At 43.2% G+C, this 111141-nt stretch overlaps 36 protein-coding genes across 36 annotated transcripts; 18 read left to right on the top strand and 18 right to left on the bottom strand.

Moving 5' to 3' along the window:
- The first annotated feature begins 12291 nt into the window (after positions 1-12291).
- Positions 12292-13404, top strand: P175DRAFT_0448610 (tyrosine-protein phosphatase). Its single transcript, XM_040894421.1, has 2 exons — positions 12292-12922; positions 12995-13404. Exons 1-2 carry the CDS (start codon positions 12403-12405, stop codon positions 13336-13338), a joined length of 864 nt encoding a protein of 287 aa, XP_040757050.1. The 5' UTR covers positions 12292-12402; the 3' UTR covers positions 13339-13404.
- Positions 13405-14453: 1049 nt separating this feature from the next.
- Positions 14454-16412, top strand: P175DRAFT_0554889 (uncharacterized protein; the record flags this gene model as incomplete). Its single annotated transcript, XM_040900594.1, has 3 exons — positions 14454-14735; positions 14861-16152; positions 16210-16412. Exons 1-3 carry the CDS (start codon positions 14545-14547, stop codon positions 16410-16412), a joined length of 1686 nt encoding a protein of 561 aa, XP_040757049.1. The 5' UTR covers positions 14454-14544.
- A 9529-nt stretch (positions 16413-25941) lies between these two features.
- P175DRAFT_0490682 (uncharacterized protein) lies at positions 25942-27201 on the bottom strand (the record flags this gene model as incomplete). Its single annotated transcript, XM_040895802.1, has 1 exon — positions 25942-27201. The coding sequence occupies one exon, from the start codon at positions 27199-27201 to the stop codon at positions 25942-25944; it is 1260 nt and encodes a 419-aa protein (XP_040757048.1).
- A 587-nt stretch (positions 27202-27788) lies between these two features.
- On the top strand, positions 27789-30463 carry P175DRAFT_0507084 (uncharacterized protein; the record flags this gene model as incomplete). Its single annotated transcript, XM_040898240.1, has 6 exons — positions 27789-27824; positions 27889-28118; positions 28175-28340; positions 28407-28479; positions 29385-29969; positions 30033-30463. 6 exons carry the CDS (start codon positions 27789-27791, stop codon positions 30461-30463), a joined length of 1521 nt encoding a protein of 506 aa, XP_040757047.1.
- A 567-nt stretch (positions 30464-31030) lies between these two features.
- Positions 31031-33007, bottom strand: P175DRAFT_0426692 (sugar porter family MFS transporter; the record flags this gene model as incomplete). The annotated part of the gene is made up of 7 exons (XM_040893191.1): positions 31031-31258; positions 31373-32248; positions 32310-32499; positions 32553-32680; positions 32737-32798; positions 32862-32900; positions 32959-33007. 7 exons carry the CDS (start codon positions 33005-33007, stop codon positions 31031-31033), a joined length of 1572 nt encoding a protein of 523 aa, XP_040757046.1.
- Positions 33008-34622: 1615 nt separating this feature from the next.
- On the top strand, positions 34623-35610 carry P175DRAFT_0554884 (uncharacterized protein; the record flags this gene model as incomplete). Its single annotated transcript, XM_040900593.1, has 2 exons — positions 34623-34694; positions 35260-35610. 2 exons carry the CDS (start codon positions 34623-34625, stop codon positions 35608-35610), a joined length of 423 nt encoding a protein of 140 aa, XP_040757045.1.
- A 69-nt stretch (positions 35611-35679) lies between these two features.
- On the bottom strand, positions 35680-36986 carry P175DRAFT_0430125 (translation machinery-associated protein TMA46; the record flags this gene model as incomplete). The annotated part of the gene is made up of 4 exons (XM_040893411.1): positions 35680-36139; positions 36201-36751; positions 36836-36853; positions 36930-36986. 4 exons carry the CDS (start codon positions 36984-36986, stop codon positions 35680-35682), a joined length of 1086 nt encoding a protein of 361 aa, XP_040757044.1.
- Positions 36987-40689: 3703 nt separating this feature from the next.
- Positions 40690-41803, bottom strand: wos2 (Hsp90 cochaperone SBA1). Its single transcript, XM_040900592.1, has 4 exons — positions 41715-41803; positions 41209-41534; positions 40975-41142; positions 40690-40912 (listed from the first exon to the last, which is right to left on the bottom strand). The coding sequence occupies exons 1-4, from the start codon at positions 41743-41745 to the stop codon at positions 40844-40846; spliced, it is 594 nt and encodes a 197-aa protein (XP_040757043.1). The 5' UTR covers positions 41746-41803; the 3' UTR covers positions 40690-40843.
- A 362-nt stretch (positions 41804-42165) lies between these two features.
- Positions 42166-43537, top strand: P175DRAFT_0498745 (ESCRT-III subunit protein VPS24). The gene is made up of 2 exons (XM_040896576.1): positions 42166-42473; positions 42540-43537. Exons 1-2 carry the CDS (start codon positions 42426-42428, stop codon positions 43173-43175), a joined length of 684 nt encoding a protein of 227 aa, XP_040757042.1. The 5' UTR covers positions 42166-42425; the 3' UTR covers positions 43176-43537.
- A 246-nt stretch (positions 43538-43783) lies between these two features.
- On the top strand, positions 43784-46287 carry P175DRAFT_0469118 (uncharacterized protein). The gene is made up of 6 exons (XM_040894990.1): positions 43784-44304; positions 44367-44396; positions 45456-45620; positions 45679-45749; positions 45805-46075; positions 46136-46287. Exons 1-6 carry the CDS (start codon positions 44089-44091, stop codon positions 46136-46138), a joined length of 756 nt encoding a protein of 251 aa, XP_040757041.1. The 5' UTR covers positions 43784-44088; the 3' UTR covers positions 46139-46287.
- Positions 46288-46473: 186 nt separating this feature from the next.
- P175DRAFT_0529213 (uncharacterized protein) lies at positions 46474-47650 on the bottom strand (the record flags this gene model as incomplete). The annotated part of the gene is made up of 3 exons (XM_040899671.1): positions 46474-46812; positions 46878-47136; positions 47199-47650. 3 exons carry the CDS (start codon positions 47648-47650, stop codon positions 46474-46476), a joined length of 1050 nt encoding a protein of 349 aa, XP_040757040.1.
- Positions 47651-51839: 4189 nt separating this feature from the next.
- On the top strand, positions 51840-53033 carry P175DRAFT_0554877 (uncharacterized protein; the record flags this gene model as incomplete). Its single annotated transcript, XM_040900591.1, has 5 exons — positions 51840-51866; positions 52015-52329; positions 52393-52488; positions 52638-52801; positions 52916-53033. 5 exons carry the CDS (start codon positions 51840-51842, stop codon positions 53031-53033), a joined length of 720 nt encoding a protein of 239 aa, XP_040757039.1.
- A 1413-nt stretch (positions 53034-54446) lies between these two features.
- On the top strand, positions 54447-55076 carry P175DRAFT_0529211 (uncharacterized protein; the record flags this gene model as incomplete). Its single annotated transcript, XM_040899670.1, has 1 exon — positions 54447-55076. The coding sequence occupies one exon, from the start codon at positions 54447-54449 to the stop codon at positions 55074-55076; it is 630 nt and encodes a 209-aa protein (XP_040757038.1).
- Positions 55077-56140: 1064 nt separating this feature from the next.
- On the bottom strand, positions 56141-58611 carry P175DRAFT_0498738 (bifunctional C97 family peptidase/thioredoxin family protein). The gene is made up of 3 exons (XM_040896575.1): positions 58488-58611; positions 58150-58436; positions 56141-58078 (listed from the first exon to the last, which is right to left on the bottom strand). The coding sequence occupies exons 2-3, from the start codon at positions 58237-58239 to the stop codon at positions 56549-56551; spliced, it is 1620 nt and encodes a 539-aa protein (XP_040757037.1). The 5' UTR covers positions 58240-58436; positions 58488-58611; the 3' UTR covers positions 56141-56548.
- Positions 58612-58977: 366 nt separating this feature from the next.
- Positions 58978-59665, top strand: P175DRAFT_0507076 (EF-hand superfamily Ca2+-modulated protein; the record flags this gene model as incomplete). The annotated part of the gene is made up of 3 exons (XM_040898239.1): positions 58978-58980; positions 59043-59245; positions 59299-59665. The coding sequence occupies 3 exons, from the start codon at positions 58978-58980 to the stop codon at positions 59663-59665; spliced, it is 573 nt and encodes a 190-aa protein (XP_040757036.1).
- A 368-nt stretch (positions 59666-60033) lies between these two features.
- P175DRAFT_0554873 (ubiquitin-specific protease UBP1) lies at positions 60034-62118 on the bottom strand (the record flags this gene model as incomplete). Its single annotated transcript, XM_040900590.1, has 1 exon — positions 60034-62118. The coding sequence occupies exon 1, from the start codon at positions 61990-61992 to the stop codon at positions 60034-60036; it is 1959 nt and encodes a 652-aa protein (XP_040757035.1). The 5' UTR covers positions 61993-62118.
- A 193-nt stretch (positions 62119-62311) lies between these two features.
- On the top strand, positions 62312-63257 carry P175DRAFT_0554872 (Alb1 domain-containing protein; the record flags this gene model as incomplete). Its single annotated transcript, XM_040900589.1, has 3 exons — positions 62312-62327; positions 62408-62700; positions 62762-63257. The coding sequence occupies 3 exons, from the start codon at positions 62312-62314 to the stop codon at positions 62963-62965; spliced, it is 513 nt and encodes a 170-aa protein (XP_040757034.1). The 3' UTR covers positions 62966-63257.
- On the bottom strand, positions 63016-65750 carry vp16 (tethering complex subunit VPS16; the record flags this gene model as incomplete). Its single annotated transcript, XM_040899669.1, has 6 exons — positions 63016-63264; positions 63324-64594; positions 64641-65229; positions 65275-65403; positions 65450-65556; positions 65606-65750. 6 exons carry the CDS (start codon positions 65748-65750, stop codon positions 63016-63018), a joined length of 2490 nt encoding a protein of 829 aa, XP_040757033.1.
- A 207-nt stretch (positions 65751-65957) lies between these two features.
- Positions 65958-67540, top strand: P175DRAFT_0498735 (uncharacterized protein). The gene is made up of 6 exons (XM_040896574.1): positions 65958-66158; positions 66221-66394; positions 66464-66586; positions 66638-66796; positions 66856-67010; positions 67120-67540. The coding sequence occupies exons 1-6, from the start codon at positions 66012-66014 to the stop codon at positions 67334-67336; spliced, it is 975 nt and encodes a 324-aa protein (XP_040757032.1). The 5' UTR covers positions 65958-66011; the 3' UTR covers positions 67337-67540.
- A 2-nt stretch (positions 67541-67542) lies between these two features.
- On the bottom strand, positions 67543-69560 carry P175DRAFT_0469094 (bestrophin family protein). The gene is made up of 4 exons (XM_040894989.1): positions 69157-69560; positions 68882-69023; positions 68233-68783; positions 67543-68130 (listed from the first exon to the last, which is right to left on the bottom strand). Exons 1-4 carry the CDS (start codon positions 69282-69284, stop codon positions 67740-67742), a joined length of 1212 nt encoding a protein of 403 aa, XP_040757031.1. The 5' UTR covers positions 69285-69560; the 3' UTR covers positions 67543-67739.
- A 505-nt stretch (positions 69561-70065) lies between these two features.
- On the bottom strand, positions 70066-72515 carry P175DRAFT_0469091 (FHA domain protein). Its single transcript, XM_040894988.1, has 3 exons — positions 71118-72515; positions 70965-71061; positions 70066-70909 (listed from the first exon to the last, which is right to left on the bottom strand). Exons 1-3 carry the CDS (start codon positions 72149-72151, stop codon positions 70322-70324), a joined length of 1719 nt encoding a protein of 572 aa, XP_040757030.1. The 5' UTR covers positions 72152-72515; the 3' UTR covers positions 70066-70321.
- Positions 72516-77372: 4857 nt separating this feature from the next.
- Positions 77373-80262, top strand: vac8 (protein anchor VAC8). The gene is made up of 6 exons (XM_040896573.1): positions 77373-77987; positions 78074-78194; positions 78255-78368; positions 78416-78661; positions 78715-79464; positions 79522-80262. The coding sequence occupies exons 1-6, from the start codon at positions 77814-77816 to the stop codon at positions 79851-79853; spliced, it is 1737 nt and encodes a 578-aa protein (XP_040757029.1). The 5' UTR covers positions 77373-77813; the 3' UTR covers positions 79854-80262.
- Positions 80263-80469: 207 nt separating this feature from the next.
- On the top strand, positions 80470-81207 carry P175DRAFT_0529201 (exosome non-catalytic core subunit CSL4; the record flags this gene model as incomplete). Its single annotated transcript, XM_040899668.1, has 1 exon — positions 80470-81207. The coding sequence occupies one exon, from the start codon at positions 80470-80472 to the stop codon at positions 81205-81207; it is 738 nt and encodes a 245-aa protein (XP_040757028.1).
- Positions 81208-82031: 824 nt separating this feature from the next.
- On the bottom strand, positions 82032-85910 carry P175DRAFT_0498731 (GTPase RIA1). Its single transcript, XM_040896572.1, has 6 exons — positions 85765-85910; positions 85649-85669; positions 84647-85581; positions 83064-84599; positions 82649-82974; positions 82032-82487 (listed from the first exon to the last, which is right to left on the bottom strand). The coding sequence occupies exons 1-6, from the start codon at positions 85825-85827 to the stop codon at positions 82108-82110; spliced, it is 3261 nt and encodes a 1086-aa protein (XP_040757027.1). The 5' UTR covers positions 85828-85910; the 3' UTR covers positions 82032-82107.
- Positions 85911-86160: 250 nt separating this feature from the next.
- On the bottom strand, positions 86161-87096 carry P175DRAFT_0448543 (DUF4604 domain-containing protein). Its single transcript, XM_040894420.1, has 2 exons — positions 86767-87096; positions 86161-86708 (listed from the first exon to the last, which is right to left on the bottom strand). Exons 1-2 carry the CDS (start codon positions 86795-86797, stop codon positions 86236-86238), a joined length of 504 nt encoding a protein of 167 aa, XP_040757026.1. The 5' UTR covers positions 86798-87096; the 3' UTR covers positions 86161-86235.
- A 149-nt stretch (positions 87097-87245) lies between these two features.
- On the top strand, positions 87246-88912 carry P175DRAFT_0507063 (pre-mRNA-processing factor 19 family protein; the record flags this gene model as incomplete). Its single annotated transcript, XM_040898238.1, has 5 exons — positions 87246-87258; positions 87319-87363; positions 87416-87857; positions 87918-88381; positions 88449-88912. The coding sequence occupies 5 exons, from the start codon at positions 87246-87248 to the stop codon at positions 88910-88912; spliced, it is 1428 nt and encodes a 475-aa protein (XP_040757025.1).
- A 448-nt stretch (positions 88913-89360) lies between these two features.
- P175DRAFT_086451 (putative RING finger domain protein) lies at positions 89361-90940 on the top strand. Its single transcript, XM_040901120.1, has 3 exons — positions 89361-89612; positions 89712-90494; positions 90549-90940. Exons 1-3 carry the CDS (start codon positions 89565-89567, stop codon positions 90693-90695), a joined length of 978 nt encoding a protein of 325 aa, XP_040757024.1. The 5' UTR covers positions 89361-89564; the 3' UTR covers positions 90696-90940.
- On the bottom strand, positions 90924-91709 carry P175DRAFT_0498729 (mitochondrial 54S ribosomal protein mL43). The gene is made up of 3 exons (XM_040896571.1): positions 91620-91709; positions 91465-91547; positions 90924-91404 (listed from the first exon to the last, which is right to left on the bottom strand). Exons 1-3 carry the CDS (start codon positions 91656-91658, stop codon positions 91113-91115), a joined length of 414 nt encoding a protein of 137 aa, XP_040757023.1. The 5' UTR covers positions 91659-91709; the 3' UTR covers positions 90924-91112.
- Positions 91710-92001: 292 nt separating this feature from the next.
- P175DRAFT_0529195 (U1 small nuclear ribonucleoprotein 70 kDa) lies at positions 92002-93330 on the top strand (the record flags this gene model as incomplete). The annotated part of the gene is made up of 4 exons (XM_040899667.1): positions 92002-92263; positions 92326-92453; positions 92505-92601; positions 92672-93330. The coding sequence occupies 4 exons, from the start codon at positions 92002-92004 to the stop codon at positions 93328-93330; spliced, it is 1146 nt and encodes a 381-aa protein (XP_040757022.1).
- Positions 93331-93965: 635 nt separating this feature from the next.
- P175DRAFT_0498727 (ribosome assembly factor MRT4) lies at positions 93966-95546 on the bottom strand. The gene is made up of 2 exons (XM_040896570.1): positions 94934-95546; positions 93966-94752 (listed from the first exon to the last, which is right to left on the bottom strand). Exons 1-2 carry the CDS (start codon positions 95125-95127, stop codon positions 94203-94205), a joined length of 744 nt encoding a protein of 247 aa, XP_040757021.1. The 5' UTR covers positions 95128-95546; the 3' UTR covers positions 93966-94202.
- P175DRAFT_0498726 (uncharacterized protein) lies at positions 95543-97380 on the top strand. The gene has a single exon (XM_040896569.1). The coding sequence runs from the start codon at positions 96032-96034 to the stop codon at positions 96929-96931; it is 900 nt and encodes a 299-aa protein (XP_040757020.1). The 5' UTR covers positions 95543-96031; the 3' UTR covers positions 96932-97380.
- On the bottom strand, positions 97196-98652 carry P175DRAFT_0498725 (triose-phosphate isomerase TPI1). Its single transcript, XM_040896568.1, has 6 exons — positions 98535-98652; positions 98146-98425; positions 97974-98048; positions 97740-97852; positions 97458-97672; positions 97196-97380 (listed from the first exon to the last, which is right to left on the bottom strand). Exons 1-6 carry the CDS (start codon positions 98570-98572, stop codon positions 97352-97354), a joined length of 750 nt encoding a protein of 249 aa, XP_040757019.1. The 5' UTR covers positions 98573-98652; the 3' UTR covers positions 97196-97351.
- A 149-nt stretch (positions 98653-98801) lies between these two features.
- P175DRAFT_0521365 (uncharacterized protein) lies at positions 98802-100940 on the bottom strand. Its single transcript, XM_040899197.1, has one exon. The coding sequence runs from the start codon at positions 100675-100677 to the stop codon at positions 99016-99018; it is 1662 nt and encodes a 553-aa protein (XP_040757018.1). The 5' UTR covers positions 100678-100940; the 3' UTR covers positions 98802-99015.
- Positions 100941-102362: 1422 nt separating this feature from the next.
- On the bottom strand, positions 102363-103659 carry P175DRAFT_0554855 (ESCRT-III subunit protein DID4). Its single transcript, XM_040900588.1, has 5 exons — positions 103550-103659; positions 103278-103492; positions 103155-103215; positions 102829-103089; positions 102363-102764 (listed from the first exon to the last, which is right to left on the bottom strand). Exons 1-5 carry the CDS (start codon positions 103553-103555, stop codon positions 102630-102632), a joined length of 678 nt encoding a protein of 225 aa, XP_040757017.1. The 5' UTR covers positions 103556-103659; the 3' UTR covers positions 102363-102629.
- Positions 103660-103846: 187 nt separating this feature from the next.
- P175DRAFT_0448517 (mitofusin) lies at positions 103847-107330 on the top strand. Its single transcript, XM_040894419.1, has 4 exons — positions 103847-104242; positions 104313-104361; positions 104433-106531; positions 106584-107330. Exons 1-4 carry the CDS (start codon positions 103936-103938, stop codon positions 106943-106945), a joined length of 2817 nt encoding a protein of 938 aa, XP_040757016.1. The 5' UTR covers positions 103847-103935; the 3' UTR covers positions 106946-107330.
- Positions 107331-107532: 202 nt separating this feature from the next.
- On the bottom strand, positions 107533-110715 carry P175DRAFT_0498721 (BRCT domain protein). The gene is made up of 7 exons (XM_040896567.1): positions 110448-110715; positions 110326-110387; positions 109961-110237; positions 109285-109904; positions 108956-109232; positions 108818-108898; positions 107533-108766 (listed from the first exon to the last, which is right to left on the bottom strand). The coding sequence occupies exons 1-7, from the start codon at positions 110467-110469 to the stop codon at positions 107631-107633; spliced, it is 2475 nt and encodes an 824-aa protein (XP_040757015.1). The 5' UTR covers positions 110470-110715; the 3' UTR covers positions 107533-107630.
- Positions 110716-111141: the final 426 nt, after the last annotated feature.

The raw sequence follows: 111141 nt of genomic DNA, 5'->3' as shown, positions 1-111141 counted from the left end.
TACTCTAGTATAATAAGCTTAGTAGTTTTAGAGATAGCCCTAGAGGCAGCCCTAGAAGTAGGTAGCTACTCAAGTATAATAAATTTAATACCTGCCTCTAGATTAGATAGGGTAGTTTTAGAGATAGCCCTAGAGATAGGTAGGTATAAATATATTAAGTTAGTACCTATCTCTAGATTAGATAGGCTTAATTTAGGTAAGACTAGATTAGGTATTAATATTTAAATTCTCCCTATAATAACTTTATTATTAATTACTAATAGTAAGATTTAGAAAATAGTATTACTTTAAGATACTTTATTATAGGTTATTCTTTCTTTTTTAGTATTAATAGATATAGTTACTTTAAATAGACTATTATTATTTAGTTTTAATTTATTAAGAAATTATAATTATATTCTATCTATTTTATTAATATTATTTTTATTAAATATTATATTTTTTAACTAAATTATCTTCCCTATATCTAAATATTATATCTTATAGATATAATCTCTATTATATTTAACTAGTTAACTAATTTTTACTCTAGGTAATATTTTTATACTTTTAATCTTATTTTTATATAGAATATTTATAAATATCTTATATTCTTATATATAAATATATTATAAATTAATATCTCTAATTAAAATATTTAATCTTTTATAAAAAAATTATATAAGTAGCTTTCCTTTATTATTATCTTTCTTAACTAACCTATTTAAAATATAGACTACTATATCTATACTATATAGCTATATAATTAGTTTTATTTTTACTTATATATATATTATACAGGCAGTCTAGATTATATAGCTATTAAATTATTTAATAGTACTATTTTTTTTAAGAATTTATAGTAGTATTAGTTTATATATAGTACTAAAATTCTTACTCTATCTAGTATATTTATTAAATTTAAGAATAGAGTTAAATCTAACTCTTTTAATATAAATATTAGTTATATTTAACTAATTATTATATATTTCCTTTAATATCTTTAAAGATTTACTTTTTACCTTTAAATATTATATAAAAAGGTATCTAGAATAATTATCTAGAACTAGTAAGATATACCTAATATTATTTCTTCTAATTAGTTTAATTTCTTAGAGATCTATATATATAAATTATAATAGTTTTATTATATATAATTATAATTTTTAGGATATCTTTTTCTTTAATTTTAATAATTAATATACTTTATAATATAGCTTAGTATTCTAATTAGTAATAGGCAAGTTATTAATAGTTAAATTATTATTATAAAGTATTATCTTATTATATTTTAATTATTTAATAGATAAATAACCTAATTATTAATATAATAAGTTTATTAGTATAGTAGGTATAATTACTACCTTATTTAGAACCAAAAATAAGATATTATTATTTAAAATAATATATTTAATTACCTTATTTATTACTATCTTATAAATATATTAATTTTTTAAGTTAAAATAGATTCTTAATTCTATCTTTATTCTTTCTACTAGTATTAGATTATATAATATATTTAGATTCTAAAAATATTTTATTTAATATAATATTAAAGTACTATTATTTAATTTAAATTAAATTATTACTTTTTTATAACTTTAAAAATATACTACCTTATTATTAGAAATAATAAAATTATAATTCTTAAAGCTATTTAGGTCTTTAATTAGATTATTAAAGAAATTATAATTATTATATACTATATAACTTACTCTAGAGTTATATAGTTACCTATTTTTAAAGATAGTTAATATTAAAGCTATTAGTATATTAACTCTAGATAATATAAAATTATTAATATCTAGAATAATATTAATCTATATAGCTAGACTAATTTAACTTTAGGTTAAATTATTCTTATTCTTTAACTTAAATAACTTAAAGTATTAAAGTATTAAAGTTAGTTTCTATTCTTTCTTTTACTTATTAATTACTAAATATAGGTAATTCTTAATATTATATTTTTCCTCCTTATAAAATAGATATAATATTCTAGGTTTTCTAGATTATTTTAACTAATAATTAATATAATTAATAATTATTATATTCTATAGTAATATATATTTCTACTATTACTATTACCTTCTTTTATTATTTATTATTAGTTAAGAATTTAGTATATTTATAGTAGGTATTATAATATTAAATATAATATTAAATAATAAATTCTTCTAAACTTTATCCTTTATTATATTATATATAGTATAAAAATACTTTTATATAATTATTTTAATAGGATTATTATCTAGATTATTTAAGATTAAATTTATAAAATTTATATTATTTCTTTTAAATTCCTAAAATATTATAATAACTACTTAATAGAATATAATAATTATTTTTAATTTATTAGAAGTATTTATCTTCTAGATAAAATTTAATATAAATTTATTAATAGTTATATAATTTTTATATTTAATTTTAATAATTTCTTTCTAAATTTAATATATATATTTTTAATTATTACTAATAATTATTTTTTATAACTTTTATATAAAATTATTTATAAAAATATATAAAATAATATTTATTAGTAATTTTTTTACTAATTTCTTACTTATTAAATATAATATCTAACTAACTATTATTTATAAAAGAAGTTTCTATAATTTATATTTAAGATTATTAAGTTATAGTCTAGAAATATTACTTTTAAGAAGCTTATTTATTTTATAAAGTCTTAATTTTATTTATATAAATAAAGCCTAAATTTTAAATTTTAAATTATTTTCTAATATTATTATCAGGCTTAAATTAAATATACTATTCTTTAGTTTTATTACTTAATTTCAGCTATTAGTAAATAGGGTAGTAGCTATTAAAAGTAGGTATAATAAATTAGGAATATCAGGATATCTGCTAGGGGTAGGTTTAATTATTATTTTAGTTAAATTATGGAAATTTCTACACACTATTACCTAAGTAGAGTAATATAATAGTAGTAGGTAATATTTCTACTAGAATCTCTATCTAATTAGGGAGCAGATCTCTAGTATAGGGATATAATAAGAGTTTTAGAGATCTATAAAACATAAAATAGAACCTTAAGGAGGGCTCTGTCACGGCGACCACGTGACATGCAACCACATGCCGAACCACATGCCGAACCACATACCCAGTAACCAAGGGTAATTAGGAGAATAGTAATATTTAAGTTACCTGTACCATGCTAGTAACTTGACTAGATAATATAAATAGTAATGTAATAATTCCTGAAGTACTAAGAGGCAAGTACTTTATTTTATTACTTCTAATATCTTTTTACTACTCTTATACTTTATATAGCTTTACTTCCTTTACTAATACTATTTATATTTAAGTATCTTATTAGTAAGATGCTTATAATTTAAAGTACTTTCTTAACTAAGTAAAGTAATATAATAAGTATAAGAAGGATTACCTACTTCTTCTCTTAAAGAGTAGTAGATTTAAATTCTATGGAATTTATAATTATAGTACTAGAAACTATTATTAAGGAAGGTTTAATAGTACCAGTAACTCTCTAGTACTAATCTATTAAATTAATAAAAAATAATAAGCTATAGTATATAACCTAATATATAGTATAAGTTATATAGACAGGTAGGGAGAAGATACTTAAATCTAAGTTCTTTAAGATATAAAATCTAAAAAAATTTAATATCTTTCTAGAAAATCTTTAAGACTACTTTAGGTTATAGAGGAAACTTTATAAGAGTAATATAATTAAGGTCTATTATATTATAGGTTACCTAAAAAATAATATAAAATAAATATAATACTTTAAGTATAAAGTAAATTTTAAAAAACTTACTTATATAAAGTTTATTAAATTCTTATAAAACTTTCTAGAACTAGAAAGAGATTATAAATAAATAGTAGCTTACTAGCTCCTATATATAAGATAAGGACTATAATAGAGTATATAAATCTTAATAACCTAGATAGAGGAGTTTATTCTAATAATTAAAGCTAATTTTAAAGGATTCTTCTACTAGCTAGCTATTTAAATAGCCTGGCCTAAATTATGCAAGGAAATCTAGTAGGATATAATAATATTATAAAATCTAGCTAAAGTTATTAAACTAGGGGCAAGGTATAAGAAACTTTAGAAATAAGAGAAATAGGAAAGATTAAATAAGATATAACTAAATTAACCCTTAGAGTCTTATATATTAAAGGATGACTTAAAAAAAAGAAAAAAAGATAATAGTAAAGTAATAAATTCCTAATTAACTAAATTCTAGTAGAAAGAATTAAAGAAAGAGTAGTAGAATTACTAGAATTAATAAAAGGAAGGCTAATACTACTAGTATAATTAAACTAGTTATATTATAAGAAAATACCCCTAGTATAGAGAAGGTATTAAGGAGGTAGAAAAATTAAAAAACTAGAATTAATAATAATTAAATATTCTAGAATCTCTAGTACTTTAATAGAATAAAGAGATACTAGTAGAACCCCTTCTAGTTACTATAGCTATCCTAGTAAGTAAGAAATAAGTTATAATAAGGGCGCTTATAAATACTAGAGTAAATAAGAACTTTATTTCCTATTATTTCTTAATTAAAGAAGGAATAAACTTTAATAAAATAAAGATAAAGTAACTTATATATTTTACTAATAACTTAATAATACTATACTATATAAGATTCTAGGTAAAGAGCTAAATTATAAATAGCCTTAATAAAATTAGAGAATTTAATATAGAATATTATATAATAAATTTAGAAAAAAAAGAATATTAACTAATTCTAGAATATAATTAGTTAAGCTTAGTTAATTTTAATATCTTCTTAGTAGTAAATATCTAGTATTATTAAGAAAAAAAATTAAAGATTAAAATTAAATTATTTAAGTAATTTAAGAGTATAATAAGGTAAGAACTTATTATACTAGTCTTAAGCTAATTATATAATAATAGTAGTATAATAAAAGCTCTCCCTAAATATTATAAAGAATAGAAATTAGTATTCTTAGAAAAAAAGATAGAAGTACTTTTCTTTAAAAAAGCTAGTTATAATATACTATTAGTTACTAATATAGTATTACTAATAGGCTAGCTATATAGTATATTAAGAATAGAATTAGTAATCTTAAGGAAGTATATTAATTAAATATTAGAAAAAGAATAGATCCAGCCCTTAATAAATATAATAGGCATGCTAGTACTTTTTATATAAAAGGCTAATAAATTACTATAGCTCTATATAGATTATAGAGGCCTAAATATAATTACTATTAAGAATTAATATCCCCTCTTATAAATTAATAAATTAATAGACTAACTAGTTAGAGCTAAATAATTTATTAAACTAGATTTATAAGATACTTATTACTAGATTTATATTTATTAGGGTAATAAGTAAAAGATAATATTTTATATAAGATATAGATATTATAAATATCTAGTTATATTTTTTAAGTTATATAATACCCTAATTACTTTTTAAATATATATTAATAAAATAATAAAAGGGATCCTAAATAAATTTTATATAATATATTTAGATAATATCTTAATCTACTTATAAATAAAGAAAGAATATAAGTACTATATTAATAAAGTATTATTATATTTTTAGAAGTATAATCTCTATATAAAATTATTAAAGTATAGCTTTTACTAGGAAAAAATATATTTTCTTAACTTTATTATAGGAATTAAAGGAATCTAAATAAATCTTAAATAAGTATATATTATAGGTAACTAGCTAGAACTATATTTATTCTATAATATTTAAGTATTTTTAAGATTTATAAGATATTTTTAAAGATTTATTTACTAGTACTTTAAGATTACTACCCTATTAAGTAATATACTAAAGAGAATAGTAAAGGGGAAAAAGAGTAGCCCCTTTAAAATAATAAAGAATAGTTAAAGTACCTTTAAGGTACTAAAGCAGGTATTCTCTAGATCTCTAGTACTATAGTATTTTAACCTGGAATAAGAAATATTCCTAGTAATTAATATATTAGATTTTATAATTATAAGAATCCTAATATAATATAATAATATCTAGTCTATAAAGATATAGTATATTACTTAGTAATCTATAGCCTTCTATTTAAGAAAATTAATTAAAGTAAAGAGAAAATATAAAACCTATAATTAAGAATTACTAGCTATAATAGAATACTTTAAAGTATAATATTATTATTTTAAAGGTAACCTATATATAATATATATATAAATAGATTATATAAATCTAAAATATTTCTATATTACTAAGATTCTAAATTAATATTAGGCTAGATAAGCTAAGCTTCTAGTAATATATGATTTCTAGATTAAATATTAGCCTAGTAGCCTTAATCTAGTTAATATATTTTTAAGATAAAAGGATTATAAATCTACTTAATAAGATATAGCTAAGGAACTCTTGCCTATACTTTAGGTAAAGTTAGGAGGTTTATAAAATAATTAAGATAAAAATAAAATAATAGCTCCTTAAGAGACCCTAATTATATAATTAAAAGATCTAGAATTTTTAACTTAAAGAATACTAGTATAAAGAGTAGCTAGTAATAAATAAGTCTGCAAGATATTATTAACTACTCTATAAGACTTACTTTAAGAGATATAATATAAGAATGCCTATATAAGTTATATTTAGAGTAATACTAGTAAGGAATATCTAGTATATTAGAGATATATTTAAATAATAGAGAAACTACCTAAATAAGAAGTAATAAAATAGCTTAAAAATAATATTAAATAAAGATAAATTTATAAGAATAAATAGTATATTAATAATAAGGGGCTAGTATAATATAGTAAGGCTATTTATATCTTTTTTAATTAAGTAATATACTAAGAATTATTAAGAGTATATTATAATAACTTATATATAGACTATTTTAGTTAAGAAAAGATATTAAATCTTATTAAATAAAAGTTTTACTAGAATATCTTATAATATAATATTAAAGAATATATAAAGAGTTATCTAATTTACTAGAAGATAAAGATATCTAAATAACTTTTATTAGGCTAGCTTATGAAGTTTCTAGTACTAGAATACCCTTAATAGAACCTAACTCTAGACTTTATTATAAGCTTACTACTATTAATATAAAAGGGGCATGTATATAATACTATCTTAGTAATTATAAACTAATATATTAAAGGAGCTAAATACTTCCTAATAATAAGGAATATTAATATTAAGGAGCTAGCTAATATATTTATAGAAAAGATTATATTTAAAATAGGAGTACTAAGGAGCCTAGTAAGTAATTATAGCTTATTCTTTACTAGTAAATATTAGACCTAGTTATATTAAGAGCTTTAAATTAAAGGATAATTAAGTACTATATTCTATCTATAAATAAATAGCTAAATAGAATATTAGAATTAGATATTAGAGACTTATTTAAGGACCTATATTAATTACTAATAAATTAATTAAATAGACTAACTAGATATAGTAGAATTTATATATAATAATATAAAAAATATATTATTAGGAATATTCTCTTATAAGATATAATATAGTTACTAGCTAGTATTACTTAAGCTTACTAATATTAGGGACTCTAGCATGGTTATAGTAATAGGAGAATAATTTAACTAACTATAAGTAAAATATTATTAGCTAGAAGAAAGCCTGTACCATGCTATTAAATAGTAAGTAAGGAGCTATAATAGAAAATATTACCTAACTAAATACTATATAGGTTAATAAATACTACTATTAATAAAGAATATCTATATATAAAGGCCTAGTAAGAAGCTAGATATTAAATATAAAGGGCTATTTAAAATAGTTAAGGTAATAAATTAATAAGTATACTATCTATAATTATCTAGATTATATAAAAAAATCTACCTAGTTTTTTATATATTACTCCTTAAGGAATAAAATATAAGAGATAGTAATTTATTAGTACTATCTTAGCTAGTTATTATTAATAATAAGGAAGAATAGAAGGTAGAATAGATTATTATATAATAAAAGTTATATAGTAAAGATTAATACCTGGTTAAATAGAAAGAATAGCTAATATATAAGAATACTTAATAATTAATAAAAGACTTAAAAAATATATAAGATATTCTAAATAAGTTTTATTATATAAATAAGATATAGGCAAGGTACTAGTAAAATATTATAAAATAATAAAATATAATAATAATAAATTAATAAAATTAAGGAATTAAAAAAATTATAAAAATATATTAATAATATTATTTTTTTTCTTTTTTTTATTAAATTTTAAGATTTAATAGAGGTATACTATAGATATTAAAGAATTTTAAGAAAATAACTTAATTTTATTATATAAAAATAAAAATAATAAAATATCTATACTATAATATTAATAAATTCTTAATTATTATAATTATTCTAAACCTTTTTATTATTATTCTCTAACTCTATTATATTATCCTTAATATATTATATATTAAGCAGGTAAAATATATTATAATTAATAAATTAAAGTAATCTTTTTATCTAGTTCTTAGTCTTAAGATAATAGATAAAAATCTTAGTAGTATAAGCTTATTAAGTATAGGCTACTATACCTACTATTTTACTAGATATTACTTAAATTTTCTCAAGACTAACCTATATAGGCAGGATAATAAGGAAGTACTTTTTATATAAGTAAGTATATTAAATATACTATTATTCTAAGTTTGAGTATATATAGGAATAGACTTCTATAAGATTATTATCTATATACTACTAAGATTTAGTATAATGTAGGTAATATAGTATCCATGTAATAGTGGCTGGGCTAGTAGAGGTAACTGGAATGGTTAGAGTAGCTAGGGCTATAGTAATAGTAGGAATGATAGGAGCCGGCATGATAACAGGAGCTAGCGTGATAATAGTAGTAGGAGTAGCTAGAGTCACTGTAGTAGAAGAAGTAGAGGGAGAGGTAGTAGGAATTATTATAATATTAGGAGTAGCTATAGAGAATAAGGGAGATATAGTCTTACTAGATAATAAAGTAGTAATAGCAGGAATTATAAGAGATATACTAGTAATAATAGGGGTTATAAGTACTATAATTAATATAGATATAAAGAGGTTTACTATAAGAGTCTATAAATAGTTAGTATAATAGATTTATACTACTAGAATAAAGATACTTATAGAGAAAAAAATAGTAGTAGCTAAATAGGTTCTCTTCTATAGAGATATGGCTAGTATAATACTTAATAGAGGATATTTTAAGAGAGCTATAAGATTTATAATATAATTAATTATTACTATAATATTTAAGTAATAATAACCTACTTAGTATAATATATTAATTTATTAGAAGGGACTTTTTAAAATATAGATTAGGCTAGAAAAAGTATATATAAAGGAGTATTCCTCTATAATATTTATACTATAATAATATCTTTATTTATTACTAGTATATCTAGTAAATTACTTACTTTTATTTATTATTTTATTTAAAGTAAAATATAATATTATTTATATTTTATTTAATAAAGTATAATTAATAAAGATAATATTATATATATTATTATTATTTCTAGTATTAAATAAAAAAGTAGATTATATTATATTAACTAGGACTAGCTCTTCCTTAATAGAGTATTAAGCTAGATTAGGTATAGTACATGCAATATATAGACATGCTGCTAAGGAGAGGGGAGGTAATTATTATAGTAACTATATAATATATAATTATATACTAAACTATATACTAAATTATATATCTAGTAACTAAGGATAATTAAGAGAATAGTAATATTTAAGTTACCTATACTATACTAGTAACTTAACTAGATAATATAAATAGTAATATAATAACCCCTAAAATACTAAGAGGCAAGTACTTTATTTTATTACTTCTAATACCTTCCTACTACCCTCATACTCCGTGTAGCTTTGCTTCCTTTACCAACACTACCCATACCCAAGCGCCTCGCCAGCGAGACGCTTACAGGCTCATAACCTAATAAAGGTTATTAAACTATAACAGTAGAAAGTTAACTAAAATAGATTTAGGGTTTTGTTAACGCCACACCCTGTATCAATCCAACCACACCCCTTCCCGATCCTGCCACACCCCCTAACCTGATAATGCCACACCCATTTATCACATGATGAAAATATTACATGTAGAGTTAGATATCTATTTTCTATTATAGTATACAATTCAGGCAACATGTCTAAACTATTAGACTAAAAGGTTACTATAATTAGACCTAATAGTCTGATCTGCCCGAATCCCACCTTATATACCTAGCAATCATTTGCCTTGGCACCAGTATACCTAGTGCATGCCATGATAACTATCTCCTTCCTTAAGATAAGGCTTGACCGCAAGCTAACTAGCATATATTTAGTAGGGACCCCCAGTCCTAAGCTAGCTAGGCTAAGCTAAGGGCTGTGAGCAGGTAGGCATGGTTCAAATCTGGTAGTGCAACTAGGTCTAGCGGGATTCAACCCAGCCCTAGCACCTATTTAGGTCTAGCGGGATTCAACCCAGCCCTAGTACCTATTTAGGTCTAGCGGGATTCAACCCAGCCCTAGCACCTATTTAGGTCTAGCAGGATTCAACCCAGCCCTAGTACCTATTTAGGTCTAGCGGGATTCAACCCAGCCCTAGCACCTATTCAGGTCTAGCGGGACTTAACCCAGCCCTAGTACCTATTCAGCCTAGTGGGACTTAACCCAGCCCTAGTACCTATTCAGCCTAGTGGGACTCTCTACCCAACCCTAGCACCTATCTAGGTCTAGTGGGACTATCCAACCCTAGGACTTAATTATCATTATTACATATATAATGACACCAGCCAGATTTGAACCACAGCCATCTACCTATCAGGTCTGATCATAGTAACCTTTTAGTCTAATAATATAATATATTACCTAAATTATATACTCTTATAACTAAACCATATATAGTAAGAAAAAAGATCACGTGATAAATAGGTGTGGCATTATCAGGTCAGGGGGTGTGGCAGGATCAGGAAGGGGTGTGGTTGGATCGATACAGGGTGTGGCGTTAACAGTCCCCTAGATTTAATTAGATCTAACTAGGAGATAGAGAGATGCTTGGAGGAAGCATGGAGATCTGGAAGGAAATAATAGCCTAAATACACAGAATAGTCATGTATCACTATCTTCTTCTTTATGGTGATGCTGCTTTATGGTGGTGCTGGTTGCATTCACTGAGTGCAGCACTCCAACATATACTACACATTACCTTTGATAGTTAAACCCTACGCTCTCTTGGCCAGAATATTGTGGGCTACCACGATACCATCTGTTTGTCTCAGATCTAGATTCAAAGCTGTATATTCCCCCAGGATCTCTTAAAGGCTACTGGGTATTGACAATATCAAGTCATCTTTCAAGATGACAACAGTACACTCATTCTCTTCTAGTTTAAAGCTCTGTGACCTGTACACCCGCTACTATATTTCTGGCCAGAAACGCGACGCAACCAATTTGGGGTTGAAGTCATCCCCAGACTTATCGGACTCCTAAGGAGAAGGATATCCAAAGTGCGCGTGATCTCTGGGTTGAGCATGCAATGCAAGCGTACATTCGTCAGAAGGTCATCATGAACCCTACCATAGCCACAGTCATCTAGTAAGTATACACAGGCTATGCCTGTTTTATCTTCCTGCACTGCAAGTACATCCACTGACAAAAACGAAATCGGGTTGGACTTCTATTCAGCTTACCAACCTTGCAACATGACTCAAGATCACCAGTAAGGAGTACGTTAGCGGCGTGGGAATACACATCATCGCCAGCACCTTCGACACTACAATAGCCTTGCGGTATTGATAGCTCCTGGGAATATGAATGGAGGGCTCGAAGCTAATATCAATGGCCAAAGGGTTTTTGGCATGGGTCAGTTTCTCAACACTCCATGGGATGTCACTAAATATTTTATCAATGACGAAAACAATAGACCACTATGCCTATGAAACAAGCTCAGCTCAAGGAATTATGGCCCGCACCTTTCGACTCGCTTGCAGTTCAGAAGACGAGCGTGAGTGTAGTGGTAGTATATTCTACTATGACGATACTTCCATTACCCGATATAACTACAGAGTACCACAAGGGGGTGTAAATTCCCTGTTTCTTTGCTCTCGAAATTCCTCACATGTAAGGGGAAACAGGAGAAGTGCCTTAAAACTAAAAAAAACGTTAGGGTTCATTATCTTGTTCTTGTTGAAGCGCGGTCTTAACAAGCACCGAATCCTTCCAGTTAGCGGCCACGGATACGTTCTACTTCGTATGTGCCTGGGCAAATTCGGAACCCCCACACTTGAGGGGATGGTATAAAAGTAGGGTTATCCATTTGGTACGTCTGCTGATGTCCAACCCCCCACTCAAATCCCTTCAACTCGTAGAGCTTTTGGATCAGAGAGTTCGCATCAAAGTATCCTTACGGTACAGAAATAATCTTCTTTAACCACCTCATACAAATCCGAAAGCAATTTTCTACGCCATGGGGTCTGCATACAATATTCAAGAGCTCATTGAAACATATATCCAAATACCCCTTCCCGAGCTTGCGGTCCAGGAGGTGATCTCAAAAGCTCCATTTGTAACAGTGCCGGGGCTGTTTAACTTGCGCGATATCAGCAATGTTACTTCTGGTTCATCACAATTTCCTCCGATTATCCGCCCCGGCCTTATTTATCGCGCAGCAGCACCTCCTCCCACGGTCTCCGAGGATGGCAAGACCGCGTTGACTAACCTCGGCATCACGAAGCTTTATGACTTGCGCCGGCCCGATGAACGAGTCCACAGACCCAGTCCTATTGTTGATGGGATTGAGGTCGTTTGGGTTCCATACGCCGGAGAGGCACCCCGACCTGGGGATGCACACCCTAATATGGAAAAGGGCATAGAATCCATGATCCACATGTATATGGGGTACTTGGAGTTGCTTCTACCGCACTTTAAGTTGGTGTTCGAACATATTCGGGATGCGCCGCAGAAGCCCCTTCTCTTTCATTGTTCAGGTCAGTTATGGAATCCCCTGATTTTCTTTGCAGTGAAGGCATGGATAAGCTGATTCTGCGTGGGAACTTTAGCTGGCAAGGACCGCACTGGTGTTCTTGCTGCTCTGATCCAGCGTCTAGCAGGGAGCCCAGACGACGCCATCATCCAGGACTATACTCTCACGCGCATTGGGATTGAACCCGGCCGTGAGTCACTAACGAATACGATTAAAGCCCTCTATGGCACGTCCGCGATTGAGAATCCCATGCAGCTAGTTTCTTGGGGTGTAAACGCCGCCACTATGACTGGGTTCCTGAAGGCCGTCGACGACACGCATGGTGGAGTAGAAGGATATCTCAAGGAGAACATGGGCTTTTCTGACAAGGATGTGCAAATCATGATCCACAACCTGCGCCAGGACGCGACGATTCAATGACTGATATATTCTTCTAAATTTTTTTCTTTAGATTCCTGTGAATGCTAACGAAGCTACTTCTTGTTCATCTGACTTTCTCACCAGTTTCTATATAAACAAAGACCTTTTGCCTGATTAACCCTGTTTGAAAATAGTAGCTACTAAGTCAGCAGGCTACTTCATTTTAGTCGGGATATCTGACATTAAGCAAGCCAAATCTATATATGCAAAAGTCTACAGGCTCTTCACGGCCTTGGAAATATTACGATTTTATTAAATCATTCTCAGTTGCCGCGAATCGGGTCTCTGAATTTAAATAACAATGGCGAAATCAGTCACCTACCAGATAGTAGAGTAGCTATCCATGACCTGAATGATGGCAAGGAGCAATTTGCTACTTTCCTTATAATGCACCCATGCCACACTACTAGTTTACCACATAGACGTCAAGGCTACACTGATAAGTCACGCGAGAGTGTGGTTTATGTAGCGGGATAGTGGGAGTCGTGATTTGCAATTACTGTTATAGCACATTTGGGACATGATCGAGAATATAGCTCATAGTATTCGATGCGACATATTACTCTAGCAGGCCATTATCTGCCCTTACTCCCACTTTCTGGTGATTCTGCCAATCTCATCATGGGACTATGTTGGTGAGCAAACGCTCCGGAAGTTTTAGACTTTATACAAAGTAATAAGTTGGATGGTATAGTCAGGGTGGTCCTATCCTTTCTATTACACCTGATATTAAAGCTTTCCCTTAAAGTTTATGAAACTAAAACTTCCTCCACTTCTTATCAGTGTTGCATGTTTCCCTTATAGTAGCATGGTTGCAACTGGTCAGTATGAGCAAAGATGTAAATGAAGGGGAGAAAAGATGGGTAGATAGAGAATGGGATAGGATGAGGTTGAAGGAGTGGGAGACAGAGATTATGATGGGACCAAAAGTAATTCCCTCTATAAGGGGAGGTTCCTTCACATTCCCGCTGTACATAATAATTACATCATAATTCATGTCATAACTCCTTCCCCCTTAACAGTAATGTGGTCTGAATCGTTATTTCCTCCCTCCCCTCGTCAACTTATATGTTGAGCAACAAACAACAATACTGCATCAGGACGAAATGGTTGTCTAGGCACCTTTTTAGCTGAACGGTAAAGTTGACATTATATCAAGCTAGTCAGACTGTTCTGTGCTTGTATAACTCTTCCGAACCTGTCACGATGAGTTCTAATACTCAGACTACCTCTGGGCCCGGATTCCACGCCATTAGCCACGCTACAGGAGCCGATATGGCGTATAGCGATCTTGCTTTTGTCACGACTCACCCACCTGATGTCTCTCCCAGAAGCCGGATTGTTGCCGTTTGCGGCATTTCTGATGATGGGGATCTCGCCTCTCCAGGAGAAGACGGGTGGTTTTTTAGTGACTTTTATCTTTTCCATTACTTGTTCCATCCAATGTGTAGGTATCAAGTGTCTACTTGGCTATATCTCTATTCTAATGATGTGCGTTCTATCTAGATACTAACACATCAAGCCAAATTTGGCTGACCTGCGAGGAGCCGCAACACTTGATCGAGAAGTACGGGGAGTACGCTCACGGTGATCCTCGCAACGAGCGCCGAATCGTGCTAGATAAACATCTTCTTTCTGGAATCGACCTTGCAGGCAACCTTCATGTGGTGCCAAAAGCCATTCTCCTCGAGCGATTTGTTAAAACAGTGGAGGAACAAGCTGCATACGCCAAGCGGGACGGGCAGCACCTGATTATTTTGATATTCGCCCACGGGCAGCAGAATCCGAACGGTACATTTCTTGGATCCGAAGACGAAACTATGCTCCTAAACACAGAGCACCTCCAACGAGCTATCCCCCGGGGAACGAAGGTCACACTGATGCTAACATCATGTTACTCGGGTGGTTGGCTCGTTCAGCCGGAGTTGGGCCACAGACGACTGCTCAACGCTACGGGGATCGCCGCCTCTGGGCCTGAAGACGAAACAAAATCCTGGTCACTGAGTCGCAGCGCGGGCAGAGCGTGTGGGAGCACGATTGCTACCGCCATTTTGAACGAACTTATCCAGATTGAAGAGGCAGCAGGAAGCGATAATTCTCCACAATCTCACCCAACATATATCGACCTGGCAACCTCAATTTATGACAGGGCCATTAGTCTCGATACATTCTTCGCCGATCAAAACGTCCATTTTTCTGCGCAAGATGATGATTGGGAAGCTCACTGGCGAGCCCGCGTCGGCACTCCTCTCGTCCAGTACAAAGCCCGCTGGGAAATGTTACGGCAGGTGGCACCAAGTGGCACTGGGTTTCCAAATGCAAATTCAACTCCTTCTAATAGACGCCTTGGATCCCTGAAAAAGGATTTGGGAAAGCTTTCACGCGAATACTTCGCCGCAAATCCTGGCCGTGACAGCTTGGCCTCGAATGTTTCTCTGCATAGTGGCATAGCCCAAGTTTTGATCTTTGAAACCCCTATGTTTTCGACTGTCGAAAAAATCCAATCCCTGCTGAACAAGATCCTCTATCGTCTGAATGCCATGAAAGAGACTGATGAGTACGTTCAGGCCATGGGCCTGGAGTTCCCGAGCTGTTTGGGGTATAATATTGAAACCCAATTCCGACCAAGTGCAGCCGTTCAAGCGAGAAGAGACTTTGCATATAAACATCTTCTAAGAGTGAGGATCTTCCCGTCGCCCGTTGCAGCTGTTCGGCCTGCCCTTACAAAACCGAGTAAGTTTCTTGCCATTGCCTTGGCAGAGAGGTGTAGTTCCCAGGATGAAATAGAGGAGAAAGTAGAGAAAGCTCTCGAGTGTATGTCAATTCTTCCCTTGCTTTTTCTTCGGTATTGTGTTAAAATTGTATCGACAGGGCGAAAGCTGAGAGCAAATAACCTGTTACCTTACCTCCAAGCCCACAAAATAATGAACGAAAGCCATATCAGAAGCAAGCTGAAGGCTTGCTTCGCTGGACTAAGGGACGCAGGACATAGGCTCTATGTGAAAGCACAGGTTATGACTCCCAGCCACCAGGGATACACGGCAGTGTCAACAGATGAAATCCCGACATTTTAATTTAATGACAGTAGGCATTCGGATGGCGATCTAGATGCACGGCGGGCCTAGAAATTGCTGCACTGTTTCGTGAAGCTTTATTGTGTCGATGCTGGTCTTTGGGAGTAGCGAGTTGCTATCTAATTTAATAAGGGGACTGTTAACGCCACACCCTGTATCGATCCAATCACACCCCTTCCCGATCATGCCACACCCCCTAACCTGATAATGCCACACCTATTTATCATATAATGAAAATATTATATGTAGAGTTAGATATCTATATTTAAATTTATTAAAATAAGTACCTATAAAAGTAATAAAATATATATTATTTAAGTAATTCTAATTATATAAATTATTAGCTAATTAGAAGTTAGTATTTAGAATTTATTTCTATATAGTAGTATATCCTCTATACCTCTAATTACCTCCCTATTTTTTATATTTTCTACCACATCTTCCACGCTGCGAGGTTGCTGGCTTGGTTACTAGATTGGTAGCCTGTAAGGTTGCTAGCTTGGTTGCTAGCTTGGTTGCTAGATTAGTGGCCTACAAGGTTGCTAGCTTGATTACTAGATTAATTACTAGATTAGTGGCCTGCAAGGTTGCTAGTTATAAGTCTGTTAAATATTATTACCCTAATTAAAAAGAAGAATACTAACTATTCTATTCTTTATAAGTTAATAATCTCTCCTACCTTCTCTATCTCTCTTATATTCCCTATAAGGTATTAAATTCTCCTATACTAGGATACAAGCCGTAAACCCTCGCTACGCTTGGCGTCTTGTAGGTTGGGCTATAAGGTAAATTACTAAGCCGCGCTAGACCTAGTATAGACCATAAAGAATAAAGAAATATAAAGAATAAATATTATATCTATAAACTAGCTTATTTAAATTATATAATATAAAATAATTTTACTATTTAGATTATTTCTAAAAGGGTAGAATAATAAATTAGTAGGAATATATAAGTTTTTATCCTTAATTATAGATTATAAAACTATATAATTATCTAAAATATCTAAATTAGTATTATAAATATATCCTCTACTAATAATAGTACTAGAGTACTAGCTATCTAGTTCCTTAATCTTACAATTATAAGCAGAAACCTATTAGCTAATATAGTTAAATTATCTGCCCTCCCTACCCTCTACAAGCCAGTCTTACAGGCCACTAGCACCAATCTTAGCAGCTTGAACACTACTCATGTGGTCAATTACAAGACTATAATAATCTAGGTTACTAGCTTTAAGAGACCAGGAAATAATACTTACTTATATTACTAGAGAGGCTTTAGCCTATTTTTATATTATATAATATCTCTAGGCTAGTTCAGTAGTATATATACTAACTACTACTAGAATAGTAGTAGCTTATATTACTCTTACTATAGTATATTATTCTTCCTATAGACTATATATATTAGCTAATATATCTAATAATAGATGTTTAAGTGGGCGAGGAAAAGGAAGAGGACAAAGAGGAGGATAAAGAGAAGGATAAAGAGGAGGATAAAGAGGAGGATAAAGAGAAGGATAAAAAGAAGGATAAAGAGAAGGTAGATAAGGAGGTAGTTTACTACCTAATATACTATTATACAGCCCTATTAGCCTGCTATATATACTAGCTATTTATAATAATAGTAACTAATTTTAATATAGTAGTAGCTAGCCTTATATCTATAACTCATGCAGCAGCTATAATAGCTAATAAATTTATAGATAATATAGGGTTTGTAATAGCTAGTAATAAGAATAATAATCTTAACTCTATGGACTATATAATACTAGGGAAGGATAAGAAAGAGGATAATAGGAATAATAGGGAAGAAAAATAGGAGAGATTTAGTAAATAAAATTTACTAGTTTTAGTATTTTAATCTAGATATAGGCTATAATTAAGGGTAGGATCCCTAATAAATATATAAAAAAAAGAAAATTAACTATAAAATCCTATAAAAATTATAGAATCTTTAAATAGATTATATTATATATAATCTTTATATCTAGTTCTATTAAGATTATTAGCCATATAATATCTATAATATAAGAAAGTACTATATATAACTAACTATAAGAAAAGACTAGTAATTATAGATTAAGACTTATAGTCTATAATAATTAATCCTAGGACTTATTAATAGTTATTATAAAATAGGGATAGACTAGAAATTAATACTAAAATAGCTTAAAGAGGAATTTTAAAGTCTTTAAATAAAGAATAATATAGGAAATTATATAAATAGTCCCTATATAATTATCTATAAGAATATAGCTAATAATTAAGTACTTATCTAGACTTATAATAAGTAATTAAGTACTATTATAAAGGCCTTCTACTAGTTATAAATTATATAATACTATAATTAGTATATCCTTCTTTAACTATAAAGTAGATAGTAGCATGCCTAGAAAATTAATTAAGATAATATAATTATAGGTAAACTCTTTATAGCTAGCTACTATATTATCTATTAATATCTTATCTATTATATAATAAGGAGTTTCTAGCCCTAGTAAATAGGTAGTAATTTTATTATTAAACTTATTTAATCCTATATTTTAGATTACTAGAATAGCTTAATTTATAAAAAAAGTATTATATAAAGAACTCTCTAGAACTATAAATAGGAAGATATACTTATAAAGATTATTAGTAGTTCTTATATAGCTCTATATAATATAGCCTGGAAGGGTAATTAGGCTATTTAGACTAGGGTTATAAGATATATAGCCTAGCTAGTCTATATATTTATAGTTTATACTAGTTAGGAGTAGATATATATTATAAGTAAAGTAAAGAATTATTAATTATTATTAGAAAGGAGACCACTATAGACAAGCTACTATTATTATAGATTATAATACCTTAATAATTACTAGTAGGGTCTAAATAAAGTCCCTACCTATAAGAATTAGGACTCTATTAAATAGGTAATTATTCTTATAAATATCTTAAAAAATCTAATTTATTACTTTAAAGTTATAATAGTACTATATTAGTACTTTATTCTAGATAATTAAGTTAATCTTATATAATTAATAAGCTAGATTAGACTATAAAAGAATAGAGCACGTGGATATCTTATTTAATTTAAAAAAAATATAAAATATTAAATAAGCTATATAACTATATAGGAGGAGCAAAGTAGTAATACCTAAAGAAATTATATAGACTACCTACTTCCCTATAGTCTAGAGATAATAATAAATAGCCTAATAAAGAAATATCTTACCTATACTACTAGGCCCCCAGAGGAAGAAACTAGCTACAGTCCTATTAAGAATAGCTATAACAACCTAGTTAAAGTAATTATATTAATTATTATTTAGATTACCTACTAATTATAGGGCAATTTTAGCTAGATCCTCTAGTAAGGACTATTTTAATATAATATTAGTATCTACCCCTCTTAACTAGAGTATTATATCTAGCTCGCAACCTTATACTCTCTAAGAAGCGGGCAAATTATACTACCCTAAGGTAGAATTATAAGTCTAAAGAATATGGTCTAAAAGAAAGAGACCTAAATTAAGATATAATTTATTAAAACCTGCAGGAACTACTATATACTCCAGGTAATATAATAAATTATTATAGATATTATTTTTATATATATTCTAAAGGGCTAATAAATTACTAAACTTATTAAATTATAAAGTAATTATAAAAAGATTATATAGAGCTAACCTAACCTTATAAATCTTTACCTTATTAAAAGCTATATACTATTTATAGTTATTTTCTAATAAATTTATAACTCTGCAGGTATCCTTAAAAATTAGATATAAAATATTATTAATTATATATAGGTCCTTAAAAGAGATGGGGCTTATTTTAATAATTAGGAGTAAGTATATATAGAATCTCTTACTATAATTAGGGCTGCAATAATATAAGTAATTAATTATAAACCCAGCCTAATAAGGCCTCTATATATATCTAGACTAATCCTAGGTAAAAATCTATAATATCTAACTATAAAGATAATACAGGAGACCCTGGAGAACTATAGTAATATTATAATAGAAAAATATTATTAAAGGAGTATAGAAATAGGCTAATTAAGTCTTTAAATAGGCTATAGTATTACCTATATTATAAGAAATAATATACTTCCCAGGCTTATAAACCTAAAAAGCTATAACTAGAAGCTATTCCTAGTATAATAGAAATTATAGAATATAGTAAATACTCTCTAGTAAACTAAAATAAGTAGATTTTATATAAATTTTAACCTTATTAATTTTTATAATCTATAGAGTTATATAGTCCGGATCCTTATAAATATATTTTATAATATATTTAACTATATTAACTCTATAATAGACCTTAATATTTACATGAGACTAGTATTACTTTAAAAAATATAGATTATATAGGACTACTTACTTATCTATAATTAAAAATTTTCTTCCTAATAAATCTTTATTAAAGGCTATATAAGAATAATAATAATATTAATATTAAGAATACCTATACTTATTTAGCCAGGTCTCTAATATGCAGGCCTTTAAGAAACCTTTAGTATAGTAAACCTTATTAATAATATTATTCTTAAAGAATCTTATTCCATAATATAGAGTATATAAATTAAATACTAGACTATAGGGCTAGTAAACTATATAAGTATAGACTAGATTATATAATTCTAGATTATTTATAGGATTAGGCAGCTCTACTAAGATTACTTAATTAATATAATAAAACTCTAAAAAATAGTCCCAGCCCTCTAAAAAGAGTAATAAATATATATATAATAGATTATACTTCTAATATTTAATAGTATAAAATTAGTTAATAACTTTTTTAAAGATATTCTTTATATATAGGTCCTTAACTAGTATAGCCTACTTTAACTTAAAGATATATATAACCAACTCTAGATAGTTATCTAGAGTTTAGCTAGGTAGTAGTTCCTATATAATTTTATTCTAATAAGAATTTACTATAAAAATAATAAAGAGAGATAGTAATCTATAAAACTAGTAGATTACTATAGTATCCTAGAATAGCTATTATATATATTAAGGACTACTAACTATAAAGGAAGGGAAGATAACTTTCTAACCTATATTAGTAAGTATATAAATATTACTATCTATATAGACTAAGGCATCCTAAATATCTATATATAGATTAAATTATATAATATTCTAGTTCTACTTAACCTAGTTAAGCCTAGACTGGTAAATAGTAGCCCAGGTATTAACTAAATACTGCTACTATAGCTAACTAGCCTATAGCTAGGGACTAAAATGCCCATGATACTAGAATAAGTAATAGGTGTGAAATACTCAGGCTATAGTATAAGAGTTTTACCTCTCTTTATTAGGGTTATCTAGCTGCAAACCCTAATACTAGCTAGTATTATCATGCAGGAATAGTACAGGATATTATAATAGAAGGTAGGAGGCATGGCTTGAGTTAATATAGGTCAAACCTAGACTATTATTAGGCTAATATAGCTATAAGATAATATTCTAAAAGGTATACTAATTAAAGTTATCTATAATATTAGGCATGATAGCTGTGACCTTATTATAGGTAAGGATATTATAGTAGTAATAGTCTATATCTTCCTTTATAATTAATTATATATTAGAGGTAAATATAATATTAATAAGAGTATTATAGATCTTTACTATATTTAATTATTCTAGAGTAGTCTTATATAATAAGATAAAGGAATTATACTTTAAAAGAACCTGTATAATATAGCCTAGGATAAATATATTAAGGTAAGGATCTTAAGTATGGTAGATCTTATTATTATATACTAGATTATAAAGCTAAACTTATATAAATATTAGCTACTTACTATCCTTAATAAGTAAGGGGCTGTGTATATAGTATAACTAGCTATAGATTTAAAAAGAACCATGACCTAAAATTTAATTATTCTTATAATAGATTAGACCTGTAAAATAGACTATATTATTATACTACTAGATATAGTAATAAAACTTAATAGCTTTAATATTTATACTAGACTATAGATTATATATATCTAATAAAGTATTAACTAGGAGTAGATAGACTATACTACGCGAATAGTATTTAGTAAATATAGAATTATATAATATAAAATTATTATTATACTTATCCTTCTAGTAAAGAACCCTATAATAAGGATACTCTAGATCTATATAGTTAAGAATTAGAAAATATAAAGTATGTAATTTAGACTGATAGTTCTTAGGATTTAGAGGAGTATTAGTAATAAGAGGTATAGGGGATATAAGGGGAGCTATTAGAAGGGGATACTTAACTATAGGATAGCTATTTTTATAATTATATAACTATAAAATATTAAAAACAGGCATATAGTAAGAAAGAAATATATATAGTAGTTAAAATACCTAGCCCAGGAATACTTAATAGCTATATAATAGGATATAGCTAGAGAAAAATTATCCAGGGGCTTTAAAGTCTTATAGTTAGAGTAATATTTTTAGCCTAGAATAGTCTTATACCTTTACTAGTATCATAGAAAGTACTTAATTAGATTATCTATAGTATTTATAGAGCGCCTTAAATATAACTATGGCATGATAGTAGACTATAAAGCTAGATAATATAGGGAGCCTTGCATCTAACCAGGTTAATCAATATATCTAGATCCATAGCACGACAAAAATAAAAAAATAGCCCTGCGGGCCATAGTTCTTCTGAACCACCAGCGCGCGTAGAACTCAGCACGGTGTACAGGTCATACCACGGGTGTTTGAGGGGGACTTTCATATATTATTTAATATTCATGATAAGATAGCTCTCTTTAAGTAGATCTATCTATATTACCCTAGCTTGCTAGCTAGCTTATTATTAAGATATTTATTAAGCCTCTTAGATAATTACAGGTCCTATAGATTATAAGATTAAAGACTAATAGCTATAGATTAATAAAAGATAATAAGTTAATATCTATATAAAATTACTAGTATTAATAAAAATAATAAATTTATAAAAGCTTATTATAATTAATATATTTTTTAATAATATAAATATAAGGAATCCTTATTATTTTCTTTATATTTTTATTATAATTTAGATTATATAAAATTTTATTAAATTTTAGAAAATATTCTTTAATCTTTATAATATAGCTAAATATAAATAAAGAAATCTAATTTAATATAACTTAAAATAAGAGATCTCTTATAAATTATAGTAAGTACTTTATTTTATTATTATTATAAATTTACTATATTTTAATATATTATCTTATTATAATATATTTAAAGAATTATTATATTTCTAAAAGATTATTTATAGAGATTTAAAGCTCTTATTTAAGTATTTAATAATTTAACTTATTATAAGAAGTTATTATTTATATAAGATATATATAATTTATAAAATAATAAAATAAAAAATAATATTAAATTTTATTATTTAATTATTTATTAATAATATATTTTATAGATTCTTGCTAGATCTTATTATTATATATAATTTTAAAATTATTAATTATTAAATTTCTCTTCTTTTTAATTTTTATATATATAATTATATTAAATAATATCTAGAAAACTTTCTACTATTAATTAATATAATCTTTATATTCCTTATTATTCTTTCTTACTTCTATTATATTATTACTATAGATTTCTTATATAATTTAGCTAGTAAAAATAGATTATATTTTTATAAAAATATTCTAATAAATATATTATATATAGATTAAATTATATATAAATAAAAAAATCTTATAAATTATATTTATTAAGATACCTTTTTTATTAGTAATAATAATTATAGGAGGGGTAATATCTATTTATTAAAGAATTTTAGATAAATAATTTAAAAAATATTTATAATTTTTTTATTTTTTATTAAAGATAAATCTAAACCTAGTATAAAAAGTCTTATTATAGATAATTAATTTAATAATATCTAATAATAGTATCTTATATTAATTTATATAATATATATAATTTATAAATAAAATTATTAAATAATATTATAAAAGTTATAAGAAAGTCTTATAAATATAGAATATTATTATTATAATATTTAATTTATTTATTTTATATATTATTATCTAGTTACTAGTTTCTAGAATAATAAAAAAAAATATCTAGATAAAGATTTTATTATTAAAAAGTTTATTTTATAATTTTTACTTTTAATTATAGATATTATAATCTTTTATAATATAATTAGAGTTATTTTTATATAATATAAAAAGAATTTTACTTATTAATAAACTAATATTAAAATAAGATTTAATATTAGCTTTTTTCTTTATTATTTTATAATAATAAAATTTTATATATATTAAATAAGAAGTAAGATTATAATTATATAAAGTATTTTTAATTTTAAAATATTATATTTTATTATTAAATTTAAGCTTTAAATATACTTTATATAAATACTTTATAAGTTAAGTTTTTTTTTTTTAAGAATATTTTTTTTTATTAATTTAATTCTAGTATTCCCCCCTATAACTATAATATAAATAAATTAAGTATATTTCCTTCTTCTTATTAATTTTATATTATTTTAATTACTTAATAGTCAAGATATATTCTTGCTATATAGTAAATAAATTAAGAAATTTTATAGCTACTAGTTAGGATAGGAAGGTCTGGTTAGTTAGTAGAGGAAGTAGTTAAGGCCTGACCTTGCTAGCATCCTTACTATTATCTAAGCTCTTATATCTAATAAGATTAGGTAGTATTTTAGTGGTCTATATAGTCTATATATATTTAGTGTAGTTATTAATATTATAACATGTATAATAATAATAATACCTTATAAAATTACTCTAATACTAAATTATATATAGTAAGAAAAAAAATTATGTGATAAATAGATATAGTATTATTAAGTTAGGGGGTGTAGCATGATTGGGAAGGGGTATGGTTGGATCAATACAGGGTATGGCATTAACAGTCCCCTTTAATAATACCTTTTGCTCACCTCCCCCCTTTCTGCGTCACCACATACAAAGCAGCTTGGTAGCTCTCCCGTTTCATATCTCTATGATACCCTGCAAATTGATTCTAAAAGTAAGATGGGAATAGCATCATGCCAGGTCTAAATAGGAAGGGAAATTCAACCCTTTGAATTAAGCTATCCGTAAAAGAGGAGATAGATGCCAGGTAGTGTAAAATAAGTAATTGACGGATCTTGTCTATTTAAGCCTTGCAGTCAGAATCTAGCGAGCACACACTCCCAAGGTAGAGAAATTGATTACTACGTTCTACAACTGAGCTACCTACCCCTTTAGGACTATCTAATATCCGGCCCTTAACCCTCCGGGAGTAACATAAGTAATACCACACAAAGGTAGAAGCGATGGTAGCGAAATAAGAGGATAGAAAGGAAATAACACAACAAACCACCAGCCATGTAAAAAGTGCGAAAAGCCTCAACTCCGCCGCAGTCAATAGTCACCACAATCCATTCTCTGAAGCAAAATAGGTCCAGTGGACTGGCAATCTCCGCCCACACGTGTATTCCGAATCTGACTAAGATCTATTAGCATAACCAACTAACTAAAGATTCAGCAAAGCGAAAAGCCAGCGACCCAACTATCTTGCAATCTTAAACCCGCGTTTGATGACATTATCAGATGCGCCAGTAAGACACCAGTCCAGGAAATGCCCTGACCTTGGTGCATAACGGAAGAATCCAATGACATTTCCATCGTCATTCCAGATCACCGATCCGCAAACGCCGTCTTCGAGGTGGTCGATGAATCCTTGACCCAAATAGACCCAGCGAGTCTTGACCCATTGCAGTTCAGGTTCGTTGGGGTCATCACTCGGAACGCGCATCCGGCCATGCGGACCACACGTACCTTCGGAGTAACCAAGGAGTGGACTGTTCATGTAGACCCTGCAGCCGATCTGTACCTGGTTAACTGGGACGAATTCCTTCAATTGGGTAGGTGTTCCTCCGTCAAGTGGACTCTTGAAAGTTGCATTGACAAAGTGGACATTGTCGTGCAGTTTGACGAGGGTGACATCAGTATGCGGAATTTCCTTGATGATCTGTCCGACTTCTTTTCCCACGCCGCACGGATGGAAAACTCTATCGCCATTTGGGAAACCACCGGAGAAGGCAGTCATATACCTCTCGCCTAGACAATCTTCAACCAGGACGCCAGAAGTGGTATGATACTCAATGTGAGTGGTATGATGCATTCCAGAGCTCAACATGACACCAGGACGCAATATATCATGCTCGCTGTGGTTGATGACATCGCCCGTCGGATCACGGATCCGGCGGGCCTGAAATTCGTTTGGTTTTGGACGTCCCATCTCCTTCTCGAATAGGTAGAAACAGTTACAGCGTCCTATGGCACAAGGAACTTCGGCTAGATCAGTGTCCTCATTCTCTAGAACAATAACAAAGAAATTGTTCCAGTACTGAACTTCCGTAATCGAAGTTTTAGAGTTAGCGAAAAAGTCAAAGACCAGCTCAAATGCATCGTCAATCCTAGCGGGGGGAAGGTTGGTAGCGTCGATTTCAGCGGACACGCGAAGGCGCGATTTGCTCGAGCGCTTTATTGGCGGAGATGGACCGTCATCATTGGGATCAGTCGTGAAGTAAGGCTGGACACCGGCAATAGTAATGGGCCAGGGCTTCGGCGGCAAGGTACCGAGCCAAAACACCAAGAAATAGCCATCAAACCACACCCCTTTGGTGTCGGGAAAGAGGCGGAATAATAGCTCAGAATTCTCGGCAAAGACTCGATTGTGCCGGAGATTGAATGGAAGAATGAGGTGACGAGATGGGGGAATTTGGATCGCGGGTAACGACGATTCTATTTCTGGCGAATACGCCATGGCCGTTAGATTAGGTAGTGGAGCTGAACGGCCGCTAAATTGGCAGTGGGGAAAAAGACGCAATGGAGTACGGAGTATAAGGAGAAAGGGAGTATATATATATATCAAGAAATAGAAATACATACCTAGTTAGTACTCCCTCTGGCTCACCTGTCTCTTCCTTCCCTCCTAACCTTGCCACCTACAACCTCATTATTCCATCAGATTTCCATAAGAAATACATCATAGCCGATTCAGCTCCTCAAGTGCCGGCCTAGATACTGTGGCGGGCCCTAGCGTACTGTCTTGAGAACATGCCCTAAACATAGGAGAATTCTGATCTCTATCCGTGGGGCAATATAATACGGTATCAAGTAGAAATGGACGTCTTGACACCTTTTTAGCGGAACGGACGTACGGAGTAGGGACTAAGTTAATCCGGGCGGAGTCGGAGAACTTACGTCAGCATCTTGATGCGACCGGCAAAACATCGGGCCGATAATAAATTTTGTTTCTTTACAGCTTCAATTTACTGATCTTGCCTACAACGTTCTGATTGAATATCTTGTCCAAAGACTCCAACTGCTGCACATTCTCCATCTTTCCCAATGGGTGTCGCAAAGAAAACAAAGAAGTTTGCGCAGGTTGGTGCACCACCCAAGATGACCTACATATCCAAAACAGCGCACTGATAAATCTCCCCAACAGGTGAAGCGCACCATCAAGGCTCGGGATGAGCGGATGAAGAAAGCGACCGAAAAGACCAAGCCAAAGAAACCCGCTGAGGAGTTGACTCGCCATGTCCAAGCAGCCCCCACCAACATGTTCTTCGCTGCAAACACTGCTCTCGGCCCTCCTTACCGAGTCCTGGTCGATACCAACTTCGTTTCCCACGCTATTCGCGCAAAGACTGACTTGCTCACATCGATGATGGATTTGTAAGGCAATCCCTTTCAACCCCCTACCATTCACATGCTCATACTGGAGACATTAGGCTCTACGCGAAATGTATCCCAACCTTCACCGATTGCACGATTGCGGAATTGGAAAAGCTCGGTGAAAAGTATCGACTGGCACTGCGGGTAGCAAAGGATCCGAGATGGGAGCGGGTCAAGTGTTCTCACAAAGGCACATATGCAGATGACTGCCTGGTTGACAGAGTATGTGGATCGCTGAGTACCCAGAGAAAATATGCAACCCGTTCGCTGACCGATGATGGCATCTAGGTGTCGAAACATAGAATTTATATTGTCGGGACCAATGATAAAGAACTTTGCCGCAGACTGCGCAAGATTCCCGGTGTGCCAATCATGAAAGTTGCTCGCGGCAAATTTACGATCGAGAAGCTACCCGATGCTTTGGATTAAGCCAAAGAGGACTATAAACACCACTTTTTCTCGATGAATATTATATTTCTGGGAAATCTGCCACGGACGTGGCAGCTCCAGTTCATCTCACGGCTACAAAACCCCCCACGCCGAATCGCTTCTCCGCGGGACCAGACCACCGCCTCACTGCCATCCGACCTATTCACGACTTTGCCCGAGGGCGATGATGTTTTGCCCGGAAGTTACGATGTTTTGGACTGTTCAATCTCTGGCGACGATTTGATATAAGGCTTAAGCGCAATCAGCGCTAATGGTGATGCGGTGGTGGCTGAGCCAACCAGACAAGGCGTACACGACTAGTAAAGGTCTAGAAGACTCTGGAGTCCTAGCCTGAATAATGAAAACCACCTATGTTGATATCCTTTTCTCACCAGATGAGCACTAGTGTATAAAACTGGACGTATCTAGAAGAGATCGTAGCCCAAGCTAATATCCGAAAACCGCCTTTCCGCTCATTTTGCATGATTCGGCATCGCATGATCTTGCGATTTAGGAATACGCCTAAGTAGCATCTTCCCTCGACTTGCAACAGTGATCCACGTTTATAATCGGCGGTTTTCTCTTCGTATTCATGCTTCTCCAATAAGACACCCGAGGAGCGGCGCTTCCCCGGCTTTCTCTCCGCCGCGAGGACTATTCATTTATCTCTTCTCATCTCCAGAATTTTGTCCCATCAGACTATTTTTAACTCTTCAACCCTTTTTTTTCAGCTTGTGATAAAATGACGGAAACGGAGACAATTGTAGTTATCGGGTAAGGACATGTTTCCTCAAGGCGAAGTCTACAGGGAAACACCGACTGATGCATTCCTTAGAGCTGGTGTGATCGGGATCTCGACAGCGCTCTGCCTGCAGCCACAGCTTGATCGCTCTCAATCAATCTTAATCGTTGCGCGAGACTTTCCTAACACAACTTCCCTCAACTATGCCTCTCCCTGGGCAGGCGCACACTACCGACCTGTCCCTGGATTATCACCTCAGGCTGTGCGAGAGGAAAAGCAAGCCCAACGGACATATGAGCACTTCAAGGTTGTCGCGGCGCAGGAGCCAGGAGCCGGTGTGAAAGCCATCGATGGAATCGAACATCTCGAATCGCCTCCGGCAGAATACCTCGATGAGGCTGTCATCCAACAATCATACGCTCATCTGGATGACTTCCGTCCACTCCCACCCAGTGAATTGCCCGTGGGGGTCAAGTGGGGAGTTTCCTATCGCACCTTTGTGGTCAACCCCCCAGTTTATTGTGCTCATATGCTACGCCAATTCGTCCTGAAAGGCGGCCAGACAAAGGAGCACACCGTCGTCAATCCCATGGAGGCCTTCTATCTCGCAGGCAACGTCAAGACCGTCATCAACTGCACGGGAATGGGATTTGCCGATCCCAAATCGTTCATTATCCGAGGTGAGTTCCTTATTTCGTTTCGTTCAAGGAGGGGCTACCCAGGGCTAAACCGAGACACACCAGGCCAAACCTGCTTGGTCCGCAATCCTTGCTCTGCAACCATCACCCGGCAGAATTCCGATGGTACGTGGTCCTTCTGCATCCCTCGTCCACTTGAAGGCGGCACCATCATTGGGGGCACGAAACAGCCACACAATTGGGATCCCAATCCGTCGTCAGACACTCGACAACAGCTGCTCGCGAACGCGGCCAAGTGGTTCCCGTTTCCGCCTGCAAGCGAAGCGAAATTCGACGTTCTTCGGGACATCGTTGGCCGTCGACCAGCGAGAGAAGGTGGCGTCAGACTCGAGGCAGAAACGGTAGGTGATGGCCGCACAATTGTGCATGGTTATGGGTTAGGCGGACGAGGCTTTGAGCTCTCATGGGGCGTAGCGTCCGATGTTGTGTCGTTGATGCAGGAACACGGCCTGGTACAGGGAAAGTCTCTGCTGTAATTTTTTGAACATGAAGTAATCGCATCTATCATGTTATGAGCCCCCCCCCCCCATACTCAACCTTCTTCGGGAGTCAGCATGGTGGTTCTGGATATACTCATCCCCGTGGTACCTGCTCGCCTCACGCCAACCCGTATATTTTTGGCTTTTACACATTCGGGACATCAGTAAACTCATACCCGGAATCAGATATAATTCGCACCCTCTATGCACTTTCTGCGGGACATAATTCCACCGAGCTTTTCTTCCATGTCTACATATGACATATATTCCAGTACGTGCATGCTTTCAATACTGCTGGAGTAAAGTCAAGTTACCTGAGCGCACGCGGTTAGGTTTTTACTACGCATAGTCAATGCGAAATATATTGAAACGACTGGGTGGGTAATTTATTAGGGAGGTTGCAGCAATAGTGAGTTAATACCTATCCATACACTTGCTAAGCACCCACAGCACTAGTTAATCAATAAAGCGCCGCTTCATATCTGCAAGTCCACGGCTCCGAAAAGCCCGAACAGAAATTAAATACATGCATCCATTCATTCATTCATGTCTCATCTCATGTCCTCAGCCTGTCTTCTCGATATCCTCCTCGTGGGCAGCCTTGTCAGTGACCTTGAGGTTGCCCTCCGCGATATCCTTCTCCATCTGGTCCAGACGACTGGTCTTGTCGAGTCTACGCCAAGCGGGGAGACCACTGTCGAAAACCTCGTCCATCTCCTCTAGGGTGAAGCCCTTGGTCTCGGGGGCGGTTAGGAACATGTGGACGAAGGCGGCAGTGTTGAAAGCAGCGAACTAGAGCCCCCCAGAAAAGAAGGAAATCGATTAGTATTCTTTTGTTGGATAAAATTGAAATCAGGACAGCAGAGCTGCCCAAATGAAAGGGGGGGGGGGGGGGGGGGATCATACAATCATGTACATCTTCCAGTTGATTGACCACAGCAGAGGCGGCACAAACAGCGCCAGCAGACAGTTCCACACCCAGTTGGATGCCGTCGCCAGCGACACTGCCTTGGCCCGGACCTTGGCTGGGTAGATCTCGGCGGGGTACGTCCATGAGGTGGGACCGATGGTGGTCGCAAAGGAGCAGACGAACAGATAGGAGAGGGCAATAATGGCCTTTCCAACTGCCGGGTGGTCCTTGACGGTCCACGAGATGGCGTCTAGACTTGGGTCGCTGAAGTCGTTACGGCTACCGAATCCTGCCTGCAGTCCTCCCTCGATATACAAGAAGATAGCCTGCATGAAGAATCCAATCAGAATCGCAGGGCGACGACCGAATTTATCCAGGAACAGGATAGCAGGCAAGGTCAGGGCCGTGTTGAGAATATACTGGATGGAGGCTGTTAGAAGCGGAGAGCCTGTTCCGGTACTCTGCATGATATACACAATGTAGTACATCATGACGTTCATCCCACAGAGCTGGGACCACATCTGCAGACTCATTCCAAGGATAACACGCTTCACGATGCGCGGCTTGATGAGCTCCTGGTAGCTAGTCGAGGTCTGCGCGCGTTCCAGAGCCAAGGCATCCTGGATTTCCTTGTATTCGGCGAGAACCTTGGGGTGGTTGATGTCTCCATTTCCGTGAAGTCGGGCGAGTACCTGGATGCACTCGTCCCAACGGTCTTTGCTGGCGAGCCAGCGAGGCGACTTGGGGAAGAAGAACAGTCCACAGAACAGGATCACGCCCGGGACGATCTGGATGCCCCACGGGATGCGGAAGGCCGCCGTACTCTGCGTTGGGTTGGAAGGGCCACCGTCGATGTTGCTCGCACCGTATTGCTGAGATTCCGTTAGCAATTCTTGCAGGGACGACGGGAGGGCTACTACTTCGGGGACTCACGATGAAATACTGGATTAAAATACCCCAGGTGATGGCCCATTGCTGTAACGAAATTACCCGACCTCGGATTTCCTTGGGGGCAACCTCTGCTTGGTAGACGGGGACCATGGCAGAAGCAATGCCAACACAGAGCCCAGCAATCACACGGCCAACTACAAGCAAGGCAATTCCATTTGAGGCACACATCAAACTGCGATGATAAGTAACGCATCGGATACACAAAGCAAGAGTATAGTTGCTTACATCGAACCAATAATCCACAAAATCGAGGAGCATTGGATTGCCGTTACACGAGAGTACTTATCCGCAAGGAAACTAGAGAACAGAGCGCCGACGAGGGATCCAAAGGGCATGGCACAGGTGATGCCTCCCTGATAATCATCAGAACGGAGCTGCAATATCGTCGACTTTGGCGATCAAGACTCACCTGTTTGTATTGACCGGAGCCGACTTGAAAGTAATTGGTGTAGGCCGCAGTACCGAGGACACCTTAGACGTGGGTGAGACGTTTGCTCGATTGACTGCTGCAGTGAGACTGTAAGGGCCGCTTACCACTCATAGATGAAATATCGAAACCAAACAGGCCACCACCTAAGCTGAAATCAGTCTTCATATTCGTTGATTCTCAACCAGAGCCGGAGCTCCTTACCCAAGGTGATGAACCCGCAAAGAAAGTAGACATTGTAAAACTTCTTCATCTTGTTGGCAAGCTTCCAGGTGACGGAGAGGCAGAGCCAGCAGCTATCATGCCAATGCCAGTGAGCGAGGAGAGAGAGAGAGAGAGAGAGAGAGAGAGAAGAGCAGAAGAACCGGGGAAGGAGAGGCTTGGTGATGGGATCCGCGATATTAATAGAAGAGCAGCATTGGAGCTGGAAGTGGTGGCCCACAACAACATCCCAGCAAAGCATAAGCCAGTGCATAAAGCAATGCAGCAGCACCACCGGATTCACCCCCTTTTTGTCACAGGTGATGAGCTTCTTGAGAATGCAAAAGCAAAAGTCCAAACTACTGAGCCAACATGTTGACCAGGTGCAACGTTGCCATCGGATGATTGCCTTGTAATTGGACCAAGTTCAAGCCCTCAGACTGCATACCCTGCTCACAAGACAGTTATGTCGACGCCACCAAACAATAAGTGTTTCTGACTGAAAGCCCTGATTTGATGGAAATGGGCTGTTTGGCTTTGGTCTCCCACGATCATACGGGGATCTCCCCGCAAGTTGCCTCTTTCCCACAGTCTGGGGGAAGCAGCTAAAAAAAAACCTTCCCGTCACGGTCTCAGCTCAGGAGCTGGAGAGGAGGGTTTTCGATCCATCCTAGCGGGTTCTGTCCTTGGAAAGCATCAGATCAGGGAGGAAGCTCCTGATAGTAGGGAATCAGAAGAGAAGAACAGACGGGGGGATGTTTGGATACGTCTGGATGTTAATGAAGAGAGGACGAGGTGGAAGATGAGGTTGACAGCAGGTACCATGGCAGTAAATTACAGTGCTGCTGGTAAAGAATCCTTCATTTGGATGCTGACTTTATTTGGATCTACTCCGTACTTGATCCTTTGATGCTGAAGTGGAGGAAATAAGGCTCTACGCCAGGTCAGCCACTGAGCCATAATCTCCCTCCCCACCCGAAATGCCTATTCTTCTTTCCACCTCCAGGTTCTGGGATCGTACATAAGATAGGTATAGCAGAACTGGGGACCTGTACAAAGGCCTGGTATCAAAAAACCCCTTGGAATATCTCCTAACCACGTGGTGAACGCAAGGCAAGGTATCTATCATGACCAAGATTCCTGTCTCCCGTCAGCAAAAAGAGGGGGGATTGTAAACAGCCTTCTCAACCCTGGCACCGTACGAGTTCTGTACTAACTACTCTATATGGGAAAATTTCTCATCTTGGACTTTACCAATGTGGTTGGAACCAAGCGCCCTCTTGCCCTCCATCAGAATCCTCGCGAGGTAACAGTTACACCATCTCGTTCAAGTCTTTGTCCGGACTTGAATGGTCGTACCAATATCCTCCGGAACTACCATAGCTAGTTCAGTAAGCCCTTACACTGGTCTCGTGGCATTTCAAGTACAAGGGATTATCCATGTTACTCTTATTCGTCTCTTTTCCCAAGGCTGAAAATCTTCAGTGAGGAGAAGACCCTGGGGTGTCATCGACTTCAAACCCGTGCAAGGGCCTTTCTTTGTTTCGCCCCTCAAGTCTTTCCATGAATTCACGCTTCATCCAAGCAGAAGTCATGACATGACGTACTAGATAGTATATGGGGATTCATTAAACCAATGCACAAGACTCCAATTATACCAGCCCACCATGGCGCGGATTAAAACAACGCTTCAAGCCGGCTTGGCCCTAATTCACGGCAGACTGGCGCCTCCCGCCGAGGTGAGTGCTTACTTCTCTAGGCATTAGACGCTGGCACTGAAAGAAATCATCAACCCCACTAATATGGGGAATGGCTGAAATCTTGACTCTGGAATCTGGAGAAGGAGAAGGAGAAAAAAAGAGGGGGAGTTCAACTTCGGGCTCCGTTCCTAACCAATGAAGGAAGTATTCACGCACCACCTCGTATTCGGTCTTCGGCAAGCAATAATCGCAGTAATTCTCTCTTTCAAGTCCATCCGGCTAGGAGACACGAATGGGAGGGGAAGTTCATGACGTGGAGCGAGTGCATGGCTTGGCTGTCCAGGTGGGTGAGAGTCTCTGGAGCAGTCGTCTTCCCGTTTGTGACGACTGATGAAGTCCTGCTTTACAGCCCCTGAAGGTATTCTGATCGACCGCGGTAAAATCACAAACCTCGGCAAGAGATAGTTCCGTACCCCAGCCATTGTCACAGATGAAGTGGAAAGTAACTGGAAAGTTAACCTGCTACCTCTCAAGAGAAAAAAAAAAAAAAGAATCGCTTGGTTGACGTAGATGAAAGGACCGTCGTTACATACACAACATCTAGCATAGCATTTCACATCATGTCAGGCAGTCTATCTTCCTCTACCTCACCTCCACTTCCCTTCCCTGCCACACAAGGATATATCTCAATCTTGTGTCCTCGCTGCTGCGCTCGAGTCCTCATCCATGTCTCTGGAATGTCCACTCCAACAGCCGAGGGCTGCCCCGTGGGGCCATGGATAAAGACGCTAACCACCAGCGTTCAAGTCAACCACAAGGCCCTCAACCTGAATCGCGACAACAAATACCAGGCAATTCATTTGGTATGCGGAAGCACAACCCAAAGAATGCAAAAGCCTTGTACTCAGCACGATCAAACACCATCATGCGCCTGGAAATCCGCCTGGCGAGCTGATTCCAGGATGGAAGGGGAACCGCAGAGCGCGAATGCCCCAAGTTTCCGTACCTTGGAGGTGGAGAGGGTTCAGTCTTCGCCAGCACCCTCACTCTCCGTCTTCCCCTCTTCCGCCTCGACATTATCGCCATTAACAACCGGCACAGGCTCACCATGCAGCCTCGCCAGACGCTCCTCCTCCTTCCGCTCCCGGATTCTCTCAGTCTCCCTCCGTAGGGCAGCAAGGTTCCAGGTTTCATCATCCTCATCCTCGTCCTCAGCCTCACTGTCCTCAGCCCGCCAGTTCCCGCTCTCAAACAGCGATCTTCCAGTAGCCTCCTTGGCCTTCTGAGCTTGTTCTTCGGCGGCCTTCTTGTCGAGACGCTCCTTCTTCCACTTGGCGAACGTCTCGGGCGTGACAGGGGTAAGTTCACCGGTGAGCTTGTGTCGTTCGGATTCGAGCCAGTCCTCCAAAGTCAGGCTGTTGAGCGGGGACTTGTCCATGAGGGCCTTCTCCGCTGCCTTCTGTTCCTTCGTCTTGAGAACGAAACTAACAAACCTAATTAGCTCTGACCTGTAAATGATAGACCCAGTCATAATCGTAAACTCACCCTGGCGGCAAACTATGCTTGTACATGCACTTGTCACCTCCATTAGGACAGACCCAGAACCAACCGTACTTCTGATTCTCGACTGCATCGATAAAGAACTTGCAGACCTTATCCGTGGTCGTCCGGGGGTTGCCGTGCTTGCTGAGGATAACATTGCGCAGTTTTTCTTCATCCCACTGGTCTATCGTATCGCCCTTCTTGGCCTCCTCCTCTGCGGCCTTCGAATCTCGAGAATCCGTGTAAAGATCTTTCTTGGCTGACTTCCGCTCGACATTCAGATCGTGACTGAACTTGCACTTTTTGCCCTTTTCACAGTTCCCTTGCTTGAAGAACACGCACAGGACAGTCTTGGGATCCACCCCGAAGGGAACCTTCTGAACCTGCACGGGCTTAAAGAGTTCGGCGGCCTCCTTCCTCGCTTGCTCAGAGGCCTTCTTCTCAGCCTCCCGACGAAGCTTTTCGGCTTCCTTTCGTTTTTCATCGGCGTTTTTGCTGGAGGCGGCTTGAGCCTGCAATTGTGCGATCTGTTTCTTGGCGCTTCCACCTTTTTTCTGTTCAAAGCGAGAGTCTGGTTAGTTCGCAGGTCTTGGATGAAGTGAGAGAGGATCGAGTCGGGGAAACATCGCGCTACGTACATTTTTCATACCAAAGGTCTGTAAAGAAGAATTAGGAATTAGCAATCGCTTCAGATTACGTCTTGGTTGAGTTGCACGCGCGATGGAAACAAACCTTGTCTTCGACAGTGGCCTTCTTCTTCTTGGCCTGGTCGGGCTTCTTAGGAGGCATGCTGGGCAAACTTTTATATAATCTGCGCTTTAAAAAAAAAAACTATAAAGAAACCAGATGAAAGTGAAAAAAAAGAAAAAAAAAAAAAAAAAAAAAAGGCAGCAACCGCTAGGAAGGTAGTTGTTAAACCAGTCGTGCAGGCAGTTGAGATCGAGAAGAGAGGGAGGGGCCACAGTGCGGCTCGGGCAGAGAGGAAAGGCGGAATGAAAAAAAAAAAAAAATTAACCGGTAAAGAGAGAGGGAGACGAGGCAGGGAAAAAAGTACTCTCTGTAAGGAGATGTGAGATAGCAGATCAGAGGACGAACCGTCGAACGTGACGATAGGGAGTAGAATAGAATTCAAGGATTGTGGGAGTGAGAGGTTGAAACTCGCAAAGTGTCTCTGTCTTCCTCCTCCACATTTTTTGGTGTGGGATTCCCAGTGTGGAACTTGAAGAATAATGCAGTAACCGCCCCTTCCGACCTAGTCTCCAGGGTCGCGCCTTGCGCGCCCCTGATAGCTCAATACTTAGGACAGCTCAACGCTCAGTTTTATATAGCTTCAATTTCAAAACAATCTAGTATACCCAAATTAAAAGATATTCTAATATAAAATAGATATAAATAAACCTTTATACCTCCTGTATCTTCCTAGACTTCCAATATCTCTTTAAAATAATTCCCTAATTTAAGGTATAGGTAACAAGTTCCTGCATGACCTTTAACTATTACCTTTATAATTTAGATAATTCCTTCTCTATATCATAATTCTTTTCCAACCACTTTATTTTAGCCAAATTTTGACTAGATATAGTATCTCCTTGCTGTAGACAGGATCTTGAAGCCTTTGCACGCTCATGGCGGGCCTGTTTTACCCAGGTATAATATTATAATTCATCCTTTAATAATTCTGCTAGATAGGCCTGTGCAATACTACCTTTAATAAAATTATTTAATTTCTCTTTAAAGCTATATCTATATTCCTCTGCTCGGGGAAGATGTTATATATAGAATTTAAAGTATTTAGCAGTCTTAGGAGTGCTTCTAAAGAAATGAAAGGATCTAGAATTACTAGAAATAATTAGTCAAGTAGAAGGTCTTTCAGGTAGTAATTATAGAACTTCTTGAGATTAAAAAGGCATAATTCTAGTATTTTAAAAGCTATGGGTAATTATATACCTTTTAAAGATTTTTTTTTAAATTATATAAAGGGCATAAAGAAATTTAACCTTGGTAAATTTTCTACCTCTAGAATATTCTATATTAGCAACTGCTTCAGCATGTTAATACTTATAGGCATGAAATACCCTAATATTAAGAGATTAAAGAATATAACTTATATAAGGTAGTAAGAAGAAGATAATAATATTATTCTTTTTATAGAAATTAATAAATTCAAAAGTTATATAGGATCTAAAACCATCATAAATAAGAAATTAATATTTGCCTTTTATATAGGATTTTATATACTAGTTAAATATTTATATCTATTAATAAGCAAGCTTATTATTTAGATAACCTATATTACTAACCCCAATATAATATCTAGGTTCTAATTAATTAAACCAGCCCTTTAGAATATACTTACTACTTAATAAAATAAGTAGTTCTATAGTATATCCAATAATATTAACTACTTTAACTACAGTTACATATTCCTAATTAGAATTAGAAGAAATATAGGCCCTTTAGTATTTCTTTACATACTAGACAACCTAATAATTCTTTCTAACTCCAATCTAAAAGCTAGTTTCATCAAAATTCTATATATTTTCAGGTAGGATACTCCTAGTAAAAAGAATATATTTCAGACAAGTAAACTAGGTAGAGATAAGATCTCTATCTTCTACTTTCTTCCTATCTAATTCCATAACTCTTACCCGCTTTCTTATATATCTAGGATTCCATAAAAGCTATTAATTAAACCATTTTTTGCTAACTTCAGGTGGTTGGGTCTCTGGGTTTTCGTGGGAGGATTATAGGATAGAATTTGCATAATTTATAATTATTTAAGGTTACAGGTAGACTCCTAGATCATCTAGAGTATCAATATATTAACAAATAATAAAATCTTGAGCCAGAGATAACTTTATAGTCAGTGGTCGCCGCTGGGATCAAGTTCTACAACCCCTCTAGCGTGCCCCAAGGCAGTGCCTTGACACGTTAAAATCTTGTATAGTTTTGGAGATATTAGGTTTTTTTTGAAAGTATAAGGCATTTATAGTATCCTTAATTCATTTTTCGACTTCATGATAGTCTTCTGACATGGTAGTAGTTAAATAAAATAGATTTAAAGTAGGATAATTGAAATTTTAAAAAACTGAGCGTTAAGCTATCCTGAGCGTTGAGCTGTCGGGGGCGCGCAAGGCGCGACCCTGGAGACTAGGTCGGAAGGGGCGGTTACCTCCCATACATACATCATCGGTTCACCGCCAATCAACTGGGATTCCGTATACTACAGACCTAGAGATAGGAATGAGGAAATAGATTGTCTATATTGATTATCACATATACATATATATGTACCAGATAGTGAATGTCTGGCAAGCCCTGGTGTTGCTCCCAGAATTAAGCATAACCCTAACTACCCTGATTTGCCAGTAAGCCTGCTATGAGCGTGTATTACAATACCACGATCATAAATGAAGGGTCGAAGCCACACTGTTCCTCGCTCATCCGTAGAAAACCAAGAATGGTAGACACAAATTGAATACCATCTACATTGATGTCAAAACCCACTGACCCTCCCAAAGAAAGTTGATCGAAAATGCGGGAGCCCTACATAGAGAGAGCCAGATTTGAGAACCCTGTCGACATCTTGGCGGTATTCTGATGAATTTGCGAAACTGTTCGTCTACCGGCGCGTCTGCAACGCATGCTTGGAGTAGTGGCTTAATACGTTCGAAATCGAAATCTTCTGATGCGACGGCGGATAGACGAAGTAAGGTACATACTTCGGATGATTTCTCCCGAACGGGAGGGCAGAATATGAGCTGTGGGAAGGAACTGAACGGCTGTTAAAAGGGTAAAAGCAAGATATTGCGCATCTGTACCCTAAGAAACCATTGAAGATACGGGTGGATGCCCTTTCCGGGTGGTGTTTATTTTTCTTGTGTTCCATTACATATGGTGGCTCTCTCGTTTTGAATATGAATATGATCAGGACGATGAAAGGAAAGCCCGAAGGTATATACGTTCAGTCTACGGGCGAAGATCTTCTTGACTAATTATCTGAAGATAGGAAAAGGATATTGGTGCATATATCCCAGTCCCTTTCAGAGGGGAGGAATTCTTGAATCTTTGGCTTGACCATGGGTGATCTCTTGGCTCGTACTTCAAGGCAGCCCTGACACGAATAATATAACCCATGTATGTACGGAGTACCACGCATAAATGCTATGGTATCCTACAACTAGTAGTACTTGCTCCACGTCATCCGAGCAAGGCCATATTTTTAATAAATCACATCACTAAGTAAGCTATTAGTGGGCCGTTTGTGATGCGATATTTACACTGTTAGATACGGCGGAAGTTTCTTATCTGTGGATCATCTAGAGGAGAGTATGCACTCGTAACGATGGATTTTGTTAAATTTGTCGGTGTTCTCATAATGGTCGTACAAACAGGCAAAATAACGTTATTGTTTTTTAATCTTGATGCCCCAAAGCAATCCTGTCTCTAGTAAACTAAAGTAAGCCCAGTAGAGGCCCACATCAACCCCAGCGGCTGATCAGATTACTAGAGGTTAACTGAGTACCGCACGATTAAGATAATCGGCAATGCTCTTCCATTATATTTATTGGGGGTCCCTTCACCTTCAACTCAGACTCTCCCCTGACTCTAATTTCATCGCACGTGGATAAAACCACTAGGACTTTTTAAGCCACCTCTTGGATCTTGTCCCCCTTCTGGTCGGCCTCTTCAAGTTCCGGCATTTCCTCGTCGTCCTGAACCACCGAATTAGCTTGACCTGGCGACCTACTTTTTTACCCAGAGGTCAAAAACTTACCGACTCCCCTTCCTCAGCGCCTCCAGCTCCACCTTGGGCACCAAGTCCAGCACCAAGCTTGGAGAAATCAATGTTTCCTAGACCACCCTGGTCAAGGCCATCGAATCCGCCAAAGTTGTTCGCGTAGTCTTCATCCTGGGCTTCATCCTGTTCATCCTCGTCGACCCACTGCGCAGATGTTAGTACTGAATTGGTCATGCAATCTAGCGGGCGGGGTTGTCAGTAGGATCATACCTTGTCAAAGTCGGTCTTGAGGAAGTGGATCTTTTGAGTGGTCTTCAAGAGGCGGGGCCAGAACTCCTCCTTGAGTTCCTTCTTGCGCAGGACAAGTTCGACCTCCCGGTCACTGTGGTTGACTTTGCTGTTCTCGGGCTCAATCTCACCGAACAGGTCGAGGGAAACCTGGTATTGTACACCCTTCTTAGACGGACCAGAGAAGGAGACATTGGTGGCGGTGATGTTGAGTGTCGCATCAGATCGGGGAACATCAGGAGCCTTGATGTTCACGTAGAGGTAGTTACGCTCGGCATCAGACGCAGAGGAGCGTTGAGCCCATGTGACTGCGGCAAAAATGCAAATTAGCAACCTGAAAAAGCGACACAGGCATTACCACAGAACGTGATCGCATTGCTCGCACGCCGAAATACTCGAAATTTTCGGGTGGTGGTGACGGATTGCACAGAAAAATAAAGTGAATAAACGAAAGCGGGGAAGCCATGAGGGATGATAGGACAACGTACCTTCGGGGTGGACCTGAGGGAGCTCGGGCATTATGACGACAGGGTTTAAAAAGAAAGATAGAGGAGATGAAAAGCTTCGGGAGAGGTTCGCGTTTTCAGTGGAGGGTAGAAATGAGAGGAGGGCTAGTTGACTGACTGCGAAGAGAGAGGGAGAGAGGAGAAGGAGCAACAAGACGCAAGTCTTTAGTTGCATTGGTGCTAGAAAGTACTGGAACTGTCCCACGGACGGTTCTGTTTGGTGGATTTGCATCGTTTGCTTAGTTTGTACTCTGCAAGCCCTCCGCTTTTGGCTTTCGACCAGTCCAGGCGTCCAAACGTCATCCAGGCAGCAAAACTGGGCATAACTAGACTGGATTTGGAAGTTATCCACTGTATCCAGGGCTGACTCAGCAATTCAATTTTATTCTTGGCGACCATCAAGTTCCGTCCACCCTGGTGGCAAGCCCAACAACGACCGCAGAAGCAGAAACAGGGTCTTTCATACTTGTTTGGCGTAGGGTGGCATCGTACTTGATCTTTGATACTCCCGTCTCTCTGCAATCGTTTTCCCTCATTGAAACCCTCTTGGATCGCCTTCACAGGACATACCCCGCCGCCCACTTCATCTTCGAGAATTGATCGTCCTAGGCTTCTCCTACCCACCTGCACACCTGAACTGAAGTACCCCAATTTTCCAGTCTTTTTGGCCTCAACTAGCAAAACAAATTCATCATGGAGACTCTCAAAGCAGTCTTCTTTGGTCCCGATCCCCAAACACAGGTCCGTAAGAACCGATCCTGTTGCTTTCTCTCTCTGTCCTAACTGATGACCCACCCTTTTCTGAAGATGCGTAAATGTAACCAGCTCATTCGCGCAAATACTCGTCAATTAGACCGGGATATCGCACAACTCAAGTCACTTGATGCCAAGACAAAGCAGTATATTGTGTCTGCCTCGAAACGGGCGCAGCGGAACCCGTCCCATGCGAAACAGGTTGCCGTCGAAACCAAAACGTTCGCCCGGGAACTCGTGCGGATCCGAAGACAATCAGCCCGTCTAGCAACGAGCCGCGCTCAGCTTCAGAGTGTCCAGATGCAAGTCAACGAAGCCTTTTCAGTGCGAAAGATCCAGGGCAGTCTACAAAAGTCCACCGGGATCATGAAAGATGTGAACACCCTGATCCATCTGCCGCAGCTATCGGCAACCATGCGTCAGCTCGCGACAGAGCTAGTAAGAGCAGGTATTATCGAAGAAATGGTGGACGACGCCATTCCGAATAACGAGCTACTGGAAGATGAAGAGCTGGAGGCTGATGAGGAAGTGGATAAGATTCTGCAGGAGATCCTACAGGGCAAGCTATCGCAGGTCGAAGAAATCAAAGCACCAACCGTGGAGGAGCCTCAGCAAGCCGAAGAGGAGTTCGAGGACCAAGAAGCCGCTCTGGAGCAAATGCGAGGACGTCTAGAGGCCCTAAAGAGCTGAATTATCACTGCTACTATACCCTACCAAGATTTGGTTCATTGTTCAGGGAGGCGGATATTGACACTTACATTTGATTCTCTTTGTGGTAAATGGAGTTTGGCATGGTAGAGCGCTTACGACTTTTTCCTCGTCCTTTTGTTTCCTTTCCTTTCTTTTTCTTTTCTTTTTTATTTTTTATTTATTTTTTTTCTTGTCTTCTTTGAACACTCTGCTAAGAGGCTGGCCTTGGACTCAGAGTTCTGAACAGGCTGAGATGCTCTTTCACTTCCACTGTCCCCGCTAGTATAGATGATGATGATGATAATGATGATCATGATTTACCGAATTGGGTGGTCCAGAGGCACTTCCAAAGGATTTATGAGGCGGCCACAATATTTAGCTGGGTAATACACCACCTCTTTCTTCTCCTTAACTTTGTCTCTATAATCCAATACTACTTCCCCCAAAAAATATCTCTCTTTATTTAACATATCATTAATCTGCTTTATATTCCAACTTGCTCTTGCTTGTCCATTTGGTAGCGCATCCAACGTGTATCCTAATACAGACTAGCGCCGAACTCAGCCTCTCTACTCCGCCTTCCGATTCTGGTTTCTTCCAAACCTGCCTTTTCCGTCTCTCTTATCATCCTCCATCTGCCTCCCTTTCTCCCTTCTTCATCATCCCGCATCGCGTCTTTCATCAATTCACGGCCTCTTCTCCATCAACTTTGTCATCTTCTTTGTCTCATTACTTTGTATCCTTTGCGCCTAACCTCTTCCGGCGCACGCCTCCCAGTTTCAAGCTTTCTGCCTCTCCCCTTTGTAGAGCTGCAACCCCGTTAGGCGCCGAACCACGCTTCGCGCTTGAAATCCGCGACTCATCCCTCTATCCATCATACTAGTGTCTCTCCTACTTCTGTCAATTTAACAACATGTCCGGAAAATTGGATAAGTCCTTGGACGAAATTCTCGTCAACCGTCGTCAAGGTGTGCGCCGCCGCCGTCGTGGTGCTTCCTCCAAGGCTGTGACCGCGACTGTCCCTGTTGGTGGTGTGAAGAAGACCACGAAGAGTGCTAAGCCTGCTGGAAAGGCTGTCCAGAATGGACACCCAGTATCATCTGAAAGCAAGATCATGGTCAGCGGCTTGGTAAGCAATTATTCTGGTGGCAAATTTCTTTCAGCAAGAGTGATGGCTGACTTCTTCTTCAGCCTGCCGATGTAAATGAGGCCAATATCAAGGTATGTTGATCGAGAGGCCTTCGCCTTGGGTTTCTATCGCCGTGTCTTTTTATCGGGACCTTCGAGTCGCAATGGCTCTCGCTCGCGCTTCGATCCCTGCCTCGTCACTCTTATATCGTGATGGTTGCTTGGTTCTGCACCAGAAGTTCACTCCTTTTGACGAGTTTGTGGTTGCTATCTGCAATCAAGCAGGCCGCAAGCTAGTCAAAAGTCGAGTTCTGCTCTGGTCTCTCGAAAGGCGAATCTTGCAAGAATGGGTCCTACAACAGCCATCGTGCTTGATCACGCTCGAGACCGTGCTATGGATGGTTGCTGAAAGTACACCATTCTAATTCCTGCCCGCTCTTCGTGCCTGTATTATTTGATATGTCGAGTCTTGGGCGTCAGCGAGTGCATCAGCATACCAGCAGTAAAGCAGACTAGCGAACCCACCAACTTTGTTTATCTTCTTGGAACGCCGCACCTCTATGGTCTGAGCTGAACCAATGAGTCATCTGCATCTGCCGGGGCATTTGCACTACTTTTATTTGATTGCTTTCTGTGGCTTGTGATACCTTTCATATTACCCTCCCTGAACTAGCATGAGAGATTTTGCAACACGCAAAACCTGTCCTAAAGCGTATCCAAAATAGGGGTTGCGATACGGCTTAGGCAGGTGTGGGAAATCCTCTTGCCATGACAGGTTTCTGTTCAGCCAACCCACCTTTGTTCGGTATCTGGGGGCCGTGGTGTTCAGCTTAACGAGGGATCAAATTTGGGGGCTAGGGCATATCTCGGCTATACTTGAATGGTGTTTGTGGGCAATGTTCGGCCAGCCGTGATCAGACCACCAAGAACCCCCCAAGATGGATGATGTGCTGGTTTTTCTCAGTCTACGAGCTGAGCTTGTGTGCTGACTACTAACTATCGCTGTGTGCTCGCTGATGCTCTTTGCTTTCGAGTCTGGCCTGAGTTGGAACCGTATTTTGCGCACCTCCGAGCATCCCAAGCCAACATCATTAACGCGCTTCATGATGAACTGTTTGCTCATCGTACTGATTTTCTTCCCTTTTCCTATAGGAATACTTCTCAAAATCCGCAGGTCCCGTCAAGCGAGTCATGCTTACTTACAACCAGAACGGCACCAGCCGTGGCATTGCCTCCATTGTATTCAGCAAGCCTGATACGGCCGCCAAGGCCGCTAAGGACTTGAACGGACTTCTCGTCGATGGCAGGCCCATGAAGGTTAGTTCCAATAGCATCAACCTTTCGGTTAATACAAGCAGAGACTCACTAGGACTAGATCGAGGTTGTTGTTGACGCATTCCACGCCCCTGCAGTTCCTGCACCCAAGCCACTTGGCGAGCGTGTCGCGTAAGTATTTCATTTCCAAGTCAATCTCAGCGAATGAATACTCATTTTCCCAAAGCCAGGGCAAGTCCCAGCCAAAGCCTGCAACAACCACCAAGACTACTGCTGCCACTCGTGGACGTGGTGGTGCAGCCCGCCGCGGCGGCCGCAAGGCTGGTCGTCCTGCCAACCGCCCCAAGGCCAAGACCGTAGAGGAACTGGATGCAGAAATGGTTGACTACTTTGCTGGCGGCGAGAATTCTGGCCCCGCGGGCGGTAATGCCGCAGTAAATGTTGCTCCTCAGCAAGCCACTACCGGGGGAGAGGACCTCGGAATGGCAGAAATTTCTGTAAGTCAAATCAAACACCAAGCAAACACACACTATTCCGAGGCTAATGCTCGCATTTAGTAATGAACGATGATTCTTTTGATTTCACGGCGGGGGGAAATCACTTTCGCCTTCTTTTTTTCCTCCTCGGCTAGACCGTATACGCTCGAAGGTGGCTATTTCGGACTTGACATTATCCCACCTGATTACTTCTCTTAAATGTGTTTTCCTAGTGCTTTGCTTTTAAACCTTTCTTCGCCTTTTGACCTCTTTTTTTATTCTCCCTACTGCACTGCTATTCGACTATTACGGGAAGTTGAGAAACACTGCATGTATGTAATAAGCCAAATGAATCGTTGACATTGAGATAACTATCCAGCAAGACATAGTAGGCTTCACACTTATCCATGAGCAAACAACTACTTTACATGTCGTAGTTTCCTATACCACCAAGACCTGAGCCGACTTTTGTTTTCGTATCTCGAGGAATCTTCATTCTCAGACCGACGGCGTTTCCCCAAAACACCCCATTTCCCGAACCTTCTCCACGAATCCTCCTCGTGTTCACTGCGGCTGAGGTATGCTTTATCAACCGGTTCGCATGCGTAGTATTGAACAAAGCTATTGAGCGCATCTCGCGCTGTTGCGGAGTGATCGAATTCAAAGATTTGGGAGCACTCGACCACCAGGTGGCGACCAGTATGATGGGCCTGCAGAATTCTTCCCGACCTGAGTCCTATATACGACAAAACAAGCACCTACACTTCGGTCAGCTACGGCTTGTATTGTCACGAAAGAGAGGGCCAAGGGGGGAACCACTTACGGGGAACTTCCAATGATGCTCAAAGTGTCTTAACGACATGCGGGTTCTGAGTACACGCAAGATCGCCTTCATTTCGCTCCAGCTGGGTGAGCTGCTGTCTATGACGAGGCGAGCGTCGGTCAAAAGCTCGACGATCGCGTGTGGCTTATGATGCGTGTGATCTTCTAAGACTTGGGAAACCTCCCAGAGAGTCCTGTACTCATGGGTTTCTTGAAGTTCAAGGGTTGGTTCTGCGCGCCATTTGCCCTTTTCGGTTGCTCTGTACACGATGTTATCCCCACGTCAAATGTGGGGGTTCCTTACGGGAGGAGAAACACGTACCCTTTCTTCTGAAGGCTTCTGGGCGATCCGATTTTAGATTTCGGTAACGACAGGCCGTGTTTTTGGGCGAACTTTTCTATGATGGCTGGGTATGCGATGTCGACAACGCGCGGATCGTTTGGTTCGTCGTCGATATCAGAGGCAGTAGTAGGTGAGGGCAGGGGCGTGAGAGAGGACGATGGAGAGGAGCCAGAGGATGAAGTGGCAGACGCAGAAGAAGCCGAGCCTGCTCGTTTTGCATCTTCCGGGGACAGAGATGAAGTCGGACCTGGAGCAGTCTCGAAGAAACACGGCTTGAAGCGAACCGGGCCCTGCTGGGATACGCTTCTCCTTCGGACCTTGATCCCTAATTCCTCGAGACAAGACGTCGAAAACCTCTTCGGTCCCCTCTTCTCTACCTCCTCGTGGAGACGGACGATGTCCGTATAGACTTTCTGGCGTTTGGTTTCCATGGTGAAGCTGTCTGTGCCTTTCTCTAGATGGATGGATTTCGAGTTGTTCCGACGATCTTGGAGAAACGCGGATCGGAAGTTTTCGAAGAAGAAGTGGGCTTAAGCCAGAAGGAAATTTATGCTATCCGATCTGCGATTACTTCATTATTATCTTTTCCTCCGGTCATCGTGGATGGTTTCAGGGCAAAGGTTGCAAGGTTGACTTTTTTGAGAAACTATCTCGCCTCCCATGGTTCGCGGGCAGACTGTCTTCACGCGATATTGACGTGAAGCTCCTTGAACAAGTTTATGCAGATGTCAAACGCTATGCCGAGCACAACTCGGCTATATAGTCTACTACCAAATCCGGCTATCCTGAGGCCCTTGGTGTACATATTTATGTGCAAGGGACGACGCGCCTCCTGTTCCTGGATCCGGAGTCTATTCTGATCTGTCCTGATGAAACCACGGTTCAGCCTGTAGTTGAGTTTGTGTAAACTCCAGTACTGTTGAGAGGTGATCAGAGACCATCATTGGACTTTTGATTCTACATTTTTTGTCCGCTCCACATGTTCTTCCATACAGGGGAAATGGTTCCGCCGAGTGGCTTCTTTTCCACCCGTTCCAATTCAATATAATTTGAATTAGACCCTCCCGGACGCTTTTCAGGGACTCCAGCGTGATGGCCTCAATATATCATCGCAGAATAGGAAATACTGCATCTCTCACTACCTCACAGCCTCCCAAATCAGTGAGTTGCTCGAAACTCCGGTCCCAACCCTCGAATAACCGTTGGGGAGGGAAGGCTTTTCTAGTCTCAACGAACCTACTACTGGGGCTCTAAGACCGAATCCCTCGCCAACGCAACTCGAAAGATTCCATCAAGTCCAACTGCACCTGCACCGCAACATGCCAGTCATCGTTGCCATCCTATCCTACATCCGCCAGGTGAAATCCGTCTGCACTCAATCGGTGATGCAGGGTGAGCTGGATTACAATATTCGTTCCTGATGGGTCCCTCAAAACTCAGCTCCTAATCTACTTACTTACTTGCTATCTTATTGTAAACTAAACTATAGAGATTGTGAATATATATGGAGTTTAGACTTCTGTCAACAGAGATGAAAACAGATGTATGAGCAGATATGAAGAAATGCGAAATGCGAAATGCACCATGAGAAGGATATCTCAGGGAGTAGATTTCTTCCTATAGACCGGAATAAGCAATTGAGGGACAGCAAGTGATATGATTAGAATGAGTCATGCATGTGAAAGGTAGAATAGTCTCTTGATATCCGTATATATTCATTAGATATTAGTCCTTGCGAGCTAGTTAGTTACATGTTACTGCTAAGTAAGCACTTCACCAACAACCATCCGACAGGTTGATATTTGGTGGAGAGCTAGAACAGTTCGATGAAATCCAATCCTTCCATCTATCTCATTCTCGACTCTAAAAGCCATACAAGAATTGCAAAGGGAAGCAAAGCCGATCTAGGTTTCAGCTTAAGCTACTACACTGGTTGATTTCCACTCTTTCTACCAGATCCAGAAGATAAAGGATGTACTATGTAGATGTCTATCAAGATCAGGAATCGATAGGCAAGGTAAGTAAGTACTCCGTACATAAGGATATACCGCCATGCCCTCCACCCAGATAAAAGACGGTCAAACGCAAAGTTCCACAGAGAAGGTGTACAGAGTAAAAAGAGGTCCTAGACTATACACCGCAAGATTACCCATAAAGGAAATACATAGGGTTTCTTTAATCAGGGCAAGCGAATCCGATTATACGGTGTGGATTTCAAGGGTTTTTTTTGTTTTACCCGCGCAAACAGCTTGAAATATGTCAACAGGGAACTCTAAAAAAAAAAAAAAAAAAGCATTAATGAATGGAGAAATATAGGTATACTAGCTGGCAGGATTAGGGTGCATGCATGAATGCAATGCAAGGAATTCACCGCCAGTTCTTGATCCCGTTGTCATTTCCATTCTAGAAAGGAGGGGAACGTGCCGCGGGAAGTAGAGAGCACGGAGTATGATTTGAAATGGAACCTGGATAATCTACTGGCTGCCCTGAGTAAAAGATGGCGTCGCTAGAGATGTTGAGCACTCCCAAAGGCAGCATATCAACATCGAGAACCCCTCCATGCCATGCCCCCTCTCTCTCTCCGCCCACCCGAAGGAAATTGTCAGCCTTATCTGAAATAGTTAAATAACTCCCTTGGGTACATAGGTGATTGCTGAGATTCCGCTTGACTCATCTCGAGTACCGAGGTATAGTTAGTTAGTCGGGTTTAGGAGAGTCATCTCTTGCTTCATCATCCTGGTTGCTGTATGGAAGGGTTCTCGAATGGGATCCTGGTCTAGATTTATTCACCCAGACAAAGGTGAATATTACACTCTGAGGGATAAATGGAAGGGAAAGTGGTAAGCGCGCTTAAATTCGAATAGAATAATAATGATATTATTTTTTACGGTTGCGACGTGGATAATAGAAATGTCAATATTGAATAAGCTGACTCTTTAACTATCCGCGTCATCACCACCTTCACTTACGAGTTGTATTGCATGATATGGATTCTAAACTCTGATATTGAATAATAAATTGTAACCTCGTAATCAATCATGCCTTGATTCATTTCTACTCCGTAATTTACCGCCGTAGATCTGGGTTGACGATATTCCCGCAGACTAACACACAGCCCCCGACGTCATGTAAAAATGACAACAGGGCCCTCAAAATCGTTCTCTTGAAGCAAGTCATCTGAGCCTCAGCTCTGGTCCCTTAACTCCTCTCTATGGCGGCTACTGAATAATTAATTATCCCGACAACAACCCACATCAGGAATAATCCAGTCCTGCACCGCCGATCGCATCGCCAGTGGCAAGAATAGTAACAACCAACAGCGGTTAGGTACTTTTGTTACTAAATGGTCTAGACTCCTGATCGGGCGTCAATAGTATTCGGGTATATTCTGATCTCCCCTTCAGACGAGGCGAGAGGAGGAGGAGGAGGAGGCGGAGACCTGGGGCCCCAGACCGCAGCGTCACTCTTCAGTCAAAGTATCGTCGCCACATTCCATTCCTCACTTTTTTTTTTTTTTTTTTTTTTTTTTTTTTCAAGAGAGTTCGATTTTGATTCCGATTCAGACCAAGCTGGGGATATGAAGGCGCTCTCGGCTCGTCTTCAACTTTCCAGGTTGCGTCGTCCCGGTAAATAGTGCAGAGGCGGATGTACCGGGTGCAGCACCGTAAAGTAACCCTTTTCAAGTGCAGTCGAGTTTCAACCTAGATAACCGGTCCAGCGGAGAGAGAATGCCGTCTGCTGCATCCGCTGCGAGGGAGGGAGAACCGCGTAGTCAACACTTTAATTCTCGATTTGGATCTGTGTTTCCCATACCCCATATTCCGGAGCTGGGGACTTTACCTGCAGTATTGATGATCAAGGGAGGGAATGCATCCTCCCACCTAGGAAACTCAGGGAAGTGGAAGCCATGACTCGTGAGCCACAGCCCCGGATATGGCCGTGGCTGGGATTGATGATTTGCATCCGTATCCCCTGCTTGACGGGTATCAAAGCTCCAGCTCCCAGTGCTCCCGCGAAGGGAGAGAGAGAGAGGGGATTGATCTTCCCCGTTGATAGTTGACAGCAGTACTTTATCAGTCGACTCATCATATTATTTTTTTATTTGGTGCCCAAGCCGCACAACATGACAGGATAGCCAAGTCAAGTCTATCAGGCTGCCATCGATGACAAGTTGATAACTTATGGTATCGTAAAAACCAATAACGGATCAAGCGGTGTATCACCGCTCTTCCGCACGGTCGCGTTCCCTGCCGTCAAGCCGAGTTAGCCCCTACAGTGCTGTATCCGTAAATAGGGGACCTTATACGGAGTATTTTAAGAACAACAGAGGGGGGGGGGAAGAAAAATGGGGGTGAGAGGGAAGGGGGACAAGAAAGTACGGAGTACCGAGATGTGGCTATTGAGACTCACCACTTATCCGGATGCGGGTAATAAAGAGTAGCTAGGTACGGAGTACTCTGTACTCCGGGACTCCGTAGACTGAAGAGTTGTGGCTCAAGCCTCAGTGGGCGGAAATGCAGACTGGTATCCAGGACCGCGGGATGAGGAGGAGATCGATCAATGGTCATTCCTGGTTTCGTCACCTTACACCTTAAGTGCCGATTCCTCAGAATGTGCACGATGCCTGGTACATATGTAGGAGTGTCTGTGTGTCGAGCTTCCTTCCTATGAAGATAGTGGTCTAAGATAGGCAATCCGGAGTGCTAGACTTGAATAGTTTGTTTTGATGCATTAGTGGAAGTGAACATGCAGTCACATCCGCATGAAAGGCATATTGCAGTATACTGCACAGTAGCTGAGCTATGGAGTATATGTACGGATCAGAGCTATCTCTCCGGGGACCCGGAGCTCCCCATCGGTACCGAAGATCGATCATGGATCCAAACGGAAGAACGAAGCTGAGAAGCTCAAGAAGAGAAAAGGGGCTCCCAACTCCTGGAACCGGCCCCCTTCCCGCTGGATCCGCGGGCCTACCCGTGGCGACGTGGAGAAGACTGGTAACTGGATTGGACGTGGAACTTGGAAGGTATCTGACCAGTCTCAAATCCCAACCGCCCGACTGTTTGGAATTGGAGACTTTGGACTGGGAACTTTTCGGAGAGGCGGGGCGGTCTTGGATCCTTTGGTCCTTGGGCAGAGTCGTTGCTCATTGACTACCCGATTTCAGGGGTAGCAGAGCCGGATAGGATGGAGGATGGATACTAGTGGGAGAATCCGACACAGCGGTTCGATGTTCAGAAAGAAACGAAAAGGCCGTAAGAAGAAAATGGTGAGCTCCGCGAGTGGCGCCCCAGTAGTTACTGTTACTAGTTAGAGGTGGGTTATAATACCGAGTACTCCATACGAAATTTAAATAAGACCATAAAATAAAAGAATCTTCAAGATATCCTCCTTCCACATGCATGCAATCATTTCTAGTCCACGCCTGTTGTTAACCCAAATCATCTCCCCTCCAAAGTCTTCTCTAGCTGTCATCACCCGAGGAACCCTGGACAACAATACATCGAGGTGATGACAGCTAGAGAAGACTTTGGAGTAGAGATGATAGCGAGGGAATCGACCCGGTTTGGGTCGATAAGCGCGTGAGTTCTATCCATTATTTATAGGGAAACCTGTGCGACATTTCTGACTGTGAGGTATAGATACTATCCCACTTCTAGACTCTAATCGAAGTATCTTCTGGCCTATGCCTCCAGAGATCTCAACGGCGTGATGATGATTTTCAAGAACCCTGACTTCCGTGAACTTTCAGTTTGGACCCCGAATGAGGATGTGTTAGTTATGAGAGCTGCAAACGACTTTCTGCATCTTTAGTCGCCCTGATTTCTCTCACTAATTAGTCTAGTTTTACCTAGCAAATTGCTCATCCGCCTATCGGAACGTTGGCTACTCTAGAAATTCCAATTTTTTTTCCGTACCTACAGTTAATACTCTTCATATTTAAATCAAAATTCATTAAGACGAACCGGAAGAAAGAAGATGTGATTTGAGACCAGAGTACTCCGTACTCCGTACTATTGGATCAGTTGGATTCGAGAATAAGAATGGTCTATCTTCAGATAGCCGTACAGGATGGATGCAGCTGCGGAAGCAGGGGTCCTTCTTCTACAAAAGTACGGATTCTCTTCTCTGTACGGGGGACTCCGTAATCAACGGGCTTTGAATCTATCATTTACTGTATATCATGATGATGAATGTGATGAATGTGATGAATGCTTCACAGGGACAGTTCATCACCACAGTACAGAGTAGAAGCTCCCGAAAGAGTTTTTTGTTTCAAAATGAATCTGGACCTCGGCTGTTCCTCGACATCGTACTCCCTGGCTTCTCGAAACGTCCCAAGTCACGATCATCCATTCGGTCGGGTCTCTAGTTGACAAGGCCTGGAATTAGGTAGGGAACTAAGTTGGTCTCGACTCTTCTCCGAACTTTTCATATGATGAGTCTCAGTCTCTCACTTGGAAATTATATTCTCGGTACCTTTACCAGAGTAGGTTCGGCCACAGTGGGTCGCGGGGAGACGGAAGAGCCGAGCACTCTAGATGAACCGGAGAGGGAGTACTCTGGATAGAATTCCCCTCCCGGGTAAGAAGGACAAGTGTTTGTGTTTTGACCGCCAGGTGAAGGACATGGCAACATATAGTTACCACGGAGCGGTGAGTTGGAATGAAACATTTTCATCTACCGGGAATATTCCGGAGTATACAGAGAGAGTATGGAGGATTTTTCCGACCCTACTTGAGGTGGAATCCTTCACCCGTCAGAAATCAATTATCCAAGTCAAAAAAAGATACATCCACTCAGTCAGATGGAATCCTTGGTACGGAGTATCACCAGCTGAACTTGAGATCTTTCAAACATTCCCTCTCCTGTCCTGCAGCCAGATTCACATTTCTGACATTTTTGACTGGTCCTTTTTTTTTTTTTTTTTTTTTTTTTTTTGGTCTCATTCACAGTGGGGCGGGTTTTCTTCTTTTTTTATTTTATTATTGATTTATTTTAATCAATCAATAAATAAATCAAAAAAAATAAATAATACATTTTTCCCCCCTCTCGCCTTATCTGCTGGGATATAATATAATAATGCAAGGGAGTCCAGACCAGACACCTCCCCGATCGATCTGGCCCTTCCCTTCCATATATCATCCTACTTAACCCCCCATCCTCTACTGTTTCTTCCCTCGTTCAACTCTTCTCAACATCCATCTCCTCTCTTCCACAGACACCATGTATCCATTTCTTCCCTGGAGTCATAACCAGGCCAGTATTCGCTCCACTCCGAGTGAGGCCAGCCCCAGCACACACCATGTGTCCTTCAGCTTCAGCTTTGGCAGCGCCTACTCACCCACGGCCATGCCTCCTCCTCCTCCCCCTTCTCCTACCGACTCGTTGCTCGACATTACCCCGCGCAAGTGTTCCTTTTCACATGGTTACTCGATGAACAACGCCTGTGCCTTCCCATCATGGCCCAATCGCCCGTCTCTGATCAGCGCCGACTCGGAGGGGTCGAGTGCCAGCGCCTATCTTTCTGACGAAGATCTATTCCCCGATGGCCCGATTCCGAGCGAGCTTGCAGTTGACGAAGAATCTGCCGCCATCGAACCCTCCATGGGCGCTGGCGACCTGACTACCGAGCAACAGATCCAACTCCTCCGTGCGGCGGCTGAAGAAGAAGCTCAACGAGCACAATTCCTGGCTCAAGTTCAAGCCCATGCCAAAGCCCAGCAAGCTCTGCGAGTCGCTCAACTGGCGACAGTGGAGCGGGAGAACTCCAAGCGTAAGAAGCGCAAGCCTGTTGTTACAGAGAAAAAACGACGAACCACCTCGTCCTCCAAGGCCGTTGTTTACCGTACATAGACAACGGACGGGGCTGGGTGTGACTTGTTTTTTTTTTTTTTCCGTTTCGTTTCTTCTCTGTAACAACATTCCTCCAAGCTTCAGCATAGATACCCCACGCGCGGTGTTTTTTTTTTTTTTATGATTTTTTTTTATTACCGTGTCCCACACGTCAAACTGGAAGTTGGTTACCGTGTACTACACGTTTTTCTTTTCTTCCATCCTCTTCTTGGACGCGTTGGAGGGGTACGACTTTCTCAGTCCATCACCCAATTCGGAAACTTGTGAGACCCGTGATTTGGTGCCCGAATTCGCTGCCTGGTGACTGGCCGCTTACCTAATTTCACTGTCGCAGTCGGCGCATCGCTTTTAATTCTTTCTTTCTTTCTTTCTGCACGCCAGACAGGGCCCAAGCAAGCCTATCATCTGCACTGTTCTCACCGCCAGTCATCTAGACAAATGAGTCATGGATGCTGACGCTTTTCTTTCAATTCTTTCTGACCCTTATTCTGCGATCCGCGGGTAACATTTAATTCTTGTTTCTTTGCTCCAGTCGATTCCATTTCGGGAAATTGGTTTCTACTCTACATTCTGGTCATCATCTGCTTTCTAGCGTCGGTCTCTGTCGGTCTCTGTCGGTCTCATGTTTAGATACCCCGTCTTGTACTTAGTTATCATCATCTTCTTCTTCTTCATACCCGAGCCAGTTACACAGGCTCTGGGGTTTTTATTTTATTTTCTGCATAGCTTAGCGACATACCCATTGATTTCTAGCCATCATAGCATGTGAATGATATACGATAATAATCTTTCTTCGAAATTCGTTTCTGATATTCATTTCCCATATTCATGTGATGAAGTCATGTCAGACTACTGTAGCTCTCCAACGTGTTAGCTATCTATCGTGTTTCGCCCATGTGAATGTAACATTTATCTTTATCTTTTTCTTTTTAAAAAGAATAAAAATAAGATTAACACTGTATACATACATATATACATACATATATACATACATACATACATACATACATACATACATACATACATACATACATACATACATACATACAATAAAAAAAATGATATGCTCTACATTTTATAGTTTCGTAGTTTAGTTCCGGAAGATAGCCCTAGATTATACCATACCATGCTATATAATATCATTTCACTGATAAAACCCAAGCTGCGTTCGATCTGTTTTACCCTCATCCTAGAACTTGTGGATTTATTTGACGCTTTCTGTGGACTCGGCTGGGGATTTGTTCTCAGACTAGGTATGTATACATCTATATATATGTATATATAGTCATGTTCACACCGTGCAAGTATGTTCATGTTATTATTGAAAGGTAACCAGGAACTAGAATCAGCTGAGTAGTCTAGACATAGTATATGATTCCCAATTTTTTTTTTTTTTTTTTTTATCTGTAGGTGCAGCCTGTATAGTTGCATAGCGGCTGGTCCGTCTGTCTGTATACGGATCGATCTATCTATTATCGAGGCGAGGGGGTTAATTCCGTCCCTAACAACTCCCCTCCTACCTCCTTCACTAACCCCTGCTCCCCCTTGAACTTCTCTACACCCCCCTTGGCCTTGACCGTCTCCGCAACCCCCATCGCCTTACATAGATCCAGCACGGTGCCGTCCGGGGGCGCCTCGTAAACAATCAACCCCAGGGCAAAGAGCAGCCCATGCAACGCCTCGGGACTGTCTTGTTCTTGGTCGATCGCCTCGACGAGAGACGCAGTGAGCTCGACCTGGGATTCTTCCGTGAGAGGCTCGGGCTCAGGAGGTTCCTGAATACGAGCGTTGTGGTTGAATGCGGCGAGATTGTAGGCCAGGGACGCCGCGACAACGCGCAGGTTGGTGTGTGTGTCCAGGAGACTAGCGGTGGTGAGGGCTAGAAGAGTGCTGCGGAGGTTGGCACTGCCGTCACTGCCGTTGGTATACGGGGCGTGGGGGAGTGACAGATGATCGAGGCAAAGAGGACTGTTGAAGAGGTTGCAGCCGAGCTGGAGCATGACAATCCGGAGGCTGTACGGAAGTGTGGAGAGATTGTCGGTGGAAAGTAAAGTGGCCAAGGTGGTGTGGTTCGGTTCTTCCGCGAAGAAAGCGGCCACCCTGGTATCGATGAAGAGTAGCCGCGCAAGGTCAAGGACGGCAAAGCGGTTCTCGAGTGGCGTGGCGTGGAAGGTTGACTGGAGATAGGCTGCGAAGGAAGGTAGATCGGATGGGAGTGGAACATCAGCTAGCCTGGTGGCATTGTCACTACGGCGCTTAATAAAGTCGATGATAGACAGCAGGCGGGGGTCTTTGTCGTGCGGCTGCAGTTTCTGAGCGAGCTTCTCAAGCGGAGGAGTTTTCTTATACATCACGTAGTTGGTGATGGACCTCTGGAGACTCGGGAGATGCAGCTGGCGGTGTCGATGCACGGGGTACGCCATTTCCAGGAGCAGGCGGACGTTGCCTCGGAGTTTGCCCGGGTCTGCGCCGCTCCATTCATCGAGCTTCTCGCCTCGGAGGAAGGTCATGAAGGTTGGGGTCGCACGCACGTTGTATTTCATGCTGACGTCGTAGGCAGTGCTGATGTCTACTTTGACGAGGACGGCTCTGCGGCCGGCTTCTGCAGCGAGTTCATCATATGTGGGATATACCATCTTGCATGGCGGGCAAGTAGCTGAGGTGAAGAAAATAACGGCACATGAATTTGATGCAGAAGCGAGGTGTGCATCAAGCTGGCTCAGGTTGGTGACAATCTGAACTGTTGCGCTAGGCGCAGCCGCAGCTGGTGAGGAGACGCTCGGTACTGCGCGGGGTGCAGCAGGCTGGATTCCAGACGGGCCAGGGGCTTGAGTCACACCACGAAGGGCTGATTCAATCTGAGGTTTCAGCATTTGGCCAAAAGGGGTGCTCAGAAATGTCTCTGGCAGGTTCCGGATGTGCTCAGGGATGCTCTTCCCGACGAGAAACATGGCTAGGTCTTGGGTGAAGTTATTGCAATTGTGAAGGAAGAGATCATAAGACTTCTTAATTTAGTAAATTTTTTTCTTTTCTTTAAAATCAGGGTTGGCAGGGTCTTTTGAGATGGACATACCTCCGGTGTATAGATCGAGGCTAGGGATTGGAGGTACTCCTCTATCACCTCTAGGGGGAGCTCCGTGGTCCCCATATGGACCTTCTCCATGGGTTGTCCGTGATGTGTGCTTCCAGGGAGAGCCGTTTGAATCCCCTGTCCAAAGTAGTACTCGACATTATTCAATACCAAGGACGTGTGGTAAATAGCATCAATTTGTATCCCGGTCAAAGGGAGCGAGTACTATAGGAATTAGACTGCACACCCATTCTATTGACGAAAAAGGCACGTACCATTCGTGCAAGCCCCTAGAATACATGTTAACAGTGAAACCCATTAGAGGGACGTAAAGGCACTACCTTGGACAGGTCGTACACATACAGCTCTAGATCCATCTCAGTGGACGAGGCAGGAGCTGGATTTCTTTCGCGAATTCACTAAAAGTTAATCAAATCTCAAGCATTCATGCACGATGGATTGCAATATCAGTCACAGAGAAGATCCAAATACCGGGAAATCAGAATCTCTAAGTGGTGTATTTGGGTGTCCGTTAAATATTGCAATGAGAAGAAATGCGCAGCCTTTCTCGAACCGGTTACGTCAGCAATCACGAGGATCTGAAGCATTCCGCGATCTTCGATGAGATGCGACAACAACTCCAAGGTATTGCCTTCCGCCACTACTAGGTACCAGTGCACACGCATTCATTTTGTGAGGTGATGGTTGGTGAAAGCTTATAATAGTAATAGCTTCCCCCTTTTTGCACTACCAATGGCTGGAGCTCCACTCTCTTAGTACGTGCTTGGACTTCAATCGCAAAGGCAGCTGACAGCGCCTCAACCCAGCGACATGGTAAGCTACCTAAGAGCCTGCTGATGCTCCGCTGTGACGCCTAATAACCCATGTCGCGACAGCCTCCTAAGAAGCGCGGAGCTGCCGCCGTATCCTCATCGGCACCTAAGAAACGACAATCCAAGCTGGCCAAGGAGAACGACATCACCGCGGACGAGGAAAACGAGATCAAGGAAGTTTTCCATATCTTTTCAGAACCCAATGAGGAGTTTCCCAAAGAAAAGGAAGGTGTGATTGCCCAAGAGGACGTCCGGAAAGCTCTTGTGTAGGTTTCCTTCCCTGCTTCTCTACCTATCGTAGATCCTGACGCGGGATAAGAGCGCTGGGCCTCCCACCCTCTGACTCAAGCGAACTCGAATCCATACTCGCCGCAGTTGACCCAACCGGAACCGGCTTCGTCCCTTACGAGCCCTTTCTATCCGTCGCCGCAGCAAAGTTAAGGTCACGGTCTGATGAGGCCATGTCTGCTGAAGTGGATGCGGCTTACCAACTATTTACGAAAGGTACAGAAGGTCCCATTACTTTTGGCCATTTGCGGCGAATTGCACGGGAATTGAAAGAGGATAAAATCGACGATGCGCTCCTGAGGGATATGATATTGGAAGCGAATGGCGGCGCCGGTGTCGATGCTGGTGTAACTTTGGAGCAGTTTCAGGAGATTATGATGAGGGCTGGCGTTTTCTAAACTAGTATTGATCCTGCCGGCGTTTTGGTTTACTGCGTAGTATCCGGTTTACACAGATTTAGGCGCCAGGGCTGTCCCTTTTTCCTTGCATTCAACGGCGCCGGCATAAGTTTATTACGACTACTGTTTTGATTTCTTGCCGTGGAATCAAATTATGAAATAACATATCGCTTGAGATACGGCCTGAGTACAATATCCAGATACCAACCCCATTGCCGTAAAGGGTACATGTAGGGGAAAAAAATGTTGATGTAAACAAAAAACGCCTTCCAATGCGTTGCACTTCGGGGTATCATAAGTCAACATGTCAAGTATGCTTCGAGTTGTAGTCAGGTAAAGAGACAAAAGGCTGTCTGTGCACTGGATGCTCAATCAACTTCAAGGCTAACCTTTTCACACTCCAGGCCAATCCTCTCAGAAGTTGAGACGCTAGTGGCTCTCGATGTGTTAGAAGACATATCTTCAGGGGACGTGTAGCTTGAGCCGGTCCCTGAGTTTTCGACTTCATTGATATCCAGCTCCCGCGCATCGCACGTGGAAGCCTCGACAGCCTCGTAGAATAGCATGAAAGCCCCTCCCTGAGACATGACACTGCCTTCGCTGACCATTTGGACATCCTCATCACTAAGCCGATACCAACGCTCGGATTTTTCCTTATCACCATCTTCCTCCAACACTGCATCTGGAACGTGAGCAGGAAAGGTGCCAGTCGAATGCTTTCTGTAACATATGTAGTGACCATTCTCGTGGCGACCATAGTGCGTGACCACCGCACGTAGTTCATAGTGGTGTCCAAAGGTATCCCTCATCACCCCTGTCTGTGGAAGCATCGAGACCCGGGGATCAATGCCCCAGTTTTCGATGCTTTGGTCAATAGAACCTCGGGATTCCGCTCCCAAGCACCATTCGCCAAGATCGAAGGATTTGGGAAACTTAACCGCCGCATAATTTTTTCTCAGCAATCCAGTATGCTCGTCAAAGACACTCCGGTTGATATGAATTACAAAGCACTTAGGGGGCCGAGCGATGACGGCTTGCCGAGACTTGGTTGTGGAAACTCTGTTTTTCGAGGGGATGTGGCATTTCTTTGACAAGGTCCTCTCCGTGAAGTCACAGTCATCTAGTGCCTCCTGCACCGCTTGCAACCGTTGCTCAGCGGATGCTTTGAGCGCATCTGATATTTTTGGCGAATCAGGCGTCTGTGAAGGTTTTCCATCATCCTCAATCTGTTGTAGAAGGTTACGCAGCTGCTCTTGAGCACGGAGCAAAGTACACTTTGCACATTCTACTCCCTCAATCGGCTCTAGATGCATGTAGTGATCCAGACAGTTGCGAACGTCATATTCAAACCCCGACCCGAGAGGTACCGTCAGGCAGTTGAAAGGGATGAGAGATAACCCTTCTGTCCATCCACATTGCATACAACCCACTCTCTGCGCAAGAAGGCCGTCTAGGGGGTTGCGGAAAGACTGGTTCTCCGCGTGTGGGCTTATGGTAGTAAGATCATTCGATGAATCTCGCACTGAGTTGGACCCGATGACGTGTTCTTGAGGCCCTGCCATTTTCAGCCCCAGGTTGCGTGTCTTCCGTCGTGTAGCTTGGTGCACTTCATAATCTATCTGGTCCACCACCTTCGAAAAGTATTCCTGCGCATCCTGTTGTTGCCAGCTGCTCATCGATTTAAGGTCCGGGGGGGTCCATAGTCGCTGTCCGTAGTTCTCTGCATTATTCAGTCGTTCAATAATCCCTTTAAGAGCTTGGTGTGTCGAAAAGGCGGGCTTCTCGCTAAGGGCGTCGATGTTGCGTTCCAAAAACTCCGCAAATGACGGTAGAGAAGCCAGCCCCTGGATTATGCTGTTTTGATAGCATGAATTATCCCAGTTTCCTAAACCTGGCGGCAAGCTATCCTTGCTACCTAGTAGTGCGGTGCTGAGTCCCGAGAAGGCGGTGGCACGAGGGAGGAGAGACGCGAACGAGGTATTATCGAGACCGAGGATTCGTTGCATAGCCTCGCTTTTAGCCTGGGACGTCATGGGGGTAAGGGTTGCGTCCGTCGTGTCCGATTTTGTTCCTTTCGAATCTAGAGCAACGACAATCCGCGATGGCGTCAAATAGACGACGATATCCCAGACAAGACGAGCCAACGAGGCAGTGACTGATCCAAAACGACTCAAAAGAAAAAGGACGGATACCGCAGTCACAAGGATATAAGCTAGGTTTGGGTTATTCCGTAAATGCTGCAGCAAGGTGTCATAGTGGTTATTAGACTTCGCGCTGTTGAAGGGACTCTGAGTGAGGACATCAACCCCCTCTCTGCGAGCATTCATGGCTGATCAAGGGAAAGAAAACTGCACGGCATAGAGACGGTGGTGTTGTTATGTACATGGGCAACCTGCAGGTCGACAAGGAGAAAATCGATGGATGAGGTCAAAGGCAACTTCACCTCTAAATGGACTGCTGCAGATCGGATCGGCTGCATAGTAAGCGCGTTCCCGTTGCGTTTGGGGTCGCTGTCGCTACCTGGATGGCGGTTTTTTATCGATAGTCGATCTCCACAAAAAAAAAAAAATAATAATTCTACGAAGCAGTGGAAAGAAAGATAGAAAAAACAATTCATATCTCTCTGGCCACACTGGGACCTGGATTATGGCCAAAGCAAGACGTAAGTACAGCTGCATCTACTGTGGAAGCAAATTTTCACGGAAAACTATATGTATTCTAACTCGATCGTATAACAACCAGCCCAGTCCAAACACTCCCGTGCTGCAAGACGGGCAGCTTCCCCGAGTCTCGATGTCGACAAGTCCTTGACGTCCCTCCCTCGGGCTGAGAAAACTCCTGTGCAGCGGGAATCAATTCTTGCCGACCGTGCTAATGCGGGCATCTCTAAGAAACAGTCGAAACCCAAACCCAAATCAAGAGTGCAGAAATTAAGACAACAAAAGGGTATTCAAAGGGCAGAGGCGGTTTTTGACCAGATGGAAAACAAGGTGACCAAGAGCGCCAACCGCGCAAAAGCCGTAAAATCTCGAAGGGTATGTGGTTGAATTCGTGCAATAGACCTCCAGTCATTAACTCCGATACACCGTGGATTAGGCCGATTGGGAGGATCTTAATCGTAAAACGGCCAAGTCTATGTTCGCCGCCCTCAACGCTGCTGAAGATAACGACGATGATGCTATGGTCGACGATTCGGGGGCCCCTGCCACAAGCAAACCAGCTTCGCGCCCAGTCCCTGTTGCACAAAATCCCGTGGTGGACGAACCCGCAACGATCGATGAGGACGACGAAATTACTTGAGTGTGAATGAGGTGGTTCGGGAATTGAGATACGAAACTGGTCGCATCCAACTATTTCTTTGGCCGAAGCTGATTGATCATCCGACCAATCTCGACCGCGGATGGGCCGGAGGTCTTCGATTGAAGATTTTCGAGAGTATTGACATCCTTGGCTTTGAAAGCTTCCTCTCCGGCTTTGACAATCATTCCGCATTTCACCCACATTTCAATTCTGTCCTCCGCGGGGAGGTTGGTGCATTTCGGGACGAATACAGAAGCAAGCTTTGTGTTTCCAGCGCCTAAAATCTCGTTATAGAAGGGCTATTATGATTCATGTCAGCATATAGATATATAAACTAATTGATGATCGACGCGCTTACCTCCCATCCTATCGGGGACTTTTTGACCTTGCCGATTTCCTCCAATTCGCCCCAATCACGCTTGGCCACTAGGGCCCTTAACCTTAGCCACCAGTATGTTTTCTCCGGCATCTTGAAGTCGCCCTGGATCTTTTGCGCTCGTTTCCCGTAGCCGGATCGGATTAATCTGTAGATGGTCTCATTTAGACTTAGGCCCAGGAACTCGGATCTTTCTGCCAAGTCTTTGTCAAGCGCTTCCTGGACCTTGAGCAGTTGAGACGACTCGGAGAGTAGCTTCTGGTGGAGCACCACCGTGGGGTCTTTCGAATCTGCCAGTAATCGGGATGCTAACTGGAGCTTTTCCTGTTTGCGTGCCAGGTCGGTCTCGCTCAAGGCCTCCGAAAGAAGGACATTTGAGCCATCGACAGGACGATCGTCTTGATAAAAGAGATCCTTTAACAGTTCAGTGTCTTCCCCTCTAGCAGTAGTTTCCACGAGCGCAGAGGCTGTTGGGCGGGTGTTTATCATCCTAAAAAAGCTAGCAAGAGGAAGCTTCCCCTTCAGATGAATCAGGACGTAGTTGATGAGGTCATCATCTCCGCTCTGAATAGCCTTATCTAGTGCAATCTCGTCTTCCTCCATATTAAGCAGCAATGGAACCTGTTTCCCGGCCCGCGGTTCGTGGTTCAAGAGTTGGGTAGCTAGATGTGCTCGACCCTCATCGTATGCGGCCTGTGCGATAACTTCAAAAGAAATGCCCGGCTTTCCTTCCAGTCTCTGCACGATAAGTCTGCAAACAGCTTCATCGTCGACTGTTGACACCTTGACTTTCTGGCTGGCCCAGTGGACGTATATCTTGTCAGCGGGGATTTGCAGGTATTCCGAGACACGAATTGCAAGTAGATATTCACGCCGGTTCACCAGACGTTCAATCAGTTTCTCTGAGGTCAGGCGCATGTATTGCTCGTAGGAAATGGGTAATCCGATCTTGAAGTCTCTAACCGCCTGCAAGACTCGCAATTTCTCGGTCATCTCCACAAACTCGTCGCTGTTATATAGGTCTAGCACTGATTTTCCGAACGAAGCAGCTTTTAGCAATCGCTTTTGCCAGTGGACATCAAATTCATGTCCAGCTGCCTTGACGCAGGTATCAACAGCTTCCGGGAGGCTGGATCGGATTCGTTGAATGTTTTCGTCTGCTTTCGGTGACTTTCTGTCCAGAAGGTCAATAGAGTCCAGGAGAACAGATGCTGGAGATGTTGATCCAAGCCGAAAGATCGCCTCGGTCACGTCTGCTAACGTTAGTTCTGGAGCTGAGTAAGAGACAAGTCGGCGTACCTGAGACTTTATGCAGATATTCGTATGTATCGTTGGTGATAAGTCCCACGCCGTCAAACTCTGGTAGAACATGAACAGTTCCATCGTAGTAGTATCGGGCAGCAGCGCCATTAGGGCCGATGAGATGCACCTCGTCCTCCCATGCGATAACAACAGCATCATCACCACACCAGTCCACAGTACGGGGAGTAACCCGAGACTCTGGATCGTATTCACTAAACTTACTCTGAAAATCGCTGCTCACCACCCACACTTTCCCTTCGGCGGTAATAAGCGCCACGAATCGTCCGGTTGGAGACACACTCGCGTGCTTGAACGGGCCGTTCTGGAGCACTTTATCCTCTGCTTCCGTAGGGTCGATTAGGTAGACCGTCTTGTCGACAGCAAGCAGAACCTCGACCGAACGAGACAGTGTGTAAGCTGGTGGAATCAGTGACCATGAAGCGACCTCTCCTTCCGGGCAAGCGGCTAGAAGTTTTGGACGTGGTTCATCATAATTTGATACAGCGATCAGCTGGTTGTTCGAAAGTAAGGCCACAAAGCCAGAGTTCCAGAACCGGCATGCTCTCACCCCATACTCTTCGGCTCCCTGCACACATTAGCTTGGTACAACTGCAAATTGAGAGGGACGTACATTTCCAAGAGAAAAGGAGGTGAAGTCGCCGTACAACCCGAAGTACCGTCGGACGGTACCATCCTCTGTAATAACCAGGAGTTCCTCCTGGTCGGACCATCCGAGTCCTCTAATCGTGCCATGCTCCCACTGGAACGGTTAGACATGCTGGTGGTATCGGACAGGAGCGACTCACATTCAACCTATTGATCAAGTTTCCGGAGCGGGAATAGATGTCAATGTTCGACTTGGTGGTCTGCGCATCTTTGAATCTGAACGGCTTGCTTTCATCCCGATGCAAAGCTATTATTGTCAACAACAGCAGTGCAGAGCATCAATGAATATGACATACCAATAGCCCCGCCATATGGCGCGGCGGCGACGATGTAGTTCTCTAACTCTACGTCCTCATCGAAGACCGAATAATACACGGGGACCTTGCGGTAAAAGCTACTCCCCAGCCTCTCCCAATTAGCCAGAGGGTTTGATGGTGCCATTTAGAAAAGAAGTCTCATCCGAGGACGAGAAGCAGGCAGTGGGCCAATTCTTGAAGCAACAGGAGTGAGAGTACTGAGTGTATTGCTTGGTCGCCTGTTGGTCGTCCATCGGGAGCTCCAGCTTGGGATGATGCGCTAACCCGATTTGGGGGTGCCTGTATGGTCGGTGTTTCGTAACTCAACACCACTCATCTCTCTCTCTCCATGGCACCACGACTTTCTTTAAAAACATCATCATGAGTGTAATTCTGAGGCACAACAATGGATGATACCCAAGACATTAGCAAGCTGGCTCTTGCACTGTCAGATCTGGAATTAGCCTTGCTTCTTTGTCTGGCTGCCCAGGAACACTGTCTAATCGAGACCACAGAGAACAGCGTCGATGACGTTGCGGCAGAGCTCGCCTTGGTATTTACTCACAGTGCCCCCCCCCCCCCTCCTTTGTATCTTCATCGTTAATAATTGTCTAGATATGCTCTCACACATACGGTCTGACCTATGCAATAGTAGACTTTTCAACCCTTGTCACTTTTGACGATCTTTGCGACCAGATCTGTCTTCGCAATACAAGAAGAACTGTCGATGCGCTTATAGCAAAGAATCTCGACCATGCAAGTGAGAACATGCAACTGCACGCTCTCAAGGTACCGAAGGGGCTTTTTTTTTTTTTTTTTTTTTTTGTCACTGCTGGGATCATGCACTAATTTACTCAGTTAATGCACTCAAAAAGCCTCGTCGCAGAAAGTACCGTTATCGAGGCCCCGGCGCAGTTCTTGTTCATGCCTTTGGTCCTGCGCGACTCAGGACAAGTTCAGCCAAAACTAAATTCCCACCTAGTACGTTCTCCAACTAAGGGCAATCAATCTCACGACGCTCACTTGGCGCAGAATGACCAACTTATCATCTCCTACTTTCACGATTCCGACGACGGGTATGTCTACTTAGAAGACGACGACTGGCACTCTGAAGGACAGGCCTCCTTGTCTTCCGTGGTCCATAAACCAGACATTCAGAAACAAAACGGCCATCCGAGCATCGATCGCGATGTAAGTCCCTCCTCCTTCAAACTTGATTGCTACAGGTCTACTGCTGACAGACAGACCAGCTACTCAACAAAGTATACCAGGCTAGCAAAACTGTAAACGCCAGCGCTGAGCTCGTGCGATATCAACAGGACATTGCGGTTTTTCTCCGTCTCAGTCGTGCTGTGGCAGGGGGGATTTCAGCACGATCAAACATCCACTTCGCAAAACTAGCAAGGTACTCTCTCTCTCTCTCTCTCTCTCTCTCTCTCTCTCTCTCTCTCTCTCTCTCTCTCTCTCTCGCCTTGAACCCTTCCTTGGGTGAGGTAACTAACTAGGGAGACTAGACTTCTCGCCGTGCTCCATGGGCTCGACTATCTTACGCCGTCAATTATAGCACTCGCTGCGAAGAAAGTCTTCCGCCACCGGATCGTCGTGGCAAAGCCCGAGGACGACCGCAGTTTGCAGTACGGAAGCGACGTGAAGGCAGTAGCTGCGGTGTTGGAATATGCGACTCCAGACACAATACTGGAGAGTGTGCTCACTTTGGACGCTCCTCTCTAGCCTTGACAGAATCCTGTAGTATCAATGTCTCGGGCTTGCTTCATTATTAAATTACGTTTCCCGTTAATACCCAAAAAAAACACCACATCATTCATAAAAATAATTAAAAGGTATCCGCACCAGATCTGGGACACCAACCGGAGTATCGAATGTTAAGGATGATTTAAACAAACCCGCCAGACAAAACTCGGCAGACACTCAGGGTTCGTTTTATAGGTAGTAAATGAATTTGTTCATGAATCTACTCCGTATTTATATACACTAACTATATACTGGGCTTGAAATGCCGAGTTAAGATTTGCAAAGGAAATGGGAGAGAGAGAGAGAGAGAGAGGTATATATCCCACTATATACTCACCTTATGAACCGAAACGAACTTTGTTAAAAGGTTAAACAAAGTCCATCATTGACGGGCCGTCTGAGGTCTCGCACGCAAGAATATATCTGGCATCACGAACTCATGTTCTTTCCCAGGGCTCGAAGGTGAAGTATCGGTCGCTGTACTTTCCTGCGCGCCGTTTGTCTGATGATGCGCCTCGACGGTGGCCATCAACTTGCGCCATTCGGCAAGCACAACGTCAATCTCGGTTTTGGCGTCGAACACGAGAGCGTCCATTTTGATATCGTTTCGGTCATACCCGAATGGGTCTTCGAGTTGCGAACCGATGCCTTCAATGCCGTAAAGGGTGAAAATCACGAGGCTGACGATGGGGATGGTCCACCAGCCCATGTCGTCGACCATGGCGAAGGGGAGGACACACCCGTACAGTGCAAGGACCTGTTTTTGATGGATGCTGAACGATAGCAACAAAAAAAAAAAAAAAAAAAAAAAAAAAAAGGCAAGTTAGCGAATCATGCTCCAATACTGCAAATTCATACAAGAGCAGGCGGCCTACAGATGCGCGACAGGCATCGGAGTCAGCTTGATTGTCTCCATCTTCCCATAAGCGTCCATCAGGGTATTCAACTGCGCCTGCATTTGACTCGCCCCTGGAGCATTAAACCATCCGCGCTCCACGCCCCTCTTGATAAACGCGTCCACAAAAAAGGTCAATTGAAATGGTAACCCTAGTCCCTCGTCCTCGTGGCCCTCCAGGCCCACGGGTAAAAGTCCCGCATAGACAGGGTTATACACTGCGGTCCCGTTCTCGGAGACCTCCTGTCCAGCGGCCCCTAAAGCCCAGGCTGCGCCCCATTCAGCGCGGAGATGATTCTTCACGGCGAAGGGGATAGCCATGAGAATGCGAATCGTGCGCTCAATGTCAGCCTTTTCGGCGGCTGTCAGGGCACGCTGGGTACTGTAGCCGTGTGTAACGATCGTGCGGACCAGGTTCCGGATACATGTGTAGACGGTGCTGATGCCGTTGCGGCCATCCCAGAATCGGTTATAGGAGGTTTGGTTCCGGAAGACGAGCATAAGACCTACGACGATGGAGAGCGAGGGGATCTACATCATACCCATTAGCTGCGCGTCATATACATACCAGTACAGTAGTAAATAATGAACTAAGTGAGGCGGGTTGGAATCGAGAAAAGATCACCTACAATGCTATTCGGCAGACCAACAGTGTCAAAAACATATCGGTCCAAACAGACCACAAAGGCTGTAAATGCCGCATGGAAAATCATATAAACCAGAATCGCTCCATGAATCGCGCCCTTGATGAATCGGAAAACCAGCGGCCATCTGGAAGAAAACAAATCCGGTCTGTTAATTTCTCAACCCCAGAAGCTCAAAGACAAGACAAAACAAAAAAAAAAAAAAAAAAAAAAAACGCTATTGATTTATGTAGTTATAGATTACAGCCTTGCTTACTTACCGTCGAGGTTTGCTCCGACTCGAGAGGAGATACGGATGCGAGCCCGTTCGTGTATGCTGGCCCCCCAGCAGCAAAGTGCTCTGACGACTTAGCGTCGGAGTGGGCAGTTCGCTGAAATTCAACCTCATTGTTTCGATCCTTCCACCTAGCGACTCACAACTCACGCAGGTTTTCGGAGGTGAAACAGGTTATAAACAGGAGTTGCTGGGGGTGAGGAAGGAAGAAACCAGCGGTTAAAGATTCGCCCCCGCGCCGCGCGGGTGCGCGTAGCTTGAAACCCCGAAAGTGAGGAGGAGCTCCTGGATTTATTTAATATTGATTGAGTGACTGCACGGTCACCAAGTCACCACCCAGCAGTGAAGTGTCTCTCTGATTTCTTCAAGGGAACAGTGGAATCGATGGATTGTTGATGGAGGGGAAGAAGCAGCAGCACAAATCAAATGGACCAAAAACGCAAGTCAGCCACCAGTGGACGCTGCGATCTGGCTAAAACTAAAACCACCAACGCCAGTGGACGGACAATGGTGGAAAATGACGCCGACTGGATTTGGAGGGATAGGATTCTACTGTCTCTACAAATTCTTACCAAAAGTGTCATGCGTGGGATAGATTAGAGTGAAACAGAATTGTTTTTTTTTTTTTTTTTTTTGGAAATGTATTAAGCCAGACCAGGGCAACGCACATATTTACCAGAATCAACGGATCACAGATCGCATTCAAACCACAAAAAAAGATAAATTACTGGAAGAATTGAGGAACATAGAAAGAAGGACTGGAGTCATGGCTGTCAAATATATGTCAAATATATTGCTTCCACAAGCAATGCCAACCCGGAAATGAGAAATACCACAATGCAAAACAAATGTATGGTCTGGTGCAGTCAACATAGGGCAACCCCAGTTCAGTTAAAAAAAAAAAAAAAAAAAAAAAAAAAAAAGATTCCAAACTCGCGAATATTAAGAGATGGAAATAAATGATAGAAGTATGTGCAGCGAAAGGGGGTATAATCCAAATTAAGGACGATAAAAAAAAAAAGAGAGAGAGACCGCAATGCTAAATGCAAAACCATAATGAAACAAATGCTCTTCAAAGGAGCGCAATCATGCGCAAATGATTTTCAACGCTCGAGTCTGACAAATACTCAAGGAGAATCAGATACCCCAGCTCAGGACATTCCGGCCCGGCCGTCAAAGGCCAACGGGCCGGAGTCGTTTCGCGGCGTAAGAGGGTTTTCGTCAGAAGATTCGGAGCGGACAGGAGTATCTACTCGTAGTTGTGCCGGTCGGGGATGGCGTGTATCAGATGACTGAGTAAGGGACTGCCAGCCGGGCACGTCGGGGCTGCTGTTTGACGGGGCGGACGTGGAAGTAGGTGCATCGGAGGCAACGTCGGACGGGTTACCATCGGATAGGTGCATATTCTCAATATTAGAGGCAAGGTTCACTGCCGTAGGGAGAGTGGGTGGTTGATCTTCTGCGAGTTCCGAAGTAATGGAACCCTGACTCGGCTCGAGCTGCGGAGAGGATGCTCCAGATCCTAGCTCGTCGGCAGCTTCTTCCGCGTTCTGCGAAGCCTCTTTCGATTGCTCGTCGTCCAAATCGTTTGTATCATCGACCTCCGCACTAAGATCCGTATAGGCGCGGCAATTGGGACATTGAAACATTGGATAGTCGGGTGTGTGAATCAAGCGACTGACACATTTGTAATGCCAAACGTGTGCACAGGCTGCCATGAAAAGACACTGGTATGGTCGCTGGATTTTATTAGTCTTTCTCACAATCTCAGCCAGGTAGGACAGGAGAACATACCAAAACGGAACCAAGGCAGATGGAGCATTCGCGACAACCAGAGTAGTCCACCGCATCGCCTTTGCCTAAGTTTTTGATCAGGCTCTCGGTGTTTTTGCTAGCATCGGTTAGCTTGAGCGACCAGCACAGAGGTCGGAGGTAGAGGGGGCATACTTGAACTCGTTTGGCTGTTGTTGCCAGGATCGATTACATTCAATCCTGATGCGCACACAACGAAAAATCATCTCTTCTCCGCCTCTAAAATCGATTCCCAGTTGGACAATGTCCCCGTCCTTGACGGTGTACAGTCGGGATGGCATCCCCGGCTGGCTGAGTCGCATGTGATTCAAAAATGTTCCCGAGGAACTTCCCACATCCTTGATATGCCACTGACTATTCAAGAATAAAAATTCACAATGTTTCCGGCTCACAACCTTCGACTTGAATCCAACAGGGGCGTCCGAGGGCCCGGCGGGATTCGCGATGGGCATCCCATCCCGCTCAGAGTACCGACCGACGCGGACGGTGTAAGTACCCGACGGAAGGGTTCGCGAGATGGGGATAAAGGGCAGAGACGGCCGAGAACTCTGGCTCGTATCCTGATAGGGGAAAAAGCGGATTGTTGCTCCCTGCCTGTGTTTCGGGCCCGAGGCAGAACTGTCTCCAATAACCGGATCGGGGGAGTCAAGAACTACGGGTTGCACGGCGGTCGGTGCTGGATGATCGACGGCCTGCAGTTCGCGCTGGGTTTCTGGAGCAGTTTGGGAGGGCCTTAGTCGAGGCATAGTTTCGGCCTGTTGGGTCGGGAAATCCGAAGTGGAACTCGAACTCGAGGACTCGGAGGGCTGTGTACTGGAGCGCAGATCTACTTCAAGGCTGCGATAGCCTGGAAACAAAATCGCGCCGTAACGAGCCAAAGTCGAGGGTTCAGTGGTAGAGTCGGGACATGTGGTCGAGGGCTGGTGGGAGTCGGTGCGGGAAAACCAGGAGAGTCGGCGGCCACTAAGAGTGTGACGACGAGTAAGGCGATTTTGCTCGTTAGACGACACACGCGCGAGAGGCGAGTGAGAGGGAGCCGAGGAAGAAGGGAGAGGGGAAAAATGGATGTGCGTATAGGCACGAAGTTGGCTCAGCCGCCGAAGACGCCCTGAACGGGAATCGGTTGGAAGGTGGTTGGAGGTGGAGGCGGAAACAGATGCAGCCATCATTGGGCGCGTGGTTTTGTCTTGTGTCTTGGGTAGAGAGAAAAATAAAAAAAAAAAAAAAAGGGGGGGAGGAATAGCAAGTTGAATTTTCTCAGGGAATCAGAGAGAAAAGGGAAAAGGGAAAAGAATTTTGAATGGAACAAAGATTTCACCAGGTCTAACTCGTTGGTGGTGAATTATTCAAAAGAAAGAATCACCATCCAAGCTCTATAGTTATACCTTGCTCTCTTGTTCTCTCCCTCTCTATAATGTCGCCTGATGTGTTGCAAGTATAAATTGTCGGTCGGAGAAAATGATTTGTCGTTGTCGTCGTAGTCGCGAAACGGACTGGAGAATATCGGAAGAAAAAAAAAAAAAAAAAAAAAAAGGACAATTATCTCTTGGGGAGACTGATCTCTGATAGTACAGAATAAAGTTGTAAATAGGATTCAACAGGAGTGAAATGATGAGGCAATCAATGGGCAAAGAGACAAAGGAAGTGAGAGAAGAGAATGAGGAGATTGGAGATGAGCTGGTGTTATTATGATGATTTCAGCATTCTTGATCGTATTGACAGCCGGATGGTAAGAATAAGATGATCTCCTCAGGGCCCATCTAGCCGGGTGGGGAAGTAGTCACTAAAAGTACTTTTTTTGGGTCTATTTGAATCTTTCATAAGATATTATAAGTTATTCCTCGAATCCTCCTCATACGGTCCCGAGTAGAACAAATAGCCTGATGCTGGTGGTTCTCGTAGTGGAGCATCGCATCATAGTTATCCAGCACTTAAACCCAAGAGTGGACCGGATCCTCTCGTCTGCCCGGATCTTTTGTATCTGTGTCTTCCAGGAAACCAGAGTTTGGATCAAATCAGACAATAGGGGAAGATTTATTGGAAAGTGGTGGATGAGTACGGAGTATGCATAATAAGCATTATATACGGTACGGGTCGTTTCTTCTGAATCTTACAGATCCAAAGTACCTAGGTAATATAGGGTAAGTGAGCCAACTCTTTTCTCTCTCTCTCTCTCTCTTTCTCTTTCTCTTTCTCCTTCTCTAAATCTCATTCTGTTCTATTAAATCTCTGCCATCCATCGCCTCTGGGAGCGGCCCGAGGATATTCTCTAGGAGGTCGCCTGAGCCTGTTAGCGTCTTGTTAGCCTTGAGTCCTTTGACAGTAGTGTGCGGGGCAGCAGGAAACACCGACGCCTCTCAGAACTCATTCCACCCTTAGTCCTGATCTTGACTCTTCTTCGCAAGTGCCGTCGTAACTAATAATATAAAATATGATTCGATGGTCATGAGTTGACCCCAAGCTTTCATGTGACGTAGCGCCTCACGTGGGTTCTGACAATTTCAGTCCCAAGATTTCCCGACAATATTGGCTTTTCTTCTACGTTATTGAGAGGGGAGATCAAGAAAGTTTACCCTGGTATGGCATCATCTCATTCTTTTACTTCATTCCAATGTGTATTTCCTGTGGAATGTAAAAAATTAAGAATTAAGCTAAGAATCTTGGACACACGCTAGGCTTGCTATCCGTGGAATCCTATTTAGGGAATAGTAGAATAGTCCCCGGGTACAATAACTGCAATGCCTGATTTGAATCTGACACAGATCAACCCTTTTCCTCTGGGGCCATACGCACTGTTCACCACTTGCACTATGTATCAACGTTGTGGCACAATGGGACCAGTAAGGCTGACTCTCAGTCACATAAAACATGTACTACAAAATAACCCAGTACTCAATGTAGTGACTCCCAGCTTTTTCATTGGTTGAGGTTTATTCCCTGGTTTCTCACTGGAGTGTCCTACTGTTCACCAAAACAGCAGAAGTGAAGGATATCGGATGAGCAGAGCTCACTCGACGGGGTAGAAATCGAAGTAATATATGAAGGGAAGAGATATGAAGGGAAGAAATATAAAGGGGGGGGCTGTTCTTTGATCATCAGCATTCTCAGTACAGCTATTTTAGCTGCGAGCAATTATTGTATGCATATGTGGTTGCACCCAGTTGAAAGGATGTAAAGCCACCCTGTCAGGGGCAAATGATACCAATATTCCTAGCACGCAAAACCTGTTTGTTGTCGGTTGCTATAGAGTTATACTCTGATGGATGTTGCTGGTTCCAGTGCTGTCGTTTCAATCTAACTTCTAGAATAAAGTGTGTCTGTCCGAATTTATCCATGCCTTTCTGCCCACCTAAACTGCTACCTGCTTTAGGTGCGCCACACATTCTTCATGATCACACATTCTTCGCGATTTTTTAATATTTGAAGCTATATAATAATAATAATACTAGTAATTAAAATAAAAAAACTCTCTAGCTTCTTTAGCATATCTTATATTATTAATTTCTCTTTAAATTAACTCCTACAAGTATAGAGGGAGTAGAGAATTATATATTTTCTTTTTTTACTTTACTAACTTTCTCTACTTATATTTAGTATCCTTTACCTTTTTATCTTTAATTAATTAAATAGTATTATAAATTCTTAGAACCCTATTACTAGATAGATCTTTAATCTAGTATTTAGTATAAACCTGGTATTAAGACTCTTATATAGCCCTAATTTTTTAAATTACTTCTTAAATTATTTTTAGCTCCTTAAGCTTCTCTACCTAATATTAAAAGAGTTTTAATATATTCTACCTTATCTAGTTAGATACCTTATTAAATTCCTTTATAACCTTTACCTAATTCTTTAGAAGAGCCTTTATTATTACTAGAGGATTATTTTTAATGCTAGAGAATAGTAATAGTAGTAGAGATAGGGTTTAATAAAGATTAATTAATATATCTAGTATATCTATCTAATTTACTAGTTTTTTAATAATTTTAGTACTATTAACTAGCTAGATACCATGTTCTTTAAAGGTATCTTGAATAATTTACTAGTAAAAGGTCTAGTTATAGATTAACTAGATAATCTTTAAGAACTTTACCTTCCTATATAGCTTACCTCCCTATTAAGATAGCTTATTATTTTTGAGGTAAAAATTAGTCTTATAAGTAAGAAAAGGTTTTCTATTAAGAGATTAGTAAAGATATATTAAATAAGCTATAAAATTAAAAGAAATAATATTATTTTTTTTATAATATTATAAAAATTTAAGTATAAGATATAAGCTATAGCTATTAAATATTAGATATTATTTCTTGCCTTACTTAGTATAATTAGGATACTTTATTTTAATATTAAATTAATATAGCTAGGCAAGTACAAGTTTATTAATTATTTAATTATTTAAGAATATTACTATTATTATTTTAAATAATAATTATTCTATATTATAATACTAGATTTTTATATAATTATTTATTACTTTAAAAATAAAAAATAGGTTTATTACTTAATTATTTATAGTAATATATTTAACTATAATAATATTTTTATCTTACTTACTTTTTATAAGATTAAGGTATTTAAGATTTCTAAAAATCTTTTTATTATAATCTTTACCTAATTAGAAACTATATTTATTAAAATTATAGATAAGGCAAGCCAGGACCCTATAAAGAAGTAATTTTAAAAAGTTATACTAGTATTAAAATAAGCTAGTATCCTCTACTTATATCTACTTTAATTCCTTAATTTTTTACTTTACTAGAGCAAGTCCTAGATTTACTAGTATATATAATTTAAATTAATATAATTATATCTTACTAACTTGCTTATCTAACCTCATGCAAGTAAGTATCTAATTTACCTATACTATAATAATTATAGAAGTTAGTAAGATATTTTATTTCTATATTTATATAATCTAGTTAATTAAGATTTTTTCCTGATATAGCTATAAAAGGTTCTTATTTATTATTATTAGTATTACTAGTATCTTTAGTTTTTTGAGGCGTGTTTAGAGTATAGAGTTAGATATATTAAATTTTTATATAATCTTTATAATATTTGGTTTTTTTTACTTTTAAATTGTAGTAATAGCTTTAAGTAAGCAAGATTTATTAAAATCTAGAGATTTAGGTATATTGTGTTATAATAATAATAAAAATAAGTTAAAATATCAAAAATTGCGAAAAATGTGTGATCGCGAAGAATGTGTGGCGCACCTAAAGCAGGTAGTGGTTTAGGTGGGCAGAAAGGCATGGATACTACCTAGGTATTGGATTCTTAGCCCCAAACCAATCTACTAGTAGAAGTCTTGTTGTTGCGCCACCCGGCCTTGACCCAAAGGACGCCTGGAACTATATAGTTAACTCCTCGGGGATGCGTCATTCCTCTCCGCTGGGCAGGAACCGCACCATAATCTATCAACCAGAGAACTTCAGAGAAATTGGCGGATTGGATGAGCGAAGACAGCGTTGATACCTAAGTTTAACCGCACTAGACTTGGCCATACAGCATCCATGTTGTCGCAGAGTCAGAGCGTGTGAAAGATTAATCTACATCCTTCTTTAGCTTTGGTAATGAGACCTTCTAAACCACATAATTCTGAAGTAGACGAGGGGATTTATCATTATAGTTTTTTATTGGTTTTTTGTGAATGTTTCAAACTGTATGCTTTGATTATTTTGGCATAAATCATTCCGAGCTGCACGTGCCAACTGTGAATAGTAGCTGGAGGTCATTCACCATCTCTGTCCACTTGACTTGGTTTTTGGATGCTCTGAATTAATGATCATCTTGTGGTTCAAACCGCAGGGTTTACGCTGAATACGAACTACCAGTGTAGGTAATAAAAGAACGCTGATTCGACTGAGAACGACACAGTAATGTAGGGGGATATTAGCTTCCGAGTGATGGCTTCCATGAACATACATTACCGAAAGTAGAATGAACTACTTTGTAGCTTCAGATAGGCATCAGTATTGTATAGTTAACTCGATGGTCGCTGGCTGATTCGAATTGATTTTAAATCATCATGTACGAAGCGAAGGCATACGGTGGGCTGTTGGATTGGAGTATATATATCCCTGGGGACTGTGGTTGTATACTGAACGCGATGAACTCACTCTATCATCATATACAGTAGTTTAATGGACAATAGACTAGACCAACAGAAACTACAGCTTCAAGAGAGAGGTGTTGTAAAATAGATATATCTTTTTTATATTCTTGAGCTTCTGACCATTGATGGAGCTGCTGCGGGTTATCATTCGCCCATCCACAGGAAGTCCCCCCCCAGCCGCCGTCAACTTAGCTTCTCTCTCTCTCTCTCTCCCTCTCACTTCTCCAACCTCGCCCTCTCTTCCTCACTCCCCCTCTCTCCCCCGTCTTTCTTCATCTTCTCTTCTCTCTTCCACCCCCTCGCCTTTCTGGGGCTCTTAGTATCTAACATTCAACATTCTCGAAGCCTCTCGGGATGTATCTGCCCTGATCTCTTTCTTTCCATCGCGCGCGGTTTTTTCTTGTTCTGCCGAGCTCTAGCTCCTCCTATATGCAGAGCCTCCGTCCCGTCCTGTGTTTCATCAGCAATCATCCTTCCCTCGCATCTCCTTTTCCCTCCTATCCCCGTTTCATCCTCGATCCCTCCTTCTCGGCTCCCTAGTATACTTGACTCTGCGGTCGGGAATAAGCCCTCCAGCGTGACCACGGAAGGAATAACCCCGTCGACGTGCTTTCCTCTTCCACGGTGACGACTGTCGAGCCTCCTTTTGCTCTTTTGATACTTACGCTTGCGGGGCCGTGTCTGGGTCCTGCAGGCCCCCTGCCAGCTCGCAAGTCATGGCTGGAATCGCAAGTGCTTGTCTCTCCTGTCTGTCGACGGTCGATCGCTGGTGCCATATCACCGCCTGTCTTGGTCCTATCGGCGGTCGCTCGAGGGAAGGGATCTACGAAACCACATTGGCCGACAACGAGAGAGAGGCTGTCTCTGACCTCTTGAGCTACCTGGAGAACGTAAGTATTATTTTCGAACCTTGAAATTCTCTCTATCGAGCCTTAAGCTCTAATTTCGTCCGGTTACTGACGCCTATCTCGCGCAGCGAGCTGAAACCGACTTCTTCTCTGGTGAACCTCTTCGAGCGTTGAGCACTCTCGTTTACTCTGACAATATCGACCTCCAACGAAGTGCGAGTCTTACATTTGCTGAAATTACGGAACGAGGTAGGTGTGCCTCTGGGATAGGATCTGTGAATCAAGAAACTAATGGGCGCCAATGATCAGATGTCCGTGAAGTCGATCGGGATACCCTGGAACCTATTCTCTTCTTATTACAAAGCTCCGATATCGAGGTACAACGAGCTGCGAGTGCAGCTCTTGGAAATCTTGCTGTGAATGGTTAGTCATACGTGCTCTGATCCTCGATCATAGCTGACCGGAAGTAGCGGACAACAAGGTGTTGATCGTTGCCCTCGGAGGGCTTGCTCCGCTAATACGACAAATGATGTCGCCCAACGTTGAAGTTCAGTGCAATGCGGTTGGCTGTATTACGAACCTGGCCACCCACGAAGACAACAAGGCCAAGATTGCCCGCTCGGGCGCTTTGGGCCCCCTCATTCGCCTTGCCAAATCCAAGGACATGCGTGTGCAGCGCAACGCCACTGGGGCGCTTCTGAACATGACACATTCTGGTAAGTTATCGGACCTTGGAGTTTTGCATATGAACGTGGCTCATTGTCGCTAGACGATAACCGGCAACAACTCGTCAACGCCGGCGCGATCCCCGTTTTAGTGCAGTTGCTTTCCTCCTCCGATGTCGATGTGCAATACTACTGCACGACCGCCCTCAGCAACATCGCCGTCGATGCGTCGAACCGTAAGCGTCTTGCCCAGACCGAATCGCGGTTGGTTCAGTCTCTGGTCCACCTCATGGATTCGTCCACCCCCAAGGTTCAATGCCAAGCCGCTCTCGCCCTTCGTAACCTTGCGTCCGATGAGAAATATCAGCTGGAGATCGTCCGAGCTAAGGGCTTGCAGCCACTCCTGCGCCTACTACAATCATCCTACCTGCCGCTCATTCTCTCTGCCGTCGCCTGCATCCGGAATATCTCTATCCACCCTCTCAATGAATCCCCTATCATCGATGCCGGATTCCTCAAGCCCTTGGTTGATCTCCTGGGGTCAACCGACAATGAAGAAATCCAGTGCCATGCCATCTCTACCCTTCGAAATCTCGCAGCCAGCTCCGACCGAAATAAGGAGCTTGTTCTCCAAGCCGGTGCCGTGCAGAAATGCAAGGATCTGGTCCTCAGAGTTCCTATCAGTGTTCAATCAGAAATGACTGCCGCCATCGCTGTGTTGGCTTTGAGCGATGACTTGAAACCTCATCTTCTCAACCTAGGGGTTTTCGATGTATTGATTCCTCTGACGGAGTCGGAAAGCATTGAAGTACAGGGCAACAGTGCCGCAGCTCTAGGCAATCTCTCATCAAAAGGTATGTAATTGGGGGCGTTGGGTCTAAATAGCCATGCATACGCTAACAAATTTCTAGTTGGAGACTATTCGATCTTTGTTCGTGATTGGGCCGATCCCAACGGAGGAATTCACGGCTACCTGAAGCGATTTCTCGCTAGCGGAGACCCTACTTTCCAACACATTGCTATTTGGACCCTGCTCCAACTGCTCGAATCAGAAGACAAACGACTCATTGGATATATTGCGAAATCAGACGACATTGTCCCGATGGTGAAGGCGATCTCGGACAAGAACATCGAATCTGACGAAGAAGACGCTGAAGATGGCGAAGGCGAGGTGATTGCGCTGGCACGGCGATGCCTCGAATTTCTTGGGAACAGTCCCAAACAAACCCTAGTAGAGGGCTAATAATATACCTTTCATCCCGTCCTTCCTACATACTTCTCTTTGTCCATGGTTTCTGGCTTACCTATGTCTCCGCCCTTTCTTCTCGTATTTCTTTTCCCCAGCTGACATTCCTTGTCATTTCTTACCCTGATATACATTGTCTTTTCCGTGTTACTGGTGTTGAGCGGGCATTTGATTCGGTGTGTAACTTCCATTTCTGTCAGCGAGCATTCGGTGTGATAGGACTTTTTCTCTGCTGGGCTGGCTCATCCTCTTCGGATGTCGCTGTGATTACGTTCTTATATCTGCGCATAATTATGTATTCGTGTTAGAGCAGATCTGGAGTCTGTACTTGAATGATACCTAGATTAATGTACATTCCCCGTTTTTCTAAGTGGGCTTGTAGACAGACTAGAGTATGGAGGAGGAGCAGGAATACGAGTATAGAAGTAGCGGGAATGTTATGTGAGGGCCGGTTTCGGATAAATTTACCGCCGACGAAACACACTTTGGGAAAAAAAAAAAAAAACCCCAAGCTCTACTCTCTGCCTCCACCTTCCAACACTCAACGAAGCTGGTTCTTCACTCCATCTTGTCCCTCTCCCTTCTCTACTTACACCGTCTGGGCAGCTGAAAAATGGCAAGCACTCTGCCTAGTGTGGCTATCCCAGGTCAATGTTTGGGGCCAACTGCCACATTTGCGCCTGGGCCTGGTACCCACGTCCAGAGCACCAATATTTATGCCTCGATTGCTGGTCCAGTTTTTGTTGACCCAGCACAACCCAGCACAAAAGGAAAGTCGACCATTACCGTCTCAAGGACTGCTAGAACACAGCATACATCTGCACCCACGCAGTCCAAACCCAACCCAAAATATAACACCCTCCCTGCCGTCGACTCCATTGTTCTGGCCCGCGTTACCCGCGTCCAAAAGCGCCAGGCGACAGTCTCCATCCTCGTCGTCCTCGACGAATCCACTAGCCCTCAAACCCTAAACCCCAACCCAAGGCCCTCCCAGAGTACCTCGGACAATGACAACATCGCTGCGATCCTCTCCTCCGCTGCAAACCCAGAGAACCACAGTAGTTCGGACGAACTGCGGTTCCAGGCACTGATCCGCAAGGAAGACGTGCGGGCTGTGGAAAAGGACCGCGTCGTAATGGATGAGATGTTTCGGGTTGGAGATATTGTGCGTGGCAGTGTGATCTCTCTTGGCGATCAGAGCTTCTATTATCTTACCACAGCGAGGAATGATCTGGGGGTTGTGATGGCGAGGAGTGAGGCGGGGAATATGATGTTTCCGGTTTCTTGGAAGGAAATGCGCGATCCGGTCACTGGAGTGGCGGAGCAGAGGAAGGTGGCTAGGCCGTTCTGAACCAACCCCCTTATTATCCCTGGTTGAATTTATGGCGCTGTCGTCGATTCTTATCGATGTAACTTTTTATGTCTTTTTATGACTCTAGATTCATCCGGGGTTCGTGCTTTTGAGCAGATAACATTTAGGGATCAGAACAGGGACGAGACTCAAGCTTAGTGCTTGGGACCAGAGAGAGACGGCTTTCAAGGTTCAAGCCTGATAGCCCTCGATATCCCGCTATCTGAGGATCCGAGGATCTGAGATTGCTTAGCGTCCCGATTGGACACCTACAGAACGTACTGCTGTCCGTACCTACCCAGTGATTCTACCACTACCCAGGTACTCGCTTGGTGTCAGTCGCACGCATGTCTTCGAAATGATAGCGTGCGTCTAACTACGACGTGGGTCACCGTCACCCACAAACTCATTTGAGAATAAATGAACTACTACTACCCACTTACCTACCAAGACATTTACATTTACATTTCACGTTCACATCCTTTTCTCATGTCAAGGAACCTCCCCAGTATCCATGGTCCTGGCCTTTCAATGCTGGACTGTGTTTGTCATCGGAGGAAGAGTGATGGTTTTCGTGAGGAATTCCACCTTTACGACCCGGGTATTTGTTTCTTTCCTCTTCTTATTGCTGGATTTGGAAGCACTTTACGTGGGTACATTATTTACATAGATAATCATCTTCTCTAGTTTATAGAGAGAGAGAGAGAGAGAGAGATATATATATATACCTAGATCCCACTTCTCGAGAGAGTAACAAGATAAGTATGCAATATATACATACACCAACAACCAATACTTTTTTTTTCCCCCCCCCCATCAAGCCAGCGCAAACAGAACCCAATATCACGTAACAAAGTCTAGAAACCAACCATCAAGAGGGAGAGGGACCGAAGATGTATTCTACTTCTTCAATGTCTTCTGCTTCTCGGCATCAATCAACTTCCTCCCCTGTACAACTAAGCCCTTCCTCCTCCTCACCGCATCCATATACTGCTTCGCGACATTCTCACGATCCGCCAACTCGCCCAGATCCTCGAGCTCCTCTTCCGTGGCCGGAACCCAGAACGGATCTTCGTCTAGACTTTCAAACCCGGCGAAGATCAGTTGTGGCTGCGCGGCTCCAGACGTCCGTTTTCGGATTTCTTCTGCAAACCCGAACGATTCGGCCACGGGGAGGAGGGCAAGGATTGTGAAGAACGGCGTGCCTTCCTTCATTAGTTCAGATAGAATGCGGCCGCGGCGACGGGTTATGACGCCGTAGACCCGACCAAGGACTTCGGCTGTTTTTGGTGGGGGGGGGGGAGATTATGTGTTAGCATTTATTGGGAAGGGTTTGGGAAGGGTTTGGGGGGAGTTTAAGATTTCCTTTGAGAGAGAGAGAGAGGGGGGGGGGGGGGGGGGAGAGAGAGAGGAAAGAAAAAGAAAACGGAAAAGGACTCACTCGAAGCCTGGATCTCACAGCTGTACATTGCAAGCATTATCCGCGGACTCCAATCGAGGAATCCCTGGGCGATACTCTCGCGGACTAGACGGATTGTTTCGCCTGTGAGTCTGCCGAGATCAAGCTCGTCCTTTTCATTCGCGTTGATGGCTACTTCCTCGAGGAAGACTGCAGCACCCTGAATCGGCTCTTGACAGAGCGGGCCGTAGCCCGTGGCGAGTTGGAAAGCGTGCGTGATTTTATCGCAGAAGTCGCGCACGATCAGGGCATCATGGGGGGCGTTTTCTCCGAGGTTGCCGGGTTGTTGTTTGGTGTCTTCCAGGAGGCTATCCATATTTGCGTTAGTTTCTTCTATCTATGGGATGATCTAAGATAGGAAGAGGGGGAAAAACAAAGGGAGATGGGGTAGGGGTACAATTTCTCGCAGGTGTTGACGGCTGTTGCATCGACGAGGACGTTAGGGCCGATTCGTCTGGGGCCAAAGGCGATGATTCTATCGACAACGTTTTTCCAGAGCTCTTTGTCGTCTTTGACTTGCTCTTTGAAAAGCTTGTTTAGCTCGTCTTTGAAGTCCTTGAGGGTGAGGAGGGTTCCCTCTCTAGCTTCGTCTGTGGCGTCACTGGTTTCGACCTGTGCGCTGTCAGAGAGCAGAGTGCTGTTTTCGGGCTCGGTTTCAGATTCTGCTTTGGCGGTGCGTTTCTCGAATTGAAGGCGTTTGATTGTTCCGACATGTTTTGTGAAGAAGTCGGTGACAACGGCTGGTAAGGGTACGACACGTAATCGGATGGACAGCTGCTTTGAAGCTGATACTGCGAGCACTCCTCCTCGTCCTAGCTCTGGGTTCTTCGGAGCCGCCATTTCTGGAACGCTGACGATGGTCTCTCGGTACGGCACGATTGTCTGACCCGTTTGGATCTCGCATTTGGCGAACCGCTCGCGAAGATCCTTTACACAGCGCTCTAGGTGAAGTTCTCCAGCGGTTAAGATGACATGTTCGCCGCTAGGAAGGACTTCGTACTGTGCACATGGGTCACTCTGTTCAAGAAGTCGTAGACCATTGACCATCTTGCTTAGATCCGCTGGGTTCACAGGTTCGAGAGCGACTCGCACGATGGGAGGGGTGTTCAATGAGACACCAGCTAGGTTGATGCTGCCTTCGAGCTGCGAGCAAAGAGTACCTGTCTTGAGGATGTGGCCGGCAAGACCACCGATTCCGAACACGACACCCGCAGGCACGGATTGTAGAGGTTCAAGGCTTCGTCCCATGAGGAGGTAGAGGTCTGTCACCGTCACCTTTTGCGGTTCAGGGCTTGCATGCGGATTTTCAGGTGAGAACTTGGGAGGTAAGACGTATACAGAGTCGCCCACTGAGAGAGTTCCGGAATAGAGACGGGCAAATCCGACGAGATGATCAGGATCCTCCTTCTCTTCAGGCTCAGGTGTTTGGTCCTTATCATCTAGAATGATCCGCTCATATGCTGAAGTGATTCTCACGAAATCATTCGTCTCATCACCACCGGCGTCTGCTTGCAGCTTGGCAATTTCTTCGCGCTTTCGTCGGGCAAGAGCTCTGGCCTCTTCTGCGGACATGGTCGTGCCGGATCTCTTCTTGCTGGACATGAGTTCACTCTCTGGGATAGCAACCATCTTGCTAACGTATGCTACAATAGGGTCTTCAGGACCGGTCTTGAACTCAATCATAGAGTTTTTCACTTTCTGGCCGATAAACCTGGATCCCGGAGATTCTTCAATCATTTCAGGTAACCTAGTAGCTTGGGCCACACGAGGACTAGGAAGATACTCAATGACAGAGACTAGAAGCGCAGTTGACAGAGGCAGCCACATTGAGAATAACGTAGTCATAATATTTCTGGGGTCGCGTGATCGCAGAATGTATGGTGGGATGGTAATTGCCAAAGAATTTGTAATCTTTTCAAGCAAGGCAGGATCACTATTACGACTTAGTAAATCGGCAGAATTAAGTAAAGGTAGCCATACCCTTTGCCCTTTCCACCACCGGTAGTCGCCTCATATGCCGCCCAAATGCTGTCGAGCACGAGCTGCACGAACATGGGCTTCAGGGCTCGCCCTTTAAGGTGCTTCTGTCCGAGCACGCGCTTTGTTTTAGGATCGAGATAGAAGTCTCCCCAAAGGACCTTCTCGAGGATAGAGCGCTTGATACCGAGCTTTCGCTCGTAAATAGCTGCGAACTGTCGCACAGTAAACGCCCATCCATCGACGGCACTGCAAAAGATGACATTGTTTTTCTCAGGTGCGAAGTAGAGATCCTCGTCGTCTCGTTCTTCAAATTCTGTTCCGTCGATGCTTCCTACGGTGGATTCGTCGTCTTGAGCGTGCTTTTTCGAATGCTGCGCTGCAGATGCATTGACACGTTCTTCCATTCGCTCACGCCACTGAAGATCTTCTTCCATTCGCTCTCCTTGGTAGAAGCTACCGATAACTGCGTTAACCTGCTCAAGCAGCCTACTGAGATGAGAATAAGCTTCTCCCGGGCTCATTTTCAGCTCAGTGACCAGCCTGTCCATCTTATTGATGACCAGAATTGGTTTCAGCTGCTCGACCCAGGTCTGACGGAGAACCGTCACTGTCTGACTGCAGACACCTTCGACAGCGTCGACAAGGACAACTGCGCCGTCACAGAGACGCGAGGCTGTCGATACCTCGCTGCTGAAATCGATATGTCCAGGGGAGTCAATCAAGTTAATCAGGTACTCCTTAGCCTCTGGTTGGGCGTCTGGCGCGGAACGACGCATCATGGAAAAGAAGAGAGAAATCGCAGATGACTCCATGGTAATTCCACGCAGCTGTTCATCTGGACGAGAGTCCAGGTAGCGGATCTTGCCCGCCAGCTTTGGCGAGATGATGCCATTAGTGGCGATGAGACTGTCTGTTAAAGATGTTTTGCCGTGGTCCTGGAATAAGATGACAATAGATGAGTCAAGGGAGCATTAGGACCGAGATTTCATAGGGTTTACGTACAACGTGTGCTAGGATACATATCTACGTGGCTGTTAGTATACTGATGTGTGGGAAAAGTAGGCCCGATTCTGTCATTGACATCAAAGTGGGATGAAGAGGATGGAGGGGTAACGTACATTTCGAATATCATCGGGCTTCCGCTGGAGACGGACCAGGTCATCGACGTTGACGACAGGCATTTTGGAAGAAGAATGGCGCTGCTAGCCAGCGACCAAGGCTAGAGAGATGCCAGTATGACTGTGACAAGGCTCGGGGAGTGAGGATTTTGTTCGTTCTTGGTGTTCCGCGAGCTGCGGAATAACGAGGAAAATTATTGTCGGCAAGTCATCTTGGTTGACTCAAGCAACAATGCTTGATTGAGGATCAAGCCCGGCAAGATATTTTCATTCAAAAATGAGGACTACGAAGTGACCAGATGTATCGCTGTTATTTGTTCATTTCTGACCTTGGAAGGTAATTCTATATGGGATTGCTCATGGCTCGGTCAAACTGCTCGCTGCCTACCACAAGGCCGGCTCAACACATATATAAGACATCGATTACTAGAGCTCATACATATATATACATGACAGAGAAGAGCAATTAAATCACTCCTCAAAGGAAAGCTTTATTTTCTTCTTTTTCTGCTTTGGCTTTCGAGGAGCTGAATCCTTCGACCGGGTATCTTCCCTCTCCGCTTCTTGGACGTCTTCGCCAATAACTCTTGCTTGCTTTCTTTTCCTGGGTCCTCCTATCTCGGCCAGGTTTTGCTTTGATGTTAGAGGAGCCTCCTTTTCTTGCTTGGTGTTTGCTTCATCTCTAACCGCTTTACCCCCTGTTTTCTCCTCGCCCTCGTCATCTTTCTCGGACGGATCCGCTTGATTATCACTGCTACCGACCATGGCCGCGTATTCTTCCTTCGATATTACTTCATTGCTTTCCGCATCAACGTATGTAGGGGCGTCATCGTCGTTATCGTCTCGTGGCCTGCGGGGTCGTTGGGAGATTGGGCGCTCCAGACCTCCAACTGCTGTTCCGTATTGACCTCTGAGGCGCTGCAAGAACGCTGGCTCTTTTGCCTCTGCAGTCAGTTAGTGAAGGGACGCAATGGGTGTTTGGAAATAGTATTATGTAGGTACCATAAGCGAGGTTCTTTGCGTTGTAAGACATGGCCTGGATGAATAATGTCTGCTTGCCAGTCTATATTTCAAGACGATGACAGGCTTCAAGACAGCCGTAGCTTTCTATTGCTATGTATTGAATAGGAAAGCCAGAGATGGAAAGAGAGAGGGTATCATTCCTCATTCTTCTCGGTGCGGGCTGCAGTAAGAGACGACGCTTTCGCGACAACAAGTTCCGCGGTAGCTATCGAAGAGTCATATCAGAGTGTGCAATATATGGCGATAGAAGCCATGCTAATCAAAAATCAAGTCTTTATCCAGACTGTGCAGAGCAATGTTTCTGGAAACTTGAAAGCTGGTCGCCAAGCAAAAGCAACGATCGACCAGCTTCGGCGGTGCAACTAAACCCAATTGAGCAGAAGTCGAAAAGTCCAAAGGAGCCGCAGCTTTCGCCTTCTCCAACCCTCTTGTCCCCCAACCACCCATTCGAACAAACCATGCTGTGTGCTAGTAAGTCGATATCGAGTTTTCCGTGTGCCGAATCGAATGCTGATGATGAATTGTCCATAGTCTCTGGAGAGGCACCGCAAGTGCCCGTCGTCTCGCCTAGGAGCGGTACGTTTGCACCATTACAAGTCTACCAGCTTTAATTGCTGACTTTGAGCAGGCAGTGTTTTTGAAAAGAGGCTCATCGAGGCTTACATCGCCGAAAATAGCAAAGATCCAGTGAATGGGGAGGAGCTTTCCACCGAAGATCTCATCGAGGTTAAGAGCCAGCGCGTCATCCGACCCCGACCTCCTACTCTCACCTCAATCCCGTCGTTGCTCAGCGTATTTCAGGAGGAGTGGGATGCTTTGGCTCTGGAGACATATACACTACGGCAGACTTTGGCTCAAACACGGCAAGAACTGAGCGCCGCACTTTACCAGCATGATGCGGCTGTTCGCGTGATCGCACGATTGACAAAGGAACGAGACGAGGCTCGCGATGCGTTGTCCAAGGTCACAGTCAGTGCTAGGGGTGCTGCGGCTACGGGTGAAGCTATGCAGGTGGATGCGACTGGTTTGCCCGAGGATGTTTTGGCCCGGGTAGAAACCACCCAGGCTTCGTACGTATATTCAAAATTCCTACGTTGGTGGTTGCATAGGCAAAATCTGACTCCGCATAGGCTTTCTAAGACTCGCCGTAAGCGTCCAGTCCCTGAGGGCTGGGCTACAAGTGACGCGATTTCTGCGTATACACCCGCGGAGAGTACTGGCCCTCTCTACCCCGGTGGCAGAACGCTATCGCTGAATGCGTCTGGTGAACTGGCGCTGGTTGGGGATGCTAACGGGGTTGTTGGCGTGTACTCGATTGCTCAGAAGGAGGTTCTTCATAACTTGCAGGTAAACGGGCCTGTCACTGATGCTACGTGGGCTGGTGAGAAGGCTATTGTTGCTTCCTCCACAGGTTCTGTGAAGGTGTTTGAGAATGGTAATGAAGTTGCCAACTTTACTTCTCATGCCGGTGCAGCAACTGGTCTTGCTGTGCACGCAACCGGCGATATTGTCGCCTCTGTTGGCGCCGATAAGAGCTATGTGCTGTATGACCTAACAGCAAACTCTGTGATCATGCAGAACTTCAGCGACGCTTGTAAGTATATCCTACAACCAAATCGCTGCTGGGTCTATGGCTAATATGCACATCTCATTTGATCCAGCTCTTCTGTCTGTGAAGTTCCACCCTGATGGCCATCTCCTAGCCGCTGGTGGCGCAGATGGGCAGATTAAAATCTACGACATCAAAACCGGCGCTGTGGCCGCGAACTACGACCTTTCTGGCCCCGTCAAGTGCCTCTTCTTCTCCGAAAACGGCACCTTCTTGGCTGCAGTGACCGAGAAGTCTACTATGGTCTCTATCTGGGATCTGCGTAGCTCCAAGGAAGTCAAGGTCCTCGAAACTGGCAGCCAGGTCGATTCAATCAACTGGGATTACACAGGTCAATTCTTGCTTACTGGCGGACCCGGTGGCTTGACGGTCCAGCAGTACTCGAAGGCGTCGAAGGCCTGGTCGGAACCCCTGCGGAGTGCGGTGCCTGCGACCGCGGTGGCATGGGGCGCTGTAGCCCAGAGCATAGTGGCGCTGAATACCGATGGCGGAGTAACGGTGTTGACGGGTCAGTAATAATGATGATACCTTTCTAAATAGCAAAGAAAACCCTGTGCTTTGTTTCTTTCTTGTTGTTCATTATTTGTAATTTTAGCCGCTCTGCGTTGGTTGGGCAAGAAGTCTGTTGTCTACCAGGGGAAATAGGAAGGGAAATACTATGGCCTGGTTATGTGTCTCTTTTTGTCTCATTCCCTTAAGAATTTCTCTATGGAACAGCTCAAGCATGATGAGTTGGACATGCTCTTTCCAGAGTATCATTCGCTCCCTGTTGGCGTGGGACAACAACCTGAGAGCTTACTACTCTTAATAATCAGGAAAGGCGTCCATTAACTAACTAACTAGCTACCTAGTTAGTGACTTGATCCTTTTCTGTTGCCAGTGTCTAAATGTGAAGTCCAGAGTTTAACGAGGAATCAGATCGAATAGACTCGGATTTATTGATCGACTGTCTGACTTACTAACCTGCGGATAATTAACTTAACGAGTTAGTGAGTTAGTTAACCTATTTCCTGGCCATAACTAAGCAATGGCCTCCACCACGACCAGCATTTGAGGCGTTAACCTTCAGCATCTCTTTCAACTTCCCTTCTTTACTCTTTTCTCACCTCCCCTCCCCTCCCCTCCGGATTCAGCTGCTCGCCGCCGGCAAGTTCATATCCCACTCATCATGAACAGCGACTCTGGTGTTCAGTTTGTCGCTGCTAGACCTAGAAAGGTGAGTCTTGTCCCGTCCCCCTCCCTACAGGCGGGGTATACAACGCATCAATAACTGTAGTGACCAAGAATTCTGCTGACAATTCTTCCTATACTATAGCGACGTCGCAGGGAACTATCGACTACACCACATGGCCAACCCTGGCGACCAAACGGGGAATCGTCGAACCCAACCCCTCGTGCATCCCTGCCGCCGTTACGATATCCTGGAGATGGACTTGATTTTCGAAGACCAGTCGCCTCCCCCGCGCTTGACGAAGGTGTTATTGACCTTACAAACGAGCCGGACTCGCCGGAATTCACGCGGCAGGAGAATCCTCAAGGGAGGAACGTGGGTTCGAGAAGGCCGCGACAATCTCAATTTGGGGGAGAGAGAATTGCGGATGTGGTTGACTTGGAAGAAGAAGAACCGGATCCCCCGAGTAGCCCGGAAGTTCAGTTTCTTTCAGCAAATGTGAGACCACCACGACCGCCACCTCCTAGGCCTCAAGGCCTCATCAGCTCGAACTTCTGGCGAATGCTCCAACTCCCCCATACCGGATTAATGGCATCTGCTCCGCTACCTGGTGATGATGCGTACGGGCGACATGTTCCCTGGAGAACACCCGCTTTCACTCCGGCCGACCTGGAAACTCTGTGGATTGGCGAAGGCCCTGCTGGAGCCATTGATCTCACAATTAACTTGGATATGGACTATCTCTCGGGACTAACACCGGAAAGAGGACGCCCGGGCAGCTCGTACAAGCCTCCTAGCCCACCGCCGGAAGGGTTTACACGATCGGTTGGAGATGATGATATCGCCGTATGCCCAAATTGCGACGCAGAGTTGGGTGTAGGGGACGACAGAAAGCAGCAAATATGGGTAGCAAAGCAATGTGGACATGTTCGTTTCTCCATTTCGTACCTTAGTTTGTGCCATCTCTAATTATATACATAGGTTTATTGTGGGGAGTGTGCCACCAACCGCTCTTTGACGAAAGCGAAAAAGACCACCACAAGAACGAAACCTTTCGCTAAATGTCAAGTTCCCGAGTGTGGCAAGCCGATCAGTGCCCCCCGATCGATGTTCCAAATATATCTATGACGAGCACGGCGTGCTATATACGGTCTGGCATGCATAGCCTGGTGTTAGGGTGTGTTCCTTTTCTCAACAGTTTTCTCTTTCGATACCCTCATCGCATTTGGTTCTGGTGGATGGATCTCGGTGTAAATGTTTCTTCCCAACTTATATTGGCGCAGGCGCACTTTTTGGGTTATGTTAAGCCAATGACATACTTATCTATTAAGTACGGAATAATTAGAAACCTAATGTATCGACACAGTAAAGATTTTTTTTTTTTACCATGAACATAGTCTTTGATCATCCAATAGTATATATGCAAGTATGATACAGATTTCATAACAGAGAAAATAAAAGTCCATAATACAACACGAGAAAAAGCCTTGAAATTTGATGCCCGCAAGATAACACCGCTGTAATAATCAGACACAACCCCTGCCTCTAAACTGACTTGAGATCTCCGTGATACGGGGACCAGATGCCCCTGACACTGTCATTGATGCTCGTGACAGGCTTCTTGGTCCGCTTCAACTTCTCTCCGCTAGCCTCCTTCAGCAGATTGGCCTTTTGAAAGACTTGTTCGGGTTCGAGATTTCGGACACAGACGGCCTTCTCGCGGCCGTTAATATAGTAGCCTTTGATGACTGGGTGCTTGTGAGGCCGTGGAGATACTCGGATTTCGATCTGGGGGTTCTCTTTCGCGAAGGACTCGAGGGAGTGCTTTAGGAAGGACCTGCAATCGATTGCATTAGTACCAGGGATTTCATACAGTGTGCTGTATATCGCGACTCACAGCATTCCCCGTGAGCTACCAGCCCAGTCGCAGTAGTGGAAATCCAGACGCTTGCATTGTAGGATAAAAGCGCCGACGCCATTCTAAAGAGCCGGAGATTGTCAGCGACCAGCAACAGTTGGAAGGCCATTATCGGAATTTGGGAATTTGCATACTCTGGCTGCGCTAACTGCTCGGATCCCTTGCACAGGCATTGTTGTAACCTCTCTTTTTTGGACGGGGTGCTCCGAAGTCAAGGAACTCGTTGACGGACAATTCTGGGACTTTTCAAGCCAGTCGACTTATCGGCTGTCATTGGTCCGCGGCAAGTTCGGCTGTCGCGGTTCGGCGGCTGACCGAAAAGGAATGAAGGAGCCAAGCCTGGAAGGAACGGCGAACACGAAATTCGAACAACACCCGCGAGTTGCTGACGAGGTCGAGCTATCATCAACTACTGGTCCTTTTACCTATCTACTCCCCCATGTATATTCGGCTTGGTCTCTAGGTTTTTCACTTTTTTTTTTATGGCAATCTGAGAACCACTGAATTGAGGGCAAAATGACGGATAAGCTCCCCCCTCCACTTTTGGCTCTTTTCCAACCTCGCCCGCCCCTACGCTGGGTTACGCCTATCGATCGTGCGCCAGAAGACTGCAAGAAGAGTGCCATCTCTGGCGTTGCTCAGTTCCTCGCCGAGGCGAATAAGAATGAAGAGGAGCACCCATACAATCCTACTGAGAGCTGGTTGCAGCGCAAATGGCGCCAGAAGTTGGAACAGAAGGAGAATCTCAACAAGCATCTGACTGAGGGTCTTGAAACTTGTATGTGTCGCTTGGTCGAAACGAAATTTTCATTTAATGCTCGCGCTAACCGTTCTGAAAAGATGAGCCTTCCAATGATCCCCAAGCCCGGGGTGACCCATTCAAGACGCTATTCATTTCGCGACTCAGCTACGATGTAAAAGAAGCAGACCTTGAACGGGAGTTTGGACGCTTTGGTCCTATCGAGAGGGTAATAATCTCGACGCATTCTTGTGATGACCTACCTCTGACTGCTTTTTAGATTCGCATTGTCAAGGACACTGTTACTCCCAAAGGCTCGAAGAAGCCACATAGAGGCTACGCCTTCATTGTCTATGAACGTGAGAAAGATATGAAAGGTAATGCTGCACATTTTATTATCCTGTCTCCGATTAGTACTAATGTAGAATCCTATTTTACCGCCTTCAGCCGCTTACAAGGAGACGGATGGTATTCGAATTAAAGATCGACGTGTCCTGGTAGACGTGGAACGTGGTCGGACTGTCAAAGGCTGGAAGCCTCGTCGGTTCGGTGGCGGGCTCGGAGGTAGAGGCTATAGTAAGGCACTGCCTTCTCGTCCTATCGGGCCTGGATCTTTCGGTGCCCCCTCTGGACCTGGAGGTTATGGCGGTGGCTTCCGGGGTGGCTTCGGTGGTGGTAGAGGGTTCAAAGGTGGCTTCCGAAACGACCGTGGATTCGGTGGCCCTCGCGGTGGTGTTGGATATCAGGGTGCCCGCAACGGCTTTGGTGGACAGGCACCGCCAAATGCTCCCTCTGGACCAGGAGGCGGAAGGAATGCAGGATTTGGTGGTGGTCGACCCGATCGCGAAGGGCGGGGTGCCACCGGCAGCAATCGTGAACCTATCCGCCCTCGGGAAGGCTACGGTGATCGGGACCGTCGAGACCGAGACCGTGACCGCGAAGGTGAACGGCCACGCGATCGTGACAGAGAGAGCCATCGCTACCGTGACCGTGATCGCGAGCGAGACCGTGATCGCGACAGATACGGCGGCCGGGAAGAGCAGGGACGAAAGAGGTACCACGAGGATGATTCGTACGACGACCCGCGCGCTAAGAGACGATACTAAACCACACCTCGATCGCCTGAGGGGCTTTTACCAACCCAGTACTCAATAACGGTTTGCTGGTGGGTATTTTCGATTGATCTTTCTTCTCCCTCATTGCCCCAATATGGAAATGGGTAAGACAAGACCGACAGCTCCTCAAGTCCCTCGTCCACAGAGACTTGATTTGGGTACTCACAACAGTCAAGCCCCCCACCCACTTTTTTCATTGTGTATGAAGTGGTACAAAGTATCTATCAACCTTGTCTGGAACTTATGAATCAGGTCCGTTGCAACAATCGATCGCTTGTCGGAAAATTGATATCTCTACTGGAGGGAAGGTTATGGATCTGGCCCTGCTTCACACCCTGTTTCTCGTCTTCTCCTTTTCTTCTCTTCTATTTCTCTTTGTCATGTCCTTTCTGCAGTTCTTGTGGCCTATTCCGCGGTCTATACTACGGGCCACGGGGGGTAAGTATGTACTTTAGGTAGTCAGCAGCATCTTTCAGGTGGAATCATCCTCGGAAGGGAGTTTTGTTGTCAGGTAAGAAGATAAGGTAAGGTTTTATTCGACAGCGATGACCTATGCCAGAAATCTTCGTATGGGTGTAAATCAAGGTAATAGTTTTAGATGAATTTAATACTTCAGGTTCATACAGCTCCTATGTAGGTTTTTTTTTTTTTGGTATTGATTGGCTTTTCTTAACTGGTCTTCTATATAGGTTCATCATACCCTCATCAAGGATGTATTGAGTGAGATGTAAGTCTCAGGAATCGCATCGGAAATATTAACAAATAGAATAAAGGAATAAACGCCTATCCTAACTCCGTGAAATGCCCAAGGGATTTCGTTGAAAGCATGGAACAAACTCGAAACTTTTGCTAACCCCTCCAACTCACTGATCAACTTCCATGCCAGCGTCAGTCTTCTCGAGAATCTTGACTTCACCAGTTTCCCGAGTCCAGGCAGCCTTCAGCGCGACGTGGAATTCGGAAGTCGCGATACCAAACATCTTCAGCAGCGTCGTCTGTCGGGAATCCAAGGTTTCGCCTTCCTTGCAAACAGGATACGCTTCCTGTCCATCGGTCAACTCAAGCATAACCTTTCCCTTGATCAGACGAGTAGGAACGCCCAGTTTGCGCAGCTCAGGCTCGATGGTGTGGCTAACGGGCTCGTCTTCAGAAGCAGGGATTTCACCGGCCCGAGAGTAGACCACACCGTTGGGGATGGCAAAGGCACGGGTGCTGACTGTTCCGGCGCGGGCAAAGTCAAGCGGACGGAAGGACTCGAAGTAGTCGGTGACAGACTCGGGGTCTCTAGAGGTGAAGAGGAGACCGACAGCACCGGTGAGATAGGGAACGAGACGGTGCAGGTTGTTGGCGGCTTCTGTTTCGGGGTTGTGGCCGAGGGCGACGGCCATGACTTTTGTTTTGCCAAAGAAGAGTCTGGGGAATGTCAGTGTTTAGTTTATCATTCATATATGTTAAAGAGAGAGAGAGAGAGAGTTTCGAGGTGATATATTCAGTATTGTCGTCTTTTCTTCCGCAAGCTGTGGCTCGAGGAAACGCAGATATAAAAATAGTTGTGCGGCGGGGAGGTGGACTTGGAATTGGAATAAAAACTCACCGACTGTCTGCGAATTCGGCGCGCACATCCTTCAGATATGTATTGCGCATGTTATCCACGCCAAAGACAAAGAGGTGATCATATTTCTCGACACATTCACGGATATTGGCGTAGAGCCGTCTGGTCTGTTCCTTGTGGGACTTTTTGGTGGTCTTGGACTCGTGGACGATTCTGGCACGCTTGGAACGAGGCATTATGAAATCTAACTAGGAAGTTGAAGAGAGAAATGGAATCGTGAAACAAGGTTGGATTCCCAGTTCGGTGCGGGAAAGAGGTCTGTCTATACACAAGTGCGGAGAAAGAATATTGTCGACTGGAGGAGGAAATTATTATTTTTTTTTTCTTCGCTGATAACGGGCGGAGAAATGTTAATGCGGGGCTTATCCGACTCGCCCAAACGGGAAATGAGCTGATGACGGGCTTCATCCTCTTCATCGCTTCCGTGGTCTTCCTGTTGGCCCTGGAGTTTAGTTAATCATGCTCTAGGTTTTGAATTTTGGGGATTCGACCCGATAATACACCTTTGGATATAGCTAGATCTGCAATTGCGCCCTGATCATGCTTGATTTCATGGACTATATCCAACTTGCGTTCGCCGAGGCGACCCAATGGAACCGCGACAACACGTACTCGTCGCTTACGGCTACGGCACAGTGTAAGTAGACTTGCTTTCTCTGTGACTGCTTCTCGGGATGGGGGGAAACTCGATTCTGATGGCCGTCTATTCTAGCCCTCTTGGACTTTTCAACGCCTGAGCGAATGCGCGTCCACATCTCCTCCCTTTCCACCCCCCACTTTGCGACCAGTTATACCCTCGGGACTGTTGGCCTCATTGAAGGCTCTGTATCATATCTATACAGCAATGTACCTTTTGATAATCTTCCAAGCAAAAGCGCCCTGATTCCCCTCCGTAAGCTCGCACCTGGCTATCGACAAGTCCAGTCGCCGATTGCTCCACCGGTAGAATGCTGGGGATGGGACTCGATACTTGATGGCCAGAGTGCTACTGGCCAAAAGGCGACACTGCTCCATGCGACACTGCACTTGCCTCCACCGACAACTCTGAACGCATTGTTCTTGCGCCGCCTCTCCCCGACCATGCAACTCTCACTCGCAGTGTCGTCAACGCGAGGACCACCTCTCTCCAAGTCTGCCCCCCAAGCTACCTTACTAACACAACTCTCGCACAATACCGGGAAGTACAGCAACGAGTATCTTTTCAGTACAGACAACTCGCTGTTTGGGTGGCGCGGTTTATGGAACTTTGGACCCGATCCTCGTTCCCCCGGCGGCAGCGCTCCGCGATTATCGCTCCTCTCCGCGGGCGCGGAGGCATACTACTCTCCGGTCTCATCGCTAATTGGCATGTCCACCGGGTTGAGGTTCAGCACGTTGCCGGCCGCCACGGACCCGACATCCTCTACTACATCCTCAACAAACAATGCTAGCACACCGATATCCACCTTCCCCTACACCCTAACGCTCACCCTAACCCCGTTGACCGGCTCTTTATCCACTAGCTATTCTCTCCGCGCATCGCCCAACCTCTCCTTCAGCTCGCGATTCGGGTTCAACGTCTACAGCTGGGAGAGCGAAATGGTTGCAGGATGCGAAGTCTGGCGACAGTCTAGAAAACCCATCCGCACGACTGTAGTTGAAGACGACGGTCTCGAATGGGCCCGGCGCAAAATGCGCGAGGACAGCCCGTCTGCCTTCCCGGCACGACCGCCAACTTCACCACCCAAGCACGAGCCGGCTACATGCCCCGAAGCAGATGCGGCCAGTGAATCAGTGCTCAAGATCCGCGTCGATCAGTCTTGGAATGTTCGACTTCTCTGGGAAGGTCGAGTCAAGGAACTCCTTGTGAGTGCTGGGGTTGGGCTGGGCCCAAGCTCGTTTTCATCTTCGTCGTCGTGGTCTTCGGCTGGGGGGCAGAGCGGCGGCGGGGGGACCTCGTACTGGCGGGGTGTTGGGGTTTCGGTATCTTATTCGTCATGAACCCGATACCTATCTGTTCATACATAAAAAGGTATAATTCAAACCCGATATATGATATATACATATATTTTCTACAATCTTAACAGCGCAACCTCATTGATAATTTAGATGGCGGAGTGTATATTCCATTGTGTAAGGGATCTACGCTTCCTCGTCTATCTCATCTATCTCGTCTCTTCTGGATTGGGAAAGTTGGAAGTTGGTATTTTTATAGACGATATGAGCCTCGATAGTATTCGAGGCTGATTGCATTTAGCTTTTCAGGATATATTAGATGAAGCCACCTAAATCATGGACGTTTTCATGGTCGGACGTCCGCTGGTGCCATTAAAGACACTCTAGCTATATTTGATGTCTGAGTTTCGCCGCAAAGAGAGTTGCATCAGGCTGTTGCCGTCAGGCGATCGGGACCTAGCATCTTTACAGACGGGCGTTGATAATATCAACGACTGGTGTTGAGGGAAATTTGGTCAGTGACATGGCAACAGGGAAAGTAAAAGTACGAAGAAAGATAAGGGAGACATACAGGCAGGCTTCAGACTGGCGCCGCCAACAAGGAAACCGTCAACGTCTTCCTGCTTGGCCAGTTCGCGGCAGTTCTTCTCGCTCACCGACCCACCGTAAATGATTCGGGTGTTGTCGGCGGCTTCGGCAGAGATAGAGGCGACCAGCCACTTGCGGATAGCGGCGTGAACCTCCTGGGCCTGCTCAGTGGTAGCGACCTTGCCAGTTCCGATAGCCCTGGTGTGCCCATTAGTTTAGTGCTCTTTTTGAGGGGAGTGGGAAGGGAAGAGGAGATGCGCCTTACCAGACTGGCTCGTAAGCAATCACAACCTTAGTCCACTGCTCCTTGGAGAGCTCCTTGGCAGCAGCATTCAGTTGACGGGTCACCACATCGATAGTCTTGTTGGCCTCACGCTCCTGTAGGGACGCAGGTTAGTTAGTTGGTGGTCCCTTGACCGGGGATTTCCATTTCCGGAGTGGGGTAAATGGAAGAAGATCAAGTTAAAAAAAAAAAAAAAAAAAAAAAAAAAGAGCTTACCTCGAGTGTCTCACCGATGCAGAAAATGACGTTGAGACCACCGTCAATAGCAGCCTTGGCCTTACGAGCAATAAACTGATTTCATTAGCGATTCGACCCGGATGGGCAGATTAGGGGGTGGAAGACGAAAAAAAGGGTGGGGTGTCATGTCACGTCACCGGGGAAAGCATACCTCGTCGGCCTCCTTGAGGATCACACGACGCTCACTGTGTCCGAGAATGGTCCAGTCGATGTTGGCCTCCTGAAGCTGCTGAACACTGATCTCACCGGTGAAGGCACCGTTGGGCTTGTCGAAGACGTTCTGAGCAGAAACCCCAATCTTCTCGTTGGCGATCTGGCGGGAGAGGAGGAGGAACATGGAAGGAGGAGAGATGACAACCTCGGTGGAGGGATCGAGGTCGGCAGCGTTGAGGTTGTTGAGGATGCTGGTAATGCTGTCGACATTACCGTTCCTGTAGCCCAAAGACAAAACGAGAGGGTTAGCCATCAGTGGTGGGGTTGAGAGGAACATAACATAGTATACAAGAAGCAGGGAGGGAATGCGGGGCAAGCTCGTCATACATCTTGAAGTTCCCACCGACGAAAAATTGGCGAGGCATTTTGAAAGTATGAGATGGGTTTTGAGATGTGAGGAGGTAATAGAGAAGGTACGTGAAAGAAGAGAATTCACGAAGGGGAATTGGAGGCTGGAAGAGAGAAGAGAAGAAGAAGAAGAAGGAAGAAGAGAAGAAGGGGAAGAGAGAGAATACATAGTGGGATGAAAGTTATCGATAAGTCGTGGGTGGGATGTTGGCGGATCCCCTGATGTGTTGGCGATGCATCGTTTTTCTTCTACAAAACCTACACGACAAATTGAATTCTAGGTATGTTTGAAATATCAGTTATCATCTGACTACTATTCCAATGCCTGACAAAATAGTAAAAAAAAAAAGAAGAAGAAGAAAAGAAAGAGAAAAAAGGAATCATAGTTCAGACACATCGCCTAGGAACCCGAGAAGATTTAGAACCCTTGGGAATCCACACTTACACTAAACAAAATCATTCAATGAAGCCCATCCGCTAGATATCTCGAAGGATACATGGTCCCCGGCTCCCACAATGATCTATAGCGGCCCAAGATGCCCACATCATGGATCCGGTCGTTGAGCATTCGGGTGTTGATTTCGACTAACCTCTCACGCTCAGTCAGGTTAGCCTCCCAGTTCTTCAGGTATCGGTCTCGGATGTCATTCTTTGCCCGTCCTCCATGCAGATGGTTCACATATACTAGATCCAGGTCGTCGAGACTAATGGGTGGTTGTGGTGGTGGTGGTGGTGGTGGTTGTCGACCTAACTCCCGACTACCACCACCATGAGCTCTTCTGCAATGTTGAACAGCGTGTCTATCCTCCGATGGAATTAATTCGATACTACCCTCCTCGCGGTATCGGTTGAGCTTGCGACTGGAAGATCTTAGTGCGTGCTTTCGGGAATGCGTACGATAAACGTCGCGCGATCGTTTGGATTTTTCAGCCGAATGCCCCCGAAAGAGACTCCCACGAAAGGGTGCCTGTTTTTCGGACGCTTCAACATCCTCACCGGAGAGGTCTACTTCTGAGTTTCCACATTCTGGATCCAGAGAGAAAATATAGTCCTCTCCGCTGCTGGTGCTTCCCCCCACTGGCTCTGGTTCCGACACAAAGGCCTGCATTGGGGACTTGCCACGTCGATGGCCGGCCCCTCCAGGTTGGACGTGGTAGGAGCCTGGCTGGGGGGTCGCATGCTTTATGTTATCGTTGTGAGGCCGAGGCCCCATCTGACCATGTACAACTGGTGTATGTTGCGGTACATGCGCCCCTGCTGGCGTCCCTTGAGTCCAAGGTCCCTGATTGAGACACGGTGGGCCTCCAACTGGATGTTGACGTGGTGGTGGTAGAGGAGGACCTTGCTGATGAAACTGAGACGCGGGCTGCTGGGAGGGATGTATGTGTGGCGGCATTTGCTGCGGGTGAAAGTTTTGTCCGTTACACTGTTCATCGGGTTGGATGCCTCCAGCCACCATCCTAGGCTCTTGTTCGGATATAGGATGCTCGGGGCCGACAGGCGGTATTCTGTCCTTGACCTGGAAAGAAGCATCTGCATCTGCAAGACCCCTCTCTGGATACGATGGAGCTAAGGGCTTTCCCATGAGGATGATATCCATGGATGTGGTTTCGTAGCCACCGCGGCGAAATTTCTTGCCCTTGACATCCCTCGTCACCTCCTTCACATAGACACACATCCACTGGAACTCGGGTTTGTTCCGTCTGAGATCCTCGATCAAGCGATCTACGTGCGATTGTTTGCTTATTGTTAAATCCTGATACTGGCCTGCGACGGAGATTCTCTTGGCCTTTCTCTGCACCAAGTTGATCAGGTCACTCTGGCTTAGATTCATCCGGGTTTTTTCCGCTTTAGCCCAGGTTGCCTTATGACCGGGATTTGGTTGTGCCTTGAAAAATGTATAGCCCAGGTAACAGACGCCTGTATGTTTATACGCATCTGGGGTAATGTCTCTTGTCCTCTGATTGTTGTCTGGAAAATTCATGCTCCGACTGACATTAAGGCGGCCCATCTGGTCCACTAGATTCCCAGGCCCCATGGTCCCCATGTTATTATACATAACACAAGAGCTGCCAGCCGGGTGAGCCTGTGGATGATGTATACGGGCAATCGAAGGATTCATATTGGGGTTATGGATAAATCGCCATACCACAAAGCTCCAGCTGTTGGCGGGGACGAAATCAAAAGATATCCAGACCGAGTGAGCTTCTAGTGCGACTATACAAACAAGAAGACAAGATTGGACCGAAGACTATTTAGAGTTCGGACTGAACGGACGAACGACATTCAGAAGAAGTTGAGACGGGGCGACAAGAGCATTGAAATACCCCAGGCCTCCACACAGAGTTCCTACACGAAAGGTGATGAGGAGCTGCAAAGTCTTCTCAAAGAGAGTAGAGTTGCGATGGTTATGTTTCAAGTCTTCAGGGCAAAGTGGCAAAGGATATATATTCAACTATCTGGTGACGACGCCTGGACGAACTAGGGCGAAGAGTGAGTGGGGGCGCAGTGAAATATGAGGCTGCCAACAGGGATTGTCTTATCAAAAAAGTATTGATTGCTGGTTTGAAATAACCCTTCTCGTTTCAAATCTTAGGAAGATTCTGCTCTTCCTTCCAGTCAGGGTTGCAGGGAAGCCTGAAGGTCTAAGCCGCACTTTCTCGTAATTAGTTGGTGCGCTACGAAGGCAGCCATATGGACTGGCAAGAAAGAGCCTGGTCTCAATTGAGGCTCTCTCATACTTCAAGATGAGACAAACTGGACAAGCCACCCACTCTCTCTCGTGTTACTCCACCTGCATATAAGTTGACCTGCTATTTCTTTCCTCCTACCCACCCCTCCAGGACAAGCCCGGGAGATCCTTTAGAAGAAAGGCAGGGAATCTGCATATCCAGCTGCATGGAGGCTCAGGATCTACAGAACCTTTGTTTGTGATGGAAACTGTGGTGTCCTTTACAGCTGAAAGTTATGCAATGAAGACTGGCAGACCAATCCCATTGTCTGATATTGGCGACAGACTGGCATGTTTTAGGTAGCGTTGGGCTCTACCTAATCTAATGCCCTCATAGTTCTTTCTTTTTCTTTTTTCTTTGCTTTTTTTTTTTTTTTTTGAATTCCGTCATGACTGACAGCAATGTCAGCCACTTAATAATGATTGTCATTTCTTGATCCACAAGGCTATATGTTTTACTGCAGGACATCTTTTCATATACAGTTCATCCATATAAGCTTTAAGATTGTTATAATTTCTGTTGCTCTCATTGACCAAGTTATTACCTTAGTCTGAATTCCCAGGCCAAACAAATGAAAGGAAACCCCCTCATTCATGCATGGAGGCTGGTTGTAATAGCGAAATATTAGAATAGGAGGAGCAATCCACCCCCTAGAGAGGTTTATCAAGTTGTAGTAGATCTTAGATAACTAGTATAGCCTACCTACAGGCTAGAAAGAGTCTTTCTTCTATAGAAGCTTGAATTGGCTTTTCTGATGGATACTAAACAGCAAAGATGTCTACTCCATTATTTGGTATTCTTTGTTATAGTCCTGCATGTATGCAACCTTTAGAGGAGAATCTAGATATATTATGTCATGCATGCTTTTTAATCTAACTAGTTGCAAAATATACCTCTTGGTGAATAATTTCAATAAACTCTTATATGCAGATAATGACAGCCTTTATGCATGAGATTCTGCAGGCTTGTAAACCATTTTTTCATTCTTGCATTCTCACTCTGGCTAAAAGGTGGTCAGTTGCCATTCAACATAGCAGTTGTGGTCAAAGGCAGTCAAACATTAGTCAGAATTAACAGTCTCAATTAGGCTCAAATCTACATGATTATCGATAGAACTCAATAACTTCAATACTTTCGTGGTCATGAAAAATTCTGTCTTCAGGCCAAGGCCGCGGGTATCAGTTGCCAGGGCAGGGATGGGTGAAGATTCTCCGGAGATAGAGGGAACAAGGACAGCGTAATCGATGCACATGTGGCGCTCACGGATTCAACACAGCTCTTGGGGTAAAAAAGAGAGGCTTCCTAGGATGACTCTATAGAATCTGATGGGTGGCAAATGTTGTCACCGCCGAAGGCTGTCCAGCCTTGCTTGGAGATCGTCATCGCTCGCTCCCCCGGCTCCCCCGGCTCCAACTGCCTGTGCAACTCGACCTTCGCTGACGGCATTTGTCTGGATGCCTGTCGGTGTTTCGCCAAGCTGATGAGGAGACGTCAGTATTGTTATCCATCCCGGTGAGCTTTCAGGGAAACAGAATACGAACCGCCTGGCCCAGGTCTACACCAATTTCGTCCAAAACCTCTTTGACAATATCTTCCCCTTCCTCTTCTTCGCCATCTAATCCGGTCGCTTCATCGATCGCATCATCCATCATCTCTTGCCGTTGGTCCATGATATCGTTCTCTCGTTCGAATTCCATCGCAATTCGTTGGAGCGCGGGAAGGTTCATCTGCCGGTTCATGCTACCTAGTAGCATGGTGGCGCCTTTCATGGACTGCATCATCTGTTCATTGCTTCGGACCGTCTGTACCACGCACGCATCCTTCAGTTGTCTGGCCAAAAAAATGTAGCTTGTTAGGGTTCGCATACCTGGATTCGCAGGGAGATCGCCTGTAACTGAGTCCGCATTTGGTAAAACTTCTGAATATACCTGTGGATCAAGATAAGTGGTTAGAAAGCTGCTGTGAATGGTCGACTGAGAGAAGATAGTACCTTCTTGTGCGGACCAGGTCTTTCGCCTGGATCTTGCAAGCCCCGATCTGGCCATTCTTGGCGCTCTTTTTAATATCCTGCACCAATTTCTTCTCCTGGTTCTCTAACTTGACCCTCTCCCTGTCCAGTTCTCGCTGTGTCCTGTCCAGCGCTCTTTGGTGTTTACGGAGACGCTCTGCGGGCGTCATTCGTTTCCCGAATGCCCACTCGACGATCTGATATCTAGCGTTAGTGGGAAATATTGATAGATGGAGACGGAGTAAAAGACTTACATTCATTTTGATTACGGTCGAATAGATATATAAAAAAAAACCCCCGAGATAAAGAAAGAGAGGGTTGAGAGGGAAGGAATGCGGGATTTGGCACAACAAGACAGAAAGCGGGCGAAGCTGCTATTGTGACATCAGGCTTCCCGATAACCAACTTCTGGTGAGGTAACAGCGATACGCGTTTTGTAACTTTTGATTACCAGTTCCTGTGGGTGGAGAGTCACATGCAGCCACCAATCCTGTTTGGGAGGTGAAATTTCCCCCCGAGCCGGAAAGAAATCACATCCATCACCAAAGCATCTTTTCTTCCTCAACACAAACAAAATAATATTTGCTTGTAATCGATCTATCTCGTCTTCCATCTCCATGCAACCAGCACTGCTTTCGTCATGAGTCAGGAGTATTATTCCGGGAAGGGTGGCTCCTCTGCTGGAGAGGGGTCCTCTAGACATGCGCCACAGGATGAGCATCCTGAGAACCCTTTTGCTCCCCGTCCCGCGCCTGCTTATATGACCGTTGGGAATGGTTCGACTTCGGAGAGTGCTACGGCGCTGATGGCTTCGCTAAATGTCGATTCGGGATACGGTGGGAGCGTGGTTGATGGAGAATCCAATACGGGATTGAACTCCGACTTGCTCGTGGACAGACCGACCCCTGCGCATACCCCGACCCTTCTGGGAGAATGGAATCCTGCTGGTATGTCTTTGCATTGGGTTGGGTGCTTGGAGTTAGTCTCCTTGACGCTTACTAACTTTCTGTTTGATAGCTGAACACGAGAGACATGTCGTGGCTAGCCATGTTTCGCAGTTACTCTAGTACGCGTCTTCTCCGCTGATCATGATTGATTCTACATCGAACCGTCTGGGAATTCTAACAATGATTGCAGTAACTCGAACCGAACGAAGCTCGCGCGCGCAATTTCACGGACTATTGAAACGTTAAAGGAACTCCAGGAGATGAATCGACAATGGCCGGCCCACTATCCTTCCGCACAAAGCGTCTCAAGCTCGCCCTCGCGGAGACCGTCACTACAACAAAGCCAGTCAGACTTCGGAGATGCGAATGCTGAGCCGGGGGAGCTTCCACGACCCGGACTGCTGAGGCGTGCCGCAACCATGCCTGGAAAGGAGGAGCTGGAGTCAGCTGCTGTCGCGGAGCGTCGCCCTGCGCCCGAACCGCGGTTGATGAGCCCACAGATTGCGCAAGAGTTTTCTATCTTGAAGCTAGATCTTAAGCTTGGTGCGCTCTCGCAAGCTGAGCTGGTTCACTCTCTGGAAAAGGCCTCGATTGCTTCACTTCTCGATGGCAAGATTAGCCAGAGCATCAAACATCTGCTCTCGCTACGGGACAGGATTGAAGATATCTCGAGCAAAGTCTTGATTACTGGTGATTTGAATGCCGGTAAATCAACATTTTGCAATGCTCTCCTCCGCCGCAAGGTTCTGCCCGAGGACCAGCAACCGTGCACCAGTATTTTCTGTGAGGTTCTTGATGCTCGGGAGAATAGTGGCGTCGAAGAAGTACATGCTGTGCACAAGGACCGACAGTATAATCGGAATGATGAGACCACCTACGATGTGTACGCGCTGCGCGAGCTTGAGAACATCGTCATTGATAACTCAAAGTATATGCAGTGCAAGGTTTACGTGAAAGACGTGCGGACAATTGATGAATCTCTACTCAATAATGGCGTCGTTGATATCGCTTTAATCGATGCTCCCGGATTGAACTCGGATTCTTTGAAGACAACCGCCGTCTTCGCTCGACAGGAAGAGATCGATGTGGTAGTGTTTGTCGTTTCCGCCGCTAATCATTTCACTCTCTCCGCTCAGGACTTTATTTGGAATGCTGCCCATGAGAAAGCCTATATGTTTATCGTTGTCAATGGCTTCGACCAGATTCGCGATAAGCAACGATGTCAGCGGATGATTTTGGACCAGATTAAGAAACTTAGCCCCCGAACCTACAAGGAAGCTGCTGAACTTGTTCACTTTGTATCCAGTAATGCCATTCCCGTCGCACCACAAATTTCTGTTGGTGGCCCTGGGGGCGGCGGCGGCGGTGTTGGTGGTGGCGGTGGAGGATCAGGTCCCAATGGAAATGATTGGCCTGGCGGTGATGACGATGATGGCAAACCCGAGGATAGTGGAAAAGGGAAGGGGAAAGGAAAAGAAAAGGAGAAAATTCAAGACTTTGAGAACCTGGAAGGCTCCCTTAGACGATTCGTCCTCGAGAAGCGTTCTCGCTCGAAGCTTGCTCCCGCCAGGACTTACCTCCTAAACCTTCTTGCTGATATCAATGGTTTAGCCTCTGTTAACCGTGATGTTGCCGATGCTGAGCTCAAAAATGTCATGCAAGAGCTGGCAGAGCTTGAACCCGCATTTGAGAATGGCAAGCGAAGGAAGGTCGAGCTACAGGAAGAAGTCGACCGGTGCATCGATGGATCGTGCGATGATGTATACAACCACACCCGTTCAACTCTGTCGTCTGCGATTTCGAACGTCTCTCAAGCCGACCTTGGTGTTGAGTACCCTGGAATCTTCTCCGCGTTCCAATATGCAGAAGACCTCAAGTTCGCTATGCTTGAACAAATTTCCGCCTCGGTGTCCGGGTGCGAGGATTATGCTCGGGCAAAGACCGTCCAGGGCGTGGGTTTCATCCAGAACATTGGCTTGTTGCATATTGGCGAGGACAAATTCACTCCACTGAATTTCCGGGCGGATATGATGTTCCGCCGCGGCCGTCGCCATACTCTTGCAAGGCAAGTTCAGACAGATGTGGAGTTGTTGGATTTCTTCGACATCTCCGGCCTTTGGGAGAGACAGGAGAAGTTGGCTGGAACAGGCATGGCAATGACAGCTGTGACTGTTCTCGGTGGCAGGGCACTTGGTGGTATCAGTTGGGTTGACAGCATGTTCAGCGCAGCTAAATTCTTGGGGCCTAACAACATGCGTCGCCTTCTCCTACCTAGTATCATTGCGGCGGGTAAGTTTTCTTCCTTCTCGTTATGTTTATTTTAGATATCTAACATGACTAGCTGTTATTACCACTGCGTACGTGCTCTCCTCAATCCCGACTACGCTACCCCCTCGACTCTCTCGCAAGCTTGCGGCCACTCTTTCCGAAATGGATTATGTGCACTCCAATGCCAACCGAATTTCCATTGAGGTTCGTCGTATCCTGCGTATGCCAGCGGGCAACCTGCAAACCAGCCTGGCTCAGGATCTCGAAGATATTGGGCGACGGAAGCAAGAAGTCAGCAAGACAAAGCATGAGTCCGAGGTCGCCAGCAAGTACTTTGCCAATCTGTTCCGCAACAGCGGCGAAAACCGCACATCAGTCGAGAACATTGATCTCGACGCCCCATTGCCCGGCGGACTACCATCTCACCATCCCTAGGCGCGTCCAAAAATTCTCTGTACAAAATTATGACGTTTGATGATCTTTTCTTTGTCAGTGCTTTTGTATTTTTTCTAATACTCGCAAAATATCCCCTTTTTGTACTGTACAACCCTTCGTTTCTTGCCGTCTTTCACCACCACCACCACCACCACCATCGCCACCCACTCTGCATTTCCCCTTTCTAATCTAGATGAGATTGACCTCGTGTTGAAAATCCTCTAGACAAGCTGCTGAACAGCTTACTTTAGTACTCGCCCAGGAGTACATTATTTTCATTCTTTTGGTAACTGTGAGCACACCGGTATCTATTTGGATAGCGGTAGTGCAGCATGACCCAGTCTTTTTCCCAACTTTTCTTTTCTTTTCCTCTTCCCCCCCCCCCCCCTCCCATATAGATTAATAAGAATGGATTCTTATCTTTAATCAAAATTCCTGTGAAGATAGCTTTCTATTTTGCGTCAGTATGTAATCAATTGATATAGAATTAGGTAGTATTTACCAAGAGACCAAATGCCACGAGCATTACATTATATTACATTATATGTATATATATACATAACTAACATTTAACCTTCACTCTAGGTATCATTGGTCATCATAACTTGCACTCTGTAGTAAAAGCAATAGGTATCGTATTATTATATTCATGATTATTCAAGAAAAAGAAAATCTCTTGGTGTGGTCAGAAATCATCATCATCATCATCATCATCATCCACGACAGCCTTGTGCGCATTTCTTGTTCTCCGTCCCGTACCCCATCCAACCTCTTCGAGTTCTTTAACTTCGCCAATAACCAGCTTCTGCTTATTCGACGGCTCCTCGATGATCTTCCCCGCATATCTAAGAAATTTCTCACGCATTGCAACGGCATCCGGATCCTCGTAGTCCAATTGAGTCATTGGTGGGGTCTCTTGCTCTTCTTGATAATTGCCCCGTTCACCCTCGGGGTACTCGAATCGACCACTATTGGCAAGAGATGGGATGGCATCTGTATTGATGCTTTCGATTGCACTGCCGCATCCGTCTTCATTAAGGGTGTCGATGGAGCTTGCACGAGAAAATCCCTTTTGTTCCGTGGTTCGCACAGAGACATTCGATTGGGCGCGTCCAAGGAGAGGTTTTGCGCGGCGTGAGCGGAGTTGATCATGCGCGTCTCCTGTTCCGGATGTGGAGCGGGAAGTTGCTGTTGTTGTTGTTGTTGTTGTTGTTGTTGTTGCTCGGGCTTGTTTTAGGAGTCCGCTGACGGCGAGGTCGATTTCGATTGCGGACTGTGCGGCTGAGGCGGAGGATTGGTCTGAGAATTTTCGTTTCATGGAAGGGGATTCTGCTAGGTTTGGTTCTGGATGTTTTGCAGGTGATGGGGCCGGTTGAGGTTTTGGTTCTGATATAGATAAGCTTTTTCGTTCGATGATGGGCTCTTCAGCTTGTGGGGCGCCTCTAGTGGTTGGTCTGGGGCTTATTTCTATTTCCTTCGGAGGATTCGGCAAGGGTGTCTTGGGTTTGTTCGAGCTATTGCTGCCGTGTGGGAGAGTGATGGTATTGGTTTTGGTATTATCCTCTGGTTCACGTTTTGGTTCTCCACGAGAGCTGGCTCGCGACTCAGGGTCTTTACTGCTTTGAGTTGATTGTTTTCGGATGAGATATGGTTCAAATTGTTGTTTCTTTTCCATTCGAATAGAACTCCAAAGCCAGTCAGGAGTGACTGCTGGTACACCCCACTCGTGGGTGTGGCGTAATTTCTCATGGTTGATCGCAATTGCGTCATTGCAGATGAGAATGGAAGCCTTGGGGGTTAGATACTCCTGATATGTGGCGCCTGGGAAGTTAGCGCCCAGAGCAGGGGAAATAGGGTACATCCTGAGCTCACCAACTAGCGTAACCAACTTTGATAGATGAAGAAGGTCAATGCGAGAGAAACCAGTGGAGCATATTTTCATTCCCGCGAATCCTATTATCATTAGAACCTTCCGAAATGGGGGGCAAAGAAAAAGTGTAGGCCGCTTACCATCGAGAGGAAATGAAGAAAGGGGAGTATTCGCGACATGGGATTCAGGAGTAACTAGAGTTTTTGCGTCAAGGCACCGTTCTAGCCACATGTCCGTCACAATGTCGCAATCGAACGCGAAGTCGTCAGTGGACGGCACTCTTGATTGAGGGGTTTTGTAAGGGACGATAATGTAGATATTATGGCCTCGTTTCGGGATATCCGGTCGAGCGAATTCACTCAAGGAATTTACCAATTGAGCCCCATTGAATGAAAGGTGGTGCTGTAGCACAGTAATCTACCAAGGATCAAAAGCTGGTATAACCAGAGGAATAAAGAGGAAAACGCACCTGCTTAGAAGAAAAGCCATGGATTAAGAAGAAACAATCGTCGAGAAAGCCGTTTTGACGAGCGGCGGCCTCTTGTGGCTGCTGCAAAGGCTGCGAAGGTGCAGCAAAAGTGGTATCACTAGCAAATGACTTTGCTTCCTGAAGCACAGAGGGCCGATTGTTGGCCTTTCTAGAGTCGTTCTTTTGTTGGCTGCTTTTAGGTCGACCGAAATCGCCAGGCTCAAATCCGATGCCAACGATATCACCCCAGATTCCCTCGTTTTGATCACCTAGCTTGGCGCTAGCAATTCTTCGCAACTTCCGTGGACGTGGATTGGAGGAACTCTCGTTTTCTTGGGGTTTTTCCTTTACTCTAGTGATAGAGCGATTCCAGGCCCCAGCTCCCTGCTGTTCGGCGGGCAAAAGAGGGTGATATAGAGTCTCCTCAAGAACCATTCCACGCTCTATACAGTCGGTAAACCAATTTACGGTGACAACCTTGATGTTCCATTGCGTTGCAAACTTGTACTTTTCGCCCTCTGTACTTCGTGCCACGAGATGGGTAACTGTTTTCGTGAGATCCTTTCTGAAGTCCGCACCGTGGGCTGTCGCGTTGGTCTGGATATGGTTCCGAAATGCCACTATAAAACCTAGTGTCAACTCCTGACATAGCCCACCGGCAAATGTCCCTACTCACTATCTTCAAACCCCGTAATACATATCGCCAACCCCGTAAAGGTCTGGAACTTGTACTGCTCTTCCAAGGCGCGGATGTCCGTGTCGCCTCCCTGCATCCAGGACTGGCGCACTGCCTCTACCCATTCTGGCTTTAGGACCACAATATCGGCTCGCTCGCGGGCAACGAATTTGTATTTTGGGGTATTGGTTTCGCCAACTAGTAAATGGGTGACGTCGGAAGTGAGGTCGAGCGTATGGGTCGCGCCCATCTGTCCTGCGATAGAAGCCAGTTCACTCTAAAGAATAATTGCTGAATTAGCACTCCAATGCGACAAAAAAAAGGGGGCAAACCGGGTGGGTTCAAGAAGAGCAAGTATAACTCACTCGCTGCTCCGGAAGAATGGATGTGAAGCACAAGACCACCCCCGCAAGAGGATGCTCCTTGTCTGGGGTTGAAATTAGCGGTCTGATCATACCTGCGGTCAATAGAGAGAGATTGGACTAACTCAAGGTAGCTTTCCCCGCCATACTTCATGATTGACAGAGTAGTAACGCCAACAGATTGCGCGCTTTCCACAATTGGTTCGGTCTCCTTCTTCCGATACCGCTGCTTGTCGCGTGTCGAGAGGTTCCAAAACCCACAGTACTCGATGTACTCGAGGAGGAGGACAGCAAATACACGGGTAGAGGGATAGAAGATGTGCAATCAGGCTCGTCTCATGATATGCAAGTGAATTAGTGTTGAGCATAGAAATTCCTTCCTTTGGTTCCCCACTCTTGGAGATGCAAAACAGGTGAAGAACTGGAGGCACGGCGGAAAGTTGGATTCCTTATCAGGTCACGTGTGATAACAAAAGAAGTATTACGACGCGTATAAAATCTAGAACTACCTGTTTCTCAATTTTCTCAAGATACAACCCCTGAATGGATTACTATTTGTATACATTATCACTATTCAGGATTTGTGCTCCAAAATATCAGCCTCGCTCAACCCAAGTGCGGTCCTTGTCGGAAGTCCCCTCTGATATCTACTCCGCAATTAACCATACCCATTGTTAGGGAGAACTCATCTAACCGGTCTCCGATGCTATATATATTTCCATCGACTTCCGTCGGATCAATGCCTTTGAGTAATTGAGTCTTTTTGCTGCACGTAGAGCCTTCCGACAGAGCTCGCTGTGGATCCTTGCATTGCATCCC

This window comes from Aspergillus ochraceoroseus (assembly GCF_002846915.1).
Source record: "Aspergillus ochraceoroseus IBT 24754 chromosome Unknown P175scaffold_1, whole genome shotgun sequence".
In the NCBI taxonomy this organism is placed as follows: Eukaryota; Fungi; Ascomycota; class Eurotiomycetes; order Eurotiales; family Aspergillaceae; genus Aspergillus; species Aspergillus ochraceoroseus.
This window is presented reverse-complemented; position numbering and strand designations above follow the sequence as displayed.

Excerpts from the sequence above, each read along its gene's own strand:
- P175DRAFT_0448610 (XM_040894421.1), top strand. The coding sequence starts at position 12,403 with ATGGGGTCTGCATACAATATTCAAGAGCTCATTGAAACATATATCCAA. Across the intron at positions 12,923-12,994 it reads CCTTCTCTTTCATTGTTCAG|CTGGCAAGGACCGCACTGGT; the intron begins GTCAGTTATGGA and ends TGGGAACTTTAG.
- wos2 (XM_040900592.1), bottom strand. The coding sequence starts at position 41,745 with ATGCCCGAGCTCCCTCAGGTCCACCCCGAAG. Across the intron at positions 41,535-41,714 it reads CCCTCAGGTCCACCCCGAAG|TCACATGGGCTCAACGCTCC; the intron begins GTACGTTGTCCT and ends TTTTTGCCGCAG. Across the intron at positions 40,913-40,974 it reads GCGCTGAGGAAGGGGAGTCG|GACGACGAGGAAATGCCGGA; the intron begins GTAAGTTTTTGA and ends TCGGTGGTTCAG.
- P175DRAFT_0498745 (XM_040896576.1), top strand. The coding sequence starts at position 42,426 with ATGGAGACTCTCAAAGCAGTCTTCTTTGGTCCCGATCCCCAAACACAG. Across the intron at positions 42,474-42,539 it reads GTCCCGATCCCCAAACACAG|ATGCGTAAATGTAACCAGCT; the intron begins GTCCGTAAGAAC and ends CCTTTTCTGAAG.
- P175DRAFT_0469118 (XM_040894990.1), top strand. The coding sequence starts at position 44,089 with ATGTCCGGAAAATTGGATAAGTCCTTGGACGAAATTCTCGTCAACCGT. Across the intron at positions 44,305-44,366 it reads AGATCATGGTCAGCGGCTTG|CCTGCCGATGTAAATGAGGC; the intron begins GTAAGCAATTAT and ends CTTCTTCTTCAG. Across the intron at positions 45,750-45,804 it reads CCACTTGGCGAGCGTGTCGC|CCAGGGCAAGTCCCAGCCAA; the intron begins GTAAGTATTTCA and ends ATTTTCCCAAAG.
- P175DRAFT_0498738 (XM_040896575.1), bottom strand. The coding sequence starts at position 58,239 with ATGGAGAAGGTCCATATGGGGACCACGGAGCTCCCCCTAGAGGTGATA. Across the intron at positions 58,079-58,149 it reads CCTCGATCTATACACCGGAG|TCTTATGATCTCTTCCTTCA; the intron begins GTATGTCCATCT and ends TAAATTAAGAAG.
- P175DRAFT_0498735 (XM_040896574.1), top strand. The coding sequence starts at position 66,012 with ATGGATGATACCCAAGACATTAGCAAGCTGGCTCTTGCACTGTCAGAT. Across the intron at positions 66,797-66,855 it reads ATCCGAGCATCGATCGCGAT|CTACTCAACAAAGTATACCA; the intron begins GTAAGTCCCTCC and ends CAGACAGACCAG. Across the intron at positions 67,011-67,119 it reads CACTTCGCAAAACTAGCAAG|ACTTCTCGCCGTGCTCCATG; the intron begins GTACTCTCTCTC and ends TAGGGAGACTAG.
- P175DRAFT_0469094 (XM_040894989.1), bottom strand. The coding sequence starts at position 69,284 with ATGAGGTTGAATTTCAGCGAACTGCCCACTCCGACGCTAAGTCGTCAG. Across the intron at positions 69,024-69,156 it reads AGTCGGAGCAAACCTCGACG|ATGGCCGCTGGTTTTCCGAT; the intron begins GTAAGTAAGCAA and ends GTTTTCTTCCAG. Across the intron at positions 68,131-68,232 it reads CCGATGCCTGTCGCGCATCT|CATCCATCAAAAACAGGTCC; the intron begins GTAGGCCGCCTG and ends GCTATCGTTCAG.
- P175DRAFT_0469091 (XM_040894988.1), bottom strand. The coding sequence starts at position 72,151 with ATGATGGCTGCATCTGTTTCCGCCTCCACCTCCAACCACCTTCCAACC. Across the intron at positions 71,062-71,117 it reads CAACAGCCAAACGAGTTCAA|CAAAAACACCGAGAGCCTGA; the intron begins GTATGCCCCCTC and ends AACCGATGCTAG. Across the intron at positions 70,910-70,964 it reads TCTGCCTTGGTTCCGTTTTG|CGACCATACCAGTGTCTTTT; the intron begins GTATGTTCTCCT and ends AATAAAATCCAG.
- vac8 (XM_040896573.1), top strand. The coding sequence starts at position 77,814 with ATGGCTGGAATCGCAAGTGCTTGTCTCTCCTGTCTGTCGACGGTCGAT. Across the intron at positions 78,369-78,415 it reads TGGAAATCTTGCTGTGAATG|CGGACAACAAGGTGTTGATC; the intron begins GTTAGTCATACG and ends GACCGGAAGTAG. Across the intron at positions 79,465-79,521 it reads AGGCAATCTCTCATCAAAAG|TTGGAGACTATTCGATCTTT; the intron begins GTATGTAATTGG and ends ACAAATTTCTAG.
- P175DRAFT_0498731 (XM_040896572.1), bottom strand. The coding sequence starts at position 85,827 with ATGCCTGTCGTCAACGTCGATGACCTGGTCCGTCTCCAGCGGAAGCCC. Across the intron at positions 84,600-84,646 it reads GGTGGTGGAAAGGGCAAAGG|TGATCCTGCCTTGCTTGAAA; the intron begins GTATGGCTACCT and ends AAGTCGTAATAG. Across the intron at positions 82,488-82,648 it reads CTGTGAGATCCAGGCTTCGA|CCGAAGTCCTTGGTCGGGTC; the intron begins GTGAGTCCTTTT and ends CACCAAAAACAG.
- P175DRAFT_0448543 (XM_040894420.1), bottom strand. The coding sequence starts at position 86,797 with ATGTCTTACAACGCAAAGAACCTCGCTTATG. Across the intron at positions 86,709-86,766 it reads CGCAAAGAACCTCGCTTATG|AGGCAAAAGAGCCAGCGTTC; the intron begins GTACCTACATAA and ends AACTGACTGCAG.
- P175DRAFT_086451 (XM_040901120.1), top strand. The coding sequence starts at position 89,565 with ATGAACAGCGACTCTGGTGTTCAGTTTGTCGCTGCTAGACCTAGAAAG. Across the intron at positions 89,613-89,711 it reads TCGCTGCTAGACCTAGAAAG|CGACGTCGCAGGGAACTATC; the intron begins GTGAGTCTTGTC and ends CCTATACTATAG. Across the intron at positions 90,495-90,548 it reads TAGCAAAGCAATGTGGACAT|GTTTATTGTGGGGAGTGTGC; the intron begins GTTCGTTTCTCC and ends TTATATACATAG.
- P175DRAFT_0498729 (XM_040896571.1), bottom strand. The coding sequence starts at position 91,658 with ATGCCTGTGCAAGGGATCCGAGCAGTTAGCGCAGCCAGA. Across the intron at positions 91,548-91,619 it reads GAGCAGTTAGCGCAGCCAGA|AATGGCGTCGGCGCTTTTAT; the intron begins GTATGCAAATTC and ends CCGGCTCTTTAG. Across the intron at positions 91,405-91,464 it reads GGTAGCTCACGGGGAATGCT|GTCCTTCCTAAAGCACTCCC; the intron begins GTGAGTCGCGAT and ends AATCGATTGCAG.
- P175DRAFT_0498727 (XM_040896570.1), bottom strand. The coding sequence starts at position 95,127 with ATGCCTCGTTCCAAGCGTGCCAGAATCGTCCACGAGTCCAAGACCACC. Across the intron at positions 94,753-94,933 it reads GCCGAATTCGCAGACAGTCG|ACTCTTCTTTGGCAAAACAA; the intron begins GTGAGTTTTTAT and ends GACATTCCCCAG.
- P175DRAFT_0498726 (XM_040896569.1), top strand. The coding sequence starts at position 96,032 with ATGCAACTCTCACTCGCAGTGTCGTCAACGCGAGGACCACCTCTCTCC.
- P175DRAFT_0498725 (XM_040896568.1), bottom strand. The coding sequence starts at position 98,572 with ATGCCTCGCCAATTTTTCGTCGGTGGGAACTTCAAGAT. Across the intron at positions 98,426-98,534 it reads GTCGGTGGGAACTTCAAGAT|GAACGGTAATGTCGACAGCA; the intron begins GTATGACGAGCT and ends TTTGGGCTACAG. Across the intron at positions 97,381-97,457 it reads CGCCAGTCTGAAGCCTGCCT|TCGTTGATATTATCAACGCC; the intron begins GTATGTCTCCCT and ends CCTCAACACCAG.
- P175DRAFT_0521365 (XM_040899197.1), bottom strand. The coding sequence starts at position 100,677 with ATGAATCCTTCGATTGCCCGTATACATCATCCACAGGCTCACCCGGCT.
- P175DRAFT_0554855 (XM_040900588.1), bottom strand. Across the intron at positions 103,216-103,277 it reads GACCTGGTCCGCACAAGAAG|GTATATTCAGAAGTTTTACC; the intron begins GTACTATCTTCT and ends CTTGATCCACAG. Across the intron at positions 102,765-102,828 it reads GTGTAGACCTGGGCCAGGCG|CTTGGCGAAACACCGACAGG; the intron begins GTTCGTATTCTG and ends TCTCCTCATCAG.
- P175DRAFT_0448517 (XM_040894419.1), top strand. The coding sequence starts at position 103,936 with ATGAGTCAGGAGTATTATTCCGGGAAGGGTGGCTCCTCTGCTGGAGAG. Across the intron at positions 104,362-104,432 it reads CATGTTTCGCAGTTACTCTA|TAACTCGAACCGAACGAAGC; the intron begins GTACGCGTCTTC and ends CAATGATTGCAG. Across the intron at positions 106,532-106,583 it reads ACCTAGTATCATTGCGGCGG|CTGTTATTACCACTGCGTAC; the intron begins GTAAGTTTTCTT and ends TAACATGACTAG.
- P175DRAFT_0498721 (XM_040896567.1), bottom strand. The coding sequence starts at position 110,469 with ATGGCGGGGAAAGCTACCTTGA. Across the intron at positions 109,905-109,960 it reads TATTACGGGGTTTGAAGATA|TGGCATTTCGGAACCATATC; the intron begins GTGAGTAGGGAC and ends TAGGTTTTATAG. Across the intron at positions 108,767-108,817 it reads AAAGTTGGTTACGCTAGTTG|GCGCCACATATCAGGAGTAT; the intron begins GTGAGCTCAGGA and ends CTAACTTCCCAG.